Source organism: Homarus americanus, unplaced genomic scaffold (assembly GCF_018991925.1).
Source record: "Homarus americanus isolate GMGI-L3 unplaced genomic scaffold, GMGI_Hamer_2.0 scaffold56333, whole genome shotgun sequence".
In the NCBI taxonomy this organism is placed as follows: Eukaryota; Metazoa; Arthropoda; class Malacostraca; order Decapoda; family Nephropidae; genus Homarus; species Homarus americanus.
The window spans coordinates 8,157,297-8,301,475 of NW_024734940.1; the positions used below are offsets into that span (position 1 = coordinate 8,157,297).

General features: G+C 40.6%; 1 protein-coding gene across 4 annotated transcripts; it reads right to left on the bottom strand.

Annotated features, from left to right (window-relative positions):
• Positions 1–32,190: 32,190 nt before the first annotated feature.
• Positions 32,191–102,513, bottom strand: LOC121870606 (protein zer-1 homolog). Of its 4 annotated transcripts, none has more exons than XM_042372441.1 (13): positions 102,366–102,513; positions 75,516–76,357; positions 69,857–70,022; positions 66,904–67,047; positions 59,430–59,632; positions 59,063–59,234; positions 58,356–58,520; positions 52,935–53,096; positions 52,677–52,826; positions 49,076–49,230; positions 48,427–48,524; positions 47,838–47,971; positions 32,191–34,931 (listed from the first exon to the last, which is right to left on the bottom strand). In XM_042372441.1, exons 2-13 carry the CDS (start codon positions 76,295–76,297, stop codon positions 34,890–34,892), a joined length of 2,373 nt encoding a protein of 790 aa, XP_042228375.1. In that variant the 5' UTR covers positions 76,298–76,357; positions 102,366–102,513; the 3' UTR covers positions 32,191–34,889. The 4 variants fall into 4 exon arrangements, with proteins under 4 accessions (XP_042228375.1, XP_042228376.1, XP_042228377.1 ...); XM_042372442.1 differs by having other exon boundaries at positions 102,345–102,509; XM_042372443.1 differs by lacking the exon at positions 102,366–102,513 and adding an exon at positions 90,897–90,913.
• Positions 102,514–144,179: the final 41,666 nt, after the last annotated feature.

Sequence of the window (144,179 nt, forward strand, 5' to 3'; positions counted from 1 at the left end):
ATTATTTATTTTTAAGAAGATAATTATTATACCGTATATATATGTTTTTTTATAGAAAAAAACTACTATAAAATTAACAACCTTCCTTACCAGTGTAGGGTTTCGTGATATTAAGTTGTCTAGCACTCAGGATGGATGGAAACTCTAAGGTAATTTTCTTATATAATATAAGTTATATGATAGACAGTCTGGTGCTGGAGGTGCCGTGTGGTGAGGAGCTGCTCAGTAGACACGTTAGGTGAGTAGCGTGTTGAAGGAGGTAGATGTGCAGGAGCTTCGTTAGAGAAGATGTTGCCTGTTGCTGGCCTCCTGGTTGAATGAGAACCGGACAGCGAGGAGCTTGCTGGAGGAGGTGTTGCGTGTTCAGGAACCGAGAGCAGAATGAGAGCTGGTTGGTGAGGAAGCTCAGAGAAGGACAGCTGGTGGGTCGCCATGCTCACTGGCGGGAGCGAGGACCGCCAGGCAGGCGGAGGAGAAGCGAGGGCCGCCAGGCAGCGGCGGAGGAGGTGTTGCGTGTTCAAGTAAAGAGGCCAGAATGAATCTCAATGGAGAGACAGAGCTTATATACCCAGCAGCCGTGAGTCATGGTGGGAACCCCAGAAAGTCGCCGGTCTTTTGACTCAGTTGCTTGGATACTGTGGCATCTGGTGACGCCCCCCCCCTTGGGCCGCTAGTTTGGTTGCTAGGGAAGACGTAGCAGGTGGGATGCAGCTACGCAGTTGTAGGGGAGACGTCCACTACACCAGTCTACTGTAGTGTTTCCGGTTCCGTAAGGTATGTCCCAATGTATTTTGCTTACGTTACGGCTTGTGTGAATTACTGGTAATTAACCTACGACTGAAAGCGAGTTGGAGTATCCATTTCGTTTTATATATATATATATATATATATATATATATATATATATATATATATATAATATATATATATATATATATATATATATATATATATTTATATATATATAATATATATATATATAAATATATATATATATATATATATATATATATATATATATATATATATATATATATATATATATATATATATATATATATATATATATATATATATATATATATATATACATATATATATATATATATATATATATATATATATATATATATATATATTTCATGTAGATCCACAATGAAAACGTGGATAAGATAAATCTTGATAAAATCACACGGGAAAAGGGAAACAACGGAGCACCTTAGCTTTCGTCTTTATTCAAGACAACTTCAGAGGCAACTGGATTTCATGGACAGAGAGAGGCTTAAATATACAGGGTGACCTTAAAAACATGAGGTCAGGTCATAATGATGTCATCCACTAATCCCCACACCAACACACACGTAGAAGGGGGGTGACGTGACTAGTCAGGTCAGGTAAAAAATAAGGGACCCACTAAATAACTACCATACATCTAGATCAAAGGTTTTCAAAGCATTTTTAACCTTGGGCCACTGACAAATAAATTTATGTAACATATTATCAGTTTTGAACTGACCATCACTAAGGTTTATTGATTTTAATTCCCTAATCAAACTAGCTTCAACCAAAAGTCTTTCTGTGACACAAGATGATTTAAATACTTCTAAGCTTTTTTGCTAAGCAATGGGATGATTTTTATTCCTAACATGAACGAACAAGGCACTGCTTTCAGATGCTGTTCTGATATTGTACTTATGTTGTTTGATTCTGAGCTGCAGTGTTTTTCCTGTCTGTCCTACATAATTACAATTACATTTGCTACATGGAATACAATAAACACTTCCATTTACATTCAAACTTGGGATATTTCTTATTAACATATTGGTAATGGTTGAGTCATACTTGAAAACAACATTAATATTTAGTAGCTTGAGGGACCGAACTTACGGGAAAAATTCATTACGATAGGGCAGAGTCAAAATATGCTTAAGTGTAGGAATTTGCCTGGTTTGAGAGGAATGAAAGGATTTTTTAGCCCCTTTAAAACAACGATCAACAAACACAGAAGGGTACCCGAGTTTCTGTGCAATGGAACGAATGTGTTTCAATTCATCGTCAATAAATTCAGAGTCACAAATAAGCAGACATCTTAAGAACATAGCAGAAAAAACTGACATTTTGGTAGACTCCAGGTGATTTGATAAAAAGTGTATGAAACTGTCTACCTGTGTAGGCTTTCTGTATACCTTAAATTTGTAGTTTTGGCCATTTCTCATGATGAGCATATCAAGGAATGGAAGGGATCCATTAATTTCTCTTTCAATTTTGAATGTGATACTTGGGACAATATCATTAAGCTTGTGACAAAACTAAAATAGACAGCGAGATAAAACCTAAACGCGGCAAAGGGAGGACTCAGAACACGACTACCTTAAATGTCTACTACGCGAACAGTAGAAGTATGAGAAACAAAATGGATGATATTAGGGCCTTGGTATGTACCGAAAAAAATCGATATAATAGCATTCACTGAATCATGGATCAACCTAGACTCACGTGAGATACCTGTCGAATACCAAATTGCAGGTTACAAATTATTCCATACCGATAGGCAGATTAGGAAAGGAGGCGGAGTAGCAATCTACATCAGGGATAATCTGAAGTGTGAAATAAATAAGGAAATCAAAACTGAGCGGAATACAGAAACAATTTGGATGGAATTAATCGATGGTAGGGAAAAATTAATCACAGGAGTAATATATAGACCTCCTAATCTTGATAGAGTTAATGAGCGACTTATTTGGGACGAAATGCGCGGGGCTTCCATACATAGCAAAGTCTGTATAGTAGGCGACTTTAACTTTAGCCAAATAGATTGGACTGACCTTACGGGTAACAAAGAATCAGAGGATTTTCTTGAAACGATCCAGGACTGTTTCCTAAGTCAACATATAACCGAACCCACCCGGGGTAATAATATACTCGTTTTAATTCTGTCGAACAGAGAAAATCTCATTAGTAATGCTGAGGTAGGGAATGAACTTGCAAACAGTGATCACAAAGAAATTAGATTCCAGTTAGAATTTCAGGACAGCCATAAGGAAAATTCCACTAAAGTCCCAGATTTCATTAGGGCAAACTTTGATAGTTTGAAGAGGCAGCTGAGAGAGGGGGTATCATGCTTGGGGGTGAACTACATGACCTCACATGAGGTGACCTCACTCAATGTACCCACAGAGGGCGACCTCACCCTACCCGGAGACCTGACGGTTGAGATAGACCTGATAACGAGATCTGAGGTTGCCGAGTTCCACGACAATTTAAATAATGAGTTACTTAATGCACGAAGGCAGAACATACCATACAAAAAACTCAGATCAAACAACAATGACCCTAAATGGAGAAAAAATTATTTGAAGAACATTATTGGACAAAGGAAGGTTATAGGTAGGAGAATAAAACGGTGAAATTTACCTCCAAGATTACTATAAGGTATTGGCCGTAGGTTGAGCGGTCAGATGATAGTCATTACGACGATATGACGATCACGATCATCATCTCGATGATCGTGTGTCGATGCAACCACCCAACGCTGAGTATTCCTAGACACTTACGAGCGTAAACACGCAGCTCGGTCGGATGGCAAAAGCATATGCTGTAAAATGTATTATTTCACATAATTAGAAAGACGATTTAGAGAGATATTTAGTTGCTATTTTATACCGCACAATAATATATTGTAAAATATATTTTTTATAAAATTGAACTTTATTATCTGTTCGAAACAAAATAGATAATTTTTCATCTGAGTACTTGGCACAATGTTTGCGCCCGTGTTATCAAACATGGAGGTAATAAGAAAACGTTCTGCAGCTCTGTCTGAAACCCAACGCATGGCACTTTTGCGCCACATTGAGCAAAGGCCAAGCATTGAGGACAGGTCTACAAGCAACACCATAAATGATAGGAAAAGAAAGGCCTGAAAATATCAATTGTAAAAATTAAAAGTAAATAGATTTTTTAACCAAAGAGGGGTGTTGTGTGTATCATTAAAACTGTGATGTAGCCGAGTATTGCAGAATTTTAGAGCAAATTATTTGTATTGATAGTAAGCTGTACTTATTCTTTTATTTTATTAGTGACAGTAAATATTTAAGTTAAAGAATAAAGAAAATGAAATCTAATGCTTACTTAGGTCGTCATATTTCTGCCTGACACACACAAGACATTGTAGATCGTAAACCTTACCTATATCTTGTTGAAAATGAAAATTAACGTTTATACTAAACTATATTACTGACCAAAACTGTGATATATTTTCCTTGCTAACTCAAGATAGAGTGAGCTCACTCGTATTTTTTTTTTTTTTATGATTAGCCCACCTGGCACAGGTCAATGACCCACATCGGGGCCTAGCGAAAAATTTAATAATAATAATAGTAATTCATAGTAAATAAAATTTATAATTAAAAGTAAAATAAAATAACAATAATAACAACACTGTAATAATGATAATAAAGAAAAATAATAATAATCAATAGTTAGAAACGCTTATATGTACAGTATGTTGTCTTGTCAATAGTAAGAGAAACAATTGAGATCCTGCAAATTGTGTGTAAATGAGGCAGATCAGCAACCTGGGACATGGTCACATATGGCAGCAGGGTCACCATTAGATAACACATTATGCTTCCAATATCTTCCCAGGCGGTAGTACTCTCCCTGTTTGGTAGCTGCCTACTACCTACTTGCCTCATTCCGGAAAACATAAGTGAATTTCGTGGTTTAGATGGTTGAATTTTATTACTACTACACAAAAAATATTGTATGAATGAATAAAGATAAGAAATACCTTAAATGAAGAAGTAATTGTTAATTGAAGATGAGGCTCATAGCACAGACAGCAGTCGTCATCGAAGTCGGAGCTGTGATGTCAACATTCCAATAATGTTTCAAGTTCATAACAGTGTTGTGAAAGTTCATTTATCCGTATTAACACTTCTTTTAATTGTTCTTATTAAAAAATATAATTCGACGTAGACATCTGTAATATAAAGTACTGGAAGAACTTTCATAAAATATAATGATGATTATTATTTGTCGAAGGCACTATCGGGTGGGTAGTAGCACCCGATGTTGTTTCCAACATTTCAGGATATGGTGGTTCCTTCCATACCTCGATTATCGGGATGACTATTAATAGACCAGCACGAACACTAACAGCATTGTGCTTCGTAATGACTAACAATCCGCCCTAAGACCGAGATAAAAAAAAGCCAAGAGGAATAATGAGCTGAAGATAGCGAGGCGAAGTCAAACCCCATGGGATTCTATCAAATGTATCAAACTATAACACGAGAAAAGATTGGAGCAATACAGTCAGATACCGGCGAGCTAACTGATAACGACAGAGAAATGAGCAATAATCTGAATAAACATTTTTCAACAGTTTTCACCACCGAAAATTTAAACATGATACCCGAGGCTCCGACCTTATACAGAGATAGTGAAGAAAATAAATTAAGCGAGATAGTATTGACTAGTAACGATGTTAGTAAGCAAATAGACAAACTAAAGCCTAATAAGTCACCAGATCCCAATGAGATACTTGCCAGAGTATTAAAGGAATGTAAGGAAGAGCTTAGTATGCCCTTAGCAAAGTTGTTTAACATGTCCTTAAAAACAGGTGTAGTACCAGAATCCTGGAGAATAGCGAATGTAATACCGTTTTCAAAGGGAGATAGATCACTATCCTCTAACTAGTGTCCAATCAGTCTAACATCATTTGTAAGCAAATTACTGGAAGCAATCATTTCAAACTCTATTCGAAATCACCTGGTGAAGCACAAGTTGATTCCCAACATGGCTTCACAAGCGGGCGTTCATGTCTAACTAATTTATTAACATTCTTCTCATCAGTTTTCGAATCGGTGGACGAGGGGCACAATTATGATGTGGTATATCTCGACTTTAGCAAAGCCTTCGACAGAGTCCCCCACGAAAGACTAATAAGAAAAGTGGAGGCTCATGGCATTAAAGGTGATATTCGAAAATGGATTAGGGCGTGGTTATAGGACAGGAAACAGCAAGTGAGCATTAACAGCACTAAATCCCATTGGAGCAACGTCACTAGTGGAGTTCCGCAAGGCTCAGTACTTGGAACATCATTTTTTATTATATACATAAACGACATAGATATCGGCATAGACAGTAACATAAGAATTTGCTGATGACACTAAAATAGGACGTGTGATTAAATCTGACGAAGACTCCGCAAAACTACAGGAAGATCTAAAAAAAATTTTCGAATGGTCTGAAAAATGGCAGATGAAATTCAATGTGGACAAATGTAAAGTACTCAGTATAGGAGATGTAAACAAGGAAACCAGATACCAGATGAACAACGATGTTATTGAGAAATCCGACTGTGAGAGAGATTTAGGAGTAATGATAAGTAGGAATCTTAAGCCAAGTAAACAATATGTACTTGCTCGAAACAAGGCTAACTAAGTACTTGGGTTCACACAAAGGAGTGTTAGTTACAAGACTAGCGAGGTCATCTTAAAACTATATCTAGCGCTTGTGAGACCTCATTTGGATTATGCAGTTCAATTCTGGTCAACGTATTACAGAATGGATATAGAATCCTTGGAAAGAATTCAGACGAGAATGACAAGACTAATCCTGGGCATTAGGAACCTTGAGTACAGAGACAGGTTAAAGCATCTTAATTTGCACTCCCTCAAGAGACGTATAGTGAGGGGCGACATGATCGAGGTGTATAAATGGAAGTCAGGGCTAAACAAAGGGGACATTACAAAGGTACTCAAACTATCCAACTAGGAGCGAACTTGTAACAATGGTTTTAATTTAGACAAATTTAGATTTAGGCACAAAATAGGTAAACATTGGTTTAGAAATAGAGTAGTGGACGTCTAGAACAAGTTACCATATATCATCATTAACTCGAATACGCTGGATAGCTTCAAACATAGGTTGGATGGATATATGATCAATAGGGGTTGGGTGTAAATGGGACTGCCCAGTATGGGCCAATAGGCCCGTTGCAGTTTCCTCCATTCTTATATTCTTATGGCAAAGCCAACTCCATAAATGCAGTTTCTCTCCACAGCAGTCTTACCCTTCTTGAAGAACGTATAGCCAGACCCCAGTTCTGAGTCGACCCTCAACTGGGAGCCGAGACTCACTAATGGCTGCGTGTCGATATTATACCTAGCCAGCTTTTTTACCACAAGGGCGGTTCTTCTTTCAGGATGTTCATTTGTGCCTGTATTGAGAAGGGTCCTGACATCCCATGCAGCAACCACAAGAGGCTGTATAGTTTGTGATTATGATTGTGTTTTTGACTGCATAAGGATGACCTTACTGGGTGCAGTTTCACAGTCAGCTTGGTTCTTTAGGCAGGCTATGTTTAGGGAACCTTTACTAGCCCCCTCCCCATATGGTGTGAGCAGGGTGGTAATTTGAAAGGGCTGCTCCGTCACAAGACAAGACCGGATTGTACTGCTGCCTAGATCCCAGTGCATAAACGACCATCATATCTATGCCACCAGTGTACAGAATTGTGACTAGTCTGACATTCGTCTTGATACCTCCAAAATGTTCTATACTACTGAAGGTATACACAAACACTTGTTATCTTAAAAGTAGGTTCTATTCTCGTACGGGAAATATATACAAGGGGACCCAGAAGCTCGCGTCCGCACCACAAGGACTGGCTGTTTTCACTCTCTCTCTATGTATTGCTGGGCGCTTGCATGTACAGATGCCAGCATTCACAAGCTGAATACATAAAGTATAAATATGATAATTTATATACATAACATGGTGCATAATAAATGGGAATATTACATAGAATTAATACATGTTCTGTAATACTTTACTATACATAATTAATAAGAGTAATATAAGAGTAAAATAATAATACACAGCTTAAGGTACTACTTTGTGTCCATATCATACAACTAGAGACTCCCCGACAGTTGCCTCTGCCTGTCTCCGTCGCCATAGGACTTTTGGAGGTATAGGGGTTTTGACGATGTTGATGAGAATGATGAGTTGGATGATGGCTGTGCGAGAGTCGATTTATGTGGTGAGGCAGGAATGCAGGCTGCAACCACACATCATGGCTCTCCCTTTTCCTGATGCAGTGGTGCAAGTGGTGCAATGACTGGGGGGAGGGAGAATTGCAAGGGACTGCCAATTGTCTTCGTCTGCCGGTTTAGTCGTTGGGTTCCCATGTTGGTCACCTCTTCTGCCGTTGGGGTCTCACGGAGCTCTGTAAGCATGTCTGCCTGATGCGGGGCTCCACCGCAGATTTTTCATTCGGGATTTACTCCCGTAGCCTTATACCTTCCAAGGTTAATCCGTAAGGCAGAGGAGCAGTGGTTCGTAGGCACCTGGCTGTGTCCACATGCCAGTGGGCATATGCACTGTCTCTCTGGGGCCCATTGCTGCTCCAGAATCCCCTGCTGGTCTAGTCTGGGCCCACAAGGCACCCAGTTACTGTGTGTTGCCATGAGGAGGCACAGCAGGAGTCTTGATGGTGAAGAGGCTGTTTAGTGGCAGGCAAAGAATTATGCAATTTGCTTCCTTGTTCGCCAAGAGGGCTAACCAGCGGCGGTAGCTGATAGCGAGAGGAAGCAAGAAGTGCCTGCACCTTAACACTAACGTAATGATGCTACACTAGTTGCAATACACCACCCTGTGTGCACACACACACACACACACACAGAGTTTTGATATACAGTGGCCCCTCGGTTAACGAACACAATTCGTTCCAGAAGGCCGTTCGTTAACCGAAAATTTCGTTAACCGAATCCATTGTTTCAATGGGATATTGAGTAATTGGATCCAGCTCACAGAAAAGTACATATAAAGTAAAAAAAGAACATGCAGTAAAGTATACTTACTTTGAGGTGTGTATGTAGAAGGTTCCTGGTTGATGATGATGATGGGAATTAGAAGTGGGGGTGGAGGAGAAGGGAGAAGAGAAGGAAGTGGGGATGGAGGAGAAATCACCTTTCAGGGGACCCATGCTTGATGCAGTCATTTCACCAATTAAATTTTAAGTTCACTATGTGTAATTCAAGATTATTTTCTTTAAATTAACACTGCACTGCACTATATATTATCAATATGTTAACTAAAGTTCAGAATGACCAATAATTTCAATGAAAAATGAAAACAAATATTCAAGACACCAACAAAATACATGCTCTCTCCACTGTATTTAAAGCCCAACTGAGCCTTGTGACCGACTCTTGCATCTGATGGGTGCACAACAAACTAGTTCCCTGTACTGCATGTATTATCAATATGTTAAATAAATGTTAAAATGACTAATAATTTTAATATAAAACATGCAAAAATATTAAAGAGCACAACTTTATTGATATTTACTCATTGGAAACGAATGTAAACATAGAACAGATTACTGAATTGGCAGAGTAGCCCATCAGCTGATGCTCACAACAAAATGTGATATTTGTAACTAGTTCCCTGCACTGCATATATTATCAATATGTTAAATAAATGTTAAAATGACTAATAATTTTAATATAAAAAATGAAAAAAATATTAAAGAACACAACTTTCTTGATATTTACTCCACTAGAAACGAATGTAAACATATGTTTGTAACTAGTTCCCTATACTGCATATATTATCAATATGTTAAATAAATGTTAAATTGACTAATAATTTTAATATAAAACATGCAAAAATATTAAAGAGCACAACTTTCTTGATATTTACTGATCAGCTGATGCTCACTACAAAACGTGATTTTTGCAAGGAATTCGTTAATCGAATTTTTGTTCGTTAACCGAATTGAAGATTCTTATTATAGATAATTTGTTAACCAAACCGTTCGTTAACCGAGAGACCACTGCATAACCTAAATATGACTTTCATTGTATATATCAATGTGTCATTGATATGTGTGGTCAACTTTGGTGATTTTTGGTGCAAGGTATGGTTTGTAAGGTTTACATAGTCACAAATGCTGGAGTTTGATTGTCAATGCATGTTTTTTCATTGTTTTAGACAACTGTGTTTACTTCGTAATGTAATTATTGTGCAAATGTGTACTACAATTTATTTGAAATGTTATGTGTGAGCCAAACTACTTGTGTATTTTGATAAGATAGATATATGAAATTGTCATTACTTTGATCCACTTGCTGAGTTGATTGAAGGGAAAATGAAGCATATATTAAAAAAAAAACCTGAATCAATTGCTGGTGTCATAAGAACATAAGAACATAAGAATGGAGGAAACTGCAGCGGGCTTATTGGCCCATACTGGGCAGTCCCGTTTACACCCAACCCCTATTGCTCATATAAGCATCCAACCTATGTTTGAAGCTATTCAGCGTATTCGAGTTAATGATGATATTTGGTAACTTGTTCCATTCATCCACTACTCTGTTTCCAAACCAGTGTTTACCTATTTCGCGCCTAAATCTAAATTTGCCTAATTTAAAACCATTGTTACGAGTTCGCCCCTGGTTGGATAGTTTGAGTACCTTTGTAATGTCCCCGTTGTTTAGCCCTGACTTCCATTTATACACCTCTATCAGGTCGCCCCTCGCTCTATGTCTCTTGAGGGAGTGCAAATTAAGATACTTTAACCTGTCTCTATACTCAAGGTTCCTAATGCCTGGGATTAGTCTTGTCATTCTCCTCTGAATTCTTTCCAAGGATTCTATATCCATTCTGTAATACGGTGACCAGAACTGAACTGCGTAATCCAGGTGTGGTCTCACAAGCGCAAGATACAGTTTTAGGATGACCTCACTAGTCTTGTAACTAACACTCCTTTGTATGAACCCAAGTACTTTATTGAAATTTTGTTACTTGTTAAAACACATTGCTTCATTTGGCTTATGTCCTACTTATCATTACTCCTAAATCTCTCTCGCAGTCGGATTTCTCTATGGCACGTTGTTCATCTGTGTTCGTTTCCCTGTTTACATCTCCTATACTGAGTACTTTACATTTGTCCACGTTGAATTTCATCTGCCATTTTTCAGACCATTCGAAAAATTTGTTTAGATCTTCCTGTAGTTTTGCGGAGTCCTCTAATAACTCGTCCTATTTTAGTGTCATCAGCAAATTTACTTATGTTGCTGTCTATGCCGATATCTATGTCGTTTATGTATATAATAAATAATAATGGTCCAAGTACTGAGCCTTGGGGAACTCCACTAGTGACGTTGCTCCAATGGGACTTAGTGCCGTTAATGCTCACTTGCTGTTGCCTGTCCTGTGACCACGCCCTAATCCATTTAAGGATATTACCTTTGAAGCCATGTGCTTCTACCTTTCTAATTAGTCTTTCGTGGGGGACTCTGTCGAAGGCTTTGCTAAGGTCGAGATATACCACATCATAATTGTGCCCTTCGTCCACCGATTCGAAAATTGATGAAAAGAATGTTAATAGATTAGTTAGACATGAACGCCTGCTTGTGAAGCCATGTTGGGAATCATTGATCAACTTGTGCTTCTCCAGGTGGTTTCGAATAGAGTTTGAAATGATTGATTCAAGTAATTTGCCTACTATTGATTTTAGGCTGATTGGGCGGTAGTTAGAGGATAGTGATCTATCCCCCTTCTTGAATATCGGTATTACATTCGCTGTCCTCCAGGATTCTGGTACTACACCTGTTTTTAAGGACATGTTAAACAACTTTGCTAAGGGCATACTAAGCTCTTCCTTACATTCCTTTAATACTCTGGCAAATATCTCATCAGGACCAGGTGACTTATTAGGCTTTAGTTTGTCTATTTGCTTACTAACATCACTACTAGTCACTACTATCTCGCTTAATTTGTTTTCTTCACTATCTCTGAATAGAGTCGGTGCCTCGGGTATCATGTTTACATTTTCGGTGGTGAAAACTGTTGAAAAATATATATTCAAATTATTGCTCATTTCTCCGTCGTTGTCAGTGAGCTCGCCGGTATCTGACCATATTGGTCCAATCTTTTCTCGTGTTTTAGTTTGATACACTTGGTAGAATCCTTTGGGGTTTGTCTTTGCCTCCCTTGCTATCCTTACCTCATTATTTCTCTTGGCTTTCTTTAACTCGGTTTTAACCCTACTCGCCAATACCTTATAATAATCCTGGAGGTAAATTTTGCCATGATTTATCCTTCTACCTATAACCTTCCTTTGGCTAATGATGTTCTTTAAATAATTATTTATCCATTTAGGGTCATTGTTGTCTGATCTGAGTATTTTGTATGATATGTTCTGCATTTGTGCATTAAGTAACTCATTATTTAAATTGTCGTGGAACTCGGCTATCTCAGATCTGTTTGGGCCGTGGTTTGATATCAAACGATCTCACTTGTTAACACTTGCCTGAATGAGTGTTGAGTAGTCGCTGGTACCTTTGATCAGTGGCGGCTCGTGAAAAATAAAATGGAGGGACTGCAAGCCTCACACAACAGTAGGATACACAAATTTGACCTACCTCAGGTATGAGTTGTAGTTGATGTCCACGAATTCCCAGGGCATGGAAAGCAGAATAAAGTATTTGCCTCGTCACAACCACAGAGCCATTCACATTTCTGATAAACACTGATGTTAAACTGGCGTGTATATTCTTTGTTCCTGCTTGTACTGTTCTGTTGAATGGATAAAACTGGTGTAGGTCTTCCTCTTGCTTTGATTTCAGTCTTTTCATTTAATGTCAGCTGGGAAAAGTTGATGTTTTGCAAATACTTCACTCGATTTTCCATCGTCAAAGGGTAATTAAAGAAAGCACGATTTAACCACACCGTCCACACGCAATGTAAACACGTTGTACGAGACTGAGCTGCTTCAAGTGCAGCTCATTGTGCGGCGGCGATAACAGACATGAATCGTACAGCATTGACAGCAACTATGAAAGTAACTTAAATTTTGGTCTGATTTTAATGAAAATTCACTTAGCAACGTATTGAAAATAATTAAATAACATATAAAATGATATATTTGTTGGTAGTGTATTATTCAGCTGTCTCTCTAAAGGAATCATACGCCTGGCAGTGAGTGTCTGGGGGGACTGCAGCTCTGCAGCCCTATGCACGAGCCGCCACTGCCTTTGATGAAGCTGGGTGAGATAATAGGTAGTCTCACGGCGTGTCACCTTTGATACAGTCGTAGTTTTGACTCGTTGAGTCGTTGAGTTGAGTCGTTGAGTCGCCCAAGCCCTCCTGGGTTACACTTGTAATTATCTTAGCTTGTAAATATACACAAGTGTACACAGGTTCTGTTATCTTCATTTGTGGTTCCTTGGCTTAATGTAAACACACGTGGTGATTTTCTAGTTGTATTGGATGCTCTGGTAGTTACAGAATTGTTTGTTGACAGACTACTGAGCATTAGCTATTACAGTAGCTTGTAATTAGCTGATAAAATTAGTGAGCTATGCTCACACACATCTCTTTGGTATGGTGTCTGGCTGTGAACTGGTGAACTGTGTGAAACTGTGAACTAGGCAAACCTCTCTCTGTCTGCTTGTAAGGGGGTATGTAACCTTTACGCCAACACAGAGATAAGAGGCTACACTCCACAGGCCTACTCTCACGGAAGCCTGGGGACATATATTTATGGGTTGTAACCTGAATCTGTGTGAAACTACAAATGTTTATGTGTGCTGTCCACCCTAGGAGGTGTGACAGAACAAATGCTTATGTAGCTTTATGCTCAATAGTCTGGGTGATAGAATGTATATAATGAATATATGTCCTTAGCCCATATTTATATAATTCTAATTGATAAGGGCTGGAACAGATCTCGTTATCAGGTTGGTGTCATCTGTCAGGTTCACGCCCAAGCGCGACACCCCTTCTCTCAGCTGCCTCTTTAAACTGTCAAAGTTTGCCCTTCTGAAATCTGGTACTTAAGTGGAATTTTCCTTACGTCTGCCCTGAAAATCTAACTGGAATCTAACTTCTTTGGGATCGCTGTTTGCAAGTTCGTTCCCTACCTCGACATTGCTAATGAGGTTTTCTCTGTTCGACAGAACTAAATCGAGTATATTATTACCCCGGGTGGGTTCGGTTATATGTTGACTTAGGAAACAGTCCTGGATCGTCTCGAGAAAATCCTCCGATTCTGAGTTACCCGTAAGGTCAGTCCAATCTATTTGGCCAAGGTTAAAGTCGCCTACTATACAGACTTTGTTGTGTATGGAAGCCCTGCGCATTTCATCCCAGATAAGTCTCTCATTGACTCTATCAAGATTGGGAGGTCTACAGTATATATTACTCCTGTGATTAATTTTTCCCTACCGTCGATTAATTCTATCCAAATTGTTTCTGTATTCCGCTCAGTTTTGATTTCCTTATTTATTTCACACTTCAGATTATCCATGACATAGATTGCTACTCCGCCTCCTTTCCTAATCTGCCTATCGGTGTGGAATAAGTTGTAACCTGCAATTTGGTATTGGACAGGTAACTCCCGTGAGTTTAGGTTTGTGCATGTTTCGGTGAATGCTATTTTATCGATTTTTTCGGTACATACCAACGCCCTGATTTCATCCATTTTGTTTCTCATCCTTCTACTGTTTGCATAGTAGACATTTAAGTTAATCGTGTTCTTAGTCCTCTCTTTGTCGCATTTGGGTTTTAACTCCCTGCCTAATTTAGTCTTGTCATAATTCCTAGCACTATTTCCCTGTAACCTTTTACTTTGTTTCCCCGCTCCCACTGCAGTCTCCTCCACCCCCATGCTCATATGTTCTCCTAGCAGTTTAAAGACTTAGACATCTTTTGAACTGCCCTCTCCAGAGAGCCAGCCAAGGTTGCCACCCCATCCCTAGACAGATGCACCCCATCAGTAGCATAAAAGTCCCTTCTGCCGTAGAAGTTGTCCCAGTTGTCAATGAATGGGACTGATATTGCCTTGCAATATCTGTCAAGACGGCCATTGACACCAACTGCCCTCAACAACCATTCAGTGACAACTCTCCTTCTAGGCAGGACACCACATATGATAGGGATCCCTCCCTTCGACCTAATGCTGTCTTGAACTTATCAAGAAGCTCCTCACTCCTACACTGCCCAATATCATTGCCTTCTGCGCTAAGGCAGATAATGGGTTTGTTCCCATTACCAGACAAGATATTGTCCATCCTGTCAACTATATCCCCCACCCCAGCTACTCCGCCTCCTTTCCTGGTCTGCCTATCGGTATGGAACAATTTGTAACCCGCAATTTGGTATTCGACCGGTAACTCACGTGAGTCTAGGTTGATCCATGTTTCAGTGAATGCTATTATGTCAATTTTTTCGGTACATACTACAGCCCTAATATCATCCATTTTGTTTCTCATACTTCTACTGTTCGCGTAGTAGATATTTAAGTTAGCCGTGTTCTCAGTCCTCCCTTTACCGCGTTTAGGTTTAAACTCCCTGTCTGCTTTAGTTTTGTCGTCATTCCTAATACTATTTCCCTGTAATCTTTCACTTTGTTTACCCGCTCCCACTGCAGTCTCCTCCACCCCTGTGCCCATATGTTCCCCTAGCAGTTTAAAGACTTCGATATCTTTTGAACTGCCCCCTCTAGAGACCCAGCCAGGGTTGCCACCCCCTCCCGAGACAGGTGCACCCCATCCCTAGCATAAAGGTCCCTTCTGCCGTAGAAGTTGTCCTAGTTGTCAATGAATGGGACTGATATTGACTTGCAATATCCGTCAAGACGGCCGTTGACACCAACTGCCCTTGACAACCATTCATTGCTAACTCTCCTTCTAGGCAGGACACCACATATGATAGGGATCCCTCCCTTAGTCCTGATACGATCTATAGCTGTCTTGAACTTATCAAGAAGCTCTTCACTCCTACACCGGCCAATATCGTTGCCTCCTGCACTGAGGCAGATAATGGGTTTGTTCCCATTACCAGACAAGATATTGTCCATCCTGTCAACTATATCCCCCACCCCAGCCACTGGCAAACACACCTCATCCTATTTTATTTTTACCACAAAAGGCTCTGTCCAAGTACCTTACCTGTGAGTCCCCAACAATTAAAGTTTTTATAACTTCCTTGTCAGCCCTGTCCTTGACTGTACTAACGTCCATTTCGTCTATCAAGGGACTGAATGAGTTGGTACACTTAGCTGTTGTTGTCGTTGTTGTATCCTTGGTGCGTTTCTTGACCACCAGCTTGGTAGTCCCTCTCCTCACAACCTTCCATTCGTCAACTCTACAGATCGAGTTAGTGATAACAAATGTAGGTTTCTAGTTGATACTATCTTGCGTTTTACTACTTTACATATCTTCAGCTAAACAATTTCGTTTGAACAACAATTACTCAAAATTTATTCCGACTTGTACATCACGTAGTCTTGTAGAAGTAAATTACTTATGCAATTAGCTTTGCACAACCTACTACAGCCAAAACCTGAGCTTAAAGGAGGCTACCTTTAAGCTCAGGTTATAAGAATTCCAATGAACTTAATTTTGTGTAATGGGAATCAGTAGGCCCATCCAAATTTAAATGACATTTGTTTTATTCACAGGTATACAGTATGAGTTAGAAAGAAATCATGTTGTCACCTAAGTCATTTGGTAGGTGCTGTTAGAGAACTTCCCCCTACTGTGCTACCCACAGCCAGAGATCTGCTGAGGTATGGTTTATTGAGAAGAGAATGAGTGAGGAAGACAGAAGGAATTACCCAGTTGATAACCTGATTAACAACGGCATTGTTCCTGGGCTACTGGCTCAGTGTAGAAAGGCCAACACTCTATTCACAGGACCTGTAATCAACACTGAGGTCAGGATCAGGGCTAAAGTGAAGGCACTGTGGAATAAGGCAGTGAAGATGTCCATGGGCAACGTGAAGCTGGAGGTCAAAGATGGGTTCATGATGAAATTGGACAAATTGGTGGACATCCTAACAAGTCACTGTGCGATAAGAATCTGCATTGAGCTTGGGTGCAGCCCTGTCTGCAACAGTGAGGTTCACATTGACTGCAGATACAGGAAGGAGCAGAAGATACCAGTGCATTAGCTTGCCTTCATCAGAGGTCAGAGAGAAAAGATGGGTAGTGTTGGGCCCCACCAGATGGGTCTAGCTGATCGCCCTGAAACCAGGAGATATAAGCAGTGCTTTATAGACAGCAACAGAAAAGCAAGGCCGAGAATAAGAGGAGAAGGAAGGCAGAGGAGTCAGCCAAAGGAGTTGAGGAAGAGGTCACTACTGGAGATGAAGTTGGAGGAGACTGAAGGGCAGAGGAGGACGAAGTCTTCATATCAGATGCTGCAAAAACTTCTTCCTTGCCTGTGACTAAGAAGAAGAGATAGAACACTGCAAACATAGCTCTGGCTAGCTTGAGACATTATACTGGGGTGAGAGAGGCTGCAGAGATTGCCACTGCTACCTGGATTGATGCTGGTCTTATCACAGAGTCTGACAGTATTGGCGATTGATCACAACTAGGTGACGAGGGCTCAGGGGAGACTGACTTAGGAGCTGGCTAAGAAGCTTGGCGAGGAGATGAGGAGAAATGTCATCACTTGTATCTTCTTTGATGGGAGAATAGATGACACCAAAGTGATGATGGAAGCTGAAGGAACTGACAGGCAGTTTCCAGGAATCATTAAAAAAACAAACTGCACAGGTATCAAGGATCTCAGCACAGACCAATCATATGGCTACAGAATCATCACTGCCATCAGATCAGGAGAGGTAACTCAGAGTTAGCTCTCCTAGAGATTGGGCCATTCTGCCACAGTAGGTGGGTCACCACTGCTCTAAGGTCTGCAGATTGTGGATTTCCTAACATGGGCTGAAGGGTAGGAACCTGAAACCTCTGAGGACAATTGTGGAATTCTTAGAGGGAGTCTACATGCCAAAGTGGTTCAACATCAGGTTAAATCACAGCTGGGTGAGAGTCCCAGGTGTCTAATGGTAGACCCTGCTGCCATATGGCATCACGAAAATTGTGACCAAGTCCCAGGTTGCTGATCTGACTTTGTTTCATTTACACACAATTGTAGGGTCTAAATTGTTTCTCGTAATATTGACAACACAACATACATATATTTTTTCTCACTTTTTGTCTGTTTTCATTTTGGTATTTATGGTTCTTTATTATTATTATTATTACAGGTTGTACCTCTCTAGTCCGGCATTCTGTGGTCCGGAAACTCCCTTCTGAACTATTTTAGTTTGCCCAATAGGTAGATGGGCAGCTTTTTTTTTTTTTAACTTATCTGAATTATTATTATTATTACAGGAGTATTAATTTTTGCCCCTCAGGCCCCAATGTGGGTCAGTGACCTATGCCGGGTGAGCTAATCCCCATAAAACAACAAAGCCGCGGAAATTAAGGTTTGTACATCCAACAGTTCGGCTACTTCTCTCTGCTTGTCTATACAGAGTACAACATTTAACCCTTCAATATATATGAGCAGTAAATAAGTGTTGCTTTCATATTCTTATGTAGAGTAATGATTTATATAAGTTACATGCGCAGTCTCACTTTTACCATTAATGGTTAGCTACTTATATTAATCCATTTATTCACATTAATAACGTTACAGGACAGTACTTCAAACAACCATATTAATTTTTTTACATTAATTTTACTACAGCTACAATCAGGGTCTTATTTTCTTCAGTTTTGTAGAACCAATCAGTCACTGGTTTTTAAGCTTTAACATAAACAATGCCGGCAGCCGTCTCGTCTCATCGTGTGTTTTCATATTCCACGATATTAATAGATTGTATTGTTAATTTTGCACACACAAACATTAATTCAATAAAAACAAATTCAGAAACATTAATTAAAATATATATGAACAGTAAATAAGTGTTGCTTTCATAGTCTTATGTAAAGTAATGACGATATGTCACGCAAAGTGCACTTACATACACCGATCTCTTTTCTTTACCATTATCGTTAGCTACTTCTATTGTTCCATTTATTAACATTAAATAGCATTACTTAAAACAACCATATTAAATTTACTACAGCTACAACCAAGGTCTTTTCTTTCTTCAGTTTTATATGTAGAACCAGTCAGTCACTGGTTTTGTAATCAACGAAAACAATGCTGTGTCATTTCCTTGTTTTAATATTCCACGTATTATTAATGAATTGCATTGCTCATTTTGCACACATAAACATTAATTCAATAAAAAGACATTCAGTAATAAACAATAATGAATCTTTTGTACATATGAGAAATGAGGCTGTTTACACGATTATGCACGTTCCGCACGTTGGCTGGCCGTTCAAACCCGTCGAAATCAAAGTTTCCGCCAAAATTTTTATTTATTTTTTGCGTGTGTGTTCCAATAAAATACATTGAATTAAAACTTGCTGAAATTTGGAAGCTACTATAATCGACATTTACCCCTTCAATATGTCTTCAAAGAGACCATGATGCAGAGAAAGTGGTGCTAGTGCTTCCAGGCATAAGCACAAGTCACTATCTATCCAGGAAAAGGGTGAATTTCCATGGTCCGGCACCGGTCAGGTCCTGAGGTTGCCGGACTAGAGAGGTACAACCTGTATTATTATTATTATTATTATTATTATTTTTATTATTACAAAGTTATTATTATTATTATTACAGTTATTATTATTATTACTACAGAGTTATTGTTATTATCATTATTATTTTATTATTTTTTATTATAAAATTCATTTGGTATGAATTATTATTATTATTATTATTATTATTACATTTTCACCTCCCAGGCCCCGATGTGGGTCAGTGACCTGTGCCCGGGTGGGCTAATCCCCATGAAAAAACAAAAAAATCAAACTGCTCAGAAGTCAGACGAAGGAGGTTGTAGGGATAGTGATACCTACAGTCTGAGGATGTGCTCCAGTCCATGTTATGCACTGAGGTGGAGGAGAACGGGAAGCTGTGAAAAGGATACTGGAAATCAGAGGTGAAGGTGATGAGGACACACAGGTAGGAGACTGCAGTGTCAGACCTAGGAGGACTCCTGATGTCAACCCAGATGCCACCAAACTCTTGGAGCTTATTGAATGGAACTCTGGAGTATCCGAGCCTCCTCTGACTTGCTCCCTCACCACTGCTGCAATCATGGAGTTTCTGGATAGACCAATGGAAGTTCCTGCATGGCCCTCATGCAAACAGTCAGTAGAGAAGTGTGTGAGGATGACAATGCAAACAGCACAACATGTTTACTCAAAAGAGAGGAGGGAGGCATACATCAGGGGTCAGGTGGCCAGTAGGGAACTCATATCCAGAAACAGGGGCAAGGAAGACATAGCCACCTTGGTAAAGTCCAAGAAACCTTTCTGATAATGTGTCTGATAAAATTTCGTTATACAGTCTCTCCTCGACTTACAACGGGGTTCCGTCCCGACGACCAGGTCGTAAGTCGAAAAGGCGAAAATAATACATATAAATTCTAAAATGGGTGTCTCTTTTTCTTCTCAGCACCACGAGAACTCTCACTTTTACGCTTGCCAGCCATTTTAAAGGGAATTACAAGCGAAAATTTTGTCAGTACATAGCGCGGTCACTAACGTCGGGACTCGAAAATACGTAATGCGAAAAATATTTTATACGACCATGGCCGTCGTATGTCCGGGTTGTTGTAAGTCGAATATGTCGCAAGTCGAGGAGAGTGTATACAATAAAAATACGCAAAAATTTAAATTTTTTCGTTTATTTCAACTCAAAATATAAGTAGCTAGTGGTGGTCAAAGCCAATTTGAAACCATATTTCGATTTAGCACATAAAAATGTCTAATTTAGACACTAGTAGTCTTTGAAACTCTTAAAAATTTCAATTTGCACACTTCAATTAACACACCCTATTATGGCAGGGTGCTTGTGCAGATTCAGAACACATCTTATTTATCCATGCTTGGATTGGCTTTGACACTATGTCAGCAACATAAGGTCATAGAAAGACACACCTAATGAAGCAGCTGAAGAAGTCCACAGATATAAAAGTTTTGTTAACCACCATCAGCATGCACGGCAATACAATAGTAGACGTTGGTGATGCTGGAATTCGTCGTTTTTGCTTGCTTTATGGAGTAAGTAGGAAGGACACACTCACTACTCTGAGGTGTGCCTGATATATTGCAATGATGGCCAAGATTAACAGAGTGGAACCACACAGCGGTTGCCACCTACCGAATGTACAGCGTCCACCTCCAGGTTGTGAGATGGCACGATCTCAGCAATGATAGCTTAGAATGCTGGACACAGGGCTGGAAGGAGGTCAATGGATCCTTTCAAGCCTCCTGCAGTATCCCACTTTCTTATTACTGATAAAGATGAAGCTCCATCAAAAGTTCTCAATTTATACGGTGCAAGGAATGAATCCATTGGGCACAAATCAGTGTTCTTGTCACAAAAATGGTTTAAAATGTGTAATGGCATTTGCAGGGTGTCGAGATGAATCCTGCAACAACACTGAACTTTTCATGGTCATTGATGACGAAACTGATGTCCTGGAGACATAAAAAGTGCATGAAGACAAAATCATTTCACCAAAAATAAAACAAACATAGCCTTGAAAGGTTCTCATTTTAAATCCTTGTCAAAAATATTCCCCAAAGTATATTGATGGGGATTTTAAATACTGTATGTGATTTAGGACATAATTCTACACCCAATGACACCAAAATCATTGGTTATTTTTTCTGGGTTTGATCAATCTCCTACTAGACTTTTAAGCCATTTTCCAGTCATCGGGAACCTTTTGCTCATCCAGGCATTTACAGAACAGGATCTTAAGGGGCTTAGCAAGCTCATGGCACAACTCTCTTGGCACTCTGGGTTGCACCATGTCAAGGCCGGGGCACTTATAGGCCTTTAGCTTTGACAGTTTATTTCTTATAACCTCTTCTGAGAACACAATGTGGGTCAGTGCTGTGTCAAGCCATCTATCCTCAAAAGCAGGAAGATTGTTCACATCCAACTAGTTTGTGTATTGTACAGTACCTTAGTAAAGCTCAATGCAGCTGTATATTAAAGGTACTGTACAATAAACAAGGCACTCTAGTGACCAATAATTATGTACTGTACAAGTATAGACTAATATCAAAAGAATTTAACATCTGGTGGGTTTGTAATGAAAATAGTACCGGGTAATTTAGATATCTATTATTTTTTTAAATTAAATGTGCTTAGAGGATATATTACTTGTGTGAAAATTTGGAACTATGTACAGTATAGTTACTCTCCGTCATCAGTGTTTTGTTTGGCTCTCAACCAGAAAGAATTGTACAGTATGAGATTTGTGTTTTATCCCTCAATATCTTTTTGCTACATTACCATTGTGGGTCCAAAGTGTGTGTTAAGTCTAAACAGAGAGCCTGAACAAGTGAAGGGCAGAAAATTAGAACGTTTGAGTTAAAGAATTAATATTAGGTAATGTTCAGGGTGTGAAACTTTACTGTATATTGTAAAATAAATTCCTCATTTATGCTTTATTAGTACAGAACGTATATCACAATGTAGAGTGGTAACAAATTAAATATAACTCACCCGTGTTACATTATTTACAACAAAATTCCCCTTTTTATCTTTGGAGGAGTGATATTCATGACAAAGGACCATAACCTCCCCTTTTCCATAAATTTTTATGAGGAATAATTCACCGCGATTAGTAATTTTCTGGGAGTAATCCCAACAAAAAATGAGGAACCCTTTATTTACATTTGTTCAGTTGTGGTGGAGTGTTTAATTGCGCATGTGTGGTCTGACTGACTACCAGGGAAGAAGCTGGGGTTGGTGGGGGCTGCCATAAATGATAACCTGTGTACATTTTCCATGTGAGTAATGTGATTTCTTTATGAATGCTATAATTGGCCAATCTCATTAGAAGCAAATCGTTGCATTTGTGTAAGTGAACTCACATGCATCAAGTCAAATTTAAGGGTTAATGCACCATGTAATTATCTTTCATTTTCTATCCATTAATATGTATTATAAAAGGTGGGTACAGTTATATGTTAAAATGTGTTACTTCCCAAAATGTTTAGTGTGCCGTACAGATAATAATACAGGAAGTGGTCAAACAACTGAACTGAAACCACAGAAAATTTCTCAATTGATATTGGTATAATTTCTCTCCTGTGTAAGCAGGTCACTCTACTAATGTACAGGTAGTTCTGCTATAACGCGATAATTGTGTTCTTGTAAAATATCGTGTTATAGAAAATCGCGTAATAGAAATAACAGGGCTTGTGGAGAAAATAGGGTTAGGTGCAGATTACTCGAAATCGAAAAAATTTAATAGTTAGCCTAACACAAAGGATAGCACAGTCTAAATAAATGTTACATTCATATCTAATAATGAAATCATACAGTAAATGTAACACTTTACTTAATGGGGGAGAAGGGTGATTTTGAGGTTGATAAAATCGAGCTTCTCTTCAAGTGTTATATCCTTTCTTTTACGATCATCACCAGGAATTCTATCACCAGAACGCTTCTTGTTGATATTCTTCTTTACTATATTCACAGTTAATACAGTGGGGTATGCTATAACGAACGGATTCTACTACGAATATTCCTATAACGAACGGTTTTACCTATAAAATTGAGAATGCTATAACGAACGAAACTCCTACAACGAACATTATTTAATTTTTTTTTTTCTAATTTATTGTTTTTTTATTACAAATATTAATGATATTCTTTATTTCAGGGGTTTAGATGCATCTTTATGCACTTTTTTACAATTTTTACAATTTTATATTATATTTTTCAGTGTTAAGTGGTTGTATTTGGGGGCCTGGAATGGATTAATCCTATAACGAACGAATGCTATAACGAACAAGGTTCTAGAACCAATTAGATTCGTTATAGCATACCCCATTGTACCACAAAATTGGAGAAATAGTAAGCAAAAATCGCGTTATAACAAACAAGCGTTCGCGTTATACAAATATCGTTCCTAATTCATAAATCACGTTAGAGCAAATTCGCGTTATCAAAACACGCGTTATAGCAGAAATCACTGTACTCACCATCACAATGACCATAATGTACTTGTTGAACAGTACAGTCCCCCACCACCACAGTTACCATAATGTACTTGTTGAACAAGTACAGTCTTCCACCATCACAGTGACCATAATGTACAGTCAGCCAAAGATCCAGCGACCCCACCCTGGGTATCGGACTGGTAATTTTACCGGGCAATACAGTACTTGGTAAATTAAGGTTGTATGTAAAGGTGATTGTGATTGGTGAATCTACTTTCAGCTATACAGTAATATCTCCATTAGCTGGACTCCCTCAAACCCGGAACTCTCCGATAGCCAGAATTGAAATTTTCTCGGAAAATCGTTCCTAAAGCCGGAATTTTCCGGAAAATTCCGGCTTTAGGAACGATTTTCCGAGGGGCACATTAACTGGAAAATTCTGAGAACATTTTCCCTGTACCCGGAAAATTCCGGTGATGGTGGATTTTTATTCCGGGTTTGAGAGATGAAAATCAGGAGCATTTTAAAAAAAAAATGAGAAAATTTTCTGGTACCCGGAAAATTCCTAGGATGGGGGTATATTTTTCCGGATTCCAGAGATAATGTAATGTGCAATTTTTGGAACTTCCAAGAATACTTTCCGTTACCTGGAAAATTCTGGGATGAAGGATTTTTTTCTGGCTTTGAGAGAGTCGTCTTGTTACCTGGAAATCCCTCATTCCCGGAAGTGCTCTGCACCAATTGTTCAAATTAACGGGGATATCACTGTCGGGCTAAATATTAAACAATCCAAAGGTAGAAATTTTATAATAATAATAACTATACAGCGTTACTGTACAGGTATTTAAGATCCTGAGAAATTTTCAAATGTTCGTATATTTGCTTAAATAATGAAGAAAATTTGATCTGAGAATCTTGTGGCAGCCCTTGTTGTAGGTGAGTTGCCAATTCATTAATATAATTTTTTCATTATTTAAGCAAATACATTATACAAACATTTAGAAACTTCTCATGTTCTTAAATAACAATGAATAGTTTTTTATTATGAGATTTCTACCTTTGGATTGTTTAATATTTATCCTGACAGTGATACAACCTTAATAGGTCCACCAATCACAATCAACTTAACTTTACCAAGTATTGCCAGGTAAAATTGCCAGTACGAGACCCAGGGTGGGGTTGCTTTGGCTGACTGCACTTGTTGAACTGTAAAGTCTTCCAAAATTAATTTTGTATTTACATGTTTATTCGTAATTTAAGTTTTCTTATTAATATACAGTACAGTACAGTACAGTACAGTACAGTATTTATAAAATGTAGGGATAGTAAAAAATAGTATAACTTATGTGATCTCCCGGGGTCATTTCTATATTTAGAGTTAAATACAGCTTTAGCTCATAACTGGAGGTGGTGACAAAGGTTCAATAAATTCACAATTAGTGTAAATGACAGTTATGGTTATATATGACACACAGCAACTCTTGAGCCTAAGTACAAGATGAGTGAAATTCTTCTTCCGTGATATACTGTACGTACAGAGAATGTGCAGTTTTATTTGGCCATCTTAGGACCATATTACGAGCACATAATTAAGAGCCACATGAACAACTGCTATTACAGAGAAATTTAATAGCATAATACTCTATGACACCAAAGCTGTATTTCTGTACAAGTGTAAATCACGTCAACAATGTGGTAAAGGTAAAACATTAATTCACACCCTCAACAACTGGCATTTCTATCAGTCATGGTAAACATATTGGATTGAAATTTCCACTCTAAAGGTGCACAGTACACACTTACAGTATAACTTTTCATATCAAAGAGGTTAACTTCCTCGACAGTGTGATAGCTAATTAGAACTGAGGGTGGTAATGACCGGCAGCTTCTGGGAACTCCACTGTTATGGTAATGGTCTGGATAATTGGGTCATACCTAATTACTGTATCTTTGTAGTTTCAGTGTTATATATATTTAGATAAATGTAAAACTTTTCTATTTCCTTCATTCCTGCACGGCTGATTTCTGAAAACTTGAGGAAAGAACTCACTCTTAAACCGACAGGATGTTAGATCACTGTGGGTGTTATGAGGAAGTATGTGATGAGAAGATAATAGATTATTTATCAAACTTCTTGGATGCTGCTTTTGTTTTAATAACCACTAACAAATTGTTATCAATAAACAATATTGACAAATTTTGAATTGGGTCCCTACTGAAAGATGCAATACTGTACTGAATTCCAATATAATGGTATTTTTCCTTTTAATTAGTGCCAAGATACAAGAACTGATGAGTCAAAGGTACTAAGACAGTTACAGATATCTTGCCCAACAATTACTATATGTATTAAACATAACAGAATTTCTGGAGATGTCTGATGGTTACTTCAGTAGAACAAAGTACACCAGCCACTTTAAGCTTTACACCCATGGTTAATTAACTGAATTCACTAGTCCCAGATGCGGCAAAGTGATTTTTGTATATTTTTTACAATAAGATGGAAATACTGTATACATACCTATTTAACAAGTTATATATATAAAAAAAAATCATTGCATTTTCACTTACCTGTGACATAGAGCAATGGGCATATGATGTTACTTGCATTATACAGTACAGTAAAGCCTCGAATGACGATGGTAATGTGTCCTCCAATATTGCAGTGTAGGGTGAATCATCGTATTGCGAATCATTAATTACCATTAAAATAAAGCAATAATAATGAGATGCATTCCCAAGTGTGACCTTTTCATATCTTTTGTGTGGCTTTTTACCCTCTTTTCCCCCCAAAACAATACAATTAATGAAAATTGCAAACTATATTCTTTATATAATGTTTCTGAATGCACCTTATACAATATAAATGAATAATAATATGGTCACACAAGAGGAGATGGGACGCCATTGTTTTCGATTGTGTTTACAGCAGGGAGTCCGGGACGATAGTTCTACACGAGAAAATAAGACCCTGGTTGTAGATGTAGTAAAATTAATGTAAAAAAATGAACATATATGCTTTAAGTAATGTTATTTAATGTTAATAAATGAAATAATAGAAGTAGCTAACCACTAATGGCAAAGAAAAACAAAAAAAAGAGATGAATTGGGAACGCCAACATATACGTGCGCATTTAAGGATACCGCGTCATTTATCATTTGTAAGAATATGTACAAAAGATTCATTATTGTTTATTACTGAATATGTATTTGATTGAATTAATCTTTATATATGCGAAATGAACAATACAATTTATTAATAATACGTAGAATATTAAAACACACAAGAGGATAAGAGTCGGCATTGTTGTCAGTGTTTACACCCATAATATCAGTTATCCACCTGAAACTAAAGAAAATTAGACCCTGGTTGATGTTGTATTAAATTAATGTAAAAAATATATGTATATTTTAATTAATGTTATTTAATGTACAGTAGAAGTAACCACTGATATTAAAGAAAAAAGTGAGACATAGTGGAACGCCAATGTATACTACGTGCGAACTCAAGGAAACACAGTCATTTATCTTAAGAATATGTACAAAAGAATCATTATTGTTTATTACTGAATATGTACAGTATTTGATTGAATTAATGTTTATATACAGTGAACCCTCACTTTACGCGGTCAATTGAACCCATGGAGGCCCACGTAAGTAAAGTGAACAACATAACATATGGGATTAAATGAAATAGAGACCGGCTGACCCCCAAACTCCACTTTTTCCGACACAATACCTATGTTCTAGTAAAAATAACATCTTAATTTTATGATGGTACATGCACACAATTAATATTTATGAGAAACAGAGAAATACAGTCGCCAAGTTAATGTCCATTCAAATAATGGACTCAACTCCCTCCCCATCTTCTCACACTTGCTGGCTCTTCCCTCTCTGAGAAATGTTTGGGGGAAAACCACTAGATTTTAAGGTATAGTAATAAATAGTACCTCAAACTAAAGTTAGGATAATATAATTGACATTGCTGGATTCCTTGTAAGACCAGGAATATTTTGAATATAAATGTCATATATTTTGCACAAAAGATAACATATTTACTCAGAGTAAACAAAATACTTACATTAGATCTAAAATTTGTATGTCTAATGCAAAATCTATGATGTTTACATTCAAAATGATCATCAAATTGTAAGAATTCCAGCAATGTAAATTATATTCTGGCCAGGTAATTTGTATGAATTTTATGAGCTAAAACAAATATCTTCAGTTAATAATAAAAAAAAATATTCTTCAGACACTATCTGTCAATCAAAACACCCCACCTTGCCTCCACCCCTCTTCCCACCACGCCAGCTGGGTCGGTCGGTCCCTCCCTCCCCCCCACCCTCCCTCCCTACCAGAGAAATGTTTGGGAGAAACCAGAATATTTACCTTTTTAGTAATAAATAATACCTCAGACTAAAGTTAGGATAATATAGTTCACATTGCAGGATTCCTTGCAAGACCAGGAATATTTTGAATACAGTATACACGTCATATATTTTGCACAAAATATAACATATTTGCTCAGAGTAAACAAAATACTTACATTAGATCTAAAATTTGTATGTCTAATGCAAAATCTATGATGTTTATATTCAAAATGATCAACAAATTGTAAGAATTCCAGCAATGTAAATTATATTCTGGCCCGGTAATTTGTATGAATTTTATGAGCTAAAACAAATATCTTCAATAAATAAACAAAATATACTGACCCAAATACTATCTGTCAATCAAAATACCCCACCTCCCCCCCTCTTCCCACCTGCTCCCTGGGTCCCTCCCTCCCTCCCTACCCCACACCCCCACCTTCCCTCCCTACCAGAGAAATGATTGGGTTATAACAGTATATTTACATTTTTAGTAATAAATAATACCTCAGACTAAAGTTAGGATAATATAATTGACATTGCTGGATTCCTTGCAAGACCAGGAATATTTTGAATATACACGTCATATATTTTGCACAAAAGATAACATATTTGCTCTGAGTAAACAAAATACTTGCATTAGATCTAAAATTTGTATGTCTAATGCAAAATCTATGATGCTTATATTCAAAATGATCATCAAATTGTAAGAATTCCAGCAATGTAAATTATATTCTGGCCGGGTAATTTGTATGAATTTTATGAGCTAAATAAAAAAATTATACTTCACCCGCGTATATGAGTAGATGCACCGCGTAAAGTGGGAATTCCGGTTCTGGCAGGGTACCGTGTAAATGTAGAAACGCGTAAAGTGAAACCGCGTAAAGCGAGGGTTCACTGTATGTGAAATGAACAATGCAATTCATTAATAATACATAGAATATTAATACACATGAGGAGACAAGACGGCGTTGTTTTCGTGAGTGACGATTGTTCTACAAAAGAAACTGAAGAAAATAAGACCCTGGTTGTAGCTGTAGTGAACTTAATTTAAAAAAATTGAATACCTGTATGTATGTTTTAAGTAATGTTATTTAATGTTAATAAATGGAAGACTAGAAGTAGCTAACCACTAATGGTAAAGAAATAAAGCGAGACAATTAGGAATGCCAATGTACAGTGGGGTATGCTATAACGAATCTAATTGGTTCTAGAACCTTGTTCGTTATAGCAATCGTTTGTTATAGGATTAATCCGTTCCAGGCCCCCAAATACAACCACTTAACACTGAAAAATATAATATAAAATTGTAAAAATTGTAAAAAAGTGCGTAAATATGCATCTAAACCCCTGAGATAAAGAATATCATTAACATTTGTAATAATAAAACAATAAATTAGAAAAAAAAAAAAATAAATAAATTATGTTCGTTGTAGGAGTTTCGTTCGTTATAGTATTCTCAATTTTATAGGTAAAACCGTTCGTTATAGGAATATTCGTAGTAGGATCCGTTCGTTATAGCATACCCCACTGTATGTACAGTAAGTGCATACACCTGAAAACATATCGTCATTTCTCTACATATGAATATGAAAGCAACACTTATTTATTGTTTATATATGTTTTAAATAATATTTACGAATGTAAAACAAAAATTCTACTCACCAGTGGTGGTAAAGTCTAAAACATAAGGACAGCCAATGAATATTGTGTGAGTTTTTACTCAGATGACGCAGTCATCCGGTTCAACTCTGGCTGAAGCTGAAGGTTCAACTCTGGCTGAAGCTGAAGGTTCAACTCTGGCTGAAGCTGTAGCTTTCCATAAAGCTGTTGCTGAAACTGTTACTAAACCTGAAGTTGATGTTGAAGCTGCTTATGATGCTGAATTTGATGGTGTTGCTGAAGTTGATGGTTCAGGCCTTCGAATAATAAAGCTGTCGAAAGAACCTTGCACAGCTGCTTTCTTTTCTCATTATACATCTTCATGTAGAGGTCATTTGCATTTATTTAAATTTTAATGCTTTGTTCTGTTAATGGATCCACTTCAGAAAATATGTTCATTGCTTGCTCCATACAATATCCACAGACCTCTCACCTTTTTCATATCGTTTTAATACATCTAGTTTCTCGGCTAAGCTTATACACTTTCTATTAGCTTTTGAAACAACACTACCATCACTTGCTCATGTTGAATAGGGATGCAAAACTGCTGTAAGAAACCTGAGAAATTTTTTCTCTTGTTCCTGTTCAGATGCGTGAAAACAAAGGGACCGCCAAGCTCCGACTGTTGTTTACTGGCGATGCGCATTACCACTCATTAGCTAAGCAGCTTCTTTGAGCAAGGTGCTCTTCATTTTTTTGACAGCAATTTTTAAATCTTTTTTATAATACATATTGGGATTTAATTATTATTAATATGAAAATGTAATTTTATTGTATTTTTATTGTATTTTGGTCGTAAATACAAATGAAATAAGGACATAAATTGAATCGGGTTCTAAATTAACTAGGGTCTTAAATATGAAAAGTTGTTGGTCGAACCGTTGTTATCGGAGGCTTTACTGTATTTACTTGTGTTAAGTCAGGAGTGAGACTGCCATGCTGTATGTTTCCACCTCTGCCTATTTATTTTGTTGCTAGTTTTGATATTTCACTAAACTTACTTTCAGAACTGTCTTCCAATTAAAATTATTCTGAAAGCAGCTCCTTTTTATTCTCTAGCTTCAATAGAAAGAAGAATATTACCGATATGAAAGTTGGTAACACATTTGGGCCACCAACCCCTGAGCTAGATGACACACATCCTTTCTCTACAGCTTCACAGAACATGTCTTATTACAGTATCTGGTAACTCTACAGGTTACCTGAGAAATGACTGGCTGCCATATTGGACTGATAGAAAGAAGGTAAATTTTAAATATGGAAAAATGTTCGTGGATAACCTTAGTTGGGGCATAGTAGGTCTCTGCATCCAAACATAAGGTTAAAACAGACTGAACATTAAACTAGTCCAACTGGCAGTAGTGAATCACTACCAGTGGTTCCTCATCAGAAATTGACCAGGAATTAGGAAAAACACAAAGGTATGTCTCATAGGTTGACTCTTAGTATTGTAATGGTGTTTAAGCAATATATACTATAAAACTTCAATAAGCAGACTGTTTGGCTCAAGTTCTGAATAAGCTTTGTATATATTCTTTTCATTAATCATTAACTCAGTCTTACTAGAGAAGTAAAATACGTATAAACATTTTCAAGAAAATTATATGTGTTACTGCTCCCCGTGTCTGTTCACAGTTATAATAACTATTATTACCCCTTATCTGGCCCGCCAGAGACATAACCTGTTTTTACATGACTGTTAATTAATTATTTATAGATTTGATTATCCATTAGTCATCTGGAAATGTTACCATGTGATTAATCGGGAGTCTCCTATACATTCGCTGTCACCTCCCTCAGACTTTACTCATATACCTGTACTCCATATACTTTGTCGTGTGTCTAAATTGGATATTACATTTTTATCTTCACTCTTATGTTCTGAGTGATGTTCACGTTTTGGATACAGTATATACAGTACAGTAGTACTAAAATTCACATAAAAGTATGTCATCTGCTGATACTGAACCAATGCAAGTTAGCGGTCCAAGCTCTCAAAACCTTGGCTGATTTTTTACGACCTAAAATTTCATTGCAAAGAGTTTATATGTCCAGCTAAATTATACTGTATATCTTAAGATAAATATTATTACCTTTGTAAACTTTCAGAGGTACAGTATTAATAGTTTTCACTTAATCCAGTAATAGTGATATCTGTTACTGCTGTAATGACTGTACACTATTCAAGAATTTGTTAATGAACACCAAGCAAATGTGAAGGGAGAGACATTATAAGTCTTTTATACAAGAAAGAATCTAATAAATTTTATGTAAAAGTTTAGCAGCATCATACACATTACATAATGTTATAGAACAAAATGATACAGAGAAGGTGGTGGTGATGGTACAGCAATAATGCATGTATCTCTCACAACTGTGTCATGGGTTTGAGTTCTGGCCAGGGACAGATGTGGGAAGGGTGTTATCCAGTGTGACACAACCAAACATCACAGGATTCCTCCTGTATTAACACTGGACAATTAAATTCATAACAAAGTAACAAACAACAGACCAACAGGCCAAATGGCTATTAAGTTGATAAGTAGTAAAATGATAAATAACAAAATTAAATTAAAAGCCCTTGTAATGATTAATATTGATGATATTCTTCAGGGTTTAATAGGATGATGGGATCAAAGATAATTTCATTGTACAGTATTCAAATTTAACTATTTTTTGAGAATTATAAAATTAAGTGGGTCATTCTGCATTATAAAAAGGTCTAAATATACAATTCAGATAATTTTTATAATGACAACAGAAAACCAGTGAGAACTACACATTTAAAAAGATTTACATATTGCCAAAATCCTTCATTTCTTGGTGTTAGATCCTTTGTAACAATATACTTCAGCTTGATAGTCAAAAGAATACAGTACTGTTCCTTCATGAACTTCTAATAAAAACCTGAAGACCTTTGTAATAATGAATGTGTTCACAATATTCTTGTAGAGTTAGAATAAGTTATATTGCACCACAGCAACAGAGGTAGTTGATAAAAAAACGATAGCATATTTACACAAATATCACTGCAAGAGCTTGTAACCAATTTATCAGGGAGAATCTTTATCCAGAAGTGAAGAGCATGGTGACCAGTCCTGCAGACACTATGGCAAACAATACATTGCAGAGTTAGGTATAGTTATTTGATAAAACTCAAGACTTACAATTGTAATCAAAGTAGCCTACCAACCAGTTAAAGCTGCCCCTGTAAGAAATCAGTTTTGTCTGCATAATACACTCAAAATTACAGATGTAGATAAAATATGATGTAAAGGATAGCATTATAATGTCAGTGTAATGAAGCAAAAAGTTATAAAATAAAGGGAGATGATGATGACTTTGATTCTCTCATTCTTTAACCAACATAACAGTACAGTATACCCAAGGTAGACACACAAGGTATATATATATATACCCAAGGTAGACACACAAGGTATATATATATATACCCAAGGTAGACACACAAGGTATATACGGGTAACTAAATACTTCAGCACTAATTTATATAAAATTTAGTAAATCCCACATTAGGAGTGATTTGCATAGCATTTTCTTGATACCAAATCTGAATAAAATACTGTACTAGCAAATGAATGTGATTTTCTTATTAATGCTATTGACCTCCAGAGCAAGTCATAAAAATTACAGTAGTGTTGTATACAGTATCTCATAAATCATGGAACAAAATTTTTCTTTATATTGTAGAGCCAAAACAATCGGTATAAATTGTTTGGGTCATCAACTGTCAAAGCATCTGGTGGGATAATTTATTTACATGTTTTTTAATTCATTTAATAATTCCAGATTAACAAGTAAAAAAGAAAAAAAAATGAAACAAAGAAACTGTGGTTAATCTGAAATTGCAAGCCTTTTAAAATAAATGAGTAAAACAACCTATCCGTACATTTCTTGAACATATAAAAAATCTCACTATTCTACACTTCTGAAAAAGGATTTCATAAATTTATAATATCAATAGTGTAAGCTTCCCAGTAACATGGGATTTGCTGACAAAATAGCTTTTGTTACCCTGAAAACTTGATATTATTGTACTGTCTTAACTAGTTTTCATAGAAATTAAATTGTCAAATCGTGCGGTAAAACATCATTCTAGAACATCAGTACAGTATTCCTCTCTTCCGTTAGCTGGCAAATAATCATGTATAGGTTGTATACGTCTTAAGCTACTGAGAGGAAGAAAAATAAAACAGAATAAATAAACAATGACTCCAGAATGGCTCAACTTCTAAAGCTTATTCTCACCCATAATTTATTTTAATCTGTACGAGTTATACAATATGAAACTGGTGATTTGGCTAAATATGAATTTGGTGCTTAGCACTATCTTGTAAATTTAAACAATTATATCATCTAAAATATATTGAGAGCTCATCTGGGCTTGGGGTGATGAAAAGCCAAGGGTATAGGGTTGGTTGCAGATATTTTAACAGAATCAGTTGGAACTAGCCAGTGTTTACTGTGCTGTAACTCTATCTTCATCTGCTATATAAAAGGATACAATGCAGGAGATAAAAGAGTATCAAGTTATATATTCTGAAAACTTACTTAATACAAGACAATCTGACAGTTTATGCTCATAGTCCTGTGCCCAAAAAAATCTAAATGCCATTCTGACAATGGGGTACAAAATTAGAACAAAAATTATTTTAGGAAAGCTCAAAACTTCAACTAAAATTTTGGATAACAACCGTGTTAATTACATGTCTGCCAACAACACCTGAAGTTGACATGGGTAAAATAACATGTAGAAGACATCCTCACCCTACAGCATCTCAACTATTCATGTCGTTTTTATTGAAATTTCCCCGAGAACATCTACTACCAATCTCATGCTAACTACCAAATGAAGGACAAGTATCACACACAAGCATGTTGCAGGAGGATCCTCATTATTTCTGCACAATGACATCATACTCATCAAATATTATCAGTCCGAATCGTAATCCATGTGTTCGAGGGAACCGTATTCCTGTAAGAAAAACAGAAACACTGTATCAATTTTTACATCTTTTTACCTGTATACTGTATATGGCTTTGAACATGACATATCGCCTCCCCCCAAAGCAGTTAATATTGATTTACCAAATCATTGTTTTCCAACAATGACATATGACCTGATAGTGTTGAATGTACAGTAAGTAATATCTACTTTAGCCGGAATCCCTGAAACCCGGAACTCTCTGAAAGTGGTAATTGAAATTTTCTCAGAAAATTGTTCCCAATGCGGCAATTTTCCGGAAAATTCCGCGTTTGGGAAAGATATCCCGAGAGGCACATTTTCTGGAAAATTCTGATAAAATTTTCCCAGTACAGTACCTTGAAAATTTCGAGGATGGGGGGAGTTTTTGTCCTGGATATGAAAGAAGAAAATCAGGTGCATTTTCCGGAAATTCCGATAAAAATTTTCCGGTTCCCGGAAAATACCGGGGAAGGGGAATATTTTTCTAGGTTCGAGAGAAAATGTAATGCACAATTACTGGAACTTCTGAGAATATTTTTCCGTTTTCAGGAAAATTCCGGGAATGAGGGATTTTTTCCCAGCTCTGAGAGATGAAATAATGCATTACGTATTCTGGAATTTCAGAGAACATTTTTCCATTACCCGGAAAATTATAGGGACGATGGATTTTTTCTGGCTTTGAGAGAGTCGTCTCGTTACCCAGAAATCTCTCGGTCCCTCCCGGAAGTGCTCTGCACCGATTGTTCCGGCTAACGAAGATATCACATAGTATGTATTCTTCATGTTTTGCTAGTATCAACCAGGGTATACTATCCATACTTGGATTGCCAGTGTTCACATCAGACACAAAGACGAACTTAGGTGTTGCACAAGAATGTGTAGTCACGGTGTACTGATAACCATGTTCATCTCGCAAAGTCAAAATAAAAAATTATGAAAGCATCTAGTACGGTGAAATTTTCACCTCGGGAAAACATGGGAAAATTGTACAGTAGCTAGGAGCACCAGGGCAAGGGTTCTAGAAAGGTTGGAACAAGGTGACATTACTTTGATGATGAAGTTGAAAATAAGAGAAATTATTGGAGAGTTATTCTGTCAAGTTGAAAATGGAATAAGTTAACTGACCATTAACCTTTAACTGGCAGCTAAGGATTCCCTACTTGGCCCCCATATGTGCAAATAATGGAATGCATGGAACATGAAACATCCAAGGATGATGGCTGCCATCCCAACAGCAAACTTCCACTGATGCTGGCCACCATAATTACAATTAAGTACAGGTAATTAACTTCCACTGATGATAGCCATTCCCCAATTATGTAACTGTATATTTTCAGCCTTCAGGCTGCCAAGCTCTTTCAATAACCCGTTAATTATTATTATTATTATTATTATTATTATTACAGCTAACTTAAACTGATGATGGCCAAAGTGAGACAGGACCTACACCTATAAGAACATAAGAATGGAGGAAACTGCAGTGGGCCTATTGGCCCATATTGGGCAGTCCCATTTACACCCAACCCCTATTGCCCATACAGGCATCCCCCGCGTTACGGAAGCCCGGGTTACGGAATTTCGCTCTTACGGAATTTGTAAATTATGACCAATAATTTCGCGTTACGGCCCGTAAATCCGCCCTTACGGAAATTGGGGTAAATTTTAACAAACACAAGGCCTCACACATGCCAATCAGACTGACAGACTTGACAATTTTTACCAACCATAAAGACAGTTGAAGCTTTAAACATCACTCACAATAGATCTTGAATATTCCAACTGTAATCAGAAATACCTAAGTTGCCTCAACAATTGCAACCTCAGTTGCAATATCAAATTCTGTGTCACTACTAAAAAATAATAGTCCCTGGTGCACTCTTAAGATTAAGAGAAAACGGACGACTCAGGCGGCCTTGAAGTGAGAGAAAACGGACTCCTATGACGGGGCACTCAAATAAACATACACATAGCTGTATAATGCAATATTATGCAATATTAACCCCTAAATCGGTTAATTTGGACAATCGGCTAAAACGGACACCCTTCCCCCCCTATTAGTCCGTTTTAACGAGGGTCGACTGTATATATACAGTGGGGTATGCTATAACGAACGGATCCTACTACGAATATTCCTATAACGAAAGGTTTTACCTATAAAATTGAGAATGCTATAACGAACGAAATTCCTACAACGAACATTATTTAAAATATTTTTTTTTTTTTTTACTAATTTATTGTTTTTTTATTACAAGTATTAATGATATTCTTTATTTCAGGGGTTTAGATGCATATTTATGCACTTTTTACAATTTTATATTATATTTTTCAGTGCTAAGTGGTTGTGTTTGGGAGCCTGGAACGGATTAATCCTATAACGAATGAATGCTATAACGAACAAGGTTCTAGAACCAATTAGATTCGTTAAAGCATACCCCACTGTATGTATGTATATATATATATATATATATATATATATATATATATATATATATATATATATATATATATATATATATATATATATATATATATATATATATATATATATATATATATACAAATACAGTCATGCGCCGGTTAACGTCCTAGATACGTTCTTGGAATGTGACGTTAACCGAAATGTCCGATCATCACATAAACTTTTTATTTATACTTATGTGTATGTGGAATACTATATACGTACATATACACTTTTACTCTTAAATCATTACTGTAATGTGATACAGGTGATTAATTTTTATTTCTTGTGCAAAATACATGACGTTTATATTAAAATTATTCACTGTTTTACAAGGATTCCAGCAACGCCAGCAGATGGGGGAGAGAGCGGGTGGGAGTGAGCGAGGGGGCGTGGGGGTGAGGGGAGGTGGTACGTTTGACAGTTGGCACAGGCCCAGGTCTAACGCGTGTATATTTATCAGTTCTCAGGTGACTAAGCTTCTCTCTTATAAAATGCCAGTGAAATGACCTGGGTGAAAATAATTAACAAAGCTGGGATTCTTGTAACATACAGATTAATTTGAATATAAACATGCTATAATTTGCACTAGACAAAAAAATTTTAGTACCGTAATCAAATTAGTACATGTGCACTCCAGCTTTGCACTAAGAAATCTATGTAAATCTACCCAAAAATACAGTTGAAAAACTTTTTATAAAATGTACTACAGTATTGTACACCAATGTACTACATTTTTTATATTGTAGTGGACGTCTCCCCTACAACTGCGTATCGCATTCCGACGCGCTGCCGTATCCTAGAAACCAAGCGAGAGCTGACACCAGATGGTACGGTGGCCTAGCAACGAAACTATTCACCGGCGACTTTCTGGGTTTTCCCAACATGATTCATAGAGGACTGGCGGCTGCTGCTGGGTATATAAGCTCTGTCTCTCCATTGAGATTCATTCTGCCCATCTTCCTGAACAAGCAACACCTCCTCCAGCAAGCTCCACGCTGTCAGCATTCATTCAACCAGGAGGCCAGCAACAGGCAACATCTTCTCTAACGAAGCTCCTGCACATCTACCTCCTTCAACACGCTACTCACCGAACGTCTCTACTGAGCAGCTCCTCACCGCACGGCACCTCCAGCACCAGACTGTCTATCATATAACTTATATTATATAAGAAAACCACATTAGAGTTTCCTTCCATCCTGAGTGCTAGACAACATTAATATCTCGATACCCCTACAATATCTTGAGCAAAATATATGACGTTTATATCAAATTAATCTCTGTCTTGCAAGGATTTCAGCAATGCAAATTATATTATCCTAACTTTAGTCTGAGATATTATATAAAATAAACATAAAGAAATCACCAATCTTTTATCTTGAACACGAGGGTGGTGGGAAGAGGGCGGGAGGTGAGGTGACAGAATGTCTGGCGTTTGTTTGTTTATTTATTTGAGATCAAGATTTGACAGTTGGCGCTGAAGGCCTGCCTGCGTGTTTATTTATCATTACTTAAGAGTGACTAAGCTCTTCTCATAATTTGCCACCCAAACGACCTGGGTGAATATAACTTACATCGGAGGGATTCTTGCTTGAGCAAAATATATTACGCTTATATTCAAATTATTCTCTGTCTTGCAAGGATTTCAGCAATGCAAATTATATTATCCTAACTTTAGTCTGAGATATTATATAAAATAAACATAAAGAAATCACCAATCTTTTATCTTGAACACGAGGGTGGTGGGAAGACGGTGGGGGGGAGGAGGCGGGAGGTGAGGTGACAGAATGTCTGGCGTTTGTTTGTTTATTTATTTGAGATAAGATCTGACAGTTGGCGCTGAAGGCCTGCCTGCGTGTTTATTTATCATTACTTGAGAGTGACTAAGCTCTTCTCATAATTTTCCACCCAAACGACCTGGGTGAATATAACTTACTGTACATTGGAGGGATTCTTGTAATATAGTAATTTATTTGAATGATTTTTTTTTTTAATTTAAATTTTAATTGTTTTTTCCTTGATAGAGGAAGTGGGATCATAGTGCTGTCACTTGGTACCCCTGTACCATACTGTAATCCACAAAACATGTAGCTATGCTTTTTTTATTTGGTCCCCCGTCATACGAGTCCATTTTCTCTCACATGAGGACGCCTGAGTCCTCCGTTTTCTCTCTTAATCTTAGAGTGCACCAGAAACTTTACTATTTTTAGTAATGCCACAGAATATGAAATTGCAACTGGGGTTGCAATTGTTGAGGCAACTAGATATGTCTGATTACAGCAAATGTGTTATTGTCAATTTGTAGGTGAAAGATTTTATCTTCAGTAGATGTAGGTTAACATTTCACCTGTAGGCAAATGCTTAAAAAAAGCCTAAGTAAGGAAGCATATTCCTTTAACACATAATATCTGACCAGTATGGGGAGGATCATGGTGTCTCCGTCAGGGGGTTGTGGAGTGGTGGTCCAGCAGGCATCACGTTGGTTTTTAGAGCAGACGTATATCTGATCAGACGTTCTTGATTAGGATGTCAACAGCTATGACTGTGTGTGTGTGTATATATATATATATATATATATATATATATATATATATATATATATATATATATATATATATATATATATATATATATATATATATATATATATATATATATATATATATATATATATATATATATATATATATATATATATATATATATATATATATATATATATATATATATATATATATATATATATATATATATATATATATATATATATATATATATATATATATATATATATATATATATATACAGCAATCCTTGCTGAATCATGTTGACGCTTCTGCCATCCTCTTGGTAGTTAGCGTTCGTTGTGTTATTTCTTCGTCGTCGTCTTCAATGAGACTTTGTTCTGTTAGTTGTTGCAAATCCTCAATGGTGAGCTCTTCTGTATGGGATGCCAGGACTTGCTCAATATCCTCTGATTCCAGCTCATGAAAGTCTGCCTGTCTAGTCAAGCTGAGAATATCCCTATTCACTGCAGGGACTAAGTTCGTGAATCCCGTAAAACTGTTGATGCACTCGGGCCACAATTTACGCCACACACCATTCAGGCAACTTTCTGAAACTTCTTCCCATGCCTTGCCAATGTTGTCGATTGCATGAAGAATGTTGAAGCCCCGCCAATAATCTCGGATTGTAGGTATATTTTCTTCGTCTGTAGCCTTTAGCAGTTGATCCATGGTATGCCGAAAATAATGCGCCTTGAATGCGGCAATGACACCTAGGTCCATAGGCTGCATCAGTGCTGTCGTGTTGGGAGGCAGGAAGACAACTTTTACACTGTCATGTAAGTCGCCGATATTGGGAGGAAGAGCTGGAGCATTGTCGACAAAAAGAATTTTGAAGTCTAGGTTCTCCTTGGCACAGTATTCTTTCGTTGCTGGGACGGCGTACACAGTTAACCACTGGCTAAATATGGCACTGGTTATCCATGCCTTCTTGAAACAATAACTTCTAGTAACAGCGTAACACATTAGTGATGGGGAGAACAAATTATCTCTACCGTTACCAACTGTGTAACTGTTAAGTAACTGTTACCGTTGTATAACAACTTGTGAAACTATCATATACAGTATAGTCTGCATTTACGCGGTCAATTGAACCCGTGGAGGTCCGCGTAAAACGAGAAACGAGTAAATGAAATAACAGAACATATGGGATTAATTAAAATAGAGACTGGGCCGACCCCCAAACTTCACTTTTTCCGACACAATACCTACATTGTAGTAAAAATAACATCTTAATTTTATGATGGTATGCTCACACATTTAATATTTAAGAGAAATACAGTCACCTGGTTAATGTCCATTCAAATAATGGACTCAACTTCCCCCCCCCCTTCCCACGCTCGCTGGCTCATCCCTCTCTGAGAAATGTTTGGGTGAAAACACTAGGATTTAAGGTTTAGTAATAAATAACCCCTCAGACTAAAGTTAGGATAATATAGTTGACATTGCTGGATTCCTTGCAAGACAGGGAATATTTTGAATATAAACGTCATATATTTTGCACAAAAGATAAAATTTTTGCTTTCTAATAAAATTCTTAAATTAGATCTAAAATTTGTATGTCTAATGCAAATTTTAGGGTGTTTATATTTAAAATAATCACCATCTTATAAGAATTCCAGCTATGTAAATTATATATTTTATGAGCTAAAAACAAATATCTTCAGTAAATAAACAAATTATACTTCACCCGCATAAATGATGAAATTTACCGCGTAATTAAAACATTTCATTCTGGCAAGGTGCGGCGTAAATGACCAAACGCGTAAACAAAAACCGCGTAAATCCAGACTATACTGTATGTAACAACCTTGCTGGGTGGTCACACTCGTAACAGGCACTTGTAAAGCTGTTACCTTAAATTCTAAACAAACTAGAATATCGATAAAAGTTTAATGGGTTTTAGTTGTGAAACCCAATATGTTCCTTTCCTTAGTTTATTATCAAAACAGTCGATGTACACTGTCCAAAGGATAGTCACCGTAATAGTCACTGTAACTGTGAGGGATATAGGAAGGACGGAGCTATCAGGGATAGACTCTAAGGGCGTCCGACTGTAGTGAGAATTGAGTAGATACTGCTCAAGGGAGGACGGAGTATCTCAGACGTCTTCCTCGAGAGTAAACAGCTTGAGGGAGAACGGAATATATCAGATGTCCTCCCTCAAGGAAAGACGGAGAGGAGCGTATCTGGGATGGCTCTAATAACGTCTACCTCTCGTGAGTGCTATCAAAATATTGCTCGCAACAGGCGGCCAGGGAGCCAGTTACTTATGCCTTGACTTAGCACTAAGTGATGTGTCTTTCTGTGGAAACACCCTATCACATGCTCTGAACATGAACCTTACAGCTATGAAAGATTACAGAGGGTGATAGTTATAATAGACTAATGTAATTAACCCACATTTAGATAATATTACTGTCAATGATACAGAGACCAATGCATTCTTATTTGCCTTGTAAATGACAGGAATATGTTCCTTGGAGTAACCTTTTAGGGCCTGTGGGTTGGGAGTGAGAGAAATTAGCATAGGCTTCAGCTTGAAGTAGCCAGCAGCGTTCGCGCCAAGCAGCAGCGTCAAACGGTCTTTTGCCACTTTAAAACCTGGCGCTCTTTTCTTTTCCTTTGAGATATATGTTCTTTCAGGCATCCTCTTCCAAAAGAGACCAGTCTTATCCCCATTAAAGACTTGCTTCACTGAGTAGCCTCCATCCTCGATAATGTTTTTGAATTAATCTACGACTCTCAACATGGGTTTACAAAGGGAAAATCTTGTCTAACAAATCTGCTAACGTTTTTTAGGAAGACTTCGAGGTAGTAGATAATGACGAAAATTACGATGTTATTTACTTAGACTTTAGCAAAGCATTTGACAGAGTACCGCATGAGAGGCTTCTGAGAAAAATTAAGGCTCATGGTATCGAGGGGAAAGTTTTAAATTGGATAAAATCATGGCTCACCGATAGAACGCAGAGGGTCAGCGTAGAAGGTGTTAAATCTGAGTGGGGCCCACTGTTGTTCATAATCTACATTAACGATCTAGATACTGGGATCAGCAGTGACATAAGCAAGTTTGCGGATGACACCAAAATAGGGCGGCAAATTAAATCAGGGCAGGATGCAAATGCATTACAGGAGGATCTAAATAAACTGCAGGGGTGGTCTGAAAAATGGCAAATGAAATTCAACACCAGCAAATGCAGCGTACTTAATATTGGAAGAACAAATACTTATAATGTATACAGCCTTAACAACATCAACCTAGAGAAGTCGCCTTGTGAAAGAGACCTAGGGGTACTTGTAAGCCCGGACCTACGGCCTAGAAAACAGTGCGTTAATGTTCGAAATAAGGCAAACAGAGTATTGGGTTTTATATCTAGAAGTGTAAGTAACAAGAGTGCAGAGGTCTTATTGCAACTATATCTTGCGCTAGTCAGGCCGCACCTCGATTATGTGGTTCAGTTCTGGTGCCCCTATTATAGAATGGATATAAATTCACTAGAGTCAGTGCAGCGAAGAATGACAAAAATGATTCCGGGACTTAGAAACCTTCCATATCAGGAAAGGTTAAAGAAACTTAACTTGCATTCCCTAGAAAGACGAAGAGTGCGGGGAGATATGACAGAAGTATTCAAGTGGGTTAAAGGAATCAATAAAGGGGATATAGATAAAGTTCTTATAATATCCGAGCAGGATAGGACTCGGAGCAACGGATTCAAGTCGGATAAGTTTAGGTTTAGGAGGGAGACAGGAAGAAACTGGTTCACAAATAGGGTGGTGGACGAGTGGAACAAGCTTAGCAACTTTGTAGTAAGTGCGGGAACTCTGGAAAGTTTCAAAAGGAGGCTAGATAGATTCATAGATGATAGAGAGTGGTAGTAACTCTCGACAGGAGCTGCCATGCGCAGGCCAACCGGCCTATTGCAGACTCCTTATTTTCTTATGTTCTTAATTCATGCGGGAATATCTCGGCAGCAACCGTATCTGAACTGGCAGCTTCACCAGTAATCTTAATATTATGGAAGTTATAACGGTGCTTAAAACATTGAAACCATCCTCGGCTGGCCGAAAAGTTCTCTTCCTTTGATCCTTCACCTAGCAGGATATTTTCCATCTTTTCAATCACTGAACTTCCAGTACGACTTGTCTTTGTTACACTCAGAGGACTACCACTTCCAGCACTAGCTTTAATATTGTCCGTGTTGGTCCGGATAGTACGCACAGTTGTGGGGGTTAGACCAAGCGCACCAGCAATGTCCACTGCACGTTTCCATTTTCCAAAACGGCTTAAAACCTCCATTTTCATAGCAAGGCTAATGGTCTTACGTTGCTTCTTCACAGCACTAGCATCACAAACACTTGATGGGCGCTTGGAAGCCATTTCGAATGATTAAAGTACAGAATTACGAGCAAAAACACTTGAACATGTAAGAACGCTGTGGAAGCCTAACAAAAACTGGCGTCGCTTGGGTACGCTGTGTAACGTTCTGCGAGTGAGAGGTAACGTGCCAAGCTGAGAAAGCGTAGCGTGGCAAGATGAGAAAGGGTGATGCGCCATAAAAAGTAGTCCGTGACGACGCAAAAACGACGTTATATTGAGTCGTCGGGACGTTATCCAAATTATTGGTATCAAAAGAGTAATGACGCTATAACGAAACAACGTTCACGGGCGTAACGTTAAATGAGGATTTACTGTATACTGTAATGTTCTAACTGTAAAGTATACAGTATTTTATTTAGTTTAGCAGTTACCATACAGCAGTTAGGTAGGTTCTTTGTTGTTTGTGAACCAATTTAATTTTATTTTAGGTATAATATTGGGGTTTTCTTGTTGGACAACTAAACCTAAATTTTCCCATTTATTCCGTTATTTGGTATCTGAAAATTAACTATCCAAATGGTTTTCAAGGAACCTAACTATTTAGAAAATGAGGGAAACCTGTACTTTTTTATGGGCATTTACCCCTAAATATACAGTGAGCTGTATCCACATTACCCCTAATGGGTAGTCGTGCCTATGGGACCCACTTTGTTTTCACTCCTACATAATGTGTTATCCATATGTGCCCTTATGAATTATAGCTCCACTATTGGATGCAAGATAGCCTGTGCAATAATATGGCATTGTTGGAACTGCAATATGGCCTAACTGAGGGAATACTGACTACAGGTAGAATCTTGATTTAACAGCACTGGATTTATCAGCAACTCAAATTTAACAGCGAAATTTACAGATCATGAACTTGAAATGCCCGCTCGTAATTTCCACTAGTTAGTCTACCTGCTGCAACGCTCCTCTAGCGCTGCGGTCAGTTTGTCTTGGCATTGAAGTCCACCTGGTGCTGTGCTCAGTGCCGGATTTAGACCTGTGGAGGCCCATGGGCAGCCTCTTTGTGGAGGCCCCCCCTCATTATAACTACCCGGTACCCAAGAGGGTGGGGTGGCGAATGAAGCGAGCCTAAACACAAGCATCAATCGACTCTCTCTCACTTGCACTCTCACTGTACATTTGCAAGACATGTTCTAGGAAATGACAACTGACAAGATCATTCATCACTGAGCGGCAACGACTTCACTCAACAAGCACACATGACAATTCTCTCTCTCATTTTACATCTGCAAGACATGTTTATATCTACTCGTGGGAAGTTCACGAATCACGGGCGACGCAAGTCTCCTCTTTAATCGACAGACACATGACAACCCATGTGCAGATACTACACGACCCAACCCCCTCCGACCGACTGTCAACAAACACAGCGCCCTGATGGCATTCGTAATGGAAGTGATAATGAAAAAAATATTTAATTTTTTTTTTAATCTCAATTTCGTTATTCCATGTAGTTCATTTTTAATCAATATATGTTTGTGGAATTCTAAATATATTATTAGCAACACAAACAATAGCATTCATTAAAAATATACAGTTCATAGGAAAACCAGGTATTCATGAATTTCAAGGAGTAGCTAGCCTAATTTCTATCACGCTTCTTGCTGAACATAGTTTTACGTGATGGAATAGATAAACATGAATTTTAAAGAATGAAAATAAAAATAATCCAACTAAATAAACAAATAAATAAAATATTGTAATATGTGGAGGCCCCCAGATTGTGGAGGCCCCTGGGCAGCTGCCTGCTTTGCCCACTCCTGAATCCGGCCCTGGCTGTGCTTGTGTGATCGTCTTAAATTTATACTTTCTTTGGAACAATTATGGCCTCTAAGCGACCTGAAAATTCTACCAGAGTTGCTAGTAACCCAAAGAAGAAAAGAGTTTCCCTGAACATTGTGAAGAAGGTTGAAATATTATAGAAACTAGACTGTGGAGTGTCTGTCCGTCAATTTTGTGAAATCTATGGTGTTGGTTCCTCAACAATTTACGACTTAAAGAAGCAGAAAGATGAATTCCTTAAGCACTATGTGGACAGTGACACAAAAAAGGGAATGGAAAAGCATAAGCACATGAAATCTGGGAAACACAAAGATTTAGAAAAGTGCTTGATGCAATGGTTTTGTCAGCGATGCAACAACAGTTTATAACTCTCAAGTGAAATAATTATTTAACAGGCAAAGAAATTTCATGAACAACTTAAAGTTAGAAGTTCCGTGTTCTTACTTCAAAGGGTTGTAACGATTTAAGTTATGCCCCCCTCCTATACTTCGATTTAATGGCACGGTCCAGGTCCAGTTGATACCGTTAAGTCGAGGTTTAACCTATACCCTAGTATGATTAAGAGTAGGCAAAATGAGTAGAATAGTAAACATATATAAAGTAAACAAGACAAAACAACACCCAATCTTCTCGTGTTTGTGCCTCTTTCACGTGACTTGAGGGGCAGGAATAACCTAGTTTTATGTCTGTTTCTTCTTGAGAGAGTGTCTCTAGGCCTAGCTCTCACATTACCGTTACAAAGTGGCTGCCTCCCCTCCAAGCCATAGTAATTTTTTTCTTTTTAGCAACCATTTCATACAAATAACAGTCACTGTTATACACAAATATTTTGAAACATCACCAGCACACTATTGTATGACCCAAATCACTGTGGTTGGGAGGATAATCCACAAATATACAGGTTGTGGCAAGACCATAGACAGATACAGAGTGTACACTCATGAAGTGGACAGAAATACTGAAACTGTCAAGTATAATGCCTCATTACTGGGTTAGGGAGGGAGGGAGGGAGGGACTCACACCACTTGGGTTGCCACACCTTATCACATGTCCAATTTTTTATGTGTTCGGCCCAATGGTTGATTTGGGGGAATAGTTTTCTCTATCAACGTAAGTCAATGCTAAACAGTGTCCAAATCCAGGAAACGTAGAGATTTTATTTGTCGAGATCCAAGAAAAGTGTTAATATTTTATTTGGCTAACCCCAGACAATTTTGCTCATGGGGGGTCAAGGAAATAAATTTGGTAAAAAATCACCATATGAGCTTTTACCCAGAGGATTATTTGATTCTACCAACCTTTTAATTAATCACAGAGTACAGACTGACAAACAGATACACACACATACTAATCACTACAGTATTTACCCCACCTGACTAAGCGGGGATAATTTAACAATAACAAGAGGAAAGACAAAGATCGGGTGTACTGTAAATGTTAGCCAAGAGTGGTTCAGTAAATGGAGTGTCACCTAATAACTGTAATTACTGCTAAATAGAAGGATAAGAAAAGGTTCTGTAGTATTCATAGTGGCATGAAGGTGAGACTACATATCAAAACTTTGAGAATATTGAAGAAGAGACAGACAGACAGACAGACATACACACACACACTGTACAGTACAAGGGAACAAAGCTAATTATAACAGAAAAAACTGAAGGTTTTAATATCAAATAATAGTTAATGAGCTTCATCAACTCAACATGCATAAATATACAAACCTTATAGTGTTGGCACTGGGTAATTACAATTCTGGCGAGAGCTTTGATACGCTGGTAAGGCATTGGAGATTTGAGAAGCGCCTGCAGCAACTGAATGCCTCCCTCCTCCTCAACTAAGGAGCAATATTTATCAGCTGAAAAAAAAAATAAATAAATAATTCAACACTATAGCTCAAGATAAGGCACTTCCATATGAGTGCAGACCACACTCAGAGGCAGCCCTTTATGCCAGCGAGCAGTGAGGGCACATAACTGATTGATTGATTGAGTAAAACATCTGGTGTCACAACCTGTGGCCACTTGACGCCGAAAATGAAACGTTTAATTTAATGGAAACACCCCGGTACCAGTGTTGTATGTTGTGCTGTCATGTAAACACCCCGGTACCAGTGTTGTATGTTGTGCTGTCATGTAAACACCCCGGTACCAGTGTTGTATGTTGTGCTGTCATGGAAACACCCCAGTACCAGTGTTGTATGTTGTGCTGTCATGGAAACACCCCGGTACCAGTGTTACATCTCAACCATTTCCGTGTTCATCAACTAATACTAGAAACTGCAGAAAAACACCAGAGTGCCATGTAACTCACGGTATACTCGCGTGAGATTGGCAAGTGCCCAAGCTGCCCAATGTTGACACTGAGGTGTATGATGAACTTCTAGAAGTCGCAGGATGGGTTCAAATGATCTGTGAAATGAAACAAAATTATTACTGCTCTATAATCATACTACTTCTCAAGTATTAATTATGCATTATCATACTCAAGTAACTGGTACAGTATGTTGATTTATTGAAGTACACAATAGACAAACTAACTGGTAGAATCATCAAAACATGTTTCATACATTACAGTTGGCAGACATGAATACGAAGGTAACTTTGTCCCTCTTATTGTTTCAGGAAGATTCAAGTAGGTAAGCAGCTTTAATTTAGAATGTTGGAAACAACAGTAAGTTCAGTAATGAGAAGCAAAAAAAACTTGTAGATATACAGAGACTACAAGCCTTTTCTTGGCACTGGGTACAGTACTAGGTAAATAGGGGAAAAATATTTACAAAAAACAACTGAGGGATACTGGAGTAGCGAAGTCTCAATAAATGTATACCTGTGAACACGGTAGCTCAAAATACAAGAATATGAATTGTTATAGTCACCTGAAATGCCTGAAATACAGTATATATTTCACATGACACAAGGTGAAATAAAATGATTCAATTCACTCTATGAGACGGACGAACCTGTAATTGATATTCCGCTTTGATGTTAAATCCCACCGTTCTATTGCTGCCACCATCCTCTCTAACACCTCATTTCTTGTTGGGCGATCTATGGTCCAAGCCTCCAGACCCCCACTTGCAATATGGGACAACACTCCTGCAGCATTGTAGCTTACCTATCAGAAAAAAAAAAATATGATAAATATGATTATGCAGTATTACAGTATAATAATATGTAAAACTGAAACAGATTTTACCTGATAATAAGACATGGAAGTGGATTATTACTCTTTCCTACACCTTTATCCTCTGCTGTGTCTTCCAGGTCGCATTATGTTCTCCCTTCTGTCCTTCCATTCCCTGTATGTTTTTTAGGTTCACCAACTGGCCATATCCAACATTCATTCAATACATAATATATTACTTCACATCCAGGTAACAGGTCCTCAGTTCTTCCCTTAAAAATCCTAATATCTTCCTTCTGTAAAATGCCACTACAGTATTGCAGTTAGTAGTGTTGAAAGAAAGATTTAACATGAGTATTGTATATGTAAAGCCACTGTAAATAAAAGCTTCAGCATATTGGACTTCAAGAAAAGGATATGTTAACACTGTCACAAATCTTTTTCACAGTAAATACTTAATATTTCACCAATTAATATAATCTTAGACAATATGAATATTGAATAGATGAATAACAAAGCATACATGAGTGAGGTAAAAAAGAAAAAAAAAAAGCAGAATATGAGATAAGTGGAAGAAAAAGAAGATAAAAACAATGAACAACAGAAAGACAAGATTACTGTGCTGTATACCGCATGGTTAATATGGAGGAGTGTCTGGACTTGTTTAAGGATAGAATGAATGTAGACATTAAAAGCATTACAGTATGTCATCCTCCTGTATTCTGGAACTCAATTCATTACAGTACATAAGATTAACTGATACACAAACATATATACAGTACAGTATAGTATCTACACACATGTATTATACATACTGGTCAGTGAACACATCTGTACAGTAGTTTCCTCATGCTAAAAACCTCCCTCTTAACCCCTACACCCCGGTTGATGTTCCGAAACGTCCATCTCGGGCGACCCGGTTGACATTCCGGAACATGAGCCTTTTCGCGCCATCGTTTGAATGCCCAGCGCGGGTTATTAGGTTCCAGCATGACTATTTGGTGGTCACTCCACACGCAGGGTAATGTGGGTGGGCTCAGTGCGGTTAGGACGTGTTAGCCTGTCGCCACGGAGTCGTCCCTCAACCTGGCGACAGACTGTGACACTTTTTATGAAAAATAATGCAATTAAAATAAATTCTAAATGAATTATTTATAGGAAATAAGTATTATGAACAGTAAATATATGCATTACTGCCATCCCAGACACAAAGGCAAGCAGAAAATGGCCACCGAGTGTGTAGTGACCACGAGCACTCTGTCAAAACAATATTGTCCCTTTATCTCCCTCGTCACTGCGGCCCCAGGGAAGTTTCTAGAGGGTCAATATATAGTTTTTATTACTACCTTTTGATGTTTTATCATTTAAAAAGGCTAAAACTTATTTTTGGAAAAGTTAATTTTTCTCGATTTACTCTGCGTGGGGGTATGGCCAGCGACACCCTAGCTCGGGAAGTAGGGGTTAATTACTGTAAACTATATACTGTACCTGTATACTAAAATTTAATTTGGTGACTTATTATACGACATTAATCTCCCAGTTAGCCAAAATCCCTGGTCCCCGGAATTCTCCAATAGCCGGAATTGAAAATGAGCTGGAAATTTTCCAGAACAACTCTCTCCATTTCGGGTATGGGAACGAGTTTCTGAAAATGAAGATCAGGCACATTTGGAGAAGGGAAAAAAAAAAAAATAAAAATCTCCCCAAACTTCTCCTTTCTGGGGTGGAAATTTTTTTCCGAGAGTTCCTAGATACTGCATCATGCTCCAATGCATCCTCATGTGCCATATGCATGAGTAGCCTAGCTGCTTAGCTATATTCTGCTGCCACTGAAGAAGGTTGTTCTCTTGCTAGCTGCTGTATTTGCAAACAATATGTGTTGTGCAGTTCTGTACATTAACTGTACCAGATCATAATCAGCCAAGAATACAGTTTTAAGACATAGAAAGTGGTTACAGTTACGTATAAGGTACTGTACATTCAGTAAATGTGAAATTATCAAATGTACAGGAAAAGGGAAACACTGGAGCCCCTTGGCTTTCATCTTTATTCAAGACATCATTCTTCAGGTCATGAGGCCCACTAATCCCCCACCCTGACAATGGGTAACCTGATATTGCATCAGAAGGTCAGTAATATGAGACCACTAATTCCCCATTCCACCTCCACCACAAATGAGAGAAGTTTATATACAATGGATGACCTGACATTGCATCAGGTCAGGTCAGTAACATGAGATCCACTAATCCCCTACCCCCCCCCCCTCCATCACAAGTATTAAGACATAAAAGGTGATTAGTTATGTATTACATTCAGCAGAGTGTATGATCACTGAAGGTTTTAAGGTGATAGCATCTGCTGGTGAGCACAGTATATACAATACAGTAGTAGTGTACATTATCTTGTTTATTTACAATACATTGTATGTTTTACAGAGGTGTTTGCATATAGAAATACTGTATAGCTCTTGTATCTGTCCATGCGAGATGTGTAGTTTAGCCTTGGGGAAAACTTTCCCAGTACAGAGTGGAAATTTCCACACAGTTCCATTCATGCGGGTGTCCGTATCATAAAAATTGTTAAATATATTTATGTAAACCATACTTTTAGATAAACTATTCAGGATTATTTTGATAACTAAATGGTGTTTCTAACTTAATTAAAACTTACTTTGCTGACTCCAGTGTCAACATTTCTTACATTTTTATATATAAAAGAATGAAGTCCCCATCATTATATCATGTCAAAATATTTTGTTTAAGGATATTTTATTGGATGCCTTGTAGAGAAAGTATTCAGGATCATTATGGTAACAAATTCATCTATCTACCGTACACTGAGCGTAGGACAAAATCGCTGCTCAAGACGTAGTAGTTCTACTAATGCAAGCCTAAGGGTCTAATTATCTACCAAACATAGCATTTGCCCAGGAAATTAATATCACATCAGAACTCACCGACGAAAATATAGCAAGGAAAGAAACATCAAAACAAATAAAGCGGCAGAGGGTATCTTGTCAATATTAACCCATATTTCTAATCCAAGCAAAGCATTATATTAACTTGCCTTGATCCCAATGGTTGATGGTTTGTGCCCTAACAGTGAATTACCTAACTAAACAATTGAGAAAAAGAGGATGATTGAGTGTAGTGCTGGCTACAGTGCCACCTTGTGCAGTTAAGACTAGTACTGTATTCATTGTTGTTAATGGATCATTAGTCCTGTTGGACCCACTTTCACTTACCATACTCATAAAGTATACTTTCTATATATAATTAGTCCTCATTGCCTGGCACACATACAGAAGGCATAAATTTCGAACAAGATTGATTATTCCTCCAAACAGCTGTTGGAAATAAGAAAAAAAATTCTACTGGTCTCTACTAACACATCTGTCAACAGAATACAGTATTGCACTGCAACTCCATTAGCCTTACCTCAATCCCATCAGAGTTGGAGTCTAGGAGGTCAGCAAAGGTTGTGAGAAGTTCTGAAGTCATGAGGCGACACCTAAGGTCCTTCACCTCAGCCACATTACCCAACAAGCCCATCATGTTTCTTAGTAACTCAGGCTTGTCAGGAAATTCCTACAGAAAAATGTCAAAAACCTAAACTGGGATGCAAAGGAATAAATATATGTATTTACTATTTCATAAAATAACAGAAACAGACTATCAAAATTCAAAAGAACATACCTTAAGACACTTTTGGAAATAGGTCATACCCTGGCCATCTAGAAACCGCAAGCAGTTGACAGGAGTCTCATCAGTAACATTCCACATGGCAGACCAAGCAATTTCTAACATGTCATCGTGCATGTGCCGATTCAACCTGTCATTTATCAGCCTCAGCATTGTCTGTTGATGAAAATTTAATGTCACCACTGATTAATTACTAAAAAATAGACTAAACACTCAAGACACCAAAACAACATTAATTACCATAATTCATACAAGCGTGAGAACCTCAATACAGCCACTCCTCGACTTACGACGGGGTTAGGGACCCAAATCCAGGTCGTAAGTCAAATTGGTCGTAAGTCGAAAATGCGAAGATAATACATAGAAAATCTTAAATGGGTGTCTCTTTTTCTTCTCAGCACCACAAAACTCTCACTTCTAAGCATGCCAGCCATTTTAAAGGGTATTACAAGTAAAAATTTTGTCAGTACACAGCGCAATCACTAATGTCGGGACTCGAAAATACGTAATTTGAAAAAAATTTTGGTACGACTGGGGCGGTAGTATGTCTGGGTGGTCGTAAGTCGAGGAGGTCGTAGGTCGAGGAGTAGCTGTATTCTGAAAATTAAAATATATATTGACATACGGGTGTTCTGTTAAAAGTTACCCCAATTTTTTTTTTTACAAATACACCAACAAGAATTGAGGAACAGTTTACATCAGTTTCCAGAAGACAAAGATGGCTGCCTTAGAATTCAATCAATCAGAGTACCATCCTCATATCTGAGGGTTGGTGACCACAGTCCTCCACTCTAAAAGTTTTAGGGCTATTTTTACCAATCCTCTAAGGTTTTGTATATCTCTAGGAAGCCAGTTTTTAATTTCAATCATCCATCCCAACCTCTGCCTTCCCCTTTGCCCATTAACATTTCTGTTATTATCCCCTCATCCCTAATTATATGACCAAAGCATCTAATTTTTCTTTTTCAGTGCATTTCAAGTATTTCTCTTAAGTTCTTGCTGATGTTAGTGTCATGGTCACAGTGACATGACTGGTTTGTTTAAACCTAACAATTCACATTAAGCTACCACGCCCACAAAACCTGTAAATCTTTCGAGTCCTCCAGTTGAAACATTCATTCTCTAACCGCTTCAGCACAGATGAAGCATTCAAGATCCTTTGTGACTGATGTTGAAAGCTTCAATTTTATTTACTGTTAGTGAAATTGTCAATATAAGTCAGGGTAGAATCTATTGTAAGAATGAGGTATCATTGACGTCGTCCCTAGAGATGCCGGTAATTGTTAACCGAGGCTGAAGTCACCTCTTTTTCACAAATGAGCATCAGAGAATCTGATGTTCATGGTGAAATTGTTGTAAGTATGTTAATTATGATAGTAATTAATTATCCTGAAGGGAACTGTCACGCCACGTATCTCTCAGAATCAAACGGGTGTAACCTAATACTCCTTGTCTTATGCTCCGCTCACCAGGGACTGCCAACCTGAACCTTAAAATCAATTTAATTCTTGTCTTCGATAGCTCATTCAGAGCGTAGTTTGAAAAGTGAATCTTCGGAAATAAAAATAAGTTCGTAGTCTCATTTTCACACGTCAAAGTAAAGTAACGTAGTCGTTGATGTTATTTGGGGCGAGTGAGACTCTGAGGTATGCGTGGGAGGGAGGGAGCGGGAAACTGACGCTCTTGGCCCTCAGTCTAGCTTCTGAAGCCCCTCCACCCACAGGTAATGTCCAGTTCCGTGTTATACTTCACCACATTAAGTGATTTTGACTTAGTTAATTGTTTGAATATGCAAGTGATACAGTGACGTAACTTTGATGTGTTTCAGGTGAAGTGTTCTTACGCCCTCAACGCTGACATTCATGTCAACAACCTGAGTCTGGCGTCTGAAACCCCTCCACCCACAGGTTCCTCTCAGCGAAGAGCCTTGTAGATTGGGACGACCTCCACACTAGTTTGGGAGATGGATGAAGGCCAGTAAACTCGGGTAAATTCGTGAACACGGGTGTGGGGAACTAACTAAGTACCTACCTACTCTGGGGCCCAGTCAACTGCCCAAACGTTCGTCAGATGCATTCACTGTCCAGCCTGATGATCTCACAGGCCGAGCAAACACTGCCAGCACCCATCATTGTTATGGATAAGTCCACCACTCAGTAGGCCTATGTTTTGGCTGTGTTATTCATCCAATTACCCATGTACATGTATGCTGAAAGGTGCTATATAAGAGTAGTGTTGTGTGTTCTTGTAAATTTACACCCAGTAATGGTGTAAGTGGAGAATGTACCTAAGCTTAACAGTACATAATGAGTAAAGCCAGGGAGTTGACCCATGTAGTTGAGTGTTACTGAAATTATTCTTAAACTATAACTTTACATTAATAAACCATTTTATTTGTATGTTAGGAGTATCATTTACCTGCAGTATTTTACCATCATTCTTTTCCTTTGCTTGATGCCAGAATTACAGTGTACCCATGTGTACTAACCCTCGAGCCATGCTACCAAAGGTCAAAGGTTATGAAATAACTTAACTAAGCTATAACTACTATCCATACTTAATGAAATATGAAAAAGGAAGAAGAAAAAAGGTTGAAGAGTTTAAAAGTTAATAGCAGTGGGATAAATTAATAAGAAAATGCATCAAAGAAATCCCTCCCTTACATTAGTACTTCTTCATTTGTTATCCTGTCAGTGTAGCTTATTCTTAGTCTTCGCCCATAACACCACATTTTCTGGTGTCTGCTGAAAGTGTCCACGCTTTTGACCCATACATCAGTCCTTGGTGTATAAAGCCTTTCAGCAGCTTTTTTTTTTTCAAATTAAAGTTAATGTTCCTTTTCATTAGCTCTTTTAGATTATTAAAGGATGTTTTTGCCTGCCTAATTCTTGTTTTGATTTCTTCTGTACATCTACCATTACAGCTAATGTTACTTTCCAGATACAAAATTTTTTCCACTTGTTAAAGTTCCCTGTTACCTGCCATAATTTTCGTTTTAGGATTATTTCCAATTTGGAAACAACCATTACAGTACTTTAGTCTTTACAGCATTAACTTTTAAAATATATTCTTCACTTTTTTCCACTAATCTGTTAACGAGTTTTGCAACGCCTCTTCACTATCTGTGACAAGAGCAGTATCATCTGCATAGCATATATTTTGTATTACTGTACAGTATATTATCCTTAACTTTTCCTCCTTCATTAAGAATTCTGAATATGTTTTATACAATGTTGGAGATAGAAAACAGCCTTGTTTTACTCCCTGTCTAACTGTGAACCATTTAGTAAGTTTATTATTTACTAACACTGCAGCCTTCTGTTGCCAATAGTATTAAACAACAACAAAATATACAGTAAGATCCTCAAGATTACGTACCCCAGGGATATATATTGCAATGAACCTAACAGCTCAGTGAGTACTTATACAGTACTATTGAACTACCCACAATACAGTCTTTAAACAAAAATATAAGCTTTCTTTGTCTTCTCCTAATTTCTATATTTTTTATAAAGGGGAGGAGAGGCAGAGGTAAGACAAAAATGACGTGGGGATAAGATGAAAGAAATGACATTAAGAGTTAGGAATTTGACAAGAGAGACTACTGCACTGTACAAGAAAGCGCATAGCATGGTGAGTAAGAGTTGAAAATGGCCGTAAAATTTTAATGATGATGATGAACCACATCACCTGGCACCTTCAACTTCATCTCTTATTACTCTAATCAGTGATAACGTTCTCTCCAAAATATCTGGAATACCTCACTTTCTCGATTCTGTTTCCATTCAGACTAACACTTTTCCTACTTCTCTTCTGTTTTTCATTCTCATCACTCATCATATGTATTGAATGAAGTTCTGCTCTTCATGTAGCAAAATAAAGAAAGAATCTAAGGGTATGGTAAGCAAACCCAGGATAAAGGAGCTTACTGGTAAGATTAACCAACCCCAAGCATGCACTACGTAGCTATTGTTCACCATAATTGACCCACAGAGATGCAAAAATTTTAAACCCTCAAAATTATTATGGATACTGTATACAATTTGACCCCATAATTTTTACATAAAAATTTGATCATAAAAACATGAACTATATTATCTTGTGGTTCATTGTTGTTATGGAGCAACGTGACGTGGACCACGCGGTCCCATCCACACCACAACAACACAGTTGCGGCACTCAGTCTATTACTCGGTGCAGACGTGCCTGTTGTCTAGTGACGTATAAACAACACACATTGTGAGAACAATGCCCAAGCAAGTATGCTTGGGTATGGCCACAAAGAGTAGAAAACACTTTACCATGTGTGATCCACTTCATCTCCACTGAAAGTGGGTACCATACACACCTGCAATGCCACTGATTCATGTAATGAAACTGTAAAAGTTGTGGGAAATCATTTCAGTCCTCTAATGTGACTTAGAAATAAAGTAAATGTAATATAAATCAATAAAATTTAAAAAAATGAAGAGCATGAGTGTGAACAGTATTCTGTGTAGGAGGTGAACGTATGTATGGACTATGGATTTGTTACACTCCCCTCAATGTGACTTGACGGCATACACAGCTGGCTGGCCGAACTTTCACTCTTGGAGTCACCCATAGGATGGTTCAAGAGTGGAAGGAATTATTTTTTGTATATAAAATATGTACTATTATATTTTACTATGTGCTATGTATTATTTTTACTATTTATTATATAAATTTTGAAATATTTTTGGTGTATGTAAAATAAAGAATAACGAAGGATTGGAAGCTATTCCATTTTAATCATTGTTACATCTACCTATGAAAATTAAATGGATTTCGTGAATATGTCCATTTCATTGCCAGATGTATACTGTACACATCCACTTTACTTCACACTGCACAAGGCCATCCATGCCACATACATATGAACGTTGGGACTTGGGAACCTTCCAAAATCTTTTTTGCAGCTCTGAAAGCTTCTAGAATCTAAAACCTTACTTACATTTATAACACATTATATAAAAGACAAACAAATAACTAAATTTACAGAAAGTAAATCATTAAAATTTTTATTTTACTTGAACTAATTTATTATGAGCTTAAATAAGCCAGTCTGTGTTAGTGCCTCCCTGCTGATATGGACGTCCGAATAATGGAATCCGTCTGATTAACGACATTGCTGTGGCTTAATTGGTCTGGTACTCGGGTTTTTTACTGTATGTCAAAATCATTTTAACATAGGCAATTCGAGACTTTCTATCCAACTTTAAACTAGACTAAATTTCCTATCTTATGACACCAGTTTCATCACATACAGTATGGTGGGCTATGGAGATATGCATGTAGAAAATAAGTTATGCCAACTTTAGCTTCTTCACACATCAAGAAAAGTGACGACAAAGTATAAATTAATACATAACAAATACTGTAATTATTATGACTTACTTCAATAGCACCAAGGTCCCCGACTAATTCCTTCTGCTCCCCATCCACCTGACAAGCCAGAGAGTTCAGGAGATAAATGGCAATTCGACGTACAAAGTCATCCCCGTCACCTCTTCCTCGGATCAACCGTAGTAGCAACTGTACCAGACGGCGGTACTCAAATAGCTGAAAATATGATATATTCATCACCCTATAACATAAAGGTTGGATATATTACAGCTTAAGAAACAAAACAAAAAGAAGCTAGGGGGTTAAATCTTAATTTTTTATTTGTTTTTTGCAAACTCTCTAGTTTACAGAATTTAAAACAAAAACTATAGAGATCTAGTTATAAAATTATAACACTGAGTACTTAATGAAAACAACAGAGTCAAGGAAGGAATGAGAAAGGAGTTACATATACATATCAGAAGGAATGAAGGAAGATAGGGACTGCAAAACACATTTCAAACAGTTAAATATCAATTAACTAAGAGTGTGGAGGGATAGGCCTCTATTTTAAAACTAAATGGATACAATTACAGACAGGAAATTGCATGAATAACAAGTACTACACTGATTTACATAAGTAATGTACATGCATTATTGCCAAAAAGGTGGAAATTGAGTAAAAGTAAAAAGAGAAGAAAAAAAAATTGTGTGGTACACTTTATGATGTTCACAAGTCTCCTAAAGCTTGATGCCACAACTGGCAATAAATATTTTACCACATCTTGAGGTATCCTGAACTGGCAGAGGGTGAGACAGCCATTACGCATCATGGTTGAGTCATCAAGATGTGTCTCCATTGCATCTAGCAACACTACTATCATCTTTTGTCTTGCTCTCACGTTTAAGCTATTCTTATCCTCGCCCTTTGCAATGTAGAACAGCGATGCACTTTTCAGTGGAAGAGAAATGCACAACATTACTTCACCATCACTACAGTGTAACAACTAAAGACAAAAATATCATTAACTTACATGTAACGTGTATAAGATGTTACAGGTTTTTATGAACTAGAAATACTGATAATGTAATGCACTGGTAAGAATACAGGTAATAAGAAGCTCTAACTCATTTTAAGTAGTATACCTTCCAGATATTTGGATATGTTTATCTTCACGATGTCTCAACATAGAGAGCAGGATTAGGTTCAGTGCCCTCTGTTGATCATGACAAGTCTCAAAGCGGAAGATATGGAAAAGCTCATTTAAAGCCTTGACCAGTACCTCTGGTCTGTCGAGATATGCAGCTGTAGCTGCCAAAATTTGTTCTTCACTTGCATCACCCGTGATCTAGAAGTACAGGAATATAAATTAATGCTTTACCACTGAGTAAATGATTTACAAATAAATAATAATTATGAAATTAAAGTTGTTCTATATTCTCCGTCCCTTTTTTTACTGCAGTTATCCCTCGCTATTCAAATGATCGCTACACTTCTCCGTTACTATTTGAAAGTGATATTCGCTTATACAAAAATTGATCTGATTGATAATTCTGATTGCACACGCGCGAGTCATCTGGGGTGGGTTAACATCACCCCCCTCCCTCATCCCTCACAGCATGCCATTCACTTAGCATTCTTTCATGAATTTGTACATAATGGCATCCAAGTGTTGTGTTGATTGCTTGGCTACTCCCATCATTATCAAGAGACCCTGTAAGCCTGTGATAATTGAAAACAAGCTTGAAATAATGATGCCATGTATGCGGGAAGACCCTAGCAAGATCAGGAGAGACTTGCCTCACAAAAGATAATACACCAATTGTATATACAGTAATCCCGTGTTTTTTGCGTTTTTTTTTATCACGGTTTTGACCATTTGCGTCTTTCTTACTAAAAAATTATATACAGTACAGTATACAGTGGTCCCTCGGTTTACGAACGCCTCGGTTAACAAAATTTCGGTTAACGAATTACCTTCCATAAGGATCTCCACTTCGGTTAACGAAAAACTTTCGGTTAACGAATTCCTTACGAATTTTTCCCAACATGTTTTCGCCTGCTTTTGCCTGCTCACCAGCTGTAGTATTAGTCCGCCAATACAGTAATCGGTTCTAGGGCTTAAATTCGTTACCATTTGAGTAAATATCAAGAAGGTTGTACTATTCAATAATTTTCCAAGTCTTATATTAAATTTTTTAGTCATTTTAACAATTATTTAACATACATGAAGTACAGGGAACTAGTTTTTAGTGCACCAAACAGCCACTTGACTCACCCAAAATGGCGTCAGTGTGTGTCCCTGCTCAGTGGAGGAAGCATCTTGCTTGAGACTCTCTTGAACATAAACTATTTTTACGTCCTCGACTTATGACGGGGTTAGGGAGCGATGACCAGGTCGTAAGTCAAATTGGTCGTAAGGCAAAAATAATACATAGAAAATCTAAAATGGGTGTTCTTTTTCTTCTCAGCACCACAAAACTCTCACTTTTAAGCTTGCCAGGCATTTTAAAGTGAATTACAAATGAAAATTTTGTCTGTGTACTGACTTTGGGACTCGAAAATACGTAATTTGACCAAATTTTGGTATGACTGAGGCAGGTCGTAAGTGCGGGTGAATGTAAGTCGCGTAGGTCGTAAACCGGGGAGGAGCTGTATTTGAAAGTAATAAGACCTGTTCCATGACATAACTACCTATAGCTTTCTCTCTCACTATCCTGCATGGGTTACTTTCAGATTAACGAGATAGACACTATACTGCATAATATCATGAAGGCATTTAGAAAAGTAATAATGTTAAAGTAAATGATATTCACTTCTAGGCATTCAGATTAAGGAAGAATTAGACCCCCCTTATTAGATGTCACATTGTCTCACAATATATGGTCGAGTTGAGATTTACCTGAGATACCTGAGGATTATGGGTAACTGTAATTTAAAGGGTGTGTACACGCCTCTGGCTTAATGACCCCGCGATGTCTCATACTGATCTCACTCCCAGCCAGACGTAAACCCAGTAGTTGCAGGTCTAGCAAAATCCTGCTAGTGGGTAAGAAGTCCATGTTACTAGACTTCCCCCACTTGAATCAAACCTCTCACTCACACACTAGAGGGAGACCTGACGACCATGGCGGTCAGTAAGCAGTCAGAAAGCAGCATAACCTGTCCAGGATGGCGACAACAATGCACCCCTGCCGGCTCATTCCTGTGGAGCTTGACGCAGAGAAACCCTACAGAGAGAATGACGTAGTGTCGCTGCCAGCATGCCCTACTGTCAACTTGTGTATGCCGGATGCAGAGATGTCCCCAGCTGGGATCCTGTCACCATTTTTCCAGCCAAGCCGCCAGCCCGACGACACCATCTGGTGGATTGCTGGTACCACAGTCATCAGGTTAGAAGCAAACATCTAGGAACAACGGAGCCGACTCGGCGCCTCTCTGACCCAGGGGCCTTGTCTTATTTGGTTGGGTAGGAAGGGGCTGACCTTAACTGTGTTGATCCGAAGTCAACGTGTTGGCTACAGTCAGCATTTGCAACGTCCAAACTACTTGTTAGCGATAGCTGCTAGAAGAAAGGAGGAGGAGGAGAAGTGAGAAGTGGATGTCCAAGAGGAGTGACACACACTGTCCTGGAAAGCCCCTGTCCCGTTGGTAGCTCTATTAAGGATCCGCCCCAGAGGCAACAAACCAATGTAGATGTGTCATGCCGAGCCTGATGGAGTGAAGGAAGCGTGCAACGGTGCAACACAACAGTTCACGAAGGTGTTAGTACGAATGGGATGGTGGTCACTGTGGATATGAGTGATGCTCTGTGTCCTGATCAGAGTTGGAGGAGAAGATTCTTGTGGAGTTATGAGAAGAGAAGGAGAGGGTCCTATGTCCTGCGGGATGGACATTCCCAGTGTTGAAAATTGACTAACTGGCCCCCCCCACCATCGGAAAAGCTCCCGTTCCCGTTATGAATTCTGAAACTAGGCCGCCCAGTATGCATCTACCATCGTGGAATGAGGCTATGCTGCTGAAATTAGTTACCAGGGAAGAGGTACAATCGATATGTCTTATACGAGTAATTCTAGGCAGTTAGTACGTAGTGGATAATGTAGTAAAAAAAACTCCACGTCTCCAGAAACGATTTGTTCACTCATAGCAGATGGAAGCTGAAAGGCAGTGAAAAGTAAGCAAGTGTCTGTGGACGACCTGCCATCTGCAAATGTTAACTCTATATCTCTGCCTGTTGCCCGATGTACCATCATCAATTGTGAGATGAGAGACCGACTGAACAGCAGAAAATAAGATATACAAAGTGTGTATGTGAGATAAGATCCATGATATATCAGAATGTGCAATGGAAAAATACGTATATGTGAAATTAATTGAGAGAATGAAAAAGAAAATTTTAAGTAATTAAGACGAGAAGTGAAGAATTCTGTTTTGAGAAATAATGTAAATTGATGTTGAAAATTGATATATTGAAATGTTAGGAATTTTGAAATTGATGTTGAAGATTCATGAAAAGTTAAAAAATATATATTTTTTTTATAAAAACTAACGAGAGAACTAAACAAAGAAAATCCATCTTCTATATACAGTGGTCCCTCGGTTAATGAACGGTTCGATTAACAAAATTTGGGTTAACGAATTACCTCCCATAAGGATCTTCAATTTGGTTAACGAACAAAACTTCGATTAACGAAGTCCTTACGAACAAAACGTTTTGTTGTGAGCATCAGCTGATGGGCTAGTCTGCCAATTCAGTAATGTGTTCTATGTTTACATTCGTTTCCAGTGGAGCAAATATCAAGAAAGTTGCGCTCTTTAATATTTTTTTTCATTTTTTATATTTAAATTATTAGTAATTTTAAAATTTAGTTTACATATTGATAATATAAGCAGTACAGAGAACTAGTTTGTTGTGCGCCCATCAGCCGCTTGACTCAGCCACCAGGCGTCAGTTTGGCCTTGTTGACAGTGGAGTGAACATCAATTTTGTTGGTGTCTTGAATATTTTTGCATTTTTACATTGAAATTGTTGGTCATTCTGAAATTTAGTTAACATATTGATAATATATAGCGCAGTGCAGTGTTGATTTAAACAAAATAGTCTTGAATTACACCTAGTGAACTTAAAATTTTATTGGTGAAATGACGGCATCAAGCATGTGTCCCCTGAAAGGTGATTTCTCCTCCATCCCCACTTCCTTCTTTTCTCCCTTCTCCTCCACTCCCACTTCTAATTCCCATCATCATCATCAACCAGGAACCTTCTACATACACACCTCAAAGTAAGTATACTTTACTGCATTTTTTTTTTTACTTTGTATGTACTTTTCTGAGCTGGAACCAATTACCCAATACAGTATCCCATTGAAACAATGGATTCGGTTAACGAACGACTCTGTGGAACGAATTGTGTTCGTTAACCGTGGGACCACTGTACATTCGTTTGTGCATGACTCGTAATTAAGCCTTTTGTTTTTTTCATTTGAGTGATTTTATTATGAATATTTTCCAGTAATTTGATTTCTCATTGATTTGTATTTTGAGTTAATACCTGATTGATCTGAATTTATTAGAGCATTTTGACTTCCCATTATTACTGATTTTTATTTTTGAGTACTTTCATTGCTGATTTATTTTATTGAATTCTCTATCATTTTAGTTCTCATGATTTTGTGTGATTCATATTTGAAATATTTTTATGTTTGTTTTCAACAATTTCTATTTTTTCTTCTTAAATACGGAAAACATTTTAATATTAATTTGACATTTACTTTAAATTATTTTCTTGCATTTGTGATATCTAGCGAATTAAAGTTTGATGTGCAAATATTGAGAAACATGATTTATGTTGTCAATTTAATAAGTTAATTAATTTTACATATACCGAGCTAGGATTAGGAATGAAAATTTGCGAAATATATTGTGAACATCTCACAAATTTTCATATAAGCGACCAGGGGGGCTTGTAACAATGTGATGAGTTTCCCGCCAATTCCGAGACAATAGTGTGAAGGCCTTAGGCCTGTTTTCGACCAATGAGAGAGCCTATGAGGCGTGATGTCATGAAAGTTGTGGCGTCTCTTGTAGGCTGAAGCGGTTTGAACAGGAGTCTGTGTTGGAATTTTGTGTAGGGAGGTGTGTGACGTCTGTGGTGGCGACATGGCAGGTATTTGGGTGCATTCTATTTGGTAAATCCTAAGTTCCCATTTGTTGTGAGATACGTGGTCCCCGTTTAACTAGCTAGGAACATAGGTTTATTATTTTGAAGTGTAACTGTTAAACCCTAATATAAAGTATTCAATCAATACAATAATCGTTAATAGGAGTCCTAATTCATCCCTCCCTTATTAAGAGTGATGTGTTATAGATGTCTTGGTATTATGCAGTAGTACGGTGAGTCATATATATATATATATATATATATATATATAATAACTATCCAATGTTTCCCCTCTGTGAAGTGTTGTAGCTTGGTCCCCCTTAACCAGCCTCCCGGCTGAGTCTCCCCTTGGTGTAGGCCTTTCTAGCCGAACCACAAACGTAAACAATTACCCTTTCACTACCTCCCTCACTCTCTCCACCTCTCACGAGTATAAGTAAAGAAAGAAGTAAGATTAAGTAAATAAATAAATAAACATAAAGAATAATAAAGACAATATAAGAGTAAGTTGTTACAGCATTAGTGACCACTGGGCCGTGAGTGGAGAACATGGCATGGTTAAGTGCATGACCTACCTGAGCTGTTTGGTGGCCACAGGTACAGTGATTCCTAAAAGAGTACGTATTCGCGGTTTTGGCTTTTCGCGGGGGTTTCAGGAACGTAATTCCAGCGAAAAACATGGGATTACTGTACATATTTTATTTAGTTCATTCTGTAATTTTTTTTAGTTATAATACAGGTTGACAACCCTTTTTCCGAAATTCTGAAAACCGAAAAGCTCTGAAAACCGAAAGTCTTTTTTTTTTTTAACAGGGATTAGCCCACCCAGGCATAGATCACTGACCCACATCGGGGCCTGGGGGGCAAAAATGTAATAGTAATAATAATTATAATAATAATAATTATTCATAGTAAATAAAAATTTTAATAAAAATACACCAAAATAAAATAATACTGATAATAATAATAATAATAATAAAATTAATAATAATAATAATAACACTAATAATAATAATAATAATAGAAATAATAATAAAGATCAAAAGTGAGAAACATGACCTAGACCTATGAATTATTATTATTATTATAATTTTATTATTCCCCAATGTGGGTCAGTGATCTATGCCCGGGTGGGCTAATACACATTAAAAAAAAAAAAAAAAAAACTAACCATTCTGAAAACCGAAAAATTCCGAAATCCGAAATGCTTCTGGCCCCAAGGATTTCGGGGAAAGGATTGTCAACCTGTACTGTGTTTTTTGTTGTTGTTCATGTATCATTTTTTTAAAAGGTATAATACTGTATTGTTTTTTGTTGTTGTCTGGGAACCAAATTCTATTTTTCCCATTTACTGTATTTTGTTATTTGCTATCTGAAAATTTTATAACCAATCTGCTTCGAGGAACCTAACCCATTCATATAGTGAGGGATATTTGTACCTGCAAGCTAACTAACTATTCTTGTGAAACACCTTTCCCGAACTGCTGCCTTTACCCCCTCAATCTATCATATTCTTCCTCTCTTACTACATCCAGTCCTGATACTCTCGCATACTCTGGCAGCTTCAGGTATAATGTTCTTCATTCTTACACTTAACTTGCCAACTTTAATTCTGCTCAGTTCTTCATCTGCACTTCTGTCCAAACTGTTATGACTTATAAAAGCCTGTAGATTACCAACACATGATCAGTTAACTCTTCACCAAAAATTCTCCTCAACCTTGCATCTTATTCTACTGCTCACTCATCCTCGCAGTCACCAACAACATATCTATCATGCTTCTGTCCAGCCTCTCTTACCAGTATCTGAGTCATTCTGCAGTAAAACTGACAATTTCAGTGAATAATAATTGTTCCCATCCCAATAAATTGAATGGATCATTCCTGGAAACACTGCAGTGTGTTTGTGTTAGCTGGTAGCACACAAGGCAGTATTTAGTGATGATGAGTTTTGCTACCTGGGTGACATGATCAATGCTAGAGGTGGTGCTGAAGTCTGCTCAGTTGCAGGAGTCAAAAGTCGTTGGAAGAAGTTTAGGGGAGTTGCTGCCTTTATTGACAGCAAAGTGAGATCTTCATGTGAGAGGAAAGATGTATGCAACTGGCGTGAAATGTGTGATTTTATATGGCAGTGAAACATGGGCAGTTATACACAGGCTTGAGTGAGCTAAAATGAGAATGGTGAATGAGATATGTCATTGACAGTATTGACAAAGTTTTGCATAGAGGGAACTTTAGATGGTTTGAGCAGGTGGTGAGAATGGGGGAGACCAATTGAGTTAAAATATGTACAAGTTTGAATGTGGAAGGGAGGAGAGTTAGGAGTAAAACAAGAATGACATAGGAAGAGGTTGCAAGAAATGACCTCAAGTCAGTCACTCTTTAGAACATAAAGGGCATACATGGTATCTCCTCAACAGCCACACCCCAAGGCAGAAATCAAATGAATTATGATCTCACCACTTTAGCAGGTATGTGATTTCTGTGACAGGCATCATGAACAGTGTTGTACAGCCCCAAGAACTCCAACGGGCTATTTATGCGACTTCTAAGACCTGGGATGTCACACAGGTCGGTCTCCATTGTCACATCACACTTAATTTTCTGGAGAAAAAAATATATTACTATTAATATGAAAAATTAAACAATGATTACAGTTATTGAGTCATTACAACTTTTGAACAAATTAACATGCCTTCACTGTCCACTACCAATAAATGCTAAGGGCAAAAGTTAACATTTCTTCATTGTTCTACATTTTGCAAACTTGCTCAGTCAGCCCTACATTGGAAAACTTCTGAATTAAATACAATAGATGAACAAATAATAAAAATAATTAGGTAATTATCTACACAAAGAACATCAACAAATATAAGTCTCATTTTCTGCACAGAGATAGGCAACCAAGGCCCACCATTCTAAATTTTTCTGTACTAAATCCACCAATCACACATTTTATGAAGTGTATAATATCATCAATCTTCTCCAACAGTCAGTTTATGTACCAAAAGGATAAAAAAAAGTGATACTGTTCTTATTATTTATGAGTAACACGATTTCTGCTTCACAGTTTCCTGTTAGCTCAGAGTCTTTAACTGTTCAAATACCTCCAATTCCTAGACAAAAAATATTTTCACTAAAAAAATAAGAAAAAAAATAGCAAATGAGGATTCAGCTCAACATCTCAATGTCAGTTCTTATCAATAAACTGATGTCAAACATTGTCAATTTGCTAATGAGTATTGGTAACAATCATTAACTGTAATTTACAGGTAATCTAAATAGAGTACTGTACCTATTGCTCGTGTCTTTTACATATTAAAAGTTGTTTATTCTGTGTTTTCAAGTGAACCTGGAGCTAACAAACTTTATGAAAATACAATACTGTACAATATTAATTTTCATTTCCAAATCTTTGCAAAATTCTGATATGGTCATAAATCTCATCTCAGTACAGTACAGTACAGTACTGTACTACTGTACTGTACTCCTCACTGCACTCATTTGGTATCTAGTCATACTAATAACCATTACATTTAATTCCACTCATCTTTAAGTGTTAATTATTTGCTTCCTGTAAGTTTTAGATGATATTTTTGTTTATTCTGTTAGAGAATTCCAATATTTTCACTTCTAAGACGAACAGTGCATTTACTAAGAGAAAAAGTCAAACCCCTGACTCATTCCCACAAACTTAAATATTTTTTTTTGGATGAAAATCCAATGCAAGTCTTTGTCAACATGATTCAATATCTTGGTTGTGCCATTTAAGAGCCCTAACTACTGCACTGTACAAGTATCCTCTGATTTATGATCTCCCTATCTACGATAATCTACTTTAACAATGGTGATCTATTAAGATCACCCCCCTATTTATGATTTAATCAATCCGCATGAACGATGGTTACCGTCCAGCCAATGTGGAATATGGAACGCATCTCTCTGTTCACTTGTCAGCTGCGGTCTACCCGCCACATTGCCACCCAGTGCACTACTGTACCATGCTTTGATCCATGGTGATCGCATATGGCTGTGATGGTGGAGCTCAACAACTATTGGTCAATATCGGTGTTGTTACTTATCAGTTTTTTTTTAACCTTACATTGAAAGGACATCACTAACATTCACATTGCACTCTGTTTAGGTGACTGTTAAGTGAATTTAGCTGCTTTTATTAAACTGTAAAGTGCTTTGCCTCTGTTGTTTGTTGTGAGCATGATGCGAGCAGTGTTAGCTGTTATCATTGTTTTTATGTTATCATTTATTAATCTGTTTTTGCGACAAGTGCTTTCGCTCTGTTTTTGTGACTGTAAGGTGAGCTGTGTAACTTTGAAAATGTCTGGAATGGCCAAGGCACCCACGAAAACAGTGTCTCTAGAGGTGAAGCTTGATATTGTGAAGTGGTATGAGACTCCCCAGAGGCTGTGTGCGAGTCAGAGCGATGTCTCCACTCCACCTTCAAGAGTCCCCTTAGCTTCGAAGGGGACATGTAATGATGACCAGGCTTGTTCTTAATGATGTGGTGAATGTTGTTTAATTGTGCTGTAGGTATAGTATTAGTGTAGGATTCTTTTTCGGTGATAAAAGTGGGTGTCAGCCTGGCTGGGAATGTATCCCATTAAGCCCCATGCTATAATGATTCCGATTTATGATATTTTGACCTGCGTTAGGTTTTTCAGGAAGGTAACTCCCATCGTAAATAGGGGGATGTCTGTACTGTACTCACTTCCTCTAACTATTGGATGTTGGTTATTGTGTTCTCTTACTCAGGAGCTGATACACTGGTTCAACATGTCAACTCACTTCCCACCTTGATACATCGGTTCAACAAGTTAACTTCCACCAAACAAACAGCACATATTCAATTATTTTTTCATCTTGTGGGGAAAAACTGTTATAATATCTGTCAAAAGAAGGAATAAAACCCTGGTGATTTAGGCCACAAATGACGAAGGTTGGCTGTACTTTCGCAGCAGTTCAATGAACGTAGAGCCAGTATATTTGGAAGTTCAATTTTATAAATACAGTATGACAAAAGCATGCTGAAAGTATAAAGAATAAATAACGATACTAGAATGTAAATAAGTTAAGATTATTTCAAGAGAAGATTGGAGAAAAATAAATTCATAATAGGTAAAATAACTGTAATTGAATATTTCTAAGGTAATAACAGTTTGGAATGCTCGAGTTATTGAAGGGCAGGTATTTATTATTTTAACGATTTATTTTTAGGTGAAATTTATGGGAGAGTTTATCCCTCTTGACATGTCTAAAATTTAATTTAATTGAGACAGAGTTAAGTGGGCCATATGTTCACCGCAGTGTCTCCTTATCTGACACACGATGATAGGAGAGTTAAAACATGTAGTGTGTGTCTAGTCTGCATAATTAATAAACAATAATGCTTGATTACCTCATTAGTGTCCCTGTATTCATCAAAGGTCCCATCCCCTGACAGATTTGTGCCAGAAATGTCAAGACTAGTTAGGTTGGGTAAACTTGACACTAAGTTGGCTAGAACATTGTCTGGGGAGTCAAACACACCGTACTTTTGGTTGGCTTGAGACACATCAACGAACCTAGAAGAGAAACAAACATATTAGGTCATCTCAAACAGTTAAGAACAAGTTTAAATGGTAGACAAGAGTATTTCACGTACTATAGTTCTAATGTTTTTAAATTTCAGCAAGTACAATATATCAGGAATGTAGCTACTAGAATTTCAAGCAATTAAAAAATCACCGCAAGGTATAAAAATTAAAGGTAGAACAAAATATTTTAATGACTGGTAGCTACCCAAGTAGTGTGGAGACTTAAGTTATTTATGAGATCACTATTTTTCCTGTTCACCAAGTCATACTGAACACGATCTTACTTTGTTTACGGCATATCCTTTACCCTTTTAATCTATAGCAAGTCATGGGAGGAACTATGCTCACTATTACACAATAATAAAGTATGTAATCACCACAGATGAAATTATCCAGTAATTTAAGATCATGCAGATTGTGAAATATCCCACCTCTGCTTGCCTTCAAGTATGACACAACAGTTGATAATGTTAGCAGTAGTTATTTTGAATGCTGGGTACAAAAACAGTATTTTATATGCATATTCTAAAAACAGTTCACACATGTACAGTAGTTAGTTATACACTAATATTCCTTATATCCGGACTGATTCAGCCCAAACATGGACAAGATAAGTCTAAAGTCCAGATTCTTCTGCCTACAAACACAGAAACAATTCAAATTAACTAGATTTTATAACTCACCACACATGTTGAGTGATGATGGTGAACAAGGGTTGAGGCTCAATGTACAGTACTGTATTATGATATCATGATACAGTAAATGATACACAACATGATACATCAACATCTCCAAACTCACATGCTTACACTTACCATAGTACTTCCTTCCACTTTTGTCTTTAAGGTTTATATAATTAACACACTACAGTATGTGGAGTACAGTGCAGAATAAGATAACTTCTCCCTGTACAACAGCATAAATGACAAGATGTAGGCCTACTGAGGGAGAGGAGTTGAAGCCCAGTTGATTCAGCCAATGATATGACCATAAACCCTCTCTATTTATGGTATATACTCTCCTTCTCACACCTCACAAACCAGGGCTTGTCAGTGGACTCTTTTGCTATGGAAGCCAGTTCTGAACGAGTCCAGACTTTTCATACAAGCTGGTTTGAAGTAAATCTGGATTCATGGGGTTTTAATGTACTGTATATACATACATACATACATACATGATTGTGTGTATTTATAATGGACCGTGAGAGTAAACAAGGTTTGGTACCATAGGGATAGCTCTTCTCTAGTGAACTGTTCACTGCATTTGGGAAGAAGAGGAATGTATTTCTAGACACCATTAGTTCTTAATGCCCCCAAAATTATAAATTAAGTAAAAAGGCTTAACTTTTTCTCCTTCCTTTGGTCACTTCCAGAGGTTGATTACTCATCTATCTCCATCATTTTCCTTCTTCAGCCTCCTCCACCCTCTGCCTCATGTTTTGAATATTTCTCTCAACCTTAACTTTTGTCTCCCCTTGGTCTCCTCCCTCCCTCTGAATGGCTCAATACAGAATCTTTGATCACTTCTCATCCCCATGTTGTACCAGGGGACAAAACTTTGTCACTCACAATACTGAGCATAGCTACAAGTCATTCCTGTCCATGCTCTCAAAGCTACCTCTTTCTCAACATGCCCCCGAGCCATGATTCTTATACAGGTTGTACCTCTCTAATCCGGCAACCTCGGGACCTGACCGGTGCCGGACCATGGAAATTTCCGGACCGTGGAAATTCACCCGTTTCCTGGATAGACAGTGACTTGTGCTTACGCTTGGAAGCACTAGCACCACTTTCTCTGCTTCATGGTCTCTTTGAAGACATACTGAAGGGTTAAATGTCGTACAGTAGCTTCTCAAATTTCGCGAGTTTTTAATTCAACGTATTTTATTGGAACACACAAAAAAAAATAATTAAAAATTTAGACGGCGGAAACTCGAATTTCGACGGGTTTGAACGGCTCACCAACGTTCAGACGTGCACAATCGAGTAAACAGCGTCATTTCTCTTATGTACAAAGGATTAATTATTGTTTATTACTGAATGTCTTTTTTATTGAATGAATGTTTATGTGTGCAAAATGAGCAATGCAATTCATTAATAATACGTAGAATATTAAAACACACGAGGAGACGAAACGGCTTTGTTTTCGTTGTTTACAAAACCAGTGACTGACTGGTTCTACATATAAAACTGAAGAAAATAAGACCCTGGTTGTAGCTGTAGTATAATTAATATGATTGTTTTAAGTAATGTTATTTAATGTTAATAAATGGAACAATAGAAGTAGCTAACGATACTGGTAAAGAAAAAAAGAGAGATCGCGTATGTAAGTGCGCACATGTGAAAACATAACGTCAATACTCTACATAAGAATATGAAAGCAACACTTATTTACCGTTCATATATATTTTAATTAATGTTTCTGATTTTTTTTTATTGAATTCATGTTTGTGTGTGCAAAATGAACAATACAATTCATTAATAATACGTGGAATATTAAAACACACGAGGAGACGAGACGGCTGCCGGCATTGTTTTCGTTAATGCTTACAAAACCAGTGACTGATTGGTTCTACATATAAAACTGAAGAAAATAAGACCCTGATTGTAGCTGTAGTATAATTAATGTAAAAAAACTAATATGGTTGTTTGAAGTAATGTTATTTAATGTTAATAAATGGAACAATATAAGTAACTAACCATTAATGGTAAAGAAAAAAGGTGAGACTTCTCGTATGTAAGTGCGCACATGTGAAAACATATCGTCATTACTCTACATAAGAATATGAAAGCAACACTTATTTACTGCTCATATATATTGAAGGGTTAAATGTTGTACTCTGTATAGACAAGCAGAGAGAGAGAGAGAGAGAGAGAGCAGCCAAACTGCCGGATGTAAACAAACCTTAATTTCCCGCGGCTTTGTTGTTGTTTTTTTTACGGGGATTAGCCCACTGGGGCATAGGTCACTGACCCACATTGGGGCCTGAGGGGCGAAAATTTAATACTCCTGTAATAATAATAATAGTAATAATAATAATAATAATAATAATAATAATAATAATAATAATAATAATAATAATAATAATAATAATAATAAAAGAAAAAAAAAAAAAAAAGCTGCCTATCTACCTATTGGACAAACTAAAATAGTTCCGGACCACGGGAGTTTCCGGACCACAGAATGCCGGACTAGAGAGGTACAACCTGTACTCTACTAATTTGCTGTCACTTGGAATCGAGTATGACGATCATCCAGCTATGATACAATGATATGAGTTATTAAGGATGTCAACCTGGTTGGTGAGTTTTAAGGTGACTAAAGAGGCCGATACGGGATCAGCAGGGTCAATCACAGATGTTGCACATGTGGGGGGCTACATCTAGTGCGGGAGGGGCGGCGGCAGCATCATTCCGGCGTTGGTGCTTGTCTGCCTCATTATGCAGTCAGGCTAACTCGAAAGTATTGACATCTTCTTGTGTGGTGATCCTCCTAGCGTTACGGTGTAGAGTAATCATCTCCCAGGTGAGGGGGGTCGATTTGGTACTTTTTCAGGTTTGTCTTAAGATTATCCTTATAACCTTTACAGTTGCCCGCCATCGTTACATTTACTATTCGTTAGGCGACTGTAAAGTAGCTGCTTTGGCAATCTACTGTCGTCCATGCAGGCAACATGGCCAGTCCAGCGTAGTTGTTCATGGATAATGGTAGCCTCGATGCTCCTACAGTTGGTGTCAGCAAGAATACTGGCATTTGTTCTCTTGTCTTCCCAGCGAACTCGGAGGATGGAATGTAGACTACATTGGTGCAAGTTTTCAAATGTCTTGAGGTGCCTCCTGTATGTGACCCATGTCTCACTGCCATACAGCAGGATGGGAAGGACCATTGTTCGATATATGTGTAACTTTGAAGATAATTTCAGCTCCCTACAGCTGAAGACACGGTTTCGGAGTCTGCCAAAGGCTTGAGATGCAAATCTGATCCGATGTTGAATCTCTTCATCGTTGTCTGCGGTGGTGGAGAGGTGGGAGCCGAGATACAGAAAGTGGGTAACATTAGAGAGGGTAGTACCGTTAAGTTGGATGGATGGTGGAGGTGTGGCTGAACCAGGGGCAGGCTGAAAGAGAATCTGAGTCTTACGTACATTAACCTCAAGGCCAAAGTGTGCATACGCATCTGAATAGGTGTTCAGGATCTCCTGTAGATCGTGTTCAGTGTGAGCAACAAAGATGAGGTCGACTGCATACTGAAGCCCAGTAATGGAAGCTGCCAACAACTTTGTTCCTGTCTGGAGTCGTCTTATGTTGAAAAGATCCTTCATCCGGTGCTCGATGTCCACCCCGCCAGCTAAGTTGGCACTGGCATGAGTAAGGAAGGCAGCCAAGAAAATGGAAAAGAGAGTTATTGCCAGTACACACCCTTGTTTAACCCCCATTTGGATGGGGAAGAACTCAGACTGGGTGCCATTGTGCAGGACACTGCTGTTCATGCCATCGTGGAGTTGCCTCACAATGGCGATGAATTTTGGTGGGCAGCCAGAACGGCTGAGGGTCCATCAGAGGGCTTCCCTGTTGACCGAGTCGAAGGCCTTGGTTAGGTCGATGAAGCCATGTACAGGTCACGACGCTGTTCTCTGCACTTTTCCTGTATCTGGCGGGCAGCAAAGATCATGTCAGTGTTGTCATGTGATGGTCTAAAGCCACATTGAGATTCTGGAAGGAAATCTTCCACAACTCTGGTCCCGTCCCATCACCTTGCTACACACAACTACTTCTGTCTTACCATCATTTACTACCAAACCTTGCCTTTCAAGACTCTCCTGCCTCTGCAATTCTCTTCTCTGTAGTTCCGCCTGTGTTTCTGTCATTAAGGCAAGCTCACAAACAGACATAGTTTCAAAACTCGTAAATGATTAACCTGTACAGTATTGTACTTCCAGAAATTACACACGCAGTCTATATTCATTAATAGATCCTGTTATTGACAGACATAAAGTACATGTGTTATGTTGATAAAACTAAAGAGGCATAATGATCATACAGTTCACAATATAGAATAGCAGAAGAAATATGTAAATTTAGCTCATAAATACTTAGAAGATGGGGATGGCTGGTAGTGGTTGTAGTGTGTGGTGGTTCATGAGGCAGCTGGGAGTGGTGCATGGCAGGTGGGCAGGATTTTCTATTTCTTACAGAGTTTAAAATTTTTCTCAGTTTAGTGCATGACACAAGCATAGAACAAGAGTTACAAAAAAGTGGTGCATGAAGTAAGGTGAGATGTCGCCAGTTATACTGTACATGGTGAAACTGTCCCCACCTCCCATGCACACCCATCATGGTCAGTGAGGTCAACAAAAACTATAAAATACATTTTTCATCAGACCATAATTGACAATTCAGTGTCAAGATATTGCCTGAGCTTAGTTACTCTAATAAAGGGTAAAACAATATCAATAAAATGGTAAACGAGAGTAATACTGACTTTAGAGTTTTCACCTCCGAGATGGCTGGGATAACCTCTTGTATCCTCTGGACACTGTGCAGGTTTATTGAGACTAGATACTTCATGGGGAGGATGTACGTCACATCACGGAGGAAGAAGCAGCCTGACAAGTCCAGATGGGTAAGCTTTGTGAGTGGCTTCAACAGAAGAGCAAAGTACTCTGTTTCTTTCGGTTGAATAAGCTCTCGTACCACCAGCTTTTTCAACTTTGGCGTTCTTAAGATGAATCCCCGTTGTTTGATTTCGCTAACAGGACTCGAATCTGAGCTGTCACTGGATTCTGGTTGTGATGGTGAAAACACTGAGTCTGGCAGAATGTCTTTTGTTTTTCCAATCACTAAAGCTGTCAGACTGTCACCAACTCTATTAATATTTTCTAATGTTCTTTCTGTGAGTTTACTACAGTTACTAATATCTAGCTCTACTAAATGATGAGAAAGTAAGAGATTCAGGCCATCATCAGACACTCCAGAGTTTCTTAAAGTTATTCGTTTTAACCTCGTGTTCGTCAAGTCTTTGAATATATTAATAAACTTATCATCCAGTAACTCTGGATCTCTATCTTGCCACAAGCTTATCAACTTTTCACATATTTCTGTCGGCAGAGCGACACCAGGCCTGAGACGCCACACACCCGTCTCATGGTGTTGCACACAGAAGGTCTCAGGATGGGTTATTACAAATTTTCCACATATATCCAGGAGTGGCTCGGGGGCACTGTCCTCCCAGGGACAGTAAATGTTTATAGTTCCCATTGTCATGTTCGGCTCCTCCTCCTTTCTCCAGTTCTCTCTTAATACTGCATCTTGCTGTTTCTAGCCCTGAAAAAAGATTAAATTTTTGTTAATCATTATAACCCACATTTTCAGAGTCAATAACCACAAGAAGTATGAATAATGTTTCCTGAAAAAGATAAAAGTTTTGTAAATGGTAGATAAAAACATGATTTACACTTGTGTTAAGTGTGGTGAAGCTCTTTACACTTACAGGTACCATCACTCTCAAAACTAAAATTGTCTTATAATATGTTGCCACTAACACTACAAAAGAGATGGAGAGTTAGTCAAAAGAACGGTGAGTTACTAAAAAAAAAAAAAAATTTCAAAGTCACTGCTTAAAAGAACTTAATACAGTATACTATGGTGTAATTTTATGTTTTTTGTGGACATGACAGTAGCCGCCCATACCAAACGGCTCATAAGCATACATTGAGCATCGGCGGCGATCCGGCCTGGGTGGCGGAGTGTTTTGAAATATCTCAATATGATTGGCTGTTTACATCCTGGGATGAGATGTCACTATTGCATTACCACCGAAAAGACAAAGTAGTGTGTGTCTAAGCACTAAATTATCTACCAAATGAAGCATCTGCACAAGAAATGATTATCATATCAGAATTCACTGATGAAAATATAATAAGAAAATAAACACCAAAATAAATAACAAGTCGGCAGGTCAATCGCCAATATTAACCTTACTCTCAAACACATTTCTGTCACCTCTAACTTCCTTGTTCTTCTTTATCCAAGGTTCATATTTCACATTCATACAATAATGTCCGCTCAAATATTCCCCTGTGCAGGTACATCCCATCACAGTTCTCTCTCACATTTCTCCAAGATCTTATTTTCTTCCTCAATAAAACATTCATCATCAATTTTTCCATCCACTGTCAGGTCTACTGCCAGATACTGAAACAGGTCACTTTAATATTTGTACGGTATTCCAGTTTTCCTTCTTCATTTATTTTCACTACAGTAGCGCCTCACCAACCGCGGGGGTTAGATTCCTGAAAAACCCTGTGATTGGTAAATTCGGAGTTAGGTTCCATGGCTGTTGATAATACTTGTCAAAGCCTAACTATGTTGCCTGTTCCTTCACTAAACAATACCTGTACTGCATTGTACATTTTATCAAATTTGAGTCAAATAGTACATATAAAACAGCTTAATAAAAATCAAATACCGTAGTGTAGTAATGTAAATTTTTCCGTACACCTCCGTGTAGAAGGCATGTTGCTATAAAATAAGAAAAATGGGGAGCATAGGTGTGTATGTGTGTGAAGTAGATATATGTAACTTTAATTATTTTTTTCTTTACTGTTGCCATACACACACACACTAGTTCATACAGAATGTGTAAAAAACATAAATGAATGATTACCATAAGGTCAAAAACATAAAGAGAATTAAAATTTCTTACGTCCATGGGAGTTAGTGTCTGATCGTGGGAGGGGAAGGGGGCCTCTCCCTACCAGGCCAGACTATGAGCTTCGTTATTGTTATTTTACAACTTGTAATTTTGGGTAGATATACGTAATTTACGTCATATTTTTTACTCTATTACATGTGCACACAATCATTCATCCCAAATGTGGAAAAAAATGATTGTCATAAGGTTAAAACATAGAGGGAAAAAATATTTCTGAAGTTCAGAGGAGTTAGTGTGCCAATTGTGGGAGGAGGAGGAGGAGGGAGCAGCGTTGGGGATCTCAGCCGTTCCAATCTCCTGTGTCCCAGGTGTTGTGAAACTATTAGTCTTTGGCAATGTGGTATTTTTTATTTATTTATTCCTCACATTTACTGGTACTACAGTATTCATGCGATCCTGGTCCCTAATAGCCTCAAATAATGAGGAGTGTACTGTACAGTACAGCTCCTCCCCGACTTACTATTGGGTTAGGGACCCAAATCCAGGTCGTAAGTCGAAAAGGCTTAAATAATACATAGAAAATCTAAAATGGGTGTCTCTTTTTCTTCTCAGCACCACAAAACTCTCACTTTTAAGCTTGCCAGAAAATTTAAAGTGAATTACAAACGAAAATTTTGTCAGTACCTTGTACACAGTGCAATCACTGACGTTGGGACTTGAAAATACGTAATTTGACAAAATTTTGGTACGACTGAGGTAGGTCGTAAGTGCGGGTGGTCGTAAGTCGAGTAGGTCGTAAGACGGGAGGAGTTGAATATAGAAAAAATAGTGAAAGTTGCCGGCTGGGAGAGCATCCCCACTAATTACAGTGATACTTACCGGTATGGGGTATTCCCTCTCTAATACGTAATAATTATAAAGAAGTTTATTATAAATTGTTTCAACGTGAAACAAATTAATTTTTAACAACAACCTTCTATTTTATCTATGTGATTCAGATATGGACAGTTTAGTGGGGCAAAAGGTGAGCCTTATTCGAACAAATTTTAAATTGTGTATGATAAAAATTAAGAAAAACTGCTACAATAAACAGTAAAACTGATATATAGCACATCATAAAATACAATAGCACATATGAGGCGATGCGTATTTCAGTGATAACCTTGCAAAGATCATGTTTTGAGAAAATGAGCTTCAAAGTTTTTCTACACAAAAATGATAATTATTCAGCTGAATTTTCCCAATACTAAAGATGAACTTGCACCTTGGTACATTGCCCATTTTCTTCCACAGAATCAGAAGAACTGATATTAATAAGACTTGGATTACAGTATTTTATTTTATTTAAAAAAAATTAAAAAAAACCTCCTTCCCCACACTCAAACCATCCACTGGACAGAATTCAGCCGGGCAGTCACTCCGCTGACTCCAAGATGTGTGTGTGTGTGTGTGTGTGTGTGTGTGTGTGTGTGTGTGTGTGTGTGTGTGTGTGTGTGTGTGTGTACAGTACTCAAAACAAAGGATGGTAAACATGTGATTGGCGAGGGATTCCTGTACACGCTGAGATGGCTACGATAAGTCAATGCACATTTTCCCATTTACTTCCATTATATAACTGGAAACTGAGCTGTTGCATCAACCTTGATCTACATGGGGCAAACACTTGAGCTATAGCCGAAACTTCAAGGATTCTTGGTTCCTGTTGGATGTGTTCTGTATTCTTTATTTATTATTACATTAAAACCACCATAACTCAGCACATGTGGGCTGAGGACTTTCTGAGTATTGGGATAGAGTTTGCCGACTTATTGATAGTGAGCCTATATTTATATACAGTATACTCTCGATTTAACGGAGTCCGATATAACGAACTATAAATTTAGCTGAAGGAGATTTTGATTTAACGTAAAGGAGTGGCTCGAATTAGTTCGTTTGTAAGAGGCAGACAAACTGTACTGTGTACTGCACAAGTATTATGTGCAACACTTCACAGGCACAGTACAGTAAATTGTTTTGATGAACTTAACACTACTGTTTGTACTGTACACTATATACATAACATTAACATTTCATATGCACTGTAAATAAATGTTGACAAACTTAAGACTATTGTACATTTTATAGACAACACTTAATACCATCTGTACAGTAACACTTCACAGGCACTTAATTACTGTCAGAAGGTCTACCAGTGACAAAAGGTACACAGAAGCTGATGCTTACAGGGCTGACGGGCTGCTAAGCGTGGGCTTATTTGCTGAGTTTTCGCTCATGACTCGGCTCCTGCTAACTTAGTGCCAATGTGCCAACTACTAAAAAATTAAATGGTTATCTGGTGCCAGCTTATAGGATGCCGAGTTGTGGGGGTTTACTCTAATTTTATTTTACGTTCACATTACAGGGGGCCCCCCAAATTTGCGGGGGTTAGGTTCTCAAAATGGCTGCGAATCGCCAAATCCGTGACTAACATCTGCGGGCCGGGGTGGTCATTTTTACTTGAGTACAAAGAAATGTATATTCCCTTTATGTGTTTGCCCTTAGGGCAATTAATTTTTTTACCTGTAGTATTGTATATGGGTGTGTGTCTACACACACACACAGTCCACACAAAACACATATAGTTGGCTCTTGCCAATAACAACTTCCACAATAACGTTTTCGACAATAACGGTAAGTTACAATAGATACCCATTTTCGATAATAATGTCTGGATTCTCTTGAATAACGGAGATTTCGCGGGAAGCGTCCGAGCGCATCAAAGATAGTGTTTGTTTGCCGCCACGTTGATGACGTAGTTGTCCGCTCCTCCTCACTATCACTCTCACACACGCTCCGTGGAATACAGCGCTGCGCCCACGTGTGAGATTTTCGCCTCTATAACCAGTGGTTGCTAAGGTCGGTGATCAATAATGGCTTCCGCATTTTTGCCTGTGGGGGCTAGGGGAGGTGCTGGAGGGAGTGATTTGCCGCCTGAACGCCCGGGAACTTTTAAAGTGAATGAGAAAAAAAACCCAAAGCTAAGAGACAAAGCCACAAGAAGCGTGTCTACTCGGTCAAGGATAAAGAACAGATTGTTGAACTCATTGAAAGTGGTGCACGGAACATTGATATTGTGAGGAAATTGAACTGTCCTGAGTCTACAGTGTGAAATATTAAGAGGAACTTAGAGGAGACCAAGAAGAGTATTGCGCTGGTAAGAAATATTTTGGTAGTAATGGAAATGCGAGGCAAGCTATGAATGATAAAAGTGATAGAAAGATGATGAAGACACTGATGACACTGGGGAAATGCCTGAAGATTTTGACTTTGCGTGGTTTGATGAAGTGTTAGCGGAAGTGGGTGAACCAGGTGCGAGAGGCCAGAGTGGGGACGGGGACGAAGATGGGGCCAGGAAAGTGGGCGGAGGTTCGACGCAGTAGCCTCGGAACAATCATCACACCAAGCACCTCAAAAACTCCCCCAGGCTAAATGTTATATTACTCAAATTCTTTATTTTGATGATTGAATAACAATTCTTTTTATTTCAGCAAACAAAAAGTGTTAGGAGAGCTTCAAAGGGAAAAAATTGGTGAAATTCTTGGGGCGGCAGCACCAATGAACCCTTTTTACATGTATTTTAATGTCACACAAATAAAGTTTTCGCTAATAACGGCATTTTTCAGGCACCTATTAGACGTTACAGTGATCCCTCGGTTAACGAGATTTCGGTTAACGATTTACCTTGCATAAGATTCTTAACTTCGGTTAATGAGCAATCCCTCGATTAACGAGTTTCTTACGAGCGGACCTCAACATGTTTTCGCTTGCATTTGGCGGTCCACCAGCTGTAGTATTAGTCAGCCAATACAGTAATCAGTTCTAGGGCTTAAATTCCTTACTATTTTAGTAAATATCAAGAAGTTTATACTATTCAATAATTTTAAAAGTTTAATATTAAATTTTTTAGTCATTTTAACAATTATTGAACATAATTGAAGTACATACAGGAAACTAGTTTTATGCGTGCCAAACAGCCTGTCAACACACCAAACAGGTGTCAGTCTCTGTGTCTTTTCAGTGGAGGTAACATCTTGCTTGAGACTCTCTTCAACTAAACGCTTTTTTCTGTGTTTTCAAGCAAATTATTGGTCATTTTGAAATTTATTTTACATAATGACAATATATATAATGCAGTGCAGTGTTGATTTAAAGACAATAACCTTGAATTACACCAAGAGAACTAAAATTTTATGGGTGAACTGGCACCATGGGGTGACTTCTCTTCCACCCCAAAGCCTTCTCTTCTCCCTTCTCCTCCACCTCCATTCTAATTCCCATCATCATCATCCAGGAGCCTGCTACATACACACCTCAAAGTAAGTGTACTTTACTAACTTTTTTGTTGATTTTAGGCAATTTTCGGTGAGCTGGAACCAATTACAACCTTCTGGAACGAATTGTACTCGTTAACTGAGGGACCACTGTATTGGCGAGAGCCTACTGTACATATAAATAATAATTGGAAAATTCTCTCACAAATAATCAGAAGCAAATTTATTAAAAATGTGACATTCTACCCTCAAGTCTGTGCTCTATTAATAAAATACTGTAATAGTTTACCCTCAAGTCAATGGACTTGAGGGTAAACTGTCACATTTTTAATAAATTTGTTTCAGATTATTTGTGAGAGGATTTTCCAATTACAGTATTACCCTGCTTTACACGCTTTACACTGTTTCACTTTCCGCGATTTCTCATTTACGCGGTACCTTGCCATTGCCAGAACCGGACTTTCACTTTCCGCGGTGCATCTACTCATATACGCGGTTAAGTATAATTTTTTTTTTTTAGCTCATAAAATTCATACAAATTACCCGGCCAGAATATAATTTACATTGCTGGAATTCTTACAATATGATGATCATTTTGAATATAAACATCATGGATTTTGCATTAGACATACAAATTTTAGATCTAATGTAATAATTTGGTTTACACAAAGCAAATATTTTATCTTTTGTGCAAAATATATGAAGTTTACATTCAAAATATTCCCTGACCTGCAAGGAATCCAGAAATGTCAATTATATTATCCTAACTTTAGTCTGAGGTATTATTTATTACTAAACGTTAAAATCTAGTGTTTTCACCCAAACATTTCTCAGAGAGGTAGGAGCTAGTGAGCTGGGAAGAGGGGGGGGGGGATTTGAGTCCATTATTTGAATGGACATTAACCTGGCGACTGTATTTCTCTTAAATATTAATTGTGTGAGCATACCATCATAAAATTAAGATGTTATTTTTACTACAACATAGGTATTGTGTGGGAAAAAGTGGAGTTTGGGGGTCGGGCCAGTCTCTATTGGAATTAATCCCATATGTTCTGTTGTTCACTTTACACGGTTTTCACTTTCCGCGGTACCCTGTGGGTTCAATTGACCACGTAAATCGGGGTACTACTGTATTATTTATTCATATGTGTTTTGTGTGTGTGTGTGTGTCTACACAAACACAAATACTGTATTTACAATACAGGTAAAGGAAATTACTGTCTCTAGAACTGTATTAGCCCCATAGTTCTTATATAAATGTCACGGCAGTACATTGGGTTTATACAGGTATACTCATATCACCCCCTGTAACTTTCCACTGGCTATGAAGTGACATGGTCACATCACGTGATGGGTAAATTCCTTGAGGCGCGGCCCTAAGACTGTTAAGGTCAGCATTTAAAAGCCGGTTGCCTGCGGATTGTCACTCAACACCTCACACCAACCGGACATATATAGAAGAGCTCTTTCATAGAACCTCCGTCCTCATCTTAACACTCACAGCTAGTGATTAAGTTACAGTGATATACACTTGGAACTGTACTGTATATGAGATAGTTCCTCAATAAATAGATAACAGACAATTGGGTTTCGCAACTAAAACCCAATATAATTTTACATGTTCCAGCCTCATTAACCCATAAGGATTCAACAGTTAAAGGGCCAGTTCAGAACGAATGGAACCCTGTCCCAGCAGCGAAAATGCCGTCAACTTTAAAACTACCCACAGACATTCTTGGGTACATCCAGGGTGTCATCCGAGAATAACCAGGAACCGTGGAGTAAAAATCCGTGAACTTGGGGGCATACTGTATCCTCAAATAAGCAGAAAAGTCCTGACCAGACGTTCTTGCCCTCTAACCAGCCAGCACTCCTGACCAGACGTTCCTGCCCTCTAACCAGCCAGCACTCCTGACCGGACGTTCCTGTTCTCTAACCAGCCAGCACTCCTGACCAGACATTCCTGCGCTCTAACAAACCAGCACTCCTGACCGGACGTTCCTGTCCTCTAACCAGCCAGCACTCCTGACCAGACGTTTCCTGCCCTCCTAACCAGCAGCACTCCTGACCAGACGTTCCTGCCCTCAACCAGCCAGCACTCCTGACCAGACATTCCTGCGCTCTAACAAACCAGCACTCCTGACCGGACGTTCCTGCCCTCTAACCAGCCAGCACTCCTGTCCAGACGTTCCTGCCCTCTAACCAGCCAGCACTCCTGACCAGACGTTCCTGCCCTCTAACCAGCCAGCACTCCTGACCAGACGTTCCTGCCCTCTAACCAGCCAGCACTCCTGACCAGACGTTCCTACCCTCTAACCAGCCAGCACTCCTGACCAGACGTTCCTGCCCTCTAACCAGCCAGCACTCCTGATCGAACGTTCCTGCCCTCTAACCAGCCAGCACTCCCTGACCAGACGTTCCTGCCCTCTAACCACCAGCACTCCTGACCAGACGTTCCTACCCTCTAACCAGCCAGCACTCCTGACCAGACGTTCCTGCCCTCTAACCAGCCCTCCTGACCGGACGTTCCTACCCCTCTAACAGCCAGCCTCCTGACCAGACGTTCCTGCCCTCTAACCAGCCAGCACTCCTGACCAGACATTCCTGCCCTCCTGCCCGGACGATCCTGCCCTCTAACCAGCCAGCACTCCTGACCAGACGTTCCTACCTCCTAACCAGCCAGCACTCCTGACCAGACGTTCCTGCCCTCTAACCAGCCAGCACTCCTGACCGGACGTTCCTACCCTCTAACCAGCCAACCTCCTGACCAGACGTTCCTGCCCTCTAACCACCCAGCACTCCTGACCAGACATTCCTGCCCTCCTGATCGGACGATCCTGCCCTCTAACCAGCCAGCACTCCTGACCAGACGTTCCTACCCTCTAACCAGCCAGCACTCTGACCAGACGTTCCTGCCTCCTCTCCAGCCAGCACTCCTGACCAGACGTTCCTACCCTCTAACCAGCCAGCACTCCTGACCAGACGTTCCTGCCTCCGCCAGCACTCCTGACCAGACGTTCCTACCCTCTAACCAGCCAGCACTCCTGACCAGACGTTCCTGCCCTCTAACCAGCCAGCACTCCTGACCAGACGTTCCCTACCCTCTAACCAGCCAGCACTCCTGACCAGACGTTCCTGCCCTCTAACCAGCCAGCACTCCTGACCGGACGTTCCTGCCCTCTAACCAGCCAGCACTCCTGACCAGACGTTCCTACCCTCTAACCAGCCAGCACTCCTGACCAGACGTTCCTGCCCTCTAACCAGCCAGCACTCCTGACCAGACGTTCCTGCCTCTAACCAGCCAGCACTCCTGACCAGACGTTCCTACCCTCTAACCAGCCAGCACTCCTGACCGAACGTTCCTGCCCTCTAACCAGCCAGCACTCCTGACCAGACGTTCCTACCCTCTAACCAGCCAGCACTCCTGACCAGACGTTCCTGCCCTCTAACCAGCCAGCTCTCCTGACTGGATGTTTCCTATCCTGTAACCAGCCAGAACTCCTGACCAGACGTTCCTACCCTCTAACCAGCCAGCTCTCCTGACTGGATGTTCCTATCCTGTAACCAGCCATCCTCTGACCAGACATTCCTACCCTCCAACCAGCCAGCTCTCCTGACTGGATGTTCCTACCTCTAACCAGCCAGCACTCCTGACTAGATGTTCCACCCTCTAACCAGCCAGCACTCCTGACTGGATGTTTCTACCCTAACCAGCCAGCTCTCCTGACTGGAGTTCCTGCCCTCTAACCAGCCAACTCTCTGACTGGATGTTCCTACCTCTAACCAGCCAGCTCTCCTGACTGGATGTTCCTATCCCTCTAACCAGCCAGCTCTCCTGACTGGATGTTCCTGCCCTCTAACCAGCCAAGCGCTCCTGACTGGATGTTCCTACCCCTCTAACCAGCCAGCTCTCCTGACTGGGTTCCTACCTCTAACCAGCCAGCTCTCTGACTGGATGTTCCTACCCTCTAACCAGCCAGCTCTCCTGACTGGATGTTCCTACCCTCTAACCAGCCAGCTCTCCTGACTGGGTTCCTGCCCTCAACCAGCCAGCTCTCCTGACTGGATGTTCCTACCCTCTAACCAGCCAGCTCTGACTGGATGTTCCTACCTCTAACCAGCCAGCGCTCCTGACTGGATGTTCTGCCCTCCCTAACCAGCCAGCACTCCTGACTGGATGTTCCTACCCTCACCAGCCAGCTCTCCTGACTGGATGTTCCCTCTAACCAGCCAGCTCTCCTGACTGGATGTTCCCACCCTCTAACCAGCCAGCTCTCCTGACTGGAGGTTCACCCTCTAACCAGCCAGCTCTCCTGACTGGATGTTCCCACCCTCTAACCAGCCAGCTCTCTGACTGGATGTTCCTACCTAACCAGCCAGCGCTCCTGACTGGATGTTCCTGCCCTCTAACCAGCCAGCGCTCCTGACTGGATGTTCCTACTCCCTCTAACAGCCAGCTCTCCTGACTGGATGTTCCTACCCTCTAACCAGCCAGCTCTCCTGACTGGAGGTTCCTGCCCTCTAACCAGCCAGCTCTCCTGACTGGATGTTTCCACCCTCTAACCAGCCAGCTCTCCTGACTGGATGTTCCACCCCTAACCAGCCAAGCGCTCCTGACTGGATGTTCCTGCCCCTCTAACCAGCCAGCTCTCCTGACTGGATGTTCCTGCCCTCTAACCAGCCAGCTGGCCAGGCGTCTGACTCGCATCAGTTGACACTCTACTCATCATAAGTTGCCGTCATTCTCCACACCTCCAAACATTTCTTCACATCAAAATTCTAAACTTTCTCTTACATAATTCAGGTATCATATGAAATTAAAGATACACTATAACATTTTTTATATAATTTTCCACAAATTACATGAGAGTAAATGAGTAAAAATAGTACAGTGGTCCCTTGGTTAAGGAACGGTTCAGTTAACGAATTACCCTCCATAAGAATCTTCAATTCAGTTAACTAACAAAATCTGATTAATGAAATCCTTACAAACATCACGCTTTGCTGTGAGCATCAGCTGATGGGCTAGTCTGCCAATTCAGTAATCTGTGCTATGTGTACGTTCGTTTCCAGTAGAGTAAATATCAAGAAAATTGTGCTCTTTAATATTTTTGCATTTTATATTAAAATTATTAGTAATTTTAACATTTATTTAACATCATTGATAATATATGCAGTACAGGGAACTAGTTTTTTGTGTGCCCATCAGAGGCTTGGCTCAGCCACAAGGCGTCACTTGGGCTTTGTTGACAGTGGAGTGAACATCTATTTTGTTGGTATTGAATATTTTTGCATTTTTCATTGAAATTATTGGTCATTCTGAAATTTAGTTAACATATTGATAATACATAGCACAGTGCAGTGTTGATTTAAATAAAATAATCTTGAATTACACCTAGTGAACTTAAGATTTTATTGGTGAAATGACGGCATCAAGCATGGGTCCCCTGAAAGGTGATTTCTCCTCCATCCCCACTTCTCCTCCACTCCCACTCTAATTCCATCATCATCATCAACCAGGAACCTTCTACATACACACACACCTCATATACTTCACTGCTTTTTTTAATTGTATGTATTTCTGAGCTGGAACCAATTACCCAATATCCCATTGAAACAATGGATTCGGTTAACGAAAATTTTGGTTAATGAACCAACCCTCTGGAACGAATTGTGTTCGTTAACCGAGGGACCACTGTACACTCTGGCAACTGTGGTGGTGGAAACAAGTCTACTTGTCCCCAGTGAGCTTGAGGAGAATGATGACAAACTGTAAGCTTCCCGGTGTTTGTAGACTCTAACACTGCAAGTGTTACAGAATAATGAAATACTGTACGCTAGTGAAATAAGTAAGCATACTGGTAGTGAAGAAAGTTCTTGGCATATTTTCATTATTACTAAAAAATTTGTTATAACTTCAGGGTTTTTACTCATAAATCAATGTATGGGAAATTTTTTTTGTAAGTGTGAATTTTAATAAACCCAATTCTCCTAAATCAGGGTCTTCTCTGTAGCTACTGCATAGGCATATATTTACAGTATGGCTGTATGTATATTTAACCATGCAAAGAGCCATACTGCATAATGTAGATGAACACAAAGCCATATACAGTCAACCCTCGCTTTACGCGGTCCCACATTACGCTGTTTCACGCTACGCGTACCCTGCAAACCGAATGCTCACTTTCATGCGTGCACTTTACACGGAGAGGGCTGGCGAAAGGCGCCATTTTTGGATCTAAACCTCCCCATCCCGCCATCCGCCATGTTGTGTAAGCGCGATAGGTTGCACAGTGTGTGTCTTGTTATCAGTGACCTCATATGACGTATCGGACTGTAGACTGTAATTGGGCCATGCATCGCCACCTCCCTCGCTGCTAGCTGTGATTGGTTTAATGTAATATAGCGTGTCCACGCCAGCAGGGAAGAGGGAGGGAGGAAAGACGACGCTTGACCTAGCAGTTTCATCCCTCCAGGCCACACCGTGTATACGTGATTCCATTGTTCTGTAAAAAGGCTTCCGCCGGACCACCAGCCCCAGAGAGAAACCTTTCCTTACCTGGACCCAGCCGCCCTAAGCCAAAGAAGACACGACGTTCCTTAAGCTACGAAATTAAGTATAAGATCATACAAGAGTTGGAGAAAGGAAAAAGACAGGTTGATCTCGCGCGCCAGCATGGTGTTAACGAGTCTACGATCAGGACAATTAAGAAGGATGCAGCCAAGATAAAGGAGCACATGAACATCACAAAGTCTACAGGTGCTTCTATGATCAAGTATTTCCACAACCAGGTGCTTCTCAAGACGGAAAAATTACTTGTGAGCTACTTGGTGTTTCAGGCGCGACGGAACATGGCGGTGGACACGCGCTCAGTTAAGGAGTACGCACGTGAACTGTATGCTGCAGTGTCACGAAAGATGGGAATTACAGAGCCCAAACCCTTTAATGCTTCCTCTGGGTGGTTACAGAGGTTTAAGAAGAGGAATAAGATCACCAATATCAACATTGGTGGTGAAGAAGCTAGTGCTGACCGTGTTGCGGCTAGGGAATTTCCTCCGTTTTTACGCGAGATTATGGAGGAAGGACAGTACACCGACGACCAGGTGTTTAACATGGACGAATCTGGTCTTCTTTGGAAAACGCTACCTTCCAAGACCTTCGTTGTGAAGAATGCCAGCAAGTGTCGGGGCCGGAAGTTGCAGAAGGAGCGCATCACCGTCCTGTTTACCACCAATGCCTCCGGTACCTGTAAGCTCAAGTTATCGGTGATCCACACAGCACGCAAGCCGCACGCCTACAAGAGCATGGACATGACCAAGCTAAATGTCCACTGGCTGACCGCACGTAAGGCGTGGATGTTCTCTACACTGTCCCTCTCCTGGTTTGATGACTGTTTCGTTCCCGATGTGAAGAAATTCTGTGAGCAACAGAATGTGCCATTCAAGATTTTGTTGCTGCTGGACAATGCACCAGGACACTCGCCCCTACTGTTAGATCGTCACCCCAACGTAAAAGTGGTCTTCCTTCCTCCCAACACTAAGTCTATATTACAGCCCATGGACCAAGAGTTAATCTGTAATGTAAAAGCTGCATTCTCTACTAAAAAATTCAAGCTCCTAAACGACTACACCAACACCAAGGAAGAGTTGCGTAACCTGAGTGACACCAACACCGATAGCGAGAGCGAAGACGACGAGGATCAACAGTTGGCAGAGCAAGAAGTACTTTTAAAACAATTCTGGAGAACATTCAACGTCAAGAAAGCTGTGGACTTCTTGGTGGAGGCATGGGATCAACTGTCTGTAGCAACTGTTCTTCACGCATGGAGACATGTGTTGCAAGGCATTCCGGCCGTTAGGCAGAGTCAATCTGTGATTGGTGAGGTTCAGACTGTTGCAGTAGCAGTGGACCTTGCCAGAGAAGCTGCGCAGAGTGTTACAGCTGCAGGCTTCTCCGAGACCACCAACGACGACATCCTGGAGGTGATAAGGGATCCTGATGTGACTACTGACGAGATGGTAGATGATGATGACATCAGTGAAGAGGCAGGTGGTGCGTCATCCCAAGAAGAACGCCACTTATCCCATAGTAATCTTAGGGGTGCCATCGAGTGTATCGAGAAAGCCAAGCTCCTCCTTTCCGACGACCCTGACGCAAACAGGTATGAAATCTTCACTACCCAGCTGTTGCAGACTATGGAGCCCTACATCAAGGTTTATCACGACAACATAAACACCAGCCGTCAGCAAAGCATAACAGAGTTCTTCGCCCGCAACCCACCACAGCCAGCCCAAGCCAGTGATAGTGACAGAGGCAGAGACAGTGATGATGACTTTGAGGGATTTGTCAGGGAGGCACTAGTAAGTGTGGATGACACCAATGAAGACTCACCTGAGGGCCAGTAGCCTGCCCTCTGCCTCGGAACCAGCCTCCATTCCCCTACGCCGACCCATCTCTTCTACTAACGTAAGTGTTAATCCCAGCCTTGTTTTTTTCTAACCTAACCTTCATTTTATTCTTCTCTTATTGACTGTTCCCTTCTATATTATGTGTGGGTGAATACCATCATAAAGTTAAGAGGTTATTTTTCGTAAAACGTACGTATTGTGTCGGGAAAAAGTGGAGTTTGGGGGTCGGCCCGGTCTCTATTTCAATTAATCCCATATGTTATGTTATTCACTTTACGCGGGCCGCTGTGGGTTGAATTAACCGCGTAAAGTGAGGGTTCACTGTACTATACATGTGTAGATTCTGCCACATACAGACCATTACACATACATACAGTATGTGTATACTTGTACAATGTCTGCAAAGAACCAAACACATCTTTAATATTCCCAGGAGAACAAGCTCCTTTTTTTCACTGTCAACAATGTGAAATTTCAGGATGTACTGTACCTGTGCCAGAAACACAATCAGTGTTCATATGTTGAGACTTCTAACTACACTTTTATCAGTATGTTGTGTAACTGTTGTAGGTGACACAGAGCTAAAGGGACAGCTGATATCACTGAATCATAAATGTTATCTTTGTAACTATCACTACACTGTAAACAAATGAAAGTGTTACTATGTGTTTGTTTAACACTTATAAACCTAAGTCTGAAATAATATTATAATTATTATTGTTACTACAGTACAGTAATACAGTATTAAGATCATCATCATTAAGTGATTCATGCAGCCATGCACACTGACTTGTTCACAAACCCAAACATGCACTGTTCATGTACAAAGCCACTCATGTACTTAGACTTGGGGCCGATGCCAAGCCTCCAGCTTCAAAGACAAAGCCACTGGAAAGTCACAAAGCCAAAGCCAACCATTTAAAAAAAATCATGAAGCCGAAATTGATTACTCGAAAAGTTTCAAGGCCAAAGCCAAGACTTTTAAGGACTTCAAGAAACCTTAACCCTTTGTGTATGGGTTTCCATCTGAGCTCAATAAAATTATCTTGGGTAAGCCAAATAAAATATTAAAAATGGCATCCCCATAGTGAAGGGATAACACCATTAATTATATACGCATACAGTACGGTAAGTCTTCGCTTAACGTTGCCCCCAACGACGTTGTTTTGTTATAACGTCGCTACTATTTAGATACTCATGATTCCGACAACGTTGTTTGACGACCCAACCGATTCGTTATAACATCGTCACCCAACACGGACTACTTTGTATGGCACGCACCTACTCTCATCTTGGTGCTCTACGCTCTCCCGCGGAGCGTCACAGTGTTTTCAAGCATTGTCTCCCCAGTCTTTGTAAGCTTCCGCAGCGTACTTACGTGCTATAAATGTACTGTGACCATTGGAAATGACTACCAAACGCCCATCAAGTATTAGTGATGCTAGTGTTGTGAAGAAGCAATGCAAGACCATTAGCCTTGCTACAAAAATGGAGGTTTTAAACTGTTTTGAGAAAGGTGAACATGATGTGGACATTGGTGTAGCGTTAGGCCTAACCTCCACAACAGTGCGTACGATCCGGACCAGCACAGACAAGACTAAGGCTAGTGTTGGCAGGGAGGCTGGGGAACATAACTAGCGTATTTTATCTATTTCTTATGGGGAAAATGTATTCCGGTAATGTTGTTCCCGTTAACGTTGTGGTTTACAGGAACGTAACCACGACGTTAGGCGAGGACTTCCTGTACAGTATATAATATACTGTACGGTATTACTGCACATGTTGATGGGAATACACATGATGTTCAAAGTTGCAGCAAAGGTTTGTGATAAGCTGTTTATTTTAAGTTGATTGTTCTTGGCATAAGTTTTGACTCTCCCTATAGACTGAAGAAGTTGATCATAGTAACAAGTATCTTTTTAACTTTATTTTACACATTGTTTTCAATGTTTTATTTCAGTCATTAGCCATCACCATTCATTTTATTAAATAATTTATTCATACATTTATTTTATTCATTATTCAAAACAAATCAGTTATGCAGAAAATCTACAAACCTACATGATAATATATAAACAGTAATTCACAATCACAAATCACATACAAATATTGCAACAAACCATCATAAGGTTTTCAAAGTTGCGATCAACCAGCCAACATCTCTTAGGTCAGAGGACCTTTCCAGCAATGCTAAAGAGATGTTCCACTGGGGCTTCGAAGCAGAGCAAAATCCTTTACAATGTTTTGTAGCTAAAGCAAAGTTAAAAAAAAAAAAAAGTGACCAAAGCCGGCTTCAGTTCTATGTCTGGTACACATACACTTAAGTTGTGTACCAAGCAATATGTGTACAGGTACATATACAGTATACTGTAATAAGACATGCAATAACATACAAAAGCATACACAGACATACATGAGTATGTATATACAGTACATCCCTGACCACCGTAGGGTCAAGACCTATTCAGGCGCGGCCCCCCTTGGCCAATGTTCGGCCCATTCCTCAAGTCCCGCCCCCCGACCCATCCTCGCCACCGGGATATCAACATAATCAAAAGTGTCAATTTCGTTTCGGATAGAAGTGGGATTAGTGTTGAACAGTGTTTAAGCCAGTGAATTCAGCACTAGACAGTACCAGTGAGAGCCGTGACCCACCAGTGAGATAAGCATCCCTGGGAACTGACCGCCATCTTCTAACAAGGTGGTGCTAATCAGTCCACCCTGGAAACAACATTGGGTCGGCTTCACACCTGACTTCAAAATAACACAACACCACCCAGTAGGGTGGGGTTCTGTGACACCACCCCACATCACCCGGTGTCCCCATGACCACATGAGGTCCCTCATAACAACACCCGAGGACGAGTTACTGCACCACGTGAACACCTCACCACCCGGTGTCCCCATGACCACGTGAGGTCCTTCATATCAACACCCGAGGACGAGTTACTACACTACGTGAACACCACACCACCTGGTGTCTCCATGACCAGCCCAGGCCGGGGCCATCTACTGTAAACTACTGTACAGCTCCTCTCCGACTTACGACGGGGTTAGGGACCCAAATCCAGGTCGTTAGTCGAAATGGTCGTGTCGAAAATGCTTAAATACAGTGGGGTATGCTATAACGAACGGATCCTACTACGAATATTCCTATAACGAACGGTTTTACCTATAAAATTGAGAATGCTATAACGAACGCAACTCCTACAACGAACGCGGATGAATACGGGACTATTTCGCCTGGCGCATGAATATTGTTGTACCGCGACCCACAACAAGAGCGTCAGGCGCCATCTTTGTCTCATTGTGTAGCCAGTGCACCACTGTTATTGTTGAAATTTCGTCTTTTAATGTGGAAATTCGCGTTATTTGTATAACTATTTTGTTGTACAAGTATACAATTGTAACAATGAATCGTCCAAAGCGAGTGAGAAAGCTAATAACCCTTGAAACTAAGAAAGAAATTATAAAGAAACGTGAGAATGGAAGAAGCATTGCGAAACTTAGTGATGAATATGGGATGGCTAAATCGACTATATGTACGATTTTGAAGAATAAAGGGGAGTTAAAAACAGTGCAAGTGGCTAAGGGAATCTTTAGACTTAGCAAAGCAAGGTGTAATGTGATTGAAGAGATGGAAAATTTACTCTTAGTGTGGATAAAGGAGAAAGAAATGGCAGGTGGTAACATTAGTGAAGCTATAATTTGTGAGAAGGCTAAACAATTGTTTGAGGACCTTAAAGCCAAGACTCCCAGTGGAAGTGATAGTGCTGTGCCAGTGTTTAGGGGTACCTGCATGCTGAATAACACTAAGGTAAGATAAAGTACCGTATTTTTTACATTTTCCACATAATTTTTTCAGTGTTAAGTGGTTGTATTTGGGGGCCTGGAACGGATTAATCCTATAACGAACAAATGCCATAACGAACGAGGTTCTGGAACCAATTACGTTCGTTACAGCATACCCCACTGTACATAGAAAATCTAGAATGGGTGTCACTTTTTCTTCTCAGCACCACAAAACTCTCACTTTTAAGCTTGCCAGCCATTTTAAAGTGAATTACAAACGAAAATTTTGTCAGTACACAGCGTAATCAGACGTTGGGACTCGAAAATTCGTAATTTGACAAAATTTTGGTACGACTGAGGCGGTCGTATGTCCGGGTGGTCGTAAGTAGGGGAGGAGCTGTATAATAATTTGTATGTTCAATTCATGTTCCTTCTTCTTTCAGTAATGAAAGTTTTTGTTAAACAACCCACCCACCCCATGTCTTTGTATGTAATAAGTCATTTTTGTCCAATGTATATTTTCAGCCTTCGGGCTGCCGACTTTTTCAATACAGTCAACCCTCGCTTTACGCGGTCCCACTTTACGCGTTTCCACGTTTACGCTGTACCCTGCCAAACACGGAATGCTCACTTTCCGCGGTGTGTGTACCCTTTTACGCGGAGAGCGGCACGAGCAGGGTGCGCACAAGGTCGCCCAGTCATCAAAACATTACCGAGTTCTTCACCTGCCACCCACCACAGCCGGCCCAAGTCAGTGATAGTGATAATGATAGTGAGGATATGGACTTATATGGACTTTGAGGGGTTTGACAAAGAGGCCCTGCAAGCCTCTGTGGTGGATAGTGATACAATTGATACAAGTGATACAGGTGAGGGCCAATAATCTGCCCTCTGCCTCGGAACCAACCCCCCATCCCCGTGTGCCCAGCCATCTTTTCTACTAATGTAAGTGTTAAAAAACCTAATATTAATGATATTTCTCTTAATTATTAATTGTGTGTGCATACCATCATAAAATTAAGAAGTTATTTTTACTACAACGTAGGTATTGTGTCTGAAAAAGTGGAGTTTGGGGGTCGGCCCGGTCTCTATTTCAATTAATCCCATATGTTATGTTGTTCACTTTACGCGTTTCTCACTTTACGCGGGCCGCCGTGGGTTCAATTGACCGTGTAAAGTGAGGGTTCACTGTAAACCGTTAATTATTACTATTTAATCTGCCTAAGAACTGTATTCAGCATGAATTGTTCCAACACCAGTATCTGCAACACTTGGTGGGAGCCAAGTGAGTGACTGACCACTCACCAGAGGGCTGGACACCAATGAAGGAAAATGGTAGTTGCTGTATATAAACAAACTCCTGAGCCAAATTCCTCACTGCCTAACATTTTGCTGGCATTCCCCATATTTGTGCAAATAAGAAGTTCCAGATTGGTAGTAAAAGAGCTATATCCCAATCCCACGCTTTAAAGATGAGGATGTGTATAGATAAAAAAGACAATCAGCCCAAGATGATGCAGCAACACATGCTAGTGATCCCGGGTAATACTTCTAGGAGTAAAATATTCAGCATATGGATTATTTCCTTGTTTAAAGTTGTTTTATTTTTAGAACAATATGCAAGGTGTTTGTTTCTCTAAAATAATTATTATTAATTAAATAAGCATTTATAGAAGTCAGCAATTTAGCTAAATTTTGCCTTTTTTCTTAAGTAAAGAATGGGCATCAAACGGAAATCTTTAATGTTTAACATTATATTCCTCGGTGCCCAAAAATACAATACCTTCATAGAAAGAAATAGTAATTAAATTCTTGTAAATACAATACTTTAAGAGACACAATAACAATAAAAATATTCAGGTCTATTTATTGTAAAGGACATTGGTTGTTTTGTTTCTAATGATAAGTTCAGACAAAAACAAGTTGATTTTCATCTATGACACTTTGGGGCATTTTATCCATAACTGAGATATCAGGAGTTGAAAATCAGAAAACTACTAGAAAAATTCTAAGCAGTGGCGGGAAATGGTATTTACAGGTATTTTAAAATACAGGTATCCCTCTAACAATCATTAAGTAGCGATATTTTGGTTCAGTGATTTAAAATTTTTAACACCCCCTTCTTGTTTAACAAATGTAAATTTTTGGTTTAGTGATCTTCAACTCGCTGGGGAAAATTCAGGAGAGAAGTCGGAAAAGCAGAGGATTCTGTGCTTCAGGTACGCATCCTTACAATAATGTAATATGGCTTAGAAATAAAGAAAACATCTTACTGTATACTGTACTGTATAGAGTAAAGTATTTTACAGTACTGTATTATAAAACTGTAAAATAAGAAAAATGAAGAGCATGGGCATGTATGTGTGGGATGTACCATATTTTACGGCATATAAGACGCACCCACCATTTAGCAGGGAGTATTTAGGGAAAAAACTTTTGTGGTATGGTCCTCCTGTAGCCATAGTTTTCTTAAAACAATATACAGTATGCAGTACAGTTCCAGTAAATGTGAGGAATAAATAAAAATAATACAAATAAATAAGTTACAACAAAAAATACTGCATTTGACAAACCAGTAAATAAAAGCCAAATGAAAGCTTAACACAGTCGCCATTTACATATATAAGGCCCCCCCCCCCCCAAGTTCGTGGACTTTTATTTCGCGGTTCTCTATTATTCGCGGATGACACCCTGGATGTACCCAAGAATGTCTGTGGGTAGTTTTAAAGTTGCCGGCATTTTTGCGGCCGGGACAGGGCGCCATTTGTTCTAGACAGTTATTTCCTTTATCTGTAATGTAAATACTGTATGTGTGTGTGTGTGTGTGTGTGTTCTGTGTGTGTAGACACACACAGAACACATACAAATAAATAAATAAATAATAATTGGAAAATCCTCTCACAAATAATCAGAAACAAATTTATAAAAAATGTGAGTCTACCTTCAAGTCCGTGCTTTATTACTTTATGAATAAAGCACAGATATGAGGGTAGACTGTCATTTTTTTAATAAATATGTTTCTGATTATTTGTGAGATGATTTTCCCCTGTACTGTATGTGTTTTGTGTGTGTGTGTGTGTGTGTCTACACACACATACTAAAATACAATACAAGTAAAAAAAAATAATTGTCCTAAGGGCAAATACATAAAGGGAATATACATTTCTTTGTACACAAGTAAAAATGACCACCCCGGTCCACAAATGTTATTTGCGGATTTGGCGATTCGCAGCCATTCTTAGAACCTAAACTCACGAATTTGGGGAGCCCCCCTGTATTGTACATTTGTACACTCTGTTCAACGGCAATGCTACCTCCTCCGATTCCCCAACAACTCTCCCCTCCCTCACCACCAACCGCCCACCCACTTCTGCACTAAGCCAGCTAACTTGTATGCAAAGAAATGTATATATTCCTTTTTTGTGTTTGCCCTTAGGACAATTTTTTTTTGCAATATGTATGTACAGTAGGATGGTGTATGCATGTATATCAGTAAAAATAAATGAAGACAGTTAGGTATATCTACCCGAAAATGCGAATTGAAAAACAACAGCTTGGCACAGTAGCCTGGTGGTTACAGAGATGAGTTTAACCTGGCTACAATGCCGCCAGCTATTTTAACAGATGTAAATGTGAAAAGAAAGTTATCTGTAAATCTTAATTTGTATCAGGTATTTGTAGATTGAAAAATAAATGTTGCAGGTATGGCATTAATAGATCGTAATGCTTGTAAGAGTTCAGAAATGGTTACTGCCTAGCTACCTTTAGAGAGTTGGGTCCTGCCGTACGGACGTTAATCGTCTCAGGTTATCGTCATCAGTACAGTGCAGAGTACCGTAGTTATAGATCGACCTTTTATATTTACAATAATTATCTTTAATTAATTACAAATAATAATGTGTAAATAAGAAATAACATATTTTCAATTCTGGAGTAGGGTTAGGTAGAATTTAGCCTACTGGAGACAGCAACAGAGGGATTCATTAGCTCGGGGGAGACTGCAACTTCACATATACAGTATGCAGGCTGATTTTTATTAGCCATTTTTCAGATAAAAAATGTGTCTTATATGCTGTAAAATACAGTAATTGTTTGTATTGGTGGAGTGAGCTGTAACTGTGGCGAGCCGCCTTCTCTCTCCCCTCTATGTGATGTCACGGTATACAGCAGCAGACACACACATCTCTTGAGTCAGCTCGGTGACTGCCCGAATGAACTGTGTCGTGTGTATACTGTAGCAGTAAATGTGAGGAATAAATAAAAGTAATAAATAAAAATAATAATAATAAATAAAATAAAAGAAAAAATACTGTACAGTATAGCCACTTGCCAATCATTTCATGGGACACGAGAAAGAGAATAGCTGAGAGTTCCCCCACGTCACTCCTTGCCCCCCCACCTGCTCTGTTGCCTAACTGCCGACCACATAAGAAATGTTTACTGTATTTCCTTTATGTTTTTGATCTTATGATAATAATTTTTTAAATTTTATTAGCACATTCTATATGAACGATTGTGTGTGCATGTAACAGAGTAAAAGAAAATGAAGTATATTATGTATATCTACCTGAAATTATGAGTTAAAAAATATTATAGCTCACAGTTCAGCCTCACCCGCTCCGAGTACTACCGGGTGGCGAGTCCAAGACTGAGCTACAATATTATGTGCCATCTCCACAGATATAATTCTTTGTTATCCATCGTTTAGGATATTATTTCTCGTTTTTCCTTGTTAAGTGATCCTTTCACTTAACGATCAGTTTTCAGGAATGCATCCTGATTGGTTAATGAAGGATACCTATTATAAGTTCAGACAAAAACAAGCCAACTTTCAACTTTCTTCTGTGACACTTTTCTTTCATTTTACTCACAACCGAAATAATACGTAGTTGATATCACCAACTACACCTACCTAACTTTAAACATCCAGACTGATCACCCAGTATATTAAACATCCTGTACTGGGGCATTTGCGAGGGAAACATCATAGAATTGTCTAAACCTTTGCTTGCATAGAAAAATCCCGAGATTCATTTGGTGGCAACAAATACAATAATAGCTTTCCTAGTAGTTTTCTGAATTGAAACAGCAATTCTATGATCATGAATCTTCCACATTAGCTCCGGACTCCCGGTATCTAAGTTATGGGAAAAATGCGCCAATAAGTGCCATAGAAGAAAATTGTCTTGTTTTTGTTTTAACTTAGCATTTGAAAAAAAAATATATATATAAAATTATATCCTCTATTATAAATTGACCCATTTAAATAAGCCTATAGTCTATCTAAAGCTTTGTTTCATAAATGTTATCCTGTCTTATGGCATCGCTCACTGAGGCGGTGAATATAGAAAATATGTGTTTACATATTCAGTTAGGTGATGACATAAAAGTGGTGATTATCAATATTATTTTAATTCAATTTTTTATTGGATACTTATGTCAGCTTTTTTTTTTTTATGGGAATTAGCCCACCCGGGCACAGGTCACTGACCCACATTGGGGCCTGGGGGACGAAAATGTAATAATAATAATAATAATAATAATAATAATAATAATAATAATAATAATAATAATAATAATAATAATAATAATAATAATAATACAGTAATAAAGGACCATAAAAAAATAAATCATTTGTGTTGACAAAGTAAGAGAAACAATTGAAACCCTGCAATTGTGTGTAAATGAGGCAGAAGGTCAGATGAGCAACCTGGAACTTGGTCACAATTTTCGTGATGCCATATAGCAGCAGGGTCTACCACTAGACAACACATTATGCTTCCAATATCTTCCCAAGCGGTAGTACCTCCCTGTTTGGTAGCTGCCTACTACCTAGCTTAACACATTATTAATGTATACGTCTTCATTTTGATGGCGAACTGAAATCAGTAAATTGTTTCTGAATGTCCCTGAGCAATAATCTGGTCGTATGTCATATTCTATTGTTGAAAATATTGTATACTAAAGTATTATCTTAAAGATTGTGTTCCCACTATATTACAGTATTATTAAAGACTGTTTTAGCAATTCTTAATTAATTTCTGTTACTATTTCAAAAATTGCATTCCACCTTTATAAAATAAAACTAAAGCAACATTGGTACTTGCCAGATACCATTTTCCAATTGAAAGTTTGTGGAAATATTGACATAATTTATTGGGGCGATTGTACAATGTGCTGTGTAAACATGAGTACTGTACAATAGATTATGGACAATCATACACAGCTGTACACAGACTGAGACAGGAATGCAATGTATACTTACAAGGTAAAACATATATTTTTTGTTTCAAAACTTATCAGCTTACTGGGTACTAGCCATTAGTGGCAGGTCTGTTCTTTATTACTTTATGATGAACTTTATTGTGCAGTATTAGAACAAGAAGGACTGGAGTACCTGGAGGAAACTTGTCATGTTTCATAGTGTCACATTGGACAACACCCTTTCCAGATCTGTCCTGGGCCAGGATTCATCCCAGGATACAGTACTGTAGTGGGAGATATGCACATCACCTATACACTGTGCCATACATGTGTACAATGAGCCAAGAAGTTTCATAAAATAAGTTCAATATCATGCATAAGGCCATACATATCTGGAAAATGAATCATGCATTGTCGTCCATGAATTCAAGAAGTCATGCATAGTCGTCCATGAATACAAGAAGTCATGCATAGCCAGATACAGGGTATATCTGGAAAATGAATCCTGCATAATCATACATATGTGTACTGTACAATGAATCATGCACAGTCACAATTATACATTTCTAAAGAGCTGTGGCCAGAACCATACAAATGGTGATGTGAGTCATGCACATGGGCTAAACATACACTGAGACATGCAGAGACATACTTGTAAGTATAATCTGAGCTATGCAGAACTGCCATATATGTTAGTATTCACCGAGTCATGCAAATATGTACACAATAAACCATAGACAAGGCTTTACTCTCCACATATGTATACATACATCAAGTCTTGCACAGAACCGTGCAGTACACATACAGTAAATGTACTCATACACTGGGGCATAAACAGATGGCCACTACAAAATTAGAGCTTTGTTATGTTAAGACAAACTGAAGCTAACATAACAATGGCCGGAGAAAGACAGCTCTCTCAATATTGTACAGATTGAGATGACGGTTGCTACCTCATTTTTTGCAATTATATAATGGGATCTTAATGACACACAGAATGTCAATCTGATGCGGAAATATGAAATAAAGAGAAGTAACTCGTGAGCTTGTTTCAGATGTCTACATGAAGTGTAAGTCTCTCTCCCTCCAATTATGGTATAACATAAGCAATGAGGCTAATCCTCTTATAAATATAGCTGAGAAAACAAACAAAACCTAACCTAACCCAACCAAAAAAGTATTATGTTATGTTTGGTCGGTCTCTACCATTTGTTTTCATGCACTGTACAAGTATTGTACAGTTTAGCTCATCAGTCCCTAACACAAATAAAAAAAAATATACCGGTATATATAATAAAAAATAGAGTTCAAGTTTTATATCGAAAAATAATGTTATCTTAAATTGAAAGTGAAGGTATTGCAAAAATTCAGAGTGGCGACCGTCTCCTTAACATTTACCCAATTTAATTCAGTAACTTTTAGGCCAATGTCCATTATTGCCTCATATGGAATGAATGTCTGTATATCAGGCCCTTAATTCACTTTACATGACAGAATCAAATGCCGTCCTGAATCACTTTATTTATCAGCCACCAATATATTACATTTATAAGTCTATTACTGCATGTTCTTACTACTATGTGTCACAAACTCAACATCACAAAATTTAAATGAGATATATGGGGACAATAAAGACTAATTTATTACTCCACATACATGACATCCTCACAGACACGGTACCTTTGTTTACATTGAACCACAACCATGACATATGTTCCCAAACCAGGATAAAACATTTACATGTCTAAAACATAAACCACAATCACCCTTAACACCAATTTGTGCAAGTAAACAACTGGTGCATCATATTTCCTTCGAGAAAAACGAGATAGATAATGAGGGTAGTGTAAGGCTAGACCCCTCGCCCACACAAGATTATAACAGGCTGTATTAGTCACCACTACCACCCTAACCTTCCCCCAGGACAGGTACAGACACTTACTCTACTTAATGATATACTTACAAGCACCGCACACGACCACACACTCCAGTAATGATTAAGTTATATGTTGGCTGGAGTGTAACTTCTGGATACTGTGGGTTGCCTTGTTTACAGTGTGCTAGTACAGGGGCTGGAAGGCCATCTGTGAGGAGCACCCGATCCTCTTCCCGAGTCTCTTCGTTTATCACACCGTAAGTAAAGTCCTTTTGAAAGTGTTAGGGAGGCTGTCGTTTAGGGTTCACTTCTCATCCCACCTCCCTATACATCTCATTGGTTGACATTCACAAAAAATCAAGTGTTTCAATATTGTACAAGTTCATCGTAATCTCGTAATTACTCCCGCTTCCACTGTTATGTTATCGGAGTGATTTTAATAAATGTATTTCTACGATTACATTACCATTATATCGTTTTAATTTCCTTCTCTGAGCAATTATGTACCCATTAATAATTTGATAACATTACATCATAGCCGAGTTAACCTACATCCAGTACTGTACTCCAAATTAAATTAACAAAAGCTATTTTTACGTTTATTTACTATTAAAAACATTTGCATCAGATGTGATAACATTCCATGACTTGTGCACGTCTTTGGGATCCCTTGGGATACGGGATTCTGGAAACAGGCCAGAGGGTAGGATTTTTATTTATTTATTTTTTGCTTGATAGCTTATTGGCAAAATTGGAGTACAGTTTGTTTACTAAGGTCAGTTCTTGACGCTAAGAGGGCTCTCACTGATTGCTGCCATGAAGGGCAGAGGGTATGTACAAAAAAAAATCATGAAATAGGTTATATATTTACTTACTATACTTATACTCATTAGTGTTGTATTATATTACTCTAGTAAAAACAAATCGATTTAGACTCGCAAATTTAAGATAAACTGTCGGGATATCTTCAAGAACATCGACTGGATGAGGGAGGAGATGAGTATGTAGTGGATCCTCTTGTAGTGGATTCCTCCCCTACAAGCACCGAACCTTCTCGAATCCCCCAGCCTACGCCTCCAGCGCCGCCCACGGAGCGGGGGTCAACTATCTACCCACGCCTACCCCTGCCTTATAAGGCCTGACACGGCTGTGACACTCTTTCTACACAGTGCCACCAGCAAGCAACACCTCCTCCACCAGCGACCTTGGCGTCCCTCAAGCCGCGTGTCCTTCCTCTGGGCACCCTCACCACCCAGCTCTCTCTACGTACTCAACGCTTATTACCATGCTACCTACCCAGCAACAAGCTACATTGTACATCCAATACAATATGTATACAGTGAGCACATTGTGAGTTTCCTTTCTCCATCCCATCCTGAGTGTGAACCAATATCTCATACCCCTACACTCTCCCTTACAACTGCCTACTGAGCTCCTGCCGCGCGCTTACCAGCCAATCAGCATACAGCCAGCGATGCCATAGACCTACTCCCCAGTGCGGACGCACACATAGCAACTCCAGGAGAGGCCATAGGTTCCCACGACATGTCAGGATCACAGAGTCTGGCGTCTGGCACCTTTCGCATTCTCCTCCGTGATTAGCTCCCACGCTACGCACTCGCCTCGATTCCTGATCTGGCAGAATTGTATAAATACGGGCGTGGCTGGCCAGGGAGGCCATTCTACTCGGACCTACTGGACCAGAAAGACCTCTCTACAGCGCCTCACCAACCAGCTCCCTCAGAAACCTCCTCGCCCAACAGGACCTCTGAGCAAACTACTCATCACCTAGTAACTCCTTAGCACTGCACTGTACAAAAAAATATATATACAGAAAACGCATTGTGAGTTTCTATTCTACCTCAATCCTGTGTGTGAGACATCTTACATGTACGTACGTTTGTGAGCCCATACAAAGAGATAATAGACAACCAAAGAGAATTGACAACTGGCCACATACAGTACGCTACAATTGGTGACCCCTGGAGCTGTGAACACCACACTCCCTCTGCTGCCTTACTCCTGGAGCTGTGAGGATCGCCCTGTCTGCTGCCAGTCCGGGCCAACCGCCCTACCTACATCAACTGCTACTCCACCATCTCACGACCGTAAGGCTTATAACGCATTAGTCTGTTTTCCCCACTGGCGGTGTGAGTGACATCACAGCCGGAAAGCAACTAATGTGCGATATTCCAAACGTGGTTTGAGCTCTTTTGCCTACTCTACTATTTTTCTTTTGTTTTTTTTTAGTTCTGGCCTAAGGACCTGCACCCTAAAAAGTGTATTCGTCACGAAGTCCCCCCTGCAACTGTTCACCTCCCTCCCAGGAGATTGTGAACATGGAAGGGGGTCGGAACAAGCACCCATCCCTCATCCTTCCCTAACAGGTGTGACGCACTTCCGCAAGAATGGACGGACTTATCTCTCTACCGACCTTCAACCACAACGTCGAGGACTGTTTAGTTCATGTGGAAGCAACCCTCATCGGCTCACAAGCTACTGACGAGCAAAAATACAGTGCCCTGCTCTGTTCCTTGCCCACGGAAGTCGCCACGCAAGTCTCACAGACCATTTCCAACCCTCCAGATAACAACAAATTCGCTAGCCTGCGGGATGCCTTAAAGACGTGTTATCAACGGACCCGCTCCAGTCTCCTGCAAGACCTATCCTCTATCTCCCTCGGAAATTCAACCCCGGGACTTCTCTGGGAGGAGATGTGTAGGCTGAACTCCCGTCACACAGACAGACTCCCCGACTCTATCCTGCGCCAGCTTCACGCACAAAAGCTCCCCACACAAGTACGCATCACCCTGTCCGCAGTTGATTACTCTATGACACCAAAACTCTTCGCAACCTCGGCAGACAGAATATTCAACGAGTGCACTGCTGCGTGCCTTGCCGCTGCGGGCAACCCAACGACCTCACCAGTACTTACCCCCGAACTTGTAAGCCGGGTCAACACCCCTCAGCCGAGCAATACCTCACAAGACATCAGGGACCTGTTGCAAACTTTGAACTTCAGGATGGACACCATTGAACAGTTCTGTTTCTCCATGCATGCTGCTGGGCCTGTTCCTGACTCACGCACCGCGCCCTACAATCCCCGACGCGACCTTCCTGCCCCGGAAACCGCCGCCAGCCCCCAGCACAACAGATCTACCCTCTGCTGGTATCACAGACGTTTCGGCTCCAATGCTCAACACTGTGAGCCCTACTGCACCTACTCGGGAAACGGCAACAACAGGGATTGGTAGACGCCTCAGCCCCCATCCTTTTAGGTGTCTCACTACTGCACGTCACCGACCGCACCTCCGGCACGAAATTCCTCGTCGACACAGGTTCATCAGTCAGCATCATCCCTCCCTCACTACAAGACACGTCAAAGCAACCCTCTTATGACCTGTTCACTGCCAACGGTACCCCCATCGCCTCCTACGACGCACTCATCCTCGCCTTAGACCTTGGTCTGCCCAAGACTCTGTGCTGGTCATTCATGGTTGCAGACATGTCGCAACCCATCCTTGGCTTCGACTTCCTCACCTTCCACAAGCTCAGCATCGTCCCAAGCCATCTATGCCTCATCCATGAGCCTACAGTACGCAAGATCCAGGGTTCTCGTGCCAAAGACACCGACACTATCACCTGTCTCTCGCCTTCCAATGAGTTCTCTCCCCTGCTCGAAGAATTCAAGGAGCTTTTCTCACCCCGAGTCTCTCCACCCCCACCACCTACGTCAGGAATTTTCCACCACATCGAAACCAAAGGACCTTCAGCCTTCTCACGCCCTCGCTGCCTGCTGTCATGGTCACGTTGACTGCTGATCTATTTAACTAATGATTCTTATTAAACTCCACACCAGCAAAGCATGAGTGAGTTAGCGACCCCTGAGAAGACGTGTTTTTTCCCCATACACGCTACACTTGGGTTCCCTCCCAGAGTCCGGCCTTTGTGAAGATAGTTGTCAATGCGTTGTTATTCCACTTTCTCCTGGGAAGCTCAATCTTGAATTAGTCTGTGTAAATCAACTCAAGTAATTCGCCAGACCTTTGTCAACTGAGGGTCATCTTTGAATGAGTAACAGTTAGTTTGTTTTGTAATTATTGTCATTGCGTGAGTAGCGATCACTGGCAACTCAGGGGTATATATACTACTGGTAAGGGAGAGACAACGTCCCCTGACGTCTGCTCTCCCGTTTGTCTCCAGGTATGTTCTGTGTTCCCTAGCCATTCAGTTTGATTCAGTCAATTGTAGTGAATATCAGTGTTCACCAGTGTTTATGATTTAACAGTTGAATTGTCATTCACCCAGTGTAGAAGTAATATAACGTAAATACGTCTGTCGTCTAGACAAGAGAGTTTGTTTGTGTTGTCATGTCCCCTGACGTCTGCTCTCCCGTTTGTCTCCAGATCCCATTGTGATTCTTGCAACCATTCAACAACGGCCCCGGATGTAGTAAATAACCAGCCGGGATCATATACGAAACGATGGCACCGATGCGGCCTGATTAATGTGCCCCACGGCTTCGTTGGGTCAGAACCCAGACCCGCCATGTGTCTGGCTACCCCACAATAACAACAGGCGTGAGCCCCAGTGCTCTACCCTGGGTTACTCCCTTGGAAGTGTATGTCCACAGAGAGTGTTGTGACATGTATGTTAGGGATAATTAGATGGAAATAATTATCCCATGTTGGGTAGTGGACCCCTGCATATGCTAGTGTAATTATTTACGTATATGCTGATTAAGATAATCTACCATGAGTGCCATGTAATGTAACACCAGTAATGTTGTGAGTAAGAGTAAAGAAGAAGGGACTGAGTTTGCACTTAGCCCAGGAGCTGAGCTTGGTAGTTATATGTTTAATACAATATCTTTCCCCATTGATTGCATATTAATAAACTTGTTTTTAGAGTACTTTAGGTGTATTCCTTTCTCCCACAGTATTTTACCTTTATTTCCATCCAAGTGACTTGATACCAGAATTACCATACTCACGTGCCTAGACCCTCGACCATGCTACCAAAAGAATGTCCATGCTACCAAAGAATAGGTGACGGAACTGAGTAGGAGTAAGACTAAGAGAAGTAAGTAAAGATGAGGGGGGTGCAGACACAAGAGGGAACCCACACCCTCACATTGGTGGCAGCTTGTTTGTTGTTACCCCCCTCACATTGGTGGCAGCGCCAAATCCGCGCCCTCACACTGCGTCCTGAGCTCCTGAACACAGCCAAGGTGGAATTCAGACTACTCCAAGACGGCATCATTCGACCTTCAAAGAGTCCCTGGGCATCGCCTCTTCACATGGTTCCTAAGCCACCATCCTACGACTGGAGGGTGTGTGGCGACTACAGAGCCCTGAACTTCGTCACCAAACCTGACAGGTACCCTATCCCACATGTCCAGGACTTCCACCACAAACTTCATGGCAAGACCATCTTCTCGAAGATCGACTTGGAGCGTGCCTTCCACCAGATCCCAGTAGCACCTGCAGATACCCAGAAGACAGCCACCACCACTCCGTTCGGACTCTCCGAGTATACTTTTGGCCTACGCAATGCAGCACAGACTCTCCAGAGGTACATGGACCATAAGCTTCGCGACCTCGATTTTGTCACCGTCTACATAGACGACATCCTCGTCGCATCTTCGACGCCTGCTGAGCATCATCACCACCTACAACTCCTTCTCCAATACCTGCAGAACAACAACATGAAAGTTCATCCTGCTAAGTGCATCTTCGGAGCCTCCTCCATCGACTTCCTCGCCTAGTGGCATCCAACCCGTACCACAGATGATAACTGCCATTAGGGAGTTCCCTAAACCTGAAACGGCGAAGAAACTCCGAGAATTCCTGGGTTTAGTCATCTACTACCACCGCTTCATTGTCAAAGCTGCTATCGTCCTAGTCCCCCTCTACGACCTTCTCAAGGGACTCCCAAAGACGTCTCACAAGCCTCTCGTGTGGACTCAAGAGGCTGTTACGGCATTCACCGCTATCAAACAGCACATCACACGCCTTTCCCTCCTGGCCCACCCTGCACCTAACGCCCGGACCACTCTCACAACAGACGCTTCTTCTACTGCAGTGGGCGCCGTCTTACAGCAGGAGATCAACGGAATTCTCATGCCTGTTGCATTCTCCTCACAACGGCTTCAACCACCACACCTCAAGTACAGCACCTTAGATCGAGAACTCCTGGCCATATACCTGGCTGTCAAGCATTTCCAACACTTCCTCGAGGCCCGTCAGTTCACCATCTTCACTGATCACAAGCCCCTCGTCCACGCCTTCGCTTCAGCTTCCCAGTCACATACATCTCGTGTCCTGCGCCACTTGGCTTGCATCTCGGAGTTCTCCAGCGACGCCCACCACGTTAAAGGCAGCCACAACGAGATCGCCGACGCCCTCTCTCGTTGTATATCCAACATTCTTCCCTCAACTCCACCCATTTATTACGGGCAGCTCACCGCGGCTCAAGAGAATGACGAAGACCTGGCAGCATACAAGACATCCCCCTCAGGCCTCACACTCCAAGAGCTCCCTGTTCCCGGCACGAACATCAAGTTGTGGTGCGACGTATCCTGTGGGCAGCCTAGACCGTTCGTGCCTCATGTCCACCGCCGCGCTGTTTTCGACTGCATCCATGGTCTCGGCCATCCGGGTGTGCGGGCCTCCCAGCGCCTCCTCACGCAACGTGTCGTCTGGCCCGGCATCAAGACCGATACTAAGAAATGGGCTGCCCAGTGCCTGGCCTGCCAGTCCTCCAAAATATATAGTCACATACGGGCTTCCTTAGAAACCTTCCCTATACCCAAAGGACGTTTTCAAGTAGTGCACCTCGACATCGTGGGACCTCTTCCATCATCCTGCGGTAACACCTACATCTTCACCTGCATCGATCGTTTCACCAGGTGAACAGAAGCCATTCCCATGACTAATGCTACAGCCAGCCGTCCGAGCCTTCCTGTCTGGTTGGGTCTCCCGTTTCGGCCACCTCGCAACCGTCATCACTGACCGAGGAGCCCAGTTTGAGTCACAACTCTGGCACAGCCTCCTACAGTTCCTCGGTACTTCTAGGCAACGCACTGCCGCATACCACCCTCAATCCAACGGCATGGTAAAGAGGTTTCACCGGCAGCTGAAGGACGCACTCAAGGCACAGCACGACCCTTACAGCTGGACGGATGCGCTACCCTAAATGCTCCTCGGCATCCATGCTTCACACAAGGAGGACATGGACTGTAGCCCAGCAGATATCACACTAGGCGAGCCCCTTTGCCTACCCGGAGATTTCTCACTCCCTCCTGACTTCCACCAACCCACTCCTGCCGTTCGTCACGACTTACTCCAAAAGCTACGACAAGCAGTTTCTGCATTCAGAGCTACTGCTCCGCGCCAGCCTCCTCGGCGCTCTAAACACATCCCTCCTGCACTACTCACTGCCGAGTATGTTTTCGTCAGGCATGATGCTCACCGCAACCCACTACAACGCCCCTACACCCCTTCCAGGTTGTTACCCATTCAGCGAAGTTCCTGACGATTATCCGGAATGGCAAACACGGCACCGTCAGCATAGACCGAGTCAAACCTTACCCGTTGGGTCCCCAGCCCAGCAGCACCCCCCATGAACTACGCCTGCACCATTCTACCCGCAGTTACCACCTGCAGCAATACCCCGCCCACGACATTTCTGGGCACCCAATTTCCACCCTCAGGTACCTACTTCTCCTGTCGTGGACCCTCCTCCTGACGTGGACCCTGCTGCCGTCGTGGACCCTGTTGCTGTCATGTACCCTCCTCCTGACGTGGCCCCTGCCCCTGACCCAGCCCACGACATTTCTGGGCACCCTCTTTCCACCCTCAGGTAACTACTGCTCCTGACGTGAACCCTGCTGCCGTCATGGACCCTGCTGCTGTCGTGAACCCTCCTCCTGTCGTGGACCCTGCTGCCATCGTGGACCCTGTTGCTGCCATGGACCCTCCTCCTGATGTGGTCCCTGCCCCTGACCCAGTCAACCCAGCCAGTGACCCTGAGGACGCTGCCCCTGTCGCGACAGAAGCATAACAACCATTGCCTGTACAACCTCCTCTAATCCAAAACCCTCCTTCTCCCCCTGATTCTCCCACAGGTTCTGTGTCACTAGACAGAGTCGTCACACGCAGAGGCCGAGTCGTACGTACACCTACCCGGTATGTATCACTTGTGGGACGCAACCCTGCCAACATCCGGTCTCCCGCCGCACCTGGAGGGGAGGGGGAGTATTGTAGTGGATCCTCTCCCTTACAACTGCCGACTGAGCTCCTCCGCGCGCTTACCAGCCAATCAGCTTACAGCCAGCGATGCCGATAGACCTACTCCCCAGTGCGGACGCACATGTAGCAACTCCAAGAGAGGCCGTAGCTTCCCACGACATGCCAGGATCACGGAGTCTGGCACCATTCGCGTTCTCCTCCGTGATTGGCTCCCGCGCTACGTTCGCCTCGATTCCTGATCTGGCAGAATTGTATAAATAAGGGCGTAATCTCGTAATTACTCCCACTTCCACTGTTATGTTATCGGAGTGATTTTAATAAAAGTATTTCTACGATAACATTACCATTATATCGTTTTAATTACATCATAGCCGAGTTAGCCTACATCCAGTACTGTACTCCAAATTAAATTAACAAAAGCTATTTTTACGTTTATTTACTATTAAAAACATTTGCATCATATGTGATAACATTCCATGACTTGTGCACGTCTTTGGGATCCCTTGGGATACGGGATTCTGGAAACAGGCCAGAGGGTAGGATTTTTATTTATTTATTTTTTGCTTGATAGCTTATTGGCAAAATTGGAGTACAGTTTGTTTACTAAGGTCAGTTCTTGACGCTAAGAGGGCTCTCACTGATTGCTGCCATGAAGGGCAGAGGGTATGTACAAAAAAAAATCATGAAATAGGTTATATATTTACTTACTATACTTATACTCATTAGTGTTGTATTATATTACTCTAGTAAAAACAAATCGATTTAGACTCGCAAATTTAAGATAAACTGTCGGGATATCTTCAAGAACATCGACTGGATGAGGGAGGAGATGAGTATGTAGTGGATCCTCTTGTAGTGGATTCCTCCCCTACTGTATGATATGGACACAAAGTAGTACCTTAAGCTGTGTATACTCATATTACCCCATTAATTATGTATAGTAAAGTATTACAGAACATGTATTAATCCTATGTAATATTTCCATTTATTGTGCACCATGTTATGTATATAAATTATCATATTTACATTTTATGTATTCAGCTTGTGAATGCTGGCATCTGTACAGGCCAGCGTGCAGTAATACATAGAGTGAAGACTACCAGTCCTTGTAGTGCGGAAGCGAGCTTCTTGGTCCATCTCTGTATATATCTCCCGCACGAGAATAAGAACCTATTTTTAAGATAACAAGTGTTTGTGTATACCCTCAGTAGTGTAGAACATTTTGGGGGTATCCAAGACGAACGTAGGCCTACAAGCACCGAACTTTCTCGAATTTCCCAGCCTACGCCTCCAGCGCCGCCCACGGAGCGGGGGTCAACTATCTACCCACGCCTACCCCTGCCTTATAAGGCCTGACACGGCTGTGACCACTCTCTTTCTACACAGTGCCACCAGCAAGCAACACCTCCTCCTCCGCCAGCGACCTTGGCGTCCCTCAAGCCGCGTGTCCTTCCTCTGGGCACCCTCACCACCCAGCTCTCTCTACGTACTCAACGCTTATTACCATGCTACCTACCCAGCAACAAGCTACATTGTACATCCAATACAATATGTATACAGTGAGCACATTGTGAGTTTCCTTTCTCCATCCCATCCTGAGTGTGAACCAATATCTCATACCCCTACACTCTCCCCTACAACTGCCTACTGAGCTCCTGCCGCGCGCTTACCAGCCAATCAGCGTACAGCCAGCGATGCCATAGACCTACTCCCCAGTGCGGACGCACACATAGCAACTCCAGGAGAGGCCATAGCTTCCCACGACATGCCAGGATCACAGAGTCTGGCGTCTGGCACCTTTCGCATTCTCCTCCGTGATTAGCTCCCACGCTACGCACTCGCCTCGATTCCTGATCTGGCAGAATTGCATAAATACGGGCGTGGCTGGCCAGGGAGGCCAGGGAGGCCATTCTACTCGGACCTACTGGACCAGCAAGACCTCTCTACAGCGCCTCACCAACCAGCTCCCTCAGAAAGCTCCTCGCCCAACAGGACCTCTGAGCAAACTACTCATCACCTAGTAACTCCTTAGCACTGCACTGTACAAAAAAATATATATACAGAAAACGCATTGCGAGTTTCTATTCTACCTCAATCCTGAGTGTCAGACATCTTACATGTACGTATGTTTGTGAGTCCATACAAAGAGATAATAGACAACCAAAGAGAATTGACAACTGGCCACATACAGTACGCTACGAGTATGCACCGGCCTGTCGGCCTGACTCACTAATAAGAACGCACACATTACGCTGAATATCATAGCTAGTAAAGTAAACCATTCGATCGATAAATATATTCCAAAGACCAAACCCAGTGCCTCCAGGAATACACGGAGACCGTTCCAAATGAACCATGCGGTGGTCGGCAAAATTAGGAAGAAAACTCAGAAATGCGAGACGTGGGTTAAGAAAAATCATGAGCAGGACAGGAGGATGTATGCCAGATGCAGGAACCAAGCAAATTCAGAGTGTAGAAGAGCTGAAAAGGAGTTCCAGAGGCAAATTGCATGTGAGGTCAAGTCAAACCCAAAGGCTTATTATAGCTATGCAAAATCGAAATTAAAAACGCGAATAGGCATATCGGACCTGAGTCTTGAAGATAGTAATTTTGTAGATTCTGACCAGGATAAGGCGGAGGCGTTGAACAAATTCTTTTCCTCTGTGTTCACAAGAGAAGATGCGAACAATCTTCTTGCATTTGAGGAAAGACGGTTTGACACAGTGTTGACCTACACATTGTGTTCTCGGAAGAGGGCACATAAGTCCTGGCCCTGATATGGTAAACCCCAGAGTGTTACAAGAACTGCGTAATGAGCTTACGGAGCCCCTCAAGATCCTGTTCTGCAAATGTCTGAATGAGCAAAAGGTACCCGATGACTGGAAAATGGCTTATGTAAGTCCTATATTCAAGAAGGGCGATCGTCACTCCACGAATAATTATAGACCAGTGAACCTAACCAGCATAGTGTGTAAAGTACAGTATTACCCCGCCTAACGCGGTTTCACTTAGCGCGTTTTATCATATATGCGGTGCCTTGCCAGAGCTGAACTTTCACTTAACGTGGAATTTTTCATCATATACGCGGTGAGTGTCCGGCTCGAGACGCTATTTTTAGATTTTCCCCACGCGCCACGCGCCACCCGCCTGCCCGCCTGCCTGCCTCTCCCTCCTCCTCCCTCCGCTTGGGCAAGCCGCGCGGTAAGGTTGCGCAGTGTGTGTCTTTGTTGCGTTATCACTGACGTCATATGACGTATCGGACTGTGATTGGCCATGCATCCCTACCCCCCTCTGCTGCTAGCTGTAATTGGCTTAAAGTATTATGACGTGACCACCCCGGGGAGGGAGGGAGGGAGGGAGGGAGGAGAGACGATGCTTGACCTAGCTGCGGCAGTTTCATCCCTCAAGGCCACACCGTGTAAACGCGCATCCATTGTTCCGTAAAATGGCTTCCGCCGGACCACCACCGCCCCCAGAGAGAGACCTTTCCTTACCTGGACCCAGCGGCACTAAGCCAAAGAAGACACGACGTTCCTTAAGCTACGAGGTGAAGTACCAAATTGTTCAAGATTTGGAGAAAGGAACACGGCAAGTTGATCTCGCGCGCCAGCATGGCGTCAACGAATCTACGATTCGCACGATCAAGAAGGATGCAGCCAAGATCAAAGAGCACATGAAAATCACAAAGTCTGCAGGTGCTTCATCTATCAGGTATTGCCAGAACAGGGTGCTGGCAAAAGTGGAAAATTTGCTGGTGAGTTATTTGGTTCGTCAGGCGCGACGCAACATGGCGGTGGACACGCGCTCAGTGCAGGAGTACGCACGTGAGCTATACGCAGCAGTGTCACGTAAGCTGGGAATTGCAGAGCCCAAACCCTTCAATGCTTCCTCTGGTTGGCTGCATAGGTTTAAGAAGAGGAACAAGATCACCAACATCAACATTGGTGGTGAGGAAGCGAGTGCTGACCGTGTGGCGGCTAGAGATTTTCCTCCGTTCTTACGTGAGATTATGGAGGAAGGACAGTACACCGACGACCAGGTGTTTAACATGGACGAATCTGGTCTTTTCTGGAAAAAGTTACCTTCCAAGACCTTCGTTGTCCAGTCTGCCAGCAAGGTAAGGGGTCGGAAGTTGCAGAAGGAACGCATCACCGTCCTGTTTACCACCAATGCCTCCGGTACCTGTAAACCAAAGTTATCGGTGATTCACACAGCCCGCAAGCCGCACGCCTACAAGAATATGGACATGAACAAGCTTAATGTCCACTGGCTAACCGCACGTAAGGCGTGGATGTCCTCTTCTCTGTCCCTCTTCTGGTTTGACAACTGTTTTGTTCCCGACGTGAAGAAATTCTGCGAGCAACAGAATGTTTCATTCAATATTTTGTTGCTCCTTGACAACGCACCTGGACACTCGCCCCTACTTATGGATCGTCACCCCAACGTAAAAGTGGTCTTCCTTCCTCCCAACACTACGTCATTAATCCAGCCCATGGACCAGGAGTTGATCTGCAATGTTAAAGCTGCGTACTCTGCAAAGAAGTTCAAGCTGCTGAACGACTCTACCAACACCAAGGATGAGTTGCGTAAGCTGGGTGACACCGACAGCGAGAGCAAAAGCGACGAGGACAAGGAACAAGAGGCGGTGACTCAAGAACTTCTCGTCAAACAATTTTGGAAGAAGTTTAACGTTAAACAAGCTGTAGACTTCTTGGTGGAGGCATGGGATCTGCTGACTATTGCTACGATTCGTCACGCATGGAGACATGTGTTGCATGGCATACCAGGTGAGAGGAGGAGTGAACCTGTGACTGGTCAGGTTCAGACTGTTGCAGTAGCAGTGGACCTTGCCAGAGAAGCTGCGCTCAATATTACAGCTGAAGGCTTCTCCGAGACCACCAACGAAGACATCCTGGAGGTGATCAGAGATCCTGAAGTGACTGCCGACGAGATGTTGGAAGAAGAACACGCCAGTGAAGAGGAGGAAGAAGGTGCGTCATTCTCCGAAGAACCTAGTTTAAGTCATAGTGATATTAAGTGTGCCATAGAGTTTGCAGAGAAAATTAAGTCCGTCCTTTCCCGCGACAATGACGATGAACGCTATGAAGTCTTCCATACCCGGCTGGTGCAGGCTATGGAGCCGTACATCACGGTGTATCATGACAACATCAACGCCAGCCGTCAGCAAAGCATAACCGAGTTCTTCGCCCGCAACCCACCACAGCCAGCCCAAGCCAGTGATAGTGAAAGTGAAGTTGACTTTGAGGGATTTGTCAGGGAAGCCCTGACAACTGTAAGTGACAGTGATGGTGATTCACCTAGTAATGGTGATTCACCTGAGGGCCAGTAATCTGCCCTCTGCCTCGGAACCAGCCTCCATCCCCGTATGCCGACCCATCTCTTCTACAACCGTAAGTGTTACATCTAACTTTTAGTTTCTCTAACTTAACCTTCATTTTTCCTATGTTAACCTTTATCTTTCCTAACCTAACCTCTTCTATATTACTTGTTTTTTCATACCATCATAAAGTTAAGATAGAATTTTTACTACAACATAGTTATGTGTCGTCAAAAAGTGGAGTTTGGGGGTCGGGCTGGTTTCTATTGGAATTAATCCCATATGTTCTGTTGTTCACTTAACGCGGATTTCACTTAACACGGGACCCTCTGGGTTCAATTGACCGCGTTAAGTGGGGTACAACTGTACTATGAGAGCATCTTAAGAGATGAAAAGACGGAACATCTACTGCAAAACAACCTTGTAAAGGAACGCCAACACGGTTTTATGCTGGGACGATCTTGCTTAACCCAATTACTCAAGGTCCTGGAGGTTTTCAACAGCATACCCCATGAAAGGCTGAGAATTAAACTGGAAGGGAACGGGGATTAGGGAGACTTTCTGCATGACTGTATTCAGCGTGTGGTGATAAATGGTGTGAAATCGTTATGTGTACCTGTGACAAGCGGGGTACCACAGGGCAGTGTATTGGGGTCGTTGTTGTTTGTTTGCTTCATAAATGACATGCCAGAAGCTATATGCTCCTCTATGCAAATGTTTGCGGACGATGTCAAACTATTCAGGGAAATTAAAAACCAAATAGACTGTGAAGACCTACAGAAAGATCTCTATGAGCTTCAAGAATGGTCGAAGAAATAGCTGCTAAGAGTCAATGTCAAGAAGTGTAAGAGGATGCACCTGGGTCGCACCAACAGTAAGGAGGCGTATCACATGTTCCAACAGGATGAAGAAACTGCAATAATTGAGACGGGATGTGAAAAGGACCTGGGTGTGTAAGTCGACAGTGAACTGAAGTTCTCGGGCCACTGTGAGAAGTTGAATCAGGCAACGAAACTAGTAGGTCTTATAAGAAGGTCGTTTAGGAATCTGGATGGTCCGTCGCTCGTCACGATCTTCAAGAGTGAGGTGCTTCCCCGTCTGGAATACTGTCTGGTACCAGAGATATGCTAGAGACTGTCAATTGATTGAAAGTGTCCAAAGGAGGGCCACCAGGTTGGAGCCTGCTCTATTGAACCTCAGCTACCTAGAGAGATATGAGCGCCTGCAACTGCCTAGCAGCCCTAGCTCATACTACATACAGGCAATGGGCAACCTAATCGAAATGTATAAACATCTCAGAGGGCACTACTCGGTCGAATGTACATACCTACTACTGCTACTTTGCTTTCACTCGGAATCGACTATGACGATCATCCAGCTATGAAACAATGATATGTGTTATTATGGATGTTGCACAAATAAGGGATACAACTAGTGCGGGAGGGGCGACAGCAGCACCTTTCTGGCGTTGGCACTTGTCTGCCTCAGTATGCATTCGGGCTAACTCGAAAGTATGACACCTTCTTGCGCTCTTCCAAGCGTTACGGTGAAGAGTAATCGTCTCCCAGGTGAGGGGGGGGGGGTCGATTTGGCACTCTTTTCAGGTTTGTCTTGAGACTAAACTTATACCTTTTCAGTTGCCCGCCATCGTTACGCTTAATATTCGTTTGGTGACTGTGAAGTAGCTGCTTTGGCAGTCTACTGTCGTCCATGCGGGTAACGCGGCCAGTCCATCATAGCTGTTCATGGATAGTGGTAGCTTCGATGCTCCTACAGTTGGTGTGAGCGAGAATACTGGCATTTGTTCTCTTGTCTTCCTAGCGAATTCGGAGGATGGAACGTAGACTATTTTGGTGAAAGTTTTCAAGTGCCTTGAGGTGCCTCCTGGATGTGACCCATGTCTCACTGCCATATTGCGAGATGGGGAATATTACTGCTTGATTTACATACAATTTTGAAGATAATTTCAGCTCCCTACAGCTGAAGACACGGGTACGGAGTCTGCCAAAGGCTTGTGATGCACATCTGATCCGATGTTGAATCTCTTCATCAATGTCTGCAGTGGTGGACAGGTGGTTGGTGAGATACCGAAAGTGGGTAACATTAGAGAGGGTAGTACCCAGTAGTAGGCAGCTACCGAACAGGGAGGTACTACCGCCTGGGAAGATATTGGCAGCATAATGTGTTGTCTAATGGTAGACCCTGCTGCCATATGGCATCACGAAAATTGTGACCAAGTCCCAGGTTGCTGAGCTGACTTTCTGCCTCATTTACACAATTGTAGGGTCTCAATTGTTTCTATTACACGACAAAACAACATACATATAGCGTTTCTCACTGTTGATTTTTTTCATTCTTGCATTTATTATTATCACAGTGTTGTTATTATTATTATTATTACCATTAATATTTTATTTTACTTTTTATTATAAATTTTATTTACTATGAATTATTATTAGTATTACATTTTCGCCCCCCAGGCCCTGATGTGGGTCAGTGACCTGTGCCCGGGTATGCTAATCCCCGTAAAAAAAAAAAAGAAAAAAAAAAGCTGGATGGGTGGTGAAGGTGTGGCTGAACCAGGGGCAGGTTGAAAGAGAATCTGAGTCTTACGTACATTCACCCCAAGGCCGAAGTGTGCATATGCATCTGCGTAGATGTTCAGGATCTCCTGTAGATCGCATTCAGTATGAGCGACAAGGGTGAAGTCGTCTGCATACTGAAGTTCAGTAATGGGAGCTGCCGACATCTTTGTTCCTGCCTGGAGTCGTCTTACGCTGAAAAGACCTTTCATCCAGTACTCGAGGAGCCCACCCCGCCCGCTAAGTTGGCGCTGGCACGAGTAAGGAAGGCAGCCAAGAAAATGGAAAAGAGAGTTAGTGCCAGTACACATCCATTGTGCATGACACTGCCGTTCATGCCATTGTGGAGTTGCCTCACAATGGCGATGAATTTTGATAGGTACCCAAAACAGCTGAGGGTCCGCCAGAGAGCTTCTCTGTTGATCGAGTCAATGAAGGCCACGTACAGGTCACGACGCTGTTCTCTGCACTTTTCCTGTGTCTGGCAGGCAGCAAAGATCATGTCAATGGTGTCACGTGATGATCTAAAGCCACATTGAGATTCTGGGAGGAAGTTTTCCGCCTTAGGAAGAAGTCTGTTTAGGAGGACTTTGGCGATAATCTTGCCAACTTTGGACAGCAGCGAGATCCCGTGGTAGTTGCCACAGTCTGGCCGGTCTCCCTTGTTCTTATAAACATTGACGATGGAGGCGTCTTTAAGAGCGTGGGGATTTTCTCCTTCTCCCATACATTTTCCGGGAGATACACCTCGGCTTTATACACCACGGCTGGGATTCCATCAGGCCCTTAGGCTTTGTTATTTTTCTGCATGCTGAGGGACCTGCTGTGTAGTCAGTGAGAGCTTGGTACTGACGAGCCGATGATCAGTGTCGTAGTGGTCTGAGTCACTCCTGGCTCGTGTGATGAGTAAATCTCGGAGATCTCTTTCTCTGACGATGATGTAGTCAATGAGATGCTAGTGTTTTGATCGTGGGTGTTCCCATGAACCCTTGAACTTGTCGGCCTGGCTAAACAAGGTGTTGATGATAGTGAGGTTGTGTCAGCACACTTGCTGAGGAGGAATAGGCCGTTGGGATTATACTTGCCTAGTCCATTTCTTCCTATGGTTCCCTGCCAAATGTCAGCATCTCTGCCAACTCTGACACTGAAGTCACCAAGTCACCTTATCTTCTCTGGGCATAGAGGTTAGCACTCTGTTGAGGTCGACGTAATTCAGTCAGGTCTTGACACTAAGGGTGGTATCACTTCTCACTGCCACGCAGGACAGAGGTTCGTACCCAAAGAAATACATCATATTCATTAGCAGTATATATATATATAGGTCATATTAATGTGGGTGATATCACTGTTCACTGCCATGCAAGACAGTGGTTCATATACATTGGACGTCATATTCTAATTGAAGATTAATCAGTGTGGGTTAGCAAATTTGGGATAAACAGCAAGAATGTCCTCAAGCATCCCCGATTCAATGTAGTAATTACAAAGTTCATGATACAATAAGCCAGGTGGCCTGAAGTCCTTGACTGTCACATTCAATAATATAGTGTTCAAGTGTATACTTTAAAGGTTTATCACAAAGCTTACATGCTGAGTGTTCCGGTATGGGTACAGCGTTACTAACTTGCCAGATGTGTCTGTATCCTAGCCTGATTCTGGCCACGACTACATCACATTTTCTGGTTCTGTCCTTATGCTGGCCATACCGGTACCTCTCGTCACAAAATTTTTCATATTTACTAATGCTACAACTGCCAGGTCTCTCTGCATTTCTCAGTTCTTCTAGATCAGAGTTCATGATTCTAACTTGAATTTTTTAAGTACAGCATTGGACAGGCCAAGGTCACGGTCAACATTTTCTTTCTTACATGCCTCATTGGCCAGTCTGTCAGCACGGCCATGATACCTAATTCCAACATGGGACGGATTGCACACAAATTCCATACGAGAGTTGTTCTCATTGGCAGTTATCACATTTCTTTTAATGTCACATACAACTTTAGAAATAGAACCTGACGGGCTGTTCATTGATTTCAAAGCACATTGAGAGTCACAGAATATCACCCCCACCTCCATTTTCTTTAAGGTAGTCTGCAGCTAAGTAGATTCCAGTTAGTTCAGTTTGTGTTGTGCTGGCCCAGTTGTTCAGCCTTTGCTTGTTTGACACTAACATCTCTTTTTCTTTACATATTACAATTGCACAGCCTGTTTTACTGTACCTGTGTTTGTCTGCATAGAACCATCAGTAAGAGTATAACATTCACTTGATTTAATACTCTCTATGTCTGTTAATAGTTTCTAGTGTGACACATCTCATCACATCGGTGTTTAACATTTGCTCACTACCAACAGGAGTGTAATTAATAGGAACTGATATATCCAGCCATGGAGGAATGGCATTAATGGGCTCGTCTGGAGTAATTGGGACATTCAGTTTGAAGAGATCTGCAACACTTTTATGAAGCCACACCCCAAAGAGAGTCTTTTGTGGAAGGTTGGTGAGATAGTCGGGATTACTTAGATAGAACATCAACTCAGTTTGAGCTGTAGTTTGGGGACCATTGTTCTTCAAAACTTTGACATAAAACATGACATTAAGTAGAGCTATCCTCCCAGATAGGGAGGGCAGTCTCAGCTCTTTCCTCATGTTTACAATTCTGGTTGATTTTGGGCAACCTAGAATGATGCGCATGGCTTCATTTTGCATTACCTCAAGGCTGTTGAGTTGATAAGGCAGAATAGTCACAAGATAGAGAGCATGATAGTCAACTACAGAACGAATGAAGTGAAGATAGAAACATATAAGCATAGGTGATGTTAATTCCATAGCCCTTGCCAACAAGGGTTCTGAGGGGTTTAATGCACTGCATTAGTTTGTCACGAAGGTTGCCGACAAAGTTTGCATTATTCACACAAATTCCAAGATATTTATAAGAGCTGCATAGTTCCAAGGGCATGCTGTTAAAGTTAAAGTCAAGAGGCAAAGGGTGAGCAGGACGAGGATTGAGGACCCTCATCTTGTCAACAGATATTATGAGACCACATTCCACAGTCCTCCGAGCAAATACACCCAGCAAGGCTTGGAGCCTGAGCTCAGTCTGTATCATAATGCAGATATCATCAGCATAGCATATTACAGCCTCGTTTGGCTGAACTGGAATGTCAGCAATAAGTTTGTGCATCAGTATATTAAAGAACATAGGACTTAACACTCCTCCCTGAGGCGTGCCTTGGATGCCAAAATTAGCTAGTTGCTCAAGTATAATGTCTCTATTAGCTACTTTAAAGGCTGATTTAAGGTCTATGGAGGCTGTTTGTGTCTTATCTTTTGAGTGAACAAGATATTCTGCAAAGCATGTCTGTGTGCTGCGCCCAGGCATGAACCCATAGAGATTAGGGGCCAGTTTGTCTTTGACTGGAAACATGAGACGGTTGAGAACAACTCTTTCAAGGACTTTGCACATACAGGATGTGAGTTTTCTGGGCCTGAAGTTTGGGGAGTTAGCTTTAGGGATTGGTACTATGTTTCCAAGAGTCCATGTCTTAGGCAGAATACCCTGTGTGAGGCTCATTTGATACTGGTCAAGCAGTGGATGGTTAAAGACCTCATTCAACAATCTCAGGGTGTTATAGGTTATGCCATCCTCACCAGGGGAGGATGACTCACCTTTTATTAGTGCTGTTGTTAGTTCGTGATGCATTATAGGAAACTGGTCGGTAAGGTCTGGTGAGGAACAGGCTATTTCAATTGGCAGTTATCACATTTCTTTTAATGTCACATACAACTTTAGAAATAGAACCTGACGGTCTGTTCATTGATTAAAAGCACTTTGAGAGTCACAGAATATCACCCCACCTCCATTTTCTTTAAGGTAGTCTGTAGCTAAGTAGATTCCAGTTAGTTCAGTTTGTGTTGTACTGGCCCAGTTGATCAGCCTTTACTTGTTTGACACTAACATCTGTTTTTCTTTACATATTACAATTGCACAGCCTGTTCTATCTGTGTTTGTCTGTGGTTTTAAGATATTGTTGTATGTCAGGAGGCAGGGAAGTGATTTATGACACACTAGACCATTGGTCTAATAGCATGTCAGCATATTCTGCAGGGCTGTGATGAAGTTGGACTGGAGTGGGTGACTTGGTAATGGCTCTAATTTTGTTCCACACTTCTGCTAGAGTGGTTGTTCTATTAATCCCCTGTAATAATTGTTCCCAATAGGTGTTTCTCACCTGACCTTTGAGTTCACGAAATGCTCTGTTAGCCTTGAGGAATGTGAGGAGGTTATCACTAGTTTTACTTTGCTTATAAGTGTTGGCAAGCTGCTCTACCTTCTCTCCTTCTTTGGTGAGGATGGGGTCATGTGTCCACAGAGGTGGTTTAGTGCTGCCCCCCATCTTCCTTGACTTAACCCCGGTGGTACAATATGTGGTAATGACATTTACAAGATCACAGCAAACTGACCTTAGCCTTGACATTACTGTCTACTAGGTTATACCCAATCACATAATCAAGTCTGCCCCCCATCAGATGTGTCACGTTGTTTGTGACACTGTCTTTACTGTAAATTGTTGATAGTGAATACTTTCATCATTGTGAGTTTTGATCCATTTACAGACCAGACCATTCTTTACATAAGTGAGCAGGCCACTTCCTGCTCCACTATTGTATGCTGTGAACCCAGCAATCTGGGTGCAGCTTTCTTCTGGGTGCTGGACGTGTAAGGTTCTTGTAAACCAATTCCATCAATGTTAAAAACTTTAACAAACCATTGTAGGTCATTAACTCTGCGGTTAACACTCCGGATGTTCCATGAAATGAACCTAAGCGTGGGTGTTACTCGTTCCACCTTGAACTGAGTATAGAGAGTTGCACGTTGGCTTCATTGATCAACCTGACCAACAAGTTAACCGTTTCAAATTCATCACCCCTGGAGTTCTTGATAATGCGTCTCACAGCCCTTATTCCAGTTGGATTTTTATTCACAGTGTAAGAGCGGCGACTCTACTCTACTGCTGAACCACCGAGGCCACCCTTAAGGGCGGGCAGTTTCTTCGTCCCTTACATTCTTATCTCAACTTCTCTCTGCCTTATTTCCTTCAATTGTTCTGTCTAAATAGTTCAGTTCATGGTTACTACATAACCTCAGTTCTTTTGGTAGCATGGCGAGGGCAGGCACATGGGTACAGTAATTCTGGTATCAAGGTCACTTGGACAAAAAAAAAGGTGGATACCGAGGTGAAATGAATACCCCTAATATACTCTAAGAAACGGTTTATTAATATGAAATCAAAGTAGGGAAAAAGATGGCATTAACGTACAACTCCAAGGTGCAACTCCTCGGCTTTACTCAACTGCAATTCACTTAGATACTGTACTCTTACTACTTACAACCTTACTGGTGTTACATGGCATCACATTACATTACCAGACAAACTTACATCTGATACCATTACTAGACTTTTGTTAGTACATATGAGATGCACTCACAACACACAACACGTTATTACTGAAACCAACAACTTATACCTGGGTTCACTACCCAACATGGGATAATTATATTCCAGATAAATATCCCCATCACATGCAACAAACACTGTGGACCATATAACTTCCAGGAGTGTCCCAGGGTAGGACACTCAACAACTGACGACCAACCTAACCTAACCTAACCTAACCGCTGTTGTGATCGGTGATAGTCTTAACACGTGGCGAGAGTCTGGGGTCTAGCCCCACGATGTTGACTGGATCAGTTTAATCCTGCCGAATCGGCGACATCGTCCAATATAGCTAACTACTAGGTATTCACCGACTCCGGGCAGCTGGTGGGGTGTTCAAATAACCCACACACCGGATCTGAGACAAAGTTGGAGAGTGTTACGGGAAGGCTGTCTGATGATGATGATGATAATGAAGTAAAGTGGCAAATAACTTTTGCAAGGCTGTCTCCCTCCACGCTCGGGTTTATATACCCGTGCGTTGCCAGAGGTGGCTACTCACGCAATGACAAAAATCACAAACAAAACTACTGCTACACATTCAAAGATGACCCTCAGTTGACACGGGTCTGGCGAATTACTTAAGTTGATTTCCATAAACTAATTCAAGATTGAGCTTGCCAGGAGAAAGTGGAATATACACATTGACAACGGTGTTCACAAGGCCGGACTTACGGAGGGAGCCTTGGTGTAAAACGTCGAGAGGGAAAAACGCGTTTTTCCCTAGGGATGTTTTGTGGACGTGAAGTATAATACGAATCAACTGGTTTAAAACAGACCAGCAGTCAATGTGACCATGATATACTGCCAGACTGGGGTCACTAATTCTAAGGGGAAATACTTAACTCTAAATCTTAATTTCTAAGGGTCGCTGCCACCAGACACCCTCTGGACAGTATGTAACTCGTTAGGTAGCGTGCAGAGTGGACTAGGCATTGGGTTAGGTTTTTCATTGACCAGATCGATAAGGAGAAAGAAGGGTGAAACCATAACATGTCTTAACTAATTTATTCCTTATAAACTATATGGTAACAAAAAAATACAATTGAGCTGGCCTTCCTCAGAAGAACAACGATGAGTTTGGTTACCCTGCTTACAATATCATTTAACACTTCGGACTGCTCCACCTGTATGGGATATAGCACCTGAGGTCATCATACATAGTAACACCATCTCACCTCCCTGTAGCACCAGCTCACCACACCTGTTATACTCCACACCTGCAAGTATGGGACTCCTTGTGATTTCTAGGTGCACACATCAGGCACCTAGTTCGCACACCGTCCTCGGTGGGTAGAGACAAGGGCTATCCCCAGAGACATACCAGTACTGTTTCTGTGCCTGGCATTATAGGTCGCTCCAAGTGACGACCGCGGAGTTTCTCAAGCATTTCCTTATTTATTCCTACTCATTTGAGGTGGTCTGCTGGGGATCCACAGGTTCACAGTGGAATAGTACAGCTGGTAGTCACCTCACATGGTGGGACGCTCACAGGGAGAATGGCCGACGCCCAGCAAGGTGCTCCGACCGCGTGTGACCTGAGGTGATGGTAGAACGGAGGACACTGAGGGCAGTGCCCCATCGCTCATCACGGCGTAGGCCTACAGTTTCCAATCTTTATTTTTTACTTTTATTTCTCACGGTTCTCTCATGAACACTTTCCGGTACATTGTAACTCATGCCTTATAAACACATATTTTAATCCTAAATTACACACTAAGGTAAGGTTCTGGTTTGTTAGTTCGTGGGTAACTTCATTGGGTTATAATATCAACGCGGCACTCTCGAGGCGGGTACAGGACGCTCCCTAAAACAAAAGCCGAATGTTCATGGCGTGGGTATATCCACTTCACTTAAAACTGTAATGAGGGATCCTCCTCTCACACATTGCACTATTTGAACACAGACATGAAATTCTCTGATCACTGTACCTGTCGTGGGTATATGTCACGTGAGGATACGAAGTGTATTAAGTTCATACCGATGCATACAAGATATTTCCTTTCAAGTATAGTTTCTGGGTCACTTCAAACACCTCACATAGTTCTGATACATTTATCCTTTTTCCAGATCATTGTCCTCATGTATTTTCATATGATATCTGTGGAAGTTATGTTCGCTACACGTTCACAGACCTTAAATAGTATGACCTTCAAACCATGATCCACACTTAGTCCTACAGCACACTAGTCCGGCTCAACTGGACTTTCCCAATCATCTTATGGATACCCTGAGTTCTCCTTAATGCTATGAATACATACAATTAATATTATATAACCGTACCTGGGTACAATACAACACATGATTCAGTAACATTGAGTAGGTGAGTTATCCTTTATCAATGTTTCCCGTTTTCTGAGATTCTACAAGCGCGGTGGATTTGAATGATATGTAGCGTAATATGAATTAAAGTGGGTTTTTAGGAATGACAATGATGTGCGCAGTACAATGACAACAGGTTCCTTCATTAGTTCCGAGAGTTCCTCCTCCGAAAATATTGGAAGAAGTACAGGGTTATGGATAGTTTTCAGACCTGGGGTCATTAAAAGAGACCACACTGGCAATTTGGGGCTCATTCTCCCCATTCATGCTTCCATCACTATCGGTCTCGCTCTGGCTAATCACCCTCAAGTTTGACGATGACGCCAAGTTATTTCGGGAAATTAAGAACCAAGCGGACTGTGAAGAGCTGCAGAAGGACCTCTGTGGGCTCCAGGAATGGTCGAAGAAATGGCTGCTGAGATTCAATGTCACGAAGTGTAAGAGGATGCACCTGGGGCATACCAACGTTAAGGAGGCGTATCATATGTCCCAACAGGATGAAGAAACTGCACTAGTTGAGACTGAATGTAAGAAGGACCTAGGTGTGTATGTTGACAATGAGCTGAAGTTCTCGGGCCATTGTGAAAAGAAGGTAAACCAGGCAAATATATTATTGGGTCTTATAAGAAGGTCGTTCAGATATCTAGACGGTCCGTCCCTCGTAACGAACTTCAAGAGTGAAGTGCTTCCCCATCTGGAGTACTGTCACCCCGTCTGGTCCCCGAGATATGCTAGGGACCGTCAGTTGATTGAAAATGTTCAAAGGAGGGCCACCAGACTGGTGCCTGCACTTCTGCACCTCAGCTACTCTGAGAGATTGGAGCGCCTGAACTTGCCTAGCATATACTACAGACGGGCAAGGGGTGACCTAGTTGAGGTGTATAGGCAGCTCAGGGGGCACTACTCAGTCGAGCGTCTTTACTTGGAGTTGGCAGACGCTCGCTCCATAAGGGTCACAGCTCAAGATTGAAGAAGCCGCAAATCCAGAAAACTGTAAGGGCAAACTTTTTCGGAGTGAGAGTTGTGATCTCTTGGAACAATCTACCAGAAAGTGTTGTGACGGCACCGAGTGTGAGCTCTTTCAAGACAAGACTTGACCAACACTGGAGCGGGTTCAGGTACATTCAGGAGCCGGTGCATGCCCAGTACTTGCCAACAGTGCGTGACAGAGACGTGACCGATCGCCCGGGCGGCTAGCGAGCCGATCAGTGGTGAAGAGGATAAAAAAAAGAAGAAAAGGATGAGAGGAGTCATCAGCTCCTTCAGAAGCTCCACCGACACTATCACTGCCAATGTTCACTGGAACGTTATTCGGCAGGCAAAAAACTTAGCAAGGAGCGAGGCATCTCTCAGTGTATTCATGGCACCGAGTGTGAGCTCGTTTAAGACAAGACTTGACCAACACTGGAGCAGGTTCAGGTTCATTCAGGAGCCGGTGCATGCCCAGTACTTGCCAACAGTGCGTAACAGAGACGTGACCGATCGCCCAAGCGGCTAACGAACCGATCGTTTGGTGAAGAGGACAAAAGGAAATTAACAGAGACGTGGCCGATCGCCCAAGCGGCTAACGAGCCGATCAGTGGTGAAGAGGATAAAAGTAAAAAAATGATGTCTGGTAGGGTCACACTGGATAATACCCTTCTCTTTTACTTTTACTTTTATCCTCTTCGCCACTGATCGGCTCGTTAGCCGCTTGGGCGATCGGTCACGTCTCTTTTCATTTATATTCTTCACCAAAGATCGGCTCGCTAGCCACCCAGGCGATCGGTCACGTCTCTGTCACGCACTGTTGGGAAATACTGGGCATGCACCGGCTCCTGAATGTACCTGAACCCGCTCCAGTGTTGGTCAAGTCTTCTCTTGAAAGAGCTCACACTCGTGACGTGTGTCCAGGGCAGGCAAGACTCGAACTCGAACATACTAATGAGATACACATGTTACAGTTGTACTGTACTGTACCACCAACCAAAGATAAAATGCTGTTTTTAGTTCTTGCCACCAACACCCCTTAGTACCGAACTACAGAATACCATAGTTTACCTTATTGTTGATCACCAGGTTTTCTTTTATATGTATAACCGAAGGTAGAACACTAACTCAAATATATAACATTGATGTCAAAAAACACAAAAATCAAGGGTTTACGTAATTATGTATGTATATAAACAAAGCCTCTTTGTTCACTTGTGAGTACTGTGTGATCATTTACAGTAGGTGTCGTGGGGGCGTATCGTAATGCGACTCTGTAACAAAGCGTGTTGATGTTTGGGACCTCATTGATGAGCGACAGAAATTGGGCAGTGAATTTATAAGATCATCAAGATCGTTTGGGTGATGTGAACATTTCAATCGGTGTAGCAAATTTGTTGTCAATCGCATATCGCCTGACTAGAGCTAAGTTGTGTGGATACAACCATGAAAGAATGGTCTATGCCAAGATTTATACAGAAAACTTAAATTAGGTGTGTTCATAGATGTGATTGACCGTTCATAGGAGGATCAGACAGTGTAGCACTGTGCCTTCAGCTAGGACAATTAATTGGAGGAAGCAGCTGATACGAACGCCTGGACGTAACAGAGAAACAGTATTGGTGCCACAAAAATTTTTTTGTTTTTCTTAAGGCCTGTTATTATGTACATGATCCACCATTCATAGGTAGATCTTGTGTGGAAATGATTATTTTAAAGGAGCACATAGTGATACCAATAACACGTCGAAAAAAGGGGTAAAGGGGATTAGAAGGGCTGAAGATGCGGCCGGCATGCATGTGAGGTGAGTCAGGTGGACGATAGTCCCTCAGGCCCAAACACCAACCTCACAGCAAGGAGGCAACTGAACCAGGCTTTAATCACACACACCCAAACACACACACGAAGGAAAAGCCAAAAAAAACACAACAATACTAAGTGTGGCTGGATCTGACCTAACCTGACCTGACCTCACGGCTTCACCTGACCTAACCTGAAGGATGGAGCACACCTGCATTGCCCCAACCTACTGTTCTGTCCACCTGTCCACGTGGCCACACACCTGCCCAACCGCAACCAGCCCATACGAGCACGAACTGATTGCTACAAGAACAGCCAAGTACATAAGAACATAAGAATGGAGGAAACTGCAGCGGGCCTATTGGCCCATACTGGGCAGTCCCGTTTACACCCAACCCCTATTGCTCATATAAGCATCCAACCTATGTTTGAAGCTATTCAGCGTATTCGAGTTAATGATGATATTTGGTAACTTATTCCATTCATCCACTACTCTGTTTCCAAACCAGTGTTTACCTATTTCACGCCTAAATCTAAATTTGTCTAATTTAAAACCATTGTTATGAGTTCGCTCCTGGTTGGATAGTTTGAGTACCTTTGTAATGTCCCCTTTGTTTAGCCCTGACTTCCACTTATACACCTCTATCAGGTCGCCCCTTGCTCTACGTCTCTCGACGGAGTGCAAATTAAGATGCTTTAACCTGTCTCTATACTCAAGGCTCCTAATGCCCGGGATTAGTCTTGTCATTCTCCTCTGAATTCTTGCCAATGATTCTATATCCATTCTGTAATACGGTGACCAGAACTGAACTGTGAAATCCAGGTGTGGTCTCACAAGCGCAAGATACAGTTTTAGGATGACCTCGCTAGTCTTGTAACTAACACTCCTTTGTATGAACCCAAGTACTTTATTAGCGTTGCTACGAGCAAAAACACATTGTTTACTTGGCTTAAGGTTCCTGCTTATCATTACTCCTAAATCTCTCTCGCAGTCGGATTTCTCTATGGCATCGTTGTTCATCTGGTATCTGGTTTCCCTGTTTACATCTCCTATACTGAGTACTTTACATTTGTCCACGTTGAATTTCATCTGCCATTTTTCAGACCATTCGAAATTTTTTTTTAGATCTTCCTGTAGTTTTGCGGAGTCCTCGTCAGATTTAATAACACGTCCTATTTTAGTGTCATCAGCAAATTTACTTATGTTGCTGTCTATGCCGATATCTATGTCGTTTATGTATATAATAAATAATAATGGTCCAAGTATTGAGCCTTGGGGAACTCCACTTGTGACGTTGCTCCAATGGGACTTAGTGCCGTTAATGCTCACTTGCTGTTTCCTGTCCTGTAACCACGCCATAATCCCAACCATTGTAAAAATTATCAACACCTAATTATTATATATCTTATTTGTGTCACTTATATTACGTGTACATCATTTGTAAATCAAGAGCCCCATTCCCCAATTATGTAATTATATACTTTCAGCCTACCAGCTGCCATGCTCTTTCAATAAACCGTTAATTATTTTTATTATTATTATTATTATTATTATTATTATTATTATTATTATTATTATTATTATTACACACACACACACACACACACACATAGATCCTCAGCAATTTGGCAATATGAAAACTTCCTCCACCACTCACTGTCTTGTCAGCTTTCTCGACTACATATACCGCCATCTGGAAAAACGAAAAACGTCTGTGGTTGTCGACTTCATTGACTTCACAAAAGCATTTGACCAAGTCGACGACAATTTAATCATCAAACAAAGCTATCGAACTCAGGTTTCGAAGAAGTCTTATACCATGGCTTACAGACTTCCTCAGTGACCGACTCCAAGCCGTACGCTTCCGAGGGTATGTCTCAACTTTTCAGTCACTCATCTGCGGCGTCCCCCAAGGCACCAGGTTGGGAGCGCTCTGCTTCCTTATGCTTATCAATGATGCCCTAAGAGGAACCCCTACTCGCTGGAAATATGTCGACAACTCCACCAATGGGATCAGTGTCAACAACTCGGCTCCCGACTTTCCCGCCCTCCAGGATTTATTGAACAGTCTCCAAAATTGGGCCACAAACAACCACGTCACCATCAACCATACCAAGACCATGGTTATGCACATCAACCTCTCCTCTGACGTTGTACCACCCCCTTCCATTACTTTAGGTCCCAACACACTCCAGGTTGTAGATTCCACTAAGATCCTCGGCGTCAACGTAGACAACAAACTAAATTGGAAACCACACGTCAGTGAAGTTGTCAAATCCTCCAGTTTCCGTCTCCACCTCCTCCGCCGACTCAAGTCCCTCGGAGTTCCTGCACCCAAGTTCCTCAGTGTTTATTCAACATTCATACTTGCCAAGCTCACCAATGCTTCCCCTGCCTGGTCTTCCTCCCTAAATGCCACACAACGTAAACACCTAGAAAAAGTGCAAAAGAGGGCATGCAAGATTATTCTCTCCCCGTCCTACTCCACATATCAAGAGGCGTTCAACACACTGACCCTCTCGGCACTCTCTGACCATCACCACGACCTCATCTGTAAATTTGGTGAGAAGCTTCTGCACCATCCTCGACACTGGCTCCTACTACCACCCAAGATCCCTCGTCCGTGAATTGCTGTTCGACACCACAACCGCATCCAGCCCATACGAGCACGTACTGATCGCTATAAGAACAGCCCAGTCCAAACCATTGTAAAAATCATCAATAACTTGTAATCAACCAGTGTATTCACTCCTGGTCAATCTTACCTTTTTACACTGTCACTATGTTGAAATGCCCTGTAGTATGACCTTCTCCTCACCTAGTTATTATATGTCATATTTGTATCACTTATGTTAATTGTATATTATTTGTAAATCAAGAGACCCATTCCCCAATTATGTAACTGTATATTTTTAGACTTCAGGCTGCCATGCTCTTTCAATAAACCGTTAATTATTATTATTATTATTATTATTATTATTATTATTATTATTATTATTATTATTATTATTATACACACACACACACACACACACACACACACACACACACACAGAAAACGTCACAATTTCTTCAAGGAAGATCTCGCGTGAAAAAGTAGATTATTTTAATTAACCATAATACTGTGAAACAGTTTATCATTTGTATATACAAGTCACAGTTCAAGGAAAGTCATATTTGTTTCCACTATAATTAAATACGACATTGCATGTAAATTAAGTAATACTATCTTTACTGTCTGTGGCAAACTCATAATAATTTTTACAATAATTAATTCAATAATTATTAACCATAGTAAGAGTTGAGAGGGTGGAGGGTATGGTGTGGGCGGAGTCCTGAAGGGTATGGTGTGGGTGCGGGGGGACGCCAGGCGTTTACGAAATTACAGAACAGCTCGCGATACTTACAGGTGTCCTTGAAAATAAATCAGATGGCATACAACCCTTATGGTAGTGCCTATAACACATCGTGTGCCTCACTTTAGTCTATATTTATCATGTTTCTTTGTCATAAGACATGGGATATATCTTTGCAAACTGCAATCCAATTTGTCCATTTACTTATAATTTTGCATATAATAAGATATTTGTTAAATGCATGATCTGATAAATATTTATATATACCTAAAATGAATTTAAAATAAGTTATGATTGTAAAGCGCTTTACATAATTCCGTCTTAGATATAAAGCCTTTATCTATGCTAGGAGTATTAGGAGGAGACATTATGGAATTGGAGGAGATTTTCTAAAATGGATTAGGGCGTGGTTACACGACATGAAACAGCGAGTAAGCATTAACGGCACTCAAAATCCGATTGGTGTAGCGTCACTAGTGGAGTACCCCAAGGCTCAGTACTTGGACCATTATTATTTATTATATACATAAACAACATAGATATAGGCTTAGACAGCAACATAAGTAAATTTGCTGATGGCACTAAAATAGGGCGTGAAATTAAATCTGACGAGGACCCAGCAAAACTACAGGAAGATCTAAAAAAAAAATTCACATGGTCTGAAAAATGGCAGATGAAATTTAATGTGGAACACGAACATACTTAGTCTAGAAGATGTAAACAGAGAAACCAGATATCAGATGAACAACGTTGTTATAGAGAAATCCGGCTGGGAAAGATTTAGGAGTAATGATAAATAGGAATCTTAAACCAAGACAGCAATGTGTATTTGCTCGAAACAAGGCTAACAAAGTACTTGGGTTCATACAAAGAAGTGTTACTTACCAGACGCTTGTGAGACCTCAACTGGTTTACACAGTTCAGTTCTGGTCAGCGGACCACAGAATGGATATACTGTAGAATCCCTTGAAAGAATTCAGAGGAGAATGACAAGAATAATCCCGGGCATTACGAACCTTGAGTACAGAGACAGGTTACAGCATCTTAATTTGCACTCCCTCGAGAGACGTAGAGTGAGGGGCGATATGATCGAGGTGTATAAATGGAAGACAGCGCTAAACAAAGGTGATATAATAAAGGTAATCAAATTATTCAAATAGGAGCGAACACACAACAATGGTTTTAAATTAGATAAATTTAGATTTAGATGCGAGATAGGTAAACATTGGTTTGGAAATAGAGCAGTGGATGAGTGGAACAAGTTACCAGTCATCAACATTAACTCGAATACGATGGATAGCTTCAAACATAGGTTGGATGGATATATGAGCCATAGGGGTTGGGTGTAAACGTGGCTGCCTAGTATGGGCCAATAGGCCCGCTGCAGTTTCGTCCATTCTTATGTTCTTATATGTGTGAGACTGAGTGTGCTTAAAATTCTGCTTTCATAATTAAGTGCCACTATGAAACGATATTTTTGGGACTACACCACTGGTTAGAGATAAGTCAAGCAGAGAAGAATCATTGCAAGACTTCATGGAAATCCTTGAGTTAACAGTAGATATATGTATACCCGGAAAATGAAGGAGAAGAGGGAATAAGACCAGGTGGATGAATCACTACAAAAGGGAGCAAACACCCTGGACCTCATAACTAACGAGGAGGGTATGGTGGCCAAACTTGAACACCTAGCCCCAGTTGGCACCAGACCTCGTAACGCTGTCCTTCAAATTTAACTGTTACTTGGTTCATGACAAAATCTGTTCCAGGTTCAAATATTACAAAGGAAATTACGAAAGGACGAGGGAGGAGATGAGGAGTATACACTGGCCTGACTTACTAAGGAATAAGAACGCAGATGCTACGCTGAATATCATAGCCAGCAAACTAAACCATTCGATCGCTAAATATATACCTAAGACCAAACCCAGTGCCTCCAGGAATACAAGGAGACCGCTTCACATGAACCATGCAGCAGTCGGCAAAGTTAAGAAGAAAACTCAGGATTTCGAGACGTGGGTTAGGACAAATGATGAGCAGGACCGGAGGATGTATGCCAGATCCAGGAACCAAGCAAAGTCAGAGTGTGGAAGGGCTAAAAAAGAGTTCCAGAGGCAGATTGCTAGTGAGGTCAGATCAAACCCAAAGACTTTTTACCGCTACACAAACTCGAAATTAAAAACGCGAGTAGGCATATCGGACCTAAGGCTTGAAGATGGTAGTTATGCAGATTCTTACCAGGATAAGGCGGAGGAGTAGAAGAAGTATACTTTTTCATCTGTGTTTACAAAACGGCTGAGGGGTCCACCAGAGGGCCTCCCTGTTGACCGAGTCAAAGGCCTTGGTTAGGTCGATGAAAACCATGTACAGGTCACGATGCTGTTCTCTGCACTTTTTCTGTATCTGGCGGGCAGGAAAGATCATGTCAGTGGTGCCACGTGATGGTCTAGACTCAAAAGCCACAATGAGATTCTGGGAGGAAGTTTTCCGCCTCAGGAAGAAGTCTGTTAAGGAGGACTCGGGCACTAATCTTGCCAGCTATGGACAGCAGCGAGATCCCGCTGTAGTTGCCATAGTTTGATCGGTCTCCCTGTTCTTATAAATATTGACGATGGAGGCTCTTTAAGAGCTTGGGGAATTTCCTCCTTTTCCCATATATTCTCCAGGAGAGAGTGGAGAAGGCCGGTAAGCAGAGGTCCTCCTGCTTTATATACTTCGGCTAGGATTCCATCAGGCCCCAAGGGTTTGTTATTTTTTATCTGTTTGATGGCAGTAGCTACCTCATCCAGGGATGGAGGATAACTGAGGTGGGTCAGCTTTGGATGCTGAGGGACCTGCTGGGTAGTCAGGATATCCACTTCAGTATTTCGGTTGAGCAGTGAGTGGTATTGCTCTTTCCAGTGCTGAAGGAGGCCTTCATCGTCCTTAATTGTGGAGTTACCGTCAGATGAGTGGAGGGGGGATGCACCACGTGTGATTGGCCCATTAAATGTTTTGGTGAAATTGAAAAATTGGCGCACCTTGTGCTGATCTGCAAATTTTTGTGTTTCACGTGATGTATTTTTAAACTAATTATTCTTTAGACTGCGAAGTTCCCGCTGAGCCACAGCTTTCTTCTTGCGAAAGGTATCAGCTTTGGTCCGAGACTTTGGGTTGTTCTACGAGTCAGTAAAAGCAGCACGTTTATCAATGAATGCCGGGTCATTTGCATCAAACCAGTCCTGGTGTATATTTTCGATCTGGCCGAGGGTCTCTCTGCAGGTTTTTATCATGACAGCGTTGAGAATATCCCATTTGGCACTGGGATTTGGGTTGTTTGATGTCGGGTTGTTTATCAGCCCACGTTCGAGCTGCTCTCTGAAAGCATGCCTTCGCTGTTTTGGGGCAACGTGAAGTGAGAGCTTGGCTCTGATGAGCCGAAGATCAGTGTCGCAGTGGTCTGAGCCACGCATGGCACAGGTGATGAGGACATCTCGGCGATCTCTTTCTCTGACAATGATGTCGTCAATGAGATGCCAGTTTTTGGATCGTGGGTGTTGCCACGAGCCCTTGAACTTGTTGGCCTGTCTAAACAAGGTATTGGTGATTGTGAGGTCGTGTGCAGCACACTTGTTGAGGAGGAGTAGGCCGTTAGGATTACAATTGCCTAGTCCATTTCTCCCTATGGTTCCCTGCCAAATGTCAGCATCTCTGCCAACTTTGGCAATGAAGTCACCAGGGAGCACAACCTTATCTTATCTGGGGATAGAGGTTAGCACTCTGTCGAGGTAGGCGTAAAAGTCCTCCTTGATGTCATCCTCTGCATCCAGTGTTGGGTCATATACACTGATGAAAAATGTATGACATGAGTAATTCAGTGGGACTCGAAGCATTTTGAGCGGCTCGTTAATCCCAATAGGCATTTCAGTTAGCCTGTGTAGGATGCATTGGCGGATGGCAAAACCAACTCCATAAATGCGGTTTCTCTCCGCAGCAGGCTTACCCTTCCAGAACACGGTAAAGCCAGACCCCAGTTCTGTGAGTTGACCCTTGTCTGGGAGCTGGGACTCACTAATGGCTGCTATTTTGATGTTAAACCTAGCCTGCTCTTTTGCTACAAGGGCAGTTCTTCTTTCAGAACGTTCATTTGTGCCAGTATCCAGAAGGGTCCTGACATTTCACGCAGCGACCATAAGAGGTTGTATAGTTTGTTTTTGTTTGGATCTGTGATTTTGATTGTGTTTTCGACCGCATAAAGATGACCTTACTGGGTGCGGTTGCCCTGTCAGTTTTTTTTTTTTAGGCAGGCTATGTTTAGGGCACGTTATCTAGCCCCCTCCCCATGTGGGGTGAGCTGAGTGGCTCCTCAAAAGTGCTGCTCATTCGCACAGACAAGACCGGATTGCACTACTGCCTACGCCCCATTGCATAAACGACCACCTCTCTGTGCTGCCCATGTGCAGAGTTGTGATTAGAGACTCCCGGCAGTCATCTCTGCCTGTCCCCATCGCCACTCGTCCATCGCCATAGGACTTTTGGGGGTATTGGGGTTTTGATGATGATGATAGATATGATGAGCTGGATGATGGCTGTGCGTGAGTGTATTTATGTGGTGAGGCAGGAGCGCAGGCTGGAACCACACATCTTGGCTCTCCCTTTTCCTGATGCAGTGGTGCAAGTGTTGCAACGACTGGGGAGAGGGAGAGTTGCAATGGACTGCCGTTAGCCCAGTTTGTTGGGTTTCGCCTTAGTGGCCTGTCCATCATGCATTGCCTTCTTTCGCTGGTGTAGTCGTTAGGTTCCCACGGTGGTCACCTCTTCCACCTATATTGCCGTTGGGGTCTTGTTGGAGCTCTGTAAGCATGTCTACCTGATGCGGGGTCCCAGCACAGATTTTTCGTTCAGGGTTTACTCCCGTAGCCTAATACCTACCAAGGTTAATTCATAAGGCAGAGGGGCAATGGTTGGTAGGCGCCAGGACGTGTCCACATGCAAGTGGGCCTATGCGCCGTCCCTCTGTTGCCCACCGCTACTCCGAGATCCCCGGCTGGACTAGCCTGGGCCCACGAGGCACCCAGTTACCGTGTGTTGCCACGAGGAGGCACAGTAGGACACACACAAACACACACATACACAAATTGCTCTCTTTAACACCCATTGCAGACTGTGAAGTGAAGGAGAATTCGACACTCTCTATATAGCCTCAAAAACCACTTTACCAACTCTTGAGCCCTGAAACGACTCCTCTGGTTTAAGATTCAGGTTTAAAGGTTCAAAATTGACAGAACAGTGGTTTAAAGATTCATACATGCGACATATACTTCCCCTGAGACACACGAGCCTATAAAAATATATATTATGCTTGATGTGAATCCCTTATAAGGATTCTGAATGTTTTCGGGTTCAACAGACGGAGTTGATGGTTCACTGCCTCACTCCTCAGGTCTGACTTTGTTCGTGAGAAAGTTGAGAAATTTGTTGTTGTTCTTGTAGTTGTTGTTATTTATTGTTGTATTTATTATTATTATTATTGTTATTAATATTATGGTTTATATTGTTACTATTGATTTGGTTGTTGTTATGGTTATTATTATTATTGGTGTTGTTATCACTGTTGTAGCTCGTACTATTACAATGTTCTCAGGCACGAGTAAGCTTGATGTTTTTTTGTCATTCAGTTGAGATAGACAACCTAAGAAACGAGATTAGTTTTATATTGAGTGTTGACCTAGTTTAACCCAGGCTAGTCACCTGAGCTCCCAGGTCAGGTAACCGGGATCTGATGACCTGTGACGCTGACCTGTGAGGGTGTTATACCTTTATCATGATTCACATAGATTCGTACTTTGAATATTTTCCGTAAGTCAAGATTCAAGGATGAACATAACAAGTTGACTTAAAGTGAATGACAAAATTACTGTAAAAAATTAGGAAATGGCGGGAAAATTTACGCTGAGACTTTTCCTTAACTTGATAATTATATTCTTTGACCACCAGAGACGAGGTTAATATTGCTTTCTAGTTTGTATTAAAAGAAAGGCTCTCTTTAAGGTCGAGTCTCAGTGTAATTTTCCCGCCATTTCCTAATTTTTCAAGTTAATTTGGATCATTTGAAGAATTTCCACCAAAGGTTAGTCACTGAGAAATTAACAACCCTAACTCTAACCTAATCTAACGCTAACCTAACCTAACCTAACCTAACCTAACCTAACCTAACCTAGCCTAACCTAACCTAACCTGACCTAATCTAACCTAACCTGACCTAATCTAACCTAACCCAGAGAGTGTTAGGCTGGCTAATCTTTAGGTGAAATAAGCTGGGGTGGAGATTCTGTAGGATATTATACTGTACTCTACAATATTTATCTACCATATAACTACCACAAATAACTACCTTTTAAGACTCACCTAATGGTCGTAACTACCATCTAAGACTCACCTAATGGTCGTAACTACCATCTAAAACTCACTTATGGTCGTAACTACTAAGACTCACCTAATGGTCGTAACTACTAAGACTCACCTAATGGTCGTAACTACTAAGACTCACTTAATAGCTACCACCTAAGACTCACCTAATGGTCGTAACTACCATCTAAGACTCACCTAATGGTCGTCCCTACCAACTAAGACTCACCTAATGGTCGTAACTACCAACTAAGATTCACCTAATAGTCGTAACTACCACCTAAGACTCACCTAATGGTCGTAACTACCAACTAAGACTTATCTAATGGTGGCAATTACCACCTAAGACTCACCTAATGGTCGTAACTACCAACTAAGACTCACCTAATGGTCGTAACTACCAACTAAGACTCAGTACACTTGACTATTAACGTACCCGATAATTACCACATGTAATAATCACCTGGCTTGATAATTACTCCTGTCTTGATAATATCTCACCTGGCTCTCAACAATTGCCCTTTAATCTGATAATGATCTTGGCTAGAAATAATCCGTCTGTATATAACACACCTGGCAATAATTAGTCTACCTTGGTGGTAATTGACCTATGTGTCTGTCTATTTGCTGAACTATATTCCAGTATTGACTACTGTATATACGTGCTGAACTATATATCTGCATTGACAATATATATGGACTAAAAATGAAGTATATATATATATATATATATATATATATATATATATATATATATATATATATATATATATATATATATATATATATATGCTGATAACCACAAGGAAAGAAGAAAACACGAAGTTCCCAAGCGCTTTCGTGTAATTCACATCTTCAGGGGTGAGTACAGACTAGAGGGAAGTACAAAACAAGGTGTATATATACAGAGGAGGGTGAGACCAGGTCCGGAATTCATTGATGAGGAATATAAATATATCCATAATATTGGCTCAAACCTTAAATACCCTAGATCTTTCATAGACAAATGCCTAAACATTACTAAGATAACTTTTTATAGAACTGATCCCAAGCCCACCCATTACCATAAGAATATCGTAATATTACCATTTCACAAAAATTTCTCACACATTCCTTTACAACTAAAAACCTGGAACGTCAATGTGGCATTTAAAAACTCATGCACTGTTAAACAAATGTTAATCAAGATCTCCCCCAACAACACAATTGGTTGCATTTATAAAGTTCCTTGCAAGGAATGTAAAGATCTTGTAACTAGACTTAAACAACATAAATATAGTGTTAGGACAGGCCAGTAATCCAATGCTCTGTTTGTTCATTTGAGGGATAACAAGCATTGCATTGACTGGGATAATGCCTCCTCAATATTACCTTGTAATTCAATTGACAGGAGGAACATCATAGAATCTAGTCTCATTAAACATACCGAAGCATTCAACATGAATTTGAGTAATGGCATGTACAAACTGGACAATTTTGTAATTAAGAAGATTTGTAACCAGGTGAGAAGGTTGGGTCACCTTACCCTCTGACCTGACCACCAACCGTTGTGTGCTATTTAAAGATTAGTAGGGTCATTACCTAATACCTGACCATTGTCGACCTGGTCTCACCCTCCTCTGTATATATACACCTTGGTTTGTACTTCCCTTTAGTCTGTACTCACCCCTGAAGATGTGAATTACACGAAAGCGCTTGGGAACTTCGTGTTTTCTTCTTTCCTTGTGGTTATCAGCATATACCCAGATCACGCGCACCTACAGTGATTTACTTGCATATATATATATGCTGAACTATATACCTGCATTGTTTATATACATGCTGAACTATATACCTGCATTGTCTATATACATGCTGAACTATATACCTGCATTGTCTATATACATGCTGAGCTGTATGCCTGTGTTGTCTATATACATGCTGAACTATATACCTGCATTGTCTATATGGTGAAATATACAGTACTATACAGTATACCTGCATTGTCTATATGCATGCTAACTGTAAACTTGAATTATCTATATACATGCTGAAATGCATACGTGCATTGTTTATAATAGACTGCATATCTGCATTGTCTATACATGCCAATGCATACTGAATTGTATACTGTATTGTACCTGTATCGTCAATATTCATACTGAACTGTATATGTGTACCTGTCGCCACGTCTCATCACGGTTTGGCGGGAAAACCATTGCTGTCAGGCGAGTGAACAATCCCGGCACACCTCCCACTCAACATCGCCGGCTCTAGAAACAGAAGGTGTCATCTGTCAGTAAATCAACGTCGCTTATAAAAAAAGAGTGATATCACAAGCACGCCAATCTCCCGGACTGGGTTTGATTAGGTTAGGTTTGGTTATGTTACTTTGGGTTGGGTTAGATTGACTTAGGTTAGGTGAGATAAGGTTTGGTTAGATTAGGTTACATTAGACGAATGTCGAGAGCGTCCCAAATAACCTAACCTAATCTACCTTAGTCTAATCCCGTCTAACTTAACGTCACCGAGTCTAAAGTAACATAACGTAACGTAACCCAACCTAACTTAACTTAATGTAACTTAACAGCCTCACGCAGTCTAACCTAACCTATCCTAACCTAACTCCTGAGAATGGGGGCTTGTTGGTCAGTAGAGCGTGAGTGCGTGTGTATGTGTGTGAGCCAAACACCTGTCATTCACACACACCTGGGTCAGCTGTACCAACTCCCTCAGGTAAGTTAGTGACTGGGCTTCAACACCACAACTACCACTATAACCACTACAACCACCACCATCAGCACTATAACCACTATAACCACCACAACTACCACTATAGCCACCACAACCACCACCACAACTACCACTATAACCACCACAACCACCACTACAACCACCACAACTACCACTATAACCACCACTACAACCACCACATCTACCACTATAACCACCACAACCACCACATCTACTACTACAACCACCACTACCACCACATCTGCACTATAACCACCACTACAGGCCACCACATCTACTACTACAGCCACCACCACCATCTGCCACTATAGCCACCACTACATCTACTACCACAACACCACCACACCGCTTTACAGCCACCACATCTGCCACTATAATACCCACATCACATACTACCACTATATACTACAGCCACCATCTGCCACCACAACCACAGCCACATCTACCACTACAACCACCACAACCACCACTACAACCACCACATCTACCACTATAACCACCACTACAACCACCCATCTACTACAGCCACCACACTTCTGCTACTACCCACACCACTACACCACGTCACACCTATAACCACCACCAACCACCACATCTGCTACCACAACCACCACCACAACCACCACATCTGCCACTATAACCACCACTGCCACAACCAACACATCTACCACTATAACACCACTACAACCACCACTTCTACTACTACAACCACCACTACAACCACCACATCTACCACTATAACCACTGGCCCATCTGCTACAACCACCACAACCACCAGCCACATCTGCCACTATAGCCACCACAACCACCACCACAGCTACCACTATAACCACACCACCACAACCACCACAGCCACCACTATAACTACTACAACCACCACATCTGCTACTACAACCACCACAACAACCACCACATCTACCACTATACCACAACCACCACAACCACCATCTACCACCATAACCACTACAGCCACTACAGCCACCACTACCACCACCACCACTGCAACCACCACATCTACCACTATAACCACCACAACCACCACACACAGCCACCACATCAGCCCTACAGCCACCACTACAACCACCACAACCACCACTACAACCATTATATCTACTGGCCACCACTATAACCCACCACAACCTGCACAACCACCATTATAGCCCTACAACCACCACATCTGCCACTACAACCACCACACCACTACAACCACCATTATAGCACTGCCACCACTGACCACCACTACCAGCCACCACAACCACCTCCTGTACCACCATCTGCACTACAGCCACACAACCATCATTATAACCACCATGCCACTACAACCACCACAGCCACCTGCAGCCACCACCACCACTACAGCCACCGCCACAACCACCACATACCACTACAACACCACATCTACTACTACAACCACCACAACCAGCCACCATTATATACCACAACCACCACTATAACCACCACAACCACCACCACTACGATACCACATCTACTGCCACAACCACCACCACTATAACCACCTCCAACCACCACAATCACCTGCAACCACCACAACTACCGCTACAACCACCACATCTGCCACCACAACCTGCATTATAACCACCTACAACCACCACATCTGCCACTATACTACCTCAGCCACCACAATCACTTTACCCAACCACAACTACCGCAACCACCATCTACCACCACAACCACCATTATAACCACCACAACCACCACATCTGCCACTATAACTGCACTCAACCACCACTATCCACAACCACCACTACAACCACCACATCTACCACTATAACCACCACCACAGCTACCACTATACCATAACCACACTACAGCCACCACTACAACCACCACATATGCCACTACCCACTACAACCACCACAACCACCACCACAACATCACTAACCACTCACACCACATCTACCACTATAACCACTGCAACCACCACATCTACCACTACAACCACCACATCTACCACTACAACCACCACAACCAATAAACTACAACCACCACATCTACCACTACAACCACCACCACTACAACCACCACATCTACCACTATAACCACTGTAACCACCACATCTACCACCACAACCACCACGTCTACCACTACAACCACCACATCTACCATTACAACCATCACAACTACCACTACAGTTACTACTACTACCACCACAACTACTACCACCAACACCAAAATTACTACTACCACCACCACCACTACTACCATCATTATAGCCACCCACCACTAGTACCACCAAAACCATCACTACTACCACTACCAGTACGATCACCATCACCACAACCACTACTACCAGTATCAAAAACACTACCATAACCACAACCACTGCTACCAGCATCAAAAACACTACCATAACCACAATCATTACTATTACCATTTCTACCACAACTGTAACTACTCACACCTCTACTACCATTACAACCACCACCACTACCATTACAACCTCCTCCTCACTTATGTAAATTTATGGACACTGAACCAAAAGATCGAACCCGGGTCCCTTGCTATAAAAAAATAAATAAAATTAATTAGAAGTAAGATGACATTTATAAAAAATGGTACATGACAATAATATTTTGACCCTTTGTGTGATGAGAAGACGTTAAGAATGTGTGTATATCTGCGTGTGCGTGTATGTGTGTACAGG

Coding starts and splice junctions, on each gene's coding strand:
- LOC121870606 (XM_042372441.1), bottom strand. CDS start 76,297: ATGACAATGGGAACTATAAACATTTACTGTCCCTGGGAGGACAGTGCC. Junction 59,633..66,903: donor ATCACATACCTGCTAAAGTG/GTGAGATCATAA, acceptor CTGTACTTCTAG/ATCACGGGTGATGCAAGTGA. Junction 34,932..47,837: donor CCCAGTGCCAACACTATAAG/GTTTGTATATTT, acceptor TTTTTCTTACAG/GAATACGGTTCCCTCGAACA.